This window comes from Gobio gobio (assembly GCF_949357685.1).
Source record: "Gobio gobio genome assembly, chromosome: 15".
NCBI lineage: Eukaryota > Metazoa > Chordata > Actinopteri > Cypriniformes > Gobionidae > Gobio > Gobio gobio.
In genome coordinates this window covers 17618849-17736569 of record NC_137108.1, presented here as the reverse complement: position 1 = coordinate 17736569, position 117721 = coordinate 17618849, and the positions used below count along the sequence as shown (strand labels likewise).

Sequence of the window (117721 nt, the reverse complement as noted above, 5' to 3'; positions counted from 1 at the left end):
CCATTCCCTTTAAAAGCCATTTGCGCTCAGGCAATGGTGGATTCGCTATTTACATGGTGAAATTTGCGAAAAAACTGAACGCTTCAACGGAGAGGAATCCTTTTATTTTTAATATTTAAAAATGTTTGTGTGCTGCTGCGCATCCCTGTGTGTGTAATAAGCAGAGTGTACACGCGTAAACGTGTTTTTTTGCTAGTTTCAGCCCGACGCAGTTATCATTTTCATGTCCAGCACCAAGTTGTTTAAATAGCAAATGCACTGGCGCCCATCTGTTCGCCCATGGGCATGCTGGTCTGAAAACGATGTGTGTTTGGGCGCATTGTTGGAGCGTTGCTATTTTGAGGCAACTAAAAACGACTGCGCCATTGACCAACAGAAACCTGGTAAACTGCAGTATTTTTTTTGTTATTTAAAGGGCGCATTAGTACTATGTGCCTATAGGAAGGTGCACAAAGCACGTAGAAATAGGCACAAATGCATTGCTATTTAAACAACGTGGCGCTTGACATGAAAATAATAACTTTTTTTTAGCGTCGGGCTGAAACTAGCAAAAAACACTTGCATCGCGCCTGGCACCGCATTGCTCTGGGTGTATGATGGGGCCCCTTATCTTATGCCTAATACGACAAAATTTCAAGGCTTTGTTATATTATTGTCGCGTCACATTTAATTATGAATTAGTCGAAATAAATGATATCGAAATCGGAAAAAAATTAAATTATTTGAAGCGAAGCGATTGGGTTGTTTTAAGCAAACATTTAACCCAACAGCTGGGTTAAAACAACCCAATTGCTGGGTTAGTCAATTTCAACCCAACTTGGGTTATTTTTAACCCAGCATTTTATCTCTTATCATCTTATCTCTTATTTTTTTTTTGTCAGATTTAAACCTTTTATTCTCAACCCCGTAACGGACAAAAGGTTTAAAAGGGATTTTACACAAAAATTGTTATAAAAAAACATCTACCTATGCTTATGTGTCCCTCATTACAATATAACTACAAATGTAACATTAATTATATTTTTCATATTTTTATGGAAATGAAGTTAAAAATAGATAAATTGTGTCTGTGGTTTCTTTATTTTTGTTTAATTTTTTTTAACATAGATGTTTAACTAAATCCACAATTTAATTGTGTTAGTCCTTAACATGTCAGGTGGTAATCAGCAAGAAATGCCTTAATTTTTAACCGTCTCCCTATTCCCCACTTTAGATTTAGAATGTTTAGAATAGTGTGATGGGGTTGAAGACTGTAAAAGGTTTGAAGGGAGACATTGCCTTCAATTTTATATATATTTTTAAATTCTCTCTCTCTCTCTCTCTCTCTCTCTCTCTCTCTCTCTCTCTCTCTCTCTCTCTCTCTCTCTCTCTCTCTCTCTCTCTCTCTCTCTCTCTCTCTCTCTCTCTCTCTCTCTCACTCATATTGCGCCCTTATTTCTAGGTCAACATTTCTGCATGTTCAACAAAGTCTTTCTGCTGCTGATGTAACTGCCATTTCTGACAAAGGATGCTTGTCAATGTTTAAGTGGACACATAAATATTCTATAACAAAATTATGAGTTGTCTTGATATATATATATATATATATATATATATATATATATATATATATATATATATATATATATATATATATATATATATATATATATATATATATATATATATATATATATATATATATATATATATATATATATATATATATATATATATATATATATATATATATATATATATATATATATATATATATATATATATATATATATATATATATATATATATATATATATATTATATATCATAATTTTGTATATATATATATTTTTTTTTTTCCGTCTTAAAATAATTCATAATTGAAGTGAAAAACTCAAGGGTTGAGTGTGATGGGGTTGAGTTTTTTTGCTCAAAATGGCTACTGCTCCTCTAGTGTAGGAGGGTTGATCATATATGGCAGCAATTAAATAATAATTTTAAATAAATTAAATAACAAGACACAATTTTATGATAAAAATGATCTAATGATTATTTTTATTCATTATAATGGACATACCAAAGTTTTGTGAAAAACGCTTACAATTATTTTTTGGTGAACCACCACTTCACCACCCCACTGGGGGACTGAAAGGAATGACCCTCACACCTCATTCATACCTTTTTTTTACGTAAATTGTCAACGATTTGCTTCATAAAACTACTGTGGAATGTTGTTTTGAAAGACGTCTCGTTAGTTGAATACTAAACGCGTCTTGTGTGATTGTCCCAGGGCGCTTGCTGTAGCCACATGAGCGCCCAATGTTTTCAAGGAATAAAGTGTCCTTTCATTTTGAAACATGCCGGTAAATTGTTTATACATTTTAATACATAGCTATTCAAATTATGTATACAATTATTCTAATGTATTTTCTCTAAAACCTAGAATAAGCCGTTGTGTGGTCAATTATTTATTTTTTATTTTTTGCATAATGTCAAACAGTTTGTTGTATTTTTATATTTTTCGATTTAGCATAAACATATGTGCTTATTATTGTCACAGTACCTATCTAATATACGCGAGAATGGTTTTGCTTAAATGTATAAAATGTTTTCATATTGAAAAGAACAAGGGGAAAAAAAAGTTTAAAACAGTTCCAGGAAGCAATTTATTTAATAACTAACGTTAGTCAAACTGCATTACAGCCAGATCAGAGAAAATGTACTTTATATATATTTTAAATTATTGAAAGCCTAATTTAATTTTACTGTATTGATAAATGGCAAATATTCTTGACTTGTTCTTTTTCTCTCATGTGCTTTTCAGATGACTGGCAATAAAAACAGGGGTCATTACTCCTCCAGTCAGGCGCTGCTGACTCTCCTTATCCTCTGCTCTCTTCTGCAGTGTCACTCTAAACCTCACAGTTATGACAGTAAACCATTTTCTGAAATATCCAGAGAGGTTTCTAAGTACTCTGACATTGCTCAACAAATCATAAACCTTGCAGTCTATGGAAAAGCCCAGAACCGTTCCTACGAGAGGCTGGCTGAATTCACAGACACTATTGGAAACAGAGTCAGTGGCTCTAAGAACCTAGACCTGGCCATTAAGTACATGTACAATGCCCTTAGACAGGACGGACTGGAAAATGTGCATCTAGAGCCTGTGAAGATCCCTCACTGGGTGCGGGGGGAGGAGAGTGCGGCGATGCTTCTACCAAGAAACCACACTTTAGCCATACTTGGGCTTGGTAGTAGTGTAGGAACTCCTCCAGGGGGTTAGTAGACACAGTCCATATAGTGATAACCTTTTAAATGCCTACACCTGCAAATATTTAAGCTTATGTTCTCCTGGCAGGTATAGAGGCGGAGGTAATCGTGGTGGACTCTTTTGAAGAGTTGAAGAAGCAAGCGAGTGAGGCTAAAGGGAAAATCGTTGTGTATAACCAGCCGTTTGTCAGCTATGGGGAGACCGTAGCCTATCGGGCTTCGGGGGCTTCAGAGGCTGCTAAAGTTGGAGCCGTTGCCTCTCTTATCCGTTCAGTAACTCCATTCTCCATCAACAGGTCAGAGTCATCATACTGTTGGAGTCATCATTAAAAGGACTGCACTGTAAAAAAATGGTTTCAACTTAAAAAAGTTAATGTTTGTTCTTCCTTAAAAAAATGTATTTAGTCAACTCAAATATCCAAGTTGTCACTTAGTGCAGTTTCACATTTCAAGTTGACTAAATTTAAAAATTTAAGGCAGCACAAATACTTACTTTAAGTTGAAAACATTTTTTTTTTCAACAAAATTGTAATAATGTGTAAACAAAACAAGGAAATTGAAATCTTGAAGTAACCTTCAAGACTGACACACATAGATTATTTGTTTCTCATATAATGGATGGCATCTTCAAATAAAATACACTACAGGTCAAAAGTTTGGGATAGTTATGTTTTTTTTAATATTTTTGAAAGAAGTCTCTTGTGCTCACCAAGCCTACATTTATTTGATGAAAAATACATTATAAAAAGTAATATTAGTGCAATGTATCAATATTTATATAAATATTCTATAAAATATTTGTAATATTTCAGTCACATGATCCTTCAGTGGATCATGTCATTCAAATATGCTGATTTGGTGCTCAAGAAACATTTCTTATTGTTATCAATATTTAAAACAGCTGCTTATTTTTGTGAAAACCACGATTAACTAGCAGTAAAAAAAAAATCAATCATACTTTTGCATTAAATTAATCACAAGTTACAGTAAAGACATTCATAAAGTTACATTAATACAAATAAATGCTGTTCTTTTTAACTTTCTATTAATCAAAAAACTCATTAAAAAACTATCATGGTTACCAAAAAATAAAATAAAAATAAAAGTACTGGCTACTAAAACATTTAGCTTTGCCATCACAGGAATAAATATAAAAACCCTTTGAAATTGTAATAATATTATTACTTTTTTGTACTGTATGTTTAATTTTAAAAAATGCATAACAGACTTACATTAAAATACATTAAAAAATATTATTCCTTTATTATTCCTAACCTTTGATCAGTAGTGCATGTTGTAAAAACATTTAATGAAACCCTTAAAAGCATATTTTTATGTGTTTAACCCACATGTTGTGTTGTTTTCAGCCCCCACACTGGCTGGCAGTGGTACCAGCCTGGAGTGGCTCAGATCCCCACCGCCTGCATCACTATCGAGGATGCCCAGATGATGGCCAGGATGGCCCGCAGAGGCCAGAGGATTGTGGTCCGTCTGACTATGGCGGCCCAAACACTGCCAGATGTTAACTCGTTCAACACTGTGGCTGAAATCACAGGCAGCGAGCATCCCGAACAGGTCGGTGACTTTAAATATGCTATATTGTACTGAAGCTAATCTCACAAAGCAGTTTCAAAGTCCCTTCACTCGGCGGCCATATTTGAAACGTCTCTCGGGCATGCAAGTGCAGCTCCTATCTCTGAATGGGGAAACATCAAATTCTCCAAAGCTGTTCGCCAAGCTTACGATTAAATTTCATATTTAAAATCACCAATGAAATCTGACAACAGCTGTCTTGAAACAGAATTTTTCAGCCTGGACAAAGCTAATGCGCATGCGCAGTCCTAAGCGGGCGTCTCAGAACGCTGCCTCGTTAAAATTAGTAAATAAGCAGGGTTCATTCATTTGATCTGCGTTTCGCATTTATGCATTTATACACTAAGGGCCAGATTTCCTAAACGAGGTAAATTAGCGTGAGAGCGTAATTCCCAAAAAGTGCAGATGGGAGTGGAAAGTTCAGCGCGTGATGTACTGACGACACTAGGGATGCCACAATTCTCAATATAATATTGAACCGTTCGGTACGGCATTTACGGTTCAATACGCGCTTGTGAATTGCGTTTTTTTCGGTTTCGCATTTAAATAATAATTTTTCTACACATTCTATCATTTGCCTCCATCCCAATACTGAACAACGCGACATACATTCACATCACACGTTAGTGGTAGAGTTATACTCACGGAACACTATAGTTATTCACAATCACGAAAGTTCATTATTTGCATGTGTTTTAAAGCCTTGCTGGCATGTGCACGGTTTTAACGTGCTTTTCCGTGCGCGCACACTAAACGCCTGTCAAACACGTGATTACTGGACTAAGTAGTCTTACTGCGCTAATACTGTCAAATACACACAAGGTTTACATAAACACAGTCGGTTATGTATAAAGAGAAAGTAAAATCGGCGTGTGTCTGTATATTAGATGCGGGCAGGTCTTAAATTGACAGCAGCGCAGCCTAAAGTGAACACGCTGCAGCTTGTCCTTAAAGGGACAGTTCACCTCTAAAATTGTGTCATTATTTACTCACTCAAATGTTGTTCCAAACCTGTATTCATTTCTTCTGTTGAACACAGACAGTTGAATACCAGACAGTTGATGGTAGCCATCGACATCCATATTATTATTTCCTACTATGGGGACCAGCAACTGTTTGGTTTCCAACATTCTTCAAAATATATTTTATGTCCAACAGAAGAAAGAGCTTTATTCAGGTTTAAAACAACTTGAGCGCAAGTAATCGATGACAGAATTTAAATTTTTGAGTGAACTATTAATAAAACAACAAAAAGACAAAGAGAAAATCACTCGCTGCTCTTGACCGAAAAACTTTAAAGCTTTTATAAGAATCAATGTATATTTTATAGTGAAGTCTATGTAGTGTTTTATTTTTACATTTATTCATTCTATTTCATACTTAAATGCTGCTGCAGAGCTCTGAGCTGCCAGTGTAAATCTTTATGTATATTTATTTTATAATATACTATACACTAGGAATGTGTACAAGGTTTTTTTTTAAGTAAAGTTTTAAGTTTAAGTAAGGTTTTTTAAGTCTTTTAAGAGTATGTCAATAAAAAAATAGTATTTTTCTCCTTAACCTCTTGCTGTTCCTGTCGCCTAAGAATAGAATAACAAAAACACTTGTGACAAGCCATCAGAACCGAACCGAACCGAAAACCGTGGATAAAAAACCAAGGTATGTATTGAATCGTGGACTAACTGTATTGTTGCATCCCTAGACGACACGCAAATTAAAGAACAAAGACACAGCCGGATCATTTCCATGATGACCAACGCAATCTAGTGCGCAACCAGCGCAAAGTAGCGTTTTGGGCGGTAAATAATGGCACAAATACCAGTAAATTGTAGAGCACAAACCTTAGTAAATCACCTTGCATGATTCATTTAAATACTCTCCTCCAATAAGGTTAGGTCAGCCGCAAAAATAACTCTGTCCAAGCCTTTTCAGCTCGAATCTTTCACGTGCGTGTCATTAAGTAAATCCTGACAGAAGTTTTTTAACTCCAAAAGAGGGTCTGCAATGGTGCAAGCTGTTAATTATTCAGGCCCAAAAGCTTAAAGGGACATTGTTTACACCATTTGTCACACTTTGTCACAAATTGTTTGTCAGTTTTTGCTTTTCCGTGGGAATCAAACCCATGACCTTAGTGCCATTCTCTATTGTTTGAGCTGTAGGAAAACGCAGCATCTCATTCGGTAATAATTGTGTAAATTATTTGTATTTAAAGGCTTTTCTTGAAAGAAAAAAAAAAATCGGCCTCTTTCACAACACGTGCAAATGCTCGTTCTTAACCTTGTTCTAATGTTAATGAATTTAGAGTAATCTAAATGAGCGCCCTTATGCCAAAGGTTAGTAATCTGCATGAAACATGCTCAATGAATGAATGAATGTGATTGTCTGTGTTCTACTCCATGTGCTCTGCTCCAAAACCTTGTGATCTGCCTACTTAACTATTACAGATACACCTCTGATGATTAATTGATTCAAACACCCATGCTATCTTTTTTCTTAATGACAACAATTCAGCTGTTTCTATTAAACCTTTGACATGCGTGTTGTCTGCTGAACCAGAGACAGCAGTCGTCTTGTGTACTGGAGGTATGAAACAGACTTCACAAACAGTCTTTTCAACCACACAAGTATCACTGTTTCTGTGTTAAAATAATTAAAATGATCACAATTCTTAATATATAATATATATAAATAATATTTATATAAACCGTAATGTCTATGGTAGCGATCAAAATAGAGAAAGGGGCCGCTCACACAACGCGTTTTTCCATTCTAATGCGCTACTTTTCCATTGTTTTTCAATGTAAACGCGCTAAATGGACGCGTATAACCGTTGCGCTCGCGTCTTTTGCACTGTATCGCGCAGGACACAGCGTTCTAATAATGCAGCTCTCAAGTTAAAATCAGTTCAACTTCATTTTGTGTTTTTTCCCCATTCCACTGCCTGTGTCACTTTTTTTTGTTGTGTAAACGAGCCCTAAATCACCTTTTGAAAATTTTCAAATTAAGATTGTATCAAGTGGTGAGAAGCAATTTTTTTTGCCACAGACTTGTCCCAGTGCCTAGAACCCAACTGAATGCTTTTTAACGTCTCCATAATTGAAAAAACTTGTTAAAAAACTACTTTTAAACAGGAAATAACAGAATATTTAGTATAATTACAGCAGGTCTATTCACACAGGATTTGTATTATAATTTTCCCGGACCTTTTTACAGAAGGTAAAAGTCTGACATTGTCCGTAAAGATTACTGTGATGGCACATTCAGATGGGACTAAAATCACTAAGAAGCTGTGGTAATAATTACTTTACCCCACCTCTCCATGTTAAACTAATCCTTAAGATACAGTACCTTGCCGTAGCCAAATTCTAGCTATGTGTCCTTTGTGAAGAAGGCAATCCTAAAAGCATATCATTAAGGTACTGTAAAGAACTAGTACTGAATGCTCTGTAAAAATAGTTCAGTCTAATTAAAAACCGACCACCTCATTTAAGGATGCTACCTTAGAAGGCAGCTGTCTAGGTAGACACAGTAGACCATAAAGCAGCTCTCTAGGTTTTGGAACAGAACCATTATCAGTGTTGCCTTCTCTGCCGATGCCCAGGTCATTCTGACATTTGTTTGCATTGCTGCTCAGCAGGACATCAGGGAAGCAATTACAGAGATCTGCTTTTTCTTAATGCTGGTGTTTATGGAAAGGAATTTGTAAGGCGGGAGTCAGAGGAATACAGTATCTACTTCCTTAGCCCCAATTATAGACAGTATAGAGGATTTCTCAGCTGCCCAGCTAACAATGTGGCCCCTTTGACTGATCATCATACATCTGTCCTGCATCCACTGCCAGCTTATATCTAATTAGAAACTTGTTAGGGAAAGTTTTCTACTTCTATTAGTGTGCTGCCCTCTCTGTCAGTTCCACAGCTATGCGTTATATTTTCAGCACTCTTCCTTGTTAATGTCTTCTGTGGGAGGTGGTGAAAGATTCAGTGTGATTAAGTGTGAAGGGAAAAAGAACCATTCTGCTGTCTTAAATTTTAATAGAAGCGTTTGGCTTGAGTGGTCTGTTATCCCTCACGCTCGGATGCATGACCACAGCTACAAGCTACACTAAGAGCGAGAGAGAAATAATGAAATTTGAGGAAATAAAGCCTTGCACAGAAACCAATGTTAAATTGTTTTTAAAAACAGTCATTGGGTGAATCTCCCAAAACTGCCCAAGAACATGTTTGGGTTGTATTTCACCCCAAAATCTAAAAAAAAAAAAAAAAAGACAGTTTTGCTCCTCCTCCCTTTCCACATTGTCATACATCCTAAATGTATATGACAGTCTTCTTTCAGACGAATACAATCAGAGTTGTAGTAAAAAATATCCTGGCTCTTCCAAGCTTTATAAATGGCAGTGAATGGCAGCCCAAAATCTGAAAAAAACCCAAAAAGTGCATCCATCCATTATTAAAGGAACACACCGACTTTGTGGAACTTGAGCTTATTCACCATATCTCCCAGAGTTTTAGATAAGTCCATACATATCATTCTCATCTCCGTGCGTGCCATAACTCTGTCTGACGCACCCACCGCTAGCCTAGCTTAGCACAAAGACTGGAGGTTAATGGCTCCAGCTAGCCTACTGCTCAATAAGTGACAAAATAACGCCAACATTTTCATATTTACATGTTGTGATGTGTATAGTTACATTGTGTACTAAGGCCGATGGAAAATGGAAAGTTGCGATTTTCTTGGCCGATATGGCTTGGAACTATTCTCTCATTTCTGCGTAATGATCAAGGAACTTTGCTGCCGTACCATGGGTGCAGCAGGCGCAATGATATTACGCAGCGCCTGAAAATAGGCTAACTTCCGTCAACATAACCAACGTGACAATCTGCTTGCACAGAGAGTGTGCTGGGGACTATTTTCAGGCACTGTGTAATATCATTGCGCTGCTGCAGCCATGGTACGGCAGCAAAGTTCCTTGCTCATTACGCAGGAATGAGATAATAGTTCATATCGGTCTAGAAAATCGCAACTTTTCATTTTCCGTCATTCTTAGTACACGATGCAACTATACACATCACAACATATAAATAGGAATATTTTGGCATTATTTTGTCACTTATTGAGCAGTAGGCTAGCTGGAGCCATTTACCTCCAGTCTTTGTGCTAAGCTAGGCTAGCGGTGGGTGCGTCAGACAGAGTTATGGCACGCATGGAGATGAGAATGTTATGTATGGACTTATCTAACTCTGGGGGGATACGTTGAATAAGCTAAAGTCCCAAAAAGTTGCCGTGTTCCTTTAAAGTAATCCATACTGCTCTGGGGGGTTAATAAAGGCCTTTTAAAAGCCGAATTGATGCGTTTGTGTTAGAAAATATCCATATTTAACAATTTATAAAGTTAAATATCTAGCTTCCGACCGACCACCTTGCATATTCAACTTAAGAATAACGTGTAGTACCTCTCTCAGTTCAAAAGGCTTACGCTATGTCCGACGTCATCGTTGCGCCAGTTACACTATTTTCATAAGTTGAATACGGAAGGTGGTCCGCTTTTACTTTATAAAGTCTTAAATATGGATATTTTTCTTACAAAAACCCATCGATTCGCTTCAGAAGGCTTTTATTAACACCCCGGAGCCGTGTGGAGTACTTTTATAATGGATGGATACACTTTTTTTGGGGTGCCATTCACTGCCATTATAATGCTTGGAAGAGCCAGGACATTTGTTAATATAACTTTGATTGCATTTGTCTGAAAGAAGACTGTCATATACACATAGGATGGCTTGAGGGTGAGTAAATCTTCATTTTCATTTTTGGGTGAACTATCCCTTTTAAGAAATCATTCTAATATTCTGCTTTGATTCTCAGGAAACCTTTCTTGTTATTATCACAGTTGAAAATGCTTGTGCTGCTTAATGTAGTGTGGAAACGGTGATAAAGTGTCTTTTCAGGATTCTTTGATGAACCGAAACTTAAAAAGAACATCATTTCTTTGAAATAGGAATCATTTTTAACATCATAACTGTCTTTAGTGTCATTTTTAATCAATTTAGTGCATCCTTGCTAAATAAAAGTATCAGTTCATCATTGTGATCCCAAACCTTTGAACGGTCTATAAATATTTGCAAATAAAATGCTGCAGTTTTAATGATAATCTAATTTGAATCACCATTGAAGGATGACATGTTTTGAGACTCTTTCAATCAAATAAGAGAACGAGATGTTCTATACTCCCTCATACGCATGCACAAATATTCAGAAAGCTGGATCTGTTCCTCTTTCGTCCTCTGAACTCTTTTATGATCTCAGCAGGACGGAATGCTGCAGGATTGCTGACTAATCAGGATTTGAGGGCTTTATTTGGATTTCCGATTATATAATAACCGACTAAGAGGAAACAGGTCTCTAACTTTAGAAAAGTGGTGAAGTGAATCTCGCAAGCGTCCTCATGAATGATGTGGTGTTTCCTTTTTCCAAAAAGGTAGTTATGGGCTTGATCCAACTGTTTGTGAGCGGGGATACAAAAATCTCAAGAAGATGAATTTGGGAAGCAGATCAAGTTGCACTTCATATTTAGCAAGTACCTTCCTTTTTTTTGTGAATTCTCATTTCCTTGTAGGAGTCAACTTTTTCTCCCTACTGTTGCAATAGTTGCCTGAGGTTACTCTGGGTGAAATGGTCAGTGTCAGTCAGTGTTTTGAGCTGAGTTCTGAATTGGGATTAGTTTAGCATTGGTGTTCTAATAATCTCTCATTAACGATAATGGTGTGGGTATTGAGAGTTTTATTCTTGTCTATCAACTTGTTGGGTCATGGGAGTGAATAGCAGGAATGACGTGATGTCTTCTGACGCGTATAACGGTCAGCGCAATCACTATGCATCATATAACCTTTCAGTTGGCCTTTTACTTGAGAATTTCCTCCTTTTGTTAAAACCAGAAGCAGCATAATGCCAGTCCATTAATGTAGAATTGACATATAATGGCAGGAAATATACCGCTGGTAAAAAATTTGCTGTCAACTGTGATTTTCTGTTAAAACTGTATGACTTCATAGATGGTTAAAGTATATAGATTTTTACAAAAATAGAAGTATAAAAACATCTCTAAATGCGCAATCTGTATTTCAAATATTTGAGGACTACTTGTGAGGCCACAACACAAAATTACTTTCAAAAACAGTTCACAATCTACACTATTGTTCAAAAGTTTGGGGTCAGTAAGATTTTTTTAAATGTAAAAAAACCCAAAACAAAGATCTCGGTCTCAGTAATATTTCTGTTTTAATATTGTTCTAAAATTTAATTTATTCCTGTGATGGCAAAGCTGAATTTTCTGCATTATTACTCCAGTCTTCAGTGTCACATGATCTGTCAGAAATCATTGTTAATATTTTTGTGAAATCCGTGATACATTTTTTTTTCAGGATTCGTTAGTGAATAGAAACTTTGTCACTTTTGAACAATTTAATCCATCCTTGCTGAATAATAATAATAATAATAATAATAAATCTTACTGACCCCAAATGTTCGAACTGTAGTGTTGTTTTTATAAGGAAGAAAATTGAAGTATGAAATGCTATATGCAACCATTTTACTTTTCTTACGTGATGTATTTCTGGGTGAAACAGGATATTTAACGAGAGAAAAAAAAAATGTTGAAGGGATTTTATCCGTAGGGAATTTCTTGAAATGTGAAAAGTGGGCATTACACAGGCTACCAAAAAAGGGTGGTTGGATGAGAGGGGATGAAAAGTAAGAGAGTTTCATGAAGACAGCCGACAAGGAAAATCAAATTAGGAAGGGCATGTTTTTGCATTTTGATGAAAGATTACAAAAACATATTTTTCCCCTTTGGAATGACGTGCTCCAGTGAATTGTTCACTATAAGCCTGGGAATGTGTACTCTGAAAGTAAATAGGGTCAATTTGGTCATTTTCATGTTGACTTTAATTTAATCTCAAGATTTTGGAAATTACATATTGTGTCTTTCAAACAGAAAAGTGTGTTCTGGGTTTACCCTATTTATAGCCATATACCCTGTTTATGGTGAATGTTTGTTTGTGGTTTTAGCTTCCTGTCTATCACTAACCTGGTGTGTTTCCACTCAGTCTGTTGAGTTTTGATTCCTACCATCTGCAGAAACTGAGACCTCTGATGACGTTGATTGGGGCCCCCTGAGTGTGTATGTGTGTGTTTGACAGAGAGAGAGAGAGGGTTGAAAGCTACGAGTGACGTTTTTTGTGTGTGCGCGCGTGGGTTGCTCTGATTGAAGGCAGCCATAACGATAGTGTGACAGGTTGTGTGTCCACATGTCTGCCTAATGCCTGACTGCAGGGGAAACATTTTTACTTGGTATTAAAAAAACCTTCTCCCACACACATAGTGTTGCTGCCCACACTATGAGCAGATTATACTCACTGATTTCTCATTTAAAGAATGAATTGCTGAAAGGGAAATGCCTGGCATTATAGACATTTAACAAGACATTAATCTGAAGAAAAGCATGTTGTAAGTCATATTGGACAAGACATAATTGACAACTAAACAAGGCTTAATGAATTCCCTACTAAAGAGCTTCCCTATTGGTTAAGAGCGTTTGGGACCTAAAGGCATGTCCTCTTTTAGTGTTTATTTAAATTATCTTAGTTCTCGGTTAAGTTTCATTTTGTAAAATAGGTCACTCTTCAAATCAGTTTAATCAATTTTTTATCAATTTTGTCTGTATCTATAATTTTTTTTTATTTAGATAATTTATTTTGTTTGAACAACTTTAATTGCTTATTAATATTTGAAAAAACCTTTGTCATGTGAATAAGACAATGCAGAAGGAAAAACGTCTCGGTTACGTATGTAACCCTCGTTCCCTGAAGAAGGGAACGGAGATGTATGTTGGACGTCACCGACTGAAAGGGAACTTAAAATAGGGAAATAAATCATAGGGTCTGCAGATTATCATGACTGTGTCAAGTTCATAAACCTCTTGAAATATCAGAAAATTTGACATTTTTATGACTAGGCAAGGTCAGTTCAGGTTCTAAAATGTCATGTGCTGCCACTCCCCAAGAACGTAATGACTTTTATGAATTATGAATTAATTAATCAATTCAAGAGATTTGTAAAAATCTATTCTATACCTAAAAAATATGTTTAAACACATTTAGAAAAGAATGGTTTAGATGCACACTCATATATTCATGGTGTAAGAAAAATATATTTTTCTTAAAGGTTAAACCACATGACATCTTTAGAGTGATTGAATTAAAAACTTTTCCTGAAAAGTTTCTTTAAAATATTCAAAATAAACAGGAATATTAAGAGTACATTTTTAAGAACTTAGCACATGCATTTTAAATGATATTCACTTTTCTTTATCACACTCTTGTTTATAAAAGCTTGTTTCCGCCACGGAATAAAACAATTTAAATGAAAATTGCGACTTTTTATATCGAGAGTTTATTGAGAGTTATAAAGTCTGAATTGCGGGATATGAATTTGCAATTGCAATTGCGTGAAATAAAGTCAGAATTGCAAGACATAACTTTTTTTCTCGCAATTTAGAATTTTTCTCACAATTTTTACTTTTTTTCTCGCTATTGCGAGATTATATTTCACAATTCTGGCTTATTTTCTCAGAATTGTGAGATAAAACTTGATTTTTTTTCTTGCAATTCAGACTTTTTCTCACAATTTTTACTTTTTCTCGCTATTGCGAGATTATATTTCACAATTCTGGCTTCTTTTCTCAGAATTGTGAGATATAAACTCGCAATTGTGAGAAAAAAAGCCTGAATTGCGGGATATAAACTCTTAACTATATTAAGACTTTTTTCTTGCAATTGCGAGTTTATATATATTATATATATTACATTTATACCTCACAATTCAACTGTATAAGTCGCAATTTTATTCGCCACTGAATAAAAAAAAAAGGAATTGCCACTTTTCTTTTCTGACTTCTTTTCTCAGAATTGCTGGATATAAACTTGCAATTGCATGAAATAAAGCCAGAATTGCGGGATATAAACTTATATCTATAACCTGGACTATATAAATTCGGACTTTTTTTCTCAGATTTGCGAGTTTATATCTAACAATTCAGACTTTATATCTCGCAATTGTGAGTTTTATACCTCACACTTTAAAACTTAAAGAATTTTATTCGGCGCTGAATAAAAAATGTAAAAGGTAATTGCGACTTTTCTTTTCAAACTTTTTTTTCTCAGAATTGTGAGATATACATTTCCAATCGCGACTTTAAAGTCCAATTATGAGGGCTTTTTTCTCAGAATTGTGAGTTTATATCTCACAATTTGGACTTTATAACTCACAATTTTATTCGCCACTGATTAAAAAATGTAATTGCGACTTTTTCTTTTGCAATTCTGACTTTGATTTCCCAGAAATGTGTGATATAAACTTGCAATTGCGAGTTATAAAGTCAGAATTGCGTGATATAAACTGTTACCATTATTTATTAAAGTAAATAGCACATACAATTTTTTACAGTGTATGGAAGCTTTGTCAGGGTAGGTGTAGGGATGAGGCGAGGACTCAAAGGTGCAGATAAATGGGCTTTTTAATGATAATAATAAAACAAAAACAAGACAAAACAAAACTACCCCAAGGGGGAAAAACAAGACTTGACTTGACTCGAGCTTGGCTTGACTTGAAGGGAGCAGGGAAACAGGAGGCACATACGACGACGATTCAGCACTGGACTGCAAACACAAGGGATATATATAGGGAACAAACAAAAGAGGGTAACGAGGGAAGACAGGTGGGGCAAATTAACCAATAATCAGGAAACAAGGTGGGCGGTGTTAGACAATGGACACGAGCACATGGCACAAAGAAACACTTAACAAGACGTGCTCAAACCAAACATGACATGAACATGCAGCTAATGAGAACTCATCAGCTGCATGTTCACACAAAACATGACAACATGACGTAGCACGCAGCCAGTGAAAAACACCAACCACGTGCTACACAACATAAGACAAAACATAACATGAAAGCACACGGCCGATGAAAACATGAACCGTGTGCTACACAGAACACATACAGAAGAGCACACGCTCACATGACAAGACAGAGCGCACAAGAACAAGCGAATGCTCATTCTGTGCGCTCGAGACAAAACAAACATGCGGAGCATGAATGTCCGAATCCCAACACAAAACTGAAACCCAAACTAGACCGAAGTGCTGGGATCCGAACACCACGCCCCGCACACAAAACACAAGGACAGAAGAGCACGCAGCTTGAGCATGCTCAAAGCTGCGCGCTCACACAAGACAAGACAAACAATACAGGAGTGTCAGGGACATCTGAATGAATGGGCTCTTTTGACACTCTGTAGCAATGTCCTGACAATGTGCAAGCATCATGGAGGTGAGTTTTGCATGAAAAAACACCACTTCCATATTTAAAAAAAAAAAGTAAAAAAATATTGTCTCACCCCCGTAGAGTAAAGTTTTTTTTTTTTTACAAAACAAATGTCTTTTTCTTTCAGTGTAAATTGTGGTAAATGGAAAATTGGTGATTCTGCTGTCACTATGTTGGACATTATAAATGACAACACTCTTGCAATGTCTTGCCAAATACTGACAGTCACATAGTTATGAATCACTGTGCATGTACCATTTCTCAAAGTGTAGCGCTACAGTTATGCAGTCCTGCAGTCGTGTTGTTGTTATGTTGTGTAGGATGTTTCCTGGGGTTACGCCATGTCACGGCCCATTGTGTTTTAATTAGCGTTGATGCATTACACAGCATTCCTTTGTGCTGTATTGCACTGCACTGTGTCACAATGTTGTCCTCTGCTGTGTTGTGCTGGACTGGGTGTATCTGGTCCTGTCTGCAGTAATTGCACATCCAGTGTCATCCTCCCCCACAGTGGCAAAGTTGGAACAGGCCTGAGAAAAGAGCTAGTTCATTAAATGTGTCCATGGCTCGGCTGCCTGAAGCAGGAGAACATATATAATATCTAGCAAACATGGGGGTCTTTGGTAAAATTAAATCAGCTAGGAATTACCTGATATTAAACATTTGGTTGATACTGATAAGCTTTTGCTTTGCACACGCGTCAGAAGTGGTGAGAATTTACGTCTGTTATGGGTTTCAGAATTAGGCGTGGCAAAATGGCTCGATAGTGGCACCTAAAAAAATTAAACGAAGTGCCCCTCCCGCTACGTTTCACGTACAGGTATGAAATTCGGTAGACACATGTAACAGCCCAATACCTAAAATAAAGTCTCCTGGTGCAAAATCTGAAAACCAACAGGAAGTGAGATATTTTGAATTTTCTTTGCAAAATTGTTGCAAATTTTGCCATTTCTAGACATTGTACTTTAACGAACTCCTCCTAGAGATTTAACCAGATCAACATAATATTCGGTCAGTCTAATCTAAAGGCCTTGGTGATGTTATATTGTGAAGATCTTGAGTTTTCGCTGAAGGGCGTGTCCGTGGCGGCCTGACAAATTCTGATGTTTCGCCATGACAGAGGAAGCTATTGTAAGTCAGGCATACAATGTCCGACCTGCACCAAACTTCACATGTTTGATAAGAGTCCTGACCTGAACACATCTACATGCCAATATTTAGTTATAGTCAAAGCGCCACCTGCTGACAGAAGGAAGTGTGGCACATCAAAATGACTTTGCTGTATTTCTCCTATATTTACCCGCTTAAATGCATCTTGCTCACTATTCGCTGTTTTCATGAGGACACCGGGTAGCGGTGGTCCCGGGTGCGAGGGCCCTTTCATCGCTGCTTGTTTTTAATTTGTAGCTGTTGTTTGAATGGTAGTTTGATAAATTTGTTTGCAATCAAATATGCAATATCTCTACTCTCTATAGTTGGTACATCAGTGTTAGCAGTTCAAACTAATATCACGTAATTTACGTCTCTTAGATAATTGGTTGATATACCAAGGGTGGCCATGTTTCTTTTCTCAACACTTCTAATCGCTGAAAGTGTATTTTTTTATACCAACGGAGACACAGGTCTCCAGCTATGTATATGCCTCCTCCTTCCCTTCTCTATCCGCTCAGACACTCGCGTTTCGCAGATTCGGAAAGAGTGCGTGGTTATACTCACAGAGGTGAAATTACAAACAATATATACATGAAATTAATAACTGGGAATTTTATTACATTAAATCGTCCTTCTCCCATTTTCAACCTAAACATTTTAGGTAGGCTGTGCCTCCCCTAATGAGCCGCCACGGAAAATAACGGACTGAAAAAAATCTACATTCAATTTCTCAGTAGGGAGTAACGTCGCTGTTCTTGAAGCACTGATTAACCTTAATTTTATGAAACAACAATAATATTTTGTGCACAAAACCCCCCCAAAATTTGACTTTATTCAACAATTTTAGCCTGTGTCAGTCTCCTATGCAGTTTACGTTGTAAGCAGTGCAGCGCTTTCAAGTTCTACGCCATTATAACATTAAGGTTGAACCACTGTAGTCACATGGACTATTTTAATGATGTTTTAACTACCTTTCTGGGTCTTGAAAGTGTTAATTAAATAGCTGTCTATGGAGGGGTCAGAGAGCTCTCGGATTTCATCAAAAATATCTTAATTTGTGTTCCGAAGAAAAACGAAGGTCTTGCGGTTTTGGAACGACATGAGGGTGAGTAATTAATGACAGAATTTTTACTTTTGGGTGAACTAACCCTTTAAACATCCTTAAATACCATGTAAAAGTGAAACAAAATGCTATCTGGTTGTTTAACATTTTGGTACACATCTCTTCTTGTCTAAGTGGATGGAGCTTGACACACTAAATGAGCTGCAGTGTGGATCTGACCTTATGCCATTAGGCAAAGGTGAGAATCCAATCTCACATTACTACCTCATGTGAGACTACCTACCTAATATAACTACTGTTGAAAAAAAAAAAAAAAAAAAAAAACAAGCAGTAGGGCAGAAGATATGGATTGTCATGAGGAGACAGGTCTAAAGAAGTGGGATGTGACAGCCATGATGTCAAAAAGCCTAATTGAATTCCCCAGTTTGCGGATGCCAGTAGCATTCAGTCTACTGAATTAGAACATATTCAACCCCACTGGAGCGAAGGAGACGAGACCACCAGTGAAGATATCATAAAACAGACTGTGTTTGTTCTACTTTCGCTCTCCTATTAATCCAGGCAATGCCCATATGAGTCTCTTTTCTTTTCTTTTTTTCTTTCTTTTGATTCCTTCCTCCCTCTGCTTTTGATCTCTTTGTACTACAACAGATGGTGTCTGTTGTATGGCTTTTATATTTCCCCAGAAATAACCTTGGAAAGTATCCTCATCATCCTCATCAGGATCATCAGCCTCAGCATCATCTGTAGTCTGAGAAGAAAAACACAGTTGTCTGAATAAACGTCTGAGCTCTACTTTCAAAAGCAGGCCTACCCCATTGAATTTCATAAAGAGCTTTGAAATACAACTTTAAATGTGATTCTTTTAAATTAAGGACAAGGTTCATTATAAAACATTAAATCTATTACTTAAATCAGTCCAATTAATTCCATTCTTAGTTTAAAAAAAGACCGGAGCTGCATTTCAAAAATGGTTCCATTGGCATGGAGATTAGATGTAGTGAAAATAATTAAAGTCAATGCTTAAAGCGACAGTAGCAGAATGTTTTTTAAACTATGAATCACATTTATTATCTCCAATGAATGTTTAGCATCTGTTCATTATAGCCATCGCCAGCTTTTTTATGGAGATGAATTTTATATTAAACGATAAATTACACCATGACTTGTATTTGTGGTATAGTATGCAGTTAAAGCTGTTCTAGAAAAATTAACTGCCAAATAAATATAAATATGGAAGCAGTGAGGGATATAATTGCGTGTGGGGAGAATGTAAGTGAAGAATTCAAAGTTTATATAGGCCATTTTTAAGGGTGTGCTGTTGGCCAGATTGCCAGCTGAAATCTCATCTTGTTAAAGTGATAGTCATCCGAGAATGAAAATTAATGTTCATTATTCATTATTTACTCACCCTCGTGTCGTGTGTGACTTTCTTTCTTCTGTGGAACATAAAAGAGGATGTTATGAAGAACTGTTTTTGTCCTTACAATGAAAGTCAATGGGGTCCAAAACAACAATCTTTATTGTTCCACTGAAAAATTAAATGTAAACAGGTTTGGAATGACATGACGAGAGAACTTTCATTTGTGGGTGAACTATCCCTTTAATTGTGAATGAACCTCCTGCTCTGCAGAATCATTGGATTGTTTCTGGAATACAGATATTCCACCAGAAGGCCTTTTTTGTGTGTTTTTTAACATCTATTATTGACAAATAAATAATGCATTGCCATAAAAAAAACAATCAAATGTCCTAGATGCGGTATCATATTGTTTCCCAGAAAGAGCAGAGAGTTGGCCATCAGGAACTTTGAAAAGCTGGACTCAACTAATGCCTGCAATGCACAGTGGCTGGCATCTTGTGGGGTTTACCCTGTCATAACCATTCATTTCTCCTGCTCCAGGGGCCATGCTTCTGCCTTATAAATAATGCATTGAGCTGTGATAAAACCTTGCAACACCCAGAATAGCTGCTTCATACCACCAAGTATAGGACGGGGAACTGGAATAACACTCCACGTCTACTGTACACTGCGTTCATGGGCATCTTAACCTTGATTGCTTTCTGTTATTTAATAGCGTGAGCTCATAAACACAGTTATGGAAAAAGAACTCTGTAATGAATGAAAAGGAGTTTTGAGGCTGTATTCAATTTATCTTAATCACTGAAAAACTGAGGTGAAATCCAGGGCATAACAACCATTGGTCCAGAGACAGCATGAGACAGTTTTGGGCCAGTTGATGAAACTTGTCCATGCAGTGTTGTCACAAAATATTACATTACTTCACTGCATACACTACTTTTCAAAAGTTTGGGGTTAGTAAGATTTTGTTTTGTATTTTTGAAAGAAGTCTCTTATAAGAGTCTTAATGTAATTTATTCCTGTGATGGCAAAGCTGAATTTTAAGCTTCATAGCTTCAGTCTTCAGTCTCACATGATCCTTCAGAAATCATTATAATATACTGATTTGGTGCACAGGAAATATTTCTTATTATTTTCAATGTTGAAAACAAGGTGGAAACATTTCTCAGAGATTTTGGTCATATTGACATTAGCATCACGCAGTTGCTGCAAGATTTGGCGGCTACACATCCATGATGCAAATCTCCCGTTCCACCACATCCCAAAAGTGTTTGTTACGAGCCCCTGCTCTTTCTCTTGTTTTCTCTTTTTCTTTCTGAGTATAGTTGCCAATAGGATGGGGGCGGAGCCTGATGATTCCTAACACCTGAGGCCTCTGCCTATTTAAGAGCTGCTGGTGGCACTTCAGTTTGGGGCCTACCTCGGGAAACCTGTTGTTTGTGGTTTTGGATTTTTTTCATTCTCTTTTGTAGAGGATGGTGAGTTTCATTTGTCTAGTTATATTAGGTTAGCCAGAAAGCATAGGCAAGTAAGCTGACCCGGATTATTTTGTGTATATTCTTTTGTGTTTCTTTGGAGTTAGGAAAGCATTAACCATTGAGATCTTGTCACTGTAGAGGGCATTTGAGTAGTGAACTCATTTTCTTGTAGAAACCAGTTTGAGATGATTTGAGCTTTGTGACATGGCCCATTATCCTGGTGGAAGTAGCCATCAGAAGATTAGTAGACTGTGGACATAAAGAGATGAACATGGTTAGTAACAATACTTCAAACAATGCTCAATTGGTATGAAGTGGCCCATAGTGTGCCAAGAAAATATCCCTCACACCATTACACCACCACCAGCAGCAGCCTGAACCGTTGATAAAAGGTAGAATGGAATCATGCTTTCCATACTTTCTGACATCTGAATATTGCAGCAGAATCGGGACCCATCAGACCAGGTAATTGTTTTTTCCAGTCTTCTACTGTCTAATTTTGGTGAGTCCATGCAAATTCTAGCCTCAGTTTCCTGTTCTTAGCTGACAGTAGTGGCTGTTTGACATTCAGAGATGCTCTTTTTCATATCTCGGTTATAACTAGTGGGTATTTGAGTTACAGTTGCCTTTCTATCAGCTTGAACCAATCGGTCATTCTCCTCTGACCTCTGGCATCAACAAGGCATTTTCATCCACAGAACTTGCGCTCACTGGATATTTTTTCTATTTCGGACCAACATATGAACAGATGGTTTTGTGTGAAAATCCCAGTAGATCATCAGTTTCTGAAATACACAGACCAGCCCGTCTGTCGCCAACAACCATGCCACGTTCGAAGCAATTAAATCTCCCCTTTCTTTCCCATGTTGATGCTCAGTTTGAACTTCAGAAGATCGTCTTGACCATTGCTTTGTCCCAGTTCACATACTATCCATCCTAAATAGTATTCAAAATTAGAATTAGTGTCTCCCAAATCGTAGTATGTTGAAATGAGTATTCCAAAGATACCCAGATGGTCTACTTTTTCCATGCAAACTCTAACAGCTAATATTACCCACAACACATTGCAGGTTGGATGAAGATTTAATTAGAACTACAAACACAAATAAAAATTGTCAAAACCTCAATGGCGGATACGTGATTCTGACGGTTAAGTACAGAGCTTTAGAAAAAGGGGTTTGATTGATTATTAATCAGTATCTAACCTGATGAAAAGATATTTATTCAATGTTTTCCACATTATATTTAATCTGCAACAGCATTGTTAAAGATACGTTTTGTCATTAACTTTTGAATACAGTTTTACCAGACCCATGACTGGCAGATCAACGTGCTACTACATTTCTCTCTGAAACAGTATGAAATTAAATTCAATTGAATTTGGAGGATTTTAACTGTGACGAGATGATTGACAGGGCAGTTTAAACCGTGACAGGATGCATGTACTGTAACTAAGTGCAGGATACATGTAAAGACGCAGTTATGACAAAGTAGTATGTCCCAAAGCTTGCCTACTCTTCTGCTACGCACTCAAAAGTATGTACTTTTTCTACACAAAAACAGTACATACTTTTAGGGCATAGTATAAGTAGGCGATTTGGGACGCAGTACATGTTTACATGACTAAATGTATTGAGTTGCTGCCATGTGGTTGGCTGATTAGATATTTGTGTTAACGAGCGGTTGAACAGATGTACCTAATAAAGTGGCCAGTTAGTGTACACACTACTGGGAAAGAGGAGAAAAAACCTGCTGAGTCCTTCATATTGGTACTTTTTTTTTTTCTGGGGGAAAAAACCCTGTATCTATCTGGGTAATCATAAATAAAATCTGGGTCTGATTACTGTTTGCATACTTAGTTCAATTAAAAGTTTGGTCAATTAGAAACAAGAAAAGGAAGAAACGAAAAGTGTGTGTAGCTCCCCAAACATTTCTCAAACTGAAAATAGCCAGTATTATGGAATGTGTAGTAGTGTCAGCCGAGCGTTTACTGGTACACAAAATGTGGTCCCGTCATTTCCTGAAACATTTCCCGTCTCTGTAATGGACCCAGTCCATTCGGCCAGAGGTTACCATGTGTCCAGGCTGTATTTCCACAAACCTCAAATCTGTCCATTTCTTTCCAATAACGGTTAGCTTCTCATTTCCAGAACATTCTTATATGAAGCAATGAGTAGAACAATTGTAGTTTCCTCCTCTTTATTTGGGTTTGGCTTGTTGTTTTTGTCTCCTAATTCACTCTGTCCATCATCCCACTCCCCTCTTTCCGTTTTGGGCCCATCAACTGATCCTTTAGTCTCAGAATGAGGTCGAGATGTTTATATCCTCTGATAACACCAAAGCAGATTTAACCACCTCAGGGTTGGCTGTTTGTTGTTTCTGGCCTGTGATGTATGCGGGGGATTCCACAGGGGAAACCAGAGTTTATACTGCTATCCACACTCCATCAGTACGAAGATGACAGGAGGCCACAGCATTCATGACTCTTGGGGTTCAGAGAGGGTGACTGGCTTTTAAACTGGGCTCATGTTTAATGGGAGGGAACACTGTCATTACTGATTGGTTTACTACAGCCTTCACGGTTGAACTCAATTTTTATGAAGTTTGACATGGGGTTTCCTTTTAAGAATGGATATTGTGGTAATAAGTATTCCAAAATATCAGTCCCATCTCTGTTTTTCCATTTTCTTTCCGCCCAATCACTGACCACCTTTTTGAAAATTCTACGCTCATTTCTAACATTTTTTGAAAGATAACTTTCTAAAGACGTTTGACCTTATGTGTCCCCTCCAACTTTTCCCCCAATGTGTTCCTACATCACAGATTTTTGCCATTACCTCAGGTTAGTCTACACTAGTGGTTTTCAACTTAGTGTATCTTGACCCAAACATGGGTTGCAACAAAAACAATGCTAAAACACAAACTGAACTAACCTTACAATTATGGATAGTTAGGAGAGCAAAATAAATACACATACTAACCTTTGACAAAATCCTTAGTTGCTGAAGGCTGTGCATCAAATCGATACTTTGCGCAAATTTGCCATTTAAAAATATTACTGATACAAATACGAGATTTGACTGTTTTTGTTAATGCGATTTAGTTTAAATCATGTTATCATAATTTAGCACATTTTTGTGTCTGTGCAGTTCATAATAATATTAATACATATCAGCGTTTGATTTTACAGTTGTTGCTGTGAAGCTTTGGACACTTTCACAAGTGTTTTTTGCTAGTTTCAGCCCGACGCAGTTATAATTTTCACGTCCAGCGCCACGTTGTTTAAATAGCAAATGTACTCGTGCCCATCTGTTCACCCATTGGCGTGCTGGTCTGAAAACGAGGCGTGTTCAGGTGCATTGTTGGCTCTTTGCTATTTTGAGGTAACTGAAAATGACTATGCCATTTACCAACAAAAACCTGGTCTAAAGTCAATAGTATTTTTATTACCATTTAAAGGGCGTGTTAGTAATATGCGCCTATAGGTGGGTCCACAACGTGCGTACACTCTGCTTATTACATGCACAGGGAAGCGCAGCAGCACACAAACATTTTTAAATATTAAAAATAAAAGAATTCCTCTCTAGAGAAGTATTCAATCTTTCCGTTCGCAAAGTCCACCATGTAAATAGCGAATCCGCCATGGTGCAAGTGCAACTGGCTTTTAAAGGGAATGGGAGATGAGACTCTGATTGGTTTATTGCACGTTACGCCCAAAACACCCATTACTCATTAAGAGATTACGCACAACCCTTTTAGACCATGTGTATTTTCAGTCGTTAAACTAGTGTAAAGTGGATTCGGACACACCCTAACTGCACTTGCGTCATCCGTTTGTGCTCAGATCGTTAAAATAGATCAAAAATAGGCCCTTCATGTTTTTGTGCAAATAATTTTTTTCAGGATTTTTTTAATGAATAGGAAGTACAAAGGAACAGCAATATTATAGAAATCATTTGTAACATTATAATTGTATTAATTTTAAAAAATAGAAAAAATTATTTGTCCCCGAACTTTTGAATAGTACTTTTCTGTATTTTCAGACATGATGCAAAAACTAATATCATACCCAATATGGTAACACTTTACAATAAGGTTACAATTTGTTAACATACAGATAATAACTAACAATGAACAAAACATTTGTTACAGGATTTATTAATCTTTGTTAATGCTAGATAATAAAAGACAAATACAGTCGTTCATTGTTTGTTCATGTTCATTTCACAACGCATGAACTAATGTTAACAAATACCACGTATGATTTTGTATTAGTAAACGTTGAAGTTAACATTAACTAAGATTAATAAATGCTGTAGAAGTAAGTATTGTTCATTCTTAGTTCATGATAACTAAATTCGTTAACTAATGAAACGTTATTGTAAAGTGTTACCAACAAGGTTGTATAGGCTTCCCATAGTGAATTGGGACAAGGCAAGAACACAAATTTTGATCACTGATATTTTAGTTTATTGTTTATTAATATAATTAGTATATCCAATATAAAATGTGGGTCTTAAGGCAAAACATGAGAAGCATTGATTTACCTCGTAAAATACTGGTGCCAATGTTTTTGGGAGTGAAACTTTGGTCTAGCCTTTGCCCTAGTTAAAACTAAGGCTTGTGCAAGCTGGGGGCCTTTATTCTGCGAACAAACAGAACCTTGAGCCCTGGTGTTTCTTCACAGTCTGAATTCAGCGAGCAATGACACTCCGGTCACAGCCAGAGACATGCCTGAAAATACTGATCGTTCTTGCTGAGGGATGGTAACGGGAACCCTCAGTATAGACCTTTGGAGCGTATTACTCATCACTGCTAATGAGGGTGCCGGTGACAGCCAGTGAGTCAGATGTTCTGTAGATGTGTCCTGTGTTATCTGTGAAATAAGAGCTTCAGATGCCAGATTGTGAATTACTACCTCAAAAGGTAGAGTAAATTTATGAATGGCTACAATAACAGGGAGGAAATACTTTATGGAGTTATGTATTGTTTTGAAGGGAAAATGTATTTTAATTACTCTCTTCTCTGAAGCATTATGATCATTTAAAGTTGACAGCACATGCCCCCTCAGATTAAGTAAAGTGGATTTGGAACTTCCAAATTCTGAAAATTAAGTTGCACAATTATTGTAAGCGGTAGAAATTCACATTTGGTCAGTCCAGTCGAGATCATCATGTGGAAATTGACTGATCATTTGACTCCATAGAAGCAAGAGGAGTTACACTACTGTTCAAAAAGTCTAAAAAGAGAAAAGAAATGAATGCTTTTATGAGGCAAGGACGCATTAAATAGATCAATAGTAACGACATTTATAATGTTACAAACATTTGTTTTTCAAATTAATGCTGTTCTTTTGAACTTTCTATTCATCAATGAATCCTGAAAAAATGACGTTTCCACAAAAAAATTGAGCAGTACAACTCTTTTCACCATTGATAATAAGATATGTTTCGTGAGCAGTGTTGGAAAGTAACTAGTTACATGTACACACATTACGTAATCTAATTACAAAATAAATGTAACTGTAAACAGTTATTCTGATTCAGCTATTCTGATGCTTTCGATTTAGCCTGACGTCGTCATACTCAGATTCTAGTCAGAATATGAGTCTGATACTGCTCCATTGGGCTCTTATAATGGGGCGTGTTTCAACCAAACCAGGAAAGAAAATGCCTCTGCACTCAATTGGATAGACCTACAACCAATCAGAGCAACGGAGCGACGCATAGTTGTCAACAGAACTCAACTGCACGCACGCTGGAAGAAGTAGAAGAAGATGAGTGTAAACGATCTTTGCCGTTGTTGTAAAAAGGAATTTAAGGATACACGGAGTACTTACCAACATGATCATCATTTCTGAGAGAAATAGTAAAGGTGAATGCATACGAAGAAGTTCTCTGTTTAGGATTACAACAAATTCAACCCAATCGCTCTTTGGTGACGTGGTTGATTACGTAGCTTTATCTGTCCGTCATCGTATAAAGCCCGCCCTGACAATTTCATTGGTCCGAACAGCTCTGGTTCGAGCATAGTTTCTCCACAACGGATCAAGTCCAGACCAAACTTCCCGACCTCAAATGTTGTGGGCGGGGCTAAGTTCGGCTGGAATCCAGGCTACTTTTGATTGGTTCTCTTGTTTAAATTTGCAGCGCTCCACGTCTGCCAATTACATCAATCCACATTGCTGCTCAACCTGGATTCAACCTGTCTAAGAGTTACCACCATGGCGAGTGGTTGGAAGTTTTATTTAGAACATTTCTACACAGTCGAATGGAATGCAAAACATAAAATTTTATTTTCGCCAAAATAAAAGCTCTGTTTAATGTTTGAAATAAATCGTCTCAGGTTACTTGCGTAACCTATGTTCTCTGAGTAGGGAACGAGACGCTGCGTCACTTTAATGACGTAATGGGACGCCCTCTGGGTGTGCCGATTGTCTGAAGCCCTTATAGAATCACGCCAATTGATTGGCTGATGGCGCGCACGTCACCCCACTTGACGTAGTCACCTATATTAGCGCGCGCGCGCCATCTGCTCCTCAGATTTCTCTGCCGAAAAGGAAGGCCTGTCGGCAGCGCAAGGAGCTTGGCAGCGTATGCAGCGTCTCGTTCCCTACTCAGAGAACATAGGTTACGCAAGTAACCTGAGACGTTCTCTTTCATAGGTTCACTCGACGCTGCGTCACTTTAATGACGTAATGGGAACGATATACCAAACACGCCAAGCTAAAGCGCTGCCGTATCTGGCTCAAAGAACACCAGATAACCTGCATGACTAGGTTAAGCAGACAGGACATGCGAACCCGGAGCCATGTCGAGATCCAAACTATAGAATCTCACAAAAGTGTGCGGAGAGGATCAACCTGCCGCCACACACATATCCTCCAAAAGAGCCCCTCTAAAAAGTGCTTGAGAGGAAGCCACACCTCTGGTAGAATGCGCTCTAATATCAAGAGGTGAAGGTAAACCACGCACCTCATAAGCTAAGGAAATAGCCTCTATCACCCAATGGGAAACCCTTTGCTTCGAAGCGGCAAGCCCGTGGTGGCCAGCAACGAAGCACACCAACAGCTGGTTAGATTTCCTCCACCCGTCGGAACGGTCAACATAACACTTCAACGCTCGAACTGGGCAGAGCAAATGAAGTTTCTCGTCTTCCTCCGAGTCAAAAGGAGGGGGGGTGAAGGGAGTGAAGAATGATAACCTGAGAGCGAAATTATTTTTCATGAACAAAACTTTGGGCACATAACCCGGCCTAGGTCTTAAAGTAACCTTGACTAGGCCAGGAGCAAAATCCATACAGAGCTAACAAAAGAGTAACCTTGAGAGTCAGAATTCGCTCAGGAGCTGACTCCAAGGGCTCAAATGGAGCCAATGTTAGCCCTTCAAGGACCACGGAGAGGTCCCAAGAGAAAATACATGGGGAGCGTGCTGGTCTCAGGCGCCTAACCCCTCGCATGAAAGATGAAATCAGTCTATGTTTGCCTAGAGGGACTTCGCCCGACTCCCTACAGGCCATGACAGCTGCAACATAGACCCGAAGGGTGGTAGCCGCTGCTTCAGCGGCAAACTTTTCTTCCAGGAACTCCAGAACTGGACCCACCAGGCAGTTAACTGGGTCCACCACATGGGAAGAGCACCATGACTCAAAAGACCCTCCACTTGGAGGAATAGAGCAAGAGGCTGACTCCACTCTCTCTCACCCTGCAAAGAACCGCCGGAATCAGATGATGGGCGGGAACGCATAGAGTTTCAGATTGGGCCGTGGATGCGCGAACGCATCTATCCCCAATGAGGCTGGGGAACTCAGAGAGAACCAGAGTAGGCACTGGGACGACTCCTTCGAGGCAAAAAGGTCCACCTCCGCTTTTTGCGAACACCTCCCAAATCTGAGATACAGTTTGAGGGTTCAGCATCCATTCTCCCGACCTGAGCTTCTGCCTCGACCAGGTAAATCGCTGCGAGGTTCAAGACTCCGGGTACATGGACTGCTCTCAGGGACAGAAGTTTGTCCTGAGACCACAGGAGGAGACGGCGCGCATGCCTGTCCAGGATGCATGACCGTTATCCCCCTTGGCAATTCACATGAGACACCACCGCCATGTTGTCCGTCCTGACAATGACATAATGTCCCATGAGGGAGGGGAGAAAGTACTGAAGGGCCAGGGACACAGCTCTCATCTCTAGGCAGTTTATGTGCCAAGAGAGAGCTTCCCCTTTCCAGACCTCGCATGCCGGTCTGCCCTTGAATACCGCACCCCAGCCAGTTAGAGGTGTCCGTCGTGACCATTTGGCGACGGAAAACAGCCCCCATACTGACCCTCTTCCGAAGAAAGATAGGGTCCCGCCATACTGATAGGGCACGGAAGCAGCCGCGTGACACCTTCAATAGGCGAAGGGCCGATCCTGTTGACCGAGCCCTTGAGCGTTTCATCCACCAAAGGAAGGGTCTCATGTGGAGCAGTCCCAGGGGAGCACCGGGGAAGCTGCGGCCATGAGATTCAGGAGCCTGCGACATGTACTCACAGAAAACATGATGGCCGAGCCTGAAGCGGGCCAAACATGTTACAATACTGGAAAACCGAGCAGGGGCCAAGCGGGCCTGCATTGGAACGGAATCCAGATGAACTCCTAAGAAGGTGGTCTGCTGAGTTGGGGTGAGAACACTCCTGTCGGTGTTCACTCTCACACCAAGAGACTGAACGTGCTGAAGAACGACATCTCTGTGGTGAGTCACCAACTTCCTGGAGTGGGCCAGAATGAGCCAATCATCCAGGTAATTGAGAATACGGATGCCCTGGAGCCTCAGCGGGGCCAGAGCAGCATCCATACACTTCGTGAATATCCTCGGTGCCAGGGCGGGGCCGAAGGGAAGGACTTTGTATTGCTAAACCCTCCCCTCGAAGGCAAATCTGAGAAACTTCCCGTGTCGTCTGACGACCTGAATATGGAAGTATGCATCTTTCAGGTCTATCGTAATGAACCAGTCCTCCGCATGTATCTGTGATAAAATAGAGTGTTAGCGTCTTGAACTTCCCTCTGTAGAGGGCGAAGTTCAGACGACGAAGGTCCAAAATGGGACGCAATCTGCCGTCCTTCTTCGGAACCAGGAAATAGCGGCTGAAGAAGCCACATTTCTCTTCTGCTAATGTAACCTCCTCTATCGCCCCCTTGAGGAGAAATAAGTTCTTGTTGTAGCACAGAAGCCTCTGAGGCGCTGTTTACTACAGTTTGAATGACCTCGTCGAAGCGAGGGGGGGTTGCGACAAAACTGGGGTGTGTAATCGTACTGAATTGTGCGGAGGACCCAGGATGATATCCCTGGCAGAAGCTTCCACTCATGGGAGAAATGTGACACAGGGAGTGGGGTGTTGAGGTGCGGTGGACATACCTGAGATGGGTGTCGAGCTAAACCTCTAAGGAAGGCGTGGCCATCCGCGAAGGGGAGCACGTGGCATCCTGGCGCGGAGTGGGAGATGTCACAGCCAGAGTGGGAAGACTTTGTCGCTCTGTTTCGCGGAGAAGACCGAATGTGTCTCCGTCTGAACGAGCGGCGGATGGTGAGCCAATCAAACGTGAGGGGAGAAAGCAAAAGGCGTCTCCTTCCTTCAGCGCCGGAAAAAGGCGAGGGCCAGTTCTGTACTTCGAAGCGCGCTGGCGGCGAAAGTAACAGAGCCGGATAAGGAGAGCTGGTGAGAGGCGGGCAGAGACGCTTGCACGGTCTGACCCAGCTTCAGCTTGAAGCTCTCCTTTTTCTGACCGGAGGGTCAGGAGCGACTCTAAGTGGCCGGAGCAGAACGTTTGCTGGGGCGCTTTGGGTCGATGCTTCTGCGAGGACGTTGGCAGGGAAACGGGCGACCACAAGCTCCCCAGACCGTGGTGGGTGGGGGATGGCTTTGGTCGTTCCTCCTACTGGTAAACTCCCTTCTATAAGAAGGGCGTTCTCTGAGAGGGGTGGGAGGGGCTAGGAGAATAATTCGCTCTCCTAGGCATTGCTTAAAAAGCAGCTTAGCTTTTTATTTATATATATATATATATATATTTTTTTTTTTTTTACTTCTCAACCACAGTGTTGACCGCCTCCCCAAACAACCCAGACTGTCGAAATCGGAGCGTCCAGTAGGAAAACCTTTTTCTATCACGGATTTCCGTGTTTTAGGTTGAGCCACAGGTGGCACTCTGCCGCCACCATGCCCGCCATTGAACGTCCTATGGCGCGAGCTGTGCTTCGTGGTTCAAAGCCAAATCCGCGGCTTAGCGCAGCTCCTTAACTGCTTCCGGTGTCAAACCGTAGCGCGCGAAAGTACGTTGACGAGCTCCACGCATGTCGCTGAACGCCGCGCTTCCTGGCCGCTAGGCGGGAGAGCGTCGTCATTACAAGAAGGCCCGAAATCCTCAGAGTCGGACGCTGCGGTAAACACGACATCATCATCCAGTCCGAAGGAAACCGTGTCGCGTGCCTCCGGGTTGGGACACAAATAGTCGTGTGACAAACTCGACGGGCGGAGTCCCGCGCACGTGCTCGGGGAGAGGCCTGCGCGGCCTCGGGAGTGCGACGGGGAAAAACGGATGACTCCTTCACAAAAACCGCGAGCCTCGAGCGGAGGGTTTTGAGAAGGAGATTAACACAAAATTAGCATTTTGAAAACCCCTCAGCCGCCTCGTGCGCGTGTGAAAACCCCAAACGTTTAACACACTTGCTGTGGGGGTCGTCATTCGCGAGTGCACGGCGGCGGGCATAAGACGAAAATCCAGGTCGCGGATCTAAGAGAGGCCTGCGCGGCCTCGGGAGCGCGACGGGGGGAAAAGGATGACTCCTTCTCAAAAACCGCGAGCCTCGAGCGGAGGGTTTTGAGAAGGAGATTATCGCAAAATTTGCATTTTGAAAACCCCTGAGCAGCCTCGCGCGCGTGTGAAAACCCCAAACGTTTAACACACTTACTGTGGGGGTCGTCGTTCGCGATGAAGCGAGTGCACGGCGGCGAGCAAAGACGAAATCCAGGTTGCGGATCCAAGAGAGGCCTGCGCGGCCTCGGGAGCGCAACGGGGGAAAAAGGATGACTCCTTCTCAAAAACTGCGAGCCTCGAGCGGAGGGTTTTGAGAAGGAGATTATAGCACAATTTGCATTTTGAAAACCCCTGAACCGCCTCGCACGCGTGTGAGAACCCCAAACATTTAACACTTACTGTGGGGGGTCGTTGTTCGCGATGAAGCGAGTGCACGGCAGCGGGCAACGACGAAAAACCATGGTACTTCACCGCAAGGAGAACAATGTTCCACTATCCGCAGTTGCTGAAGTGCTGGTGATAAAGTCGAATGAAATCCAAGATATTTGGGCCAGAAAAACCGAAACCGAAGGGCATGAAATAGCCGCTTCGTGAAGGCAGAGAAATCTGAGGAGCAGATGGCGCGCGCGCGCTAATATAGGTGACTACGTCAAGTGGGGCGACGTGCGCGCCATCAGCCAATCAATTGCCGTGATTCTATAAGGGCTTCAGACAATCCGCACACCCAGAGGGCGTCCCATTACGTCATTAAAGTGACGCAGCGTCGAGTGAACCTATGAAAGAGAACAACATTTCTTGTTTTTAAAAGAAGTCTCTTCTGCTCACCAAGGATGCATTTATTTGATCAAAAATACAGTAAAAACAGAAATATTGTGAAATAATATTATAATGGAAAACAGCTGTTTTCTATGTGAATATATAGTAAAGTGTAATTTATTCCTGTGATCAAAGCTGAATTTATCATCATTACTCCGGTCTTCAGTGTCACATGATCCTTCACTAATCATTCTCATATGATGATTTGATGCTCAACAAACATTTATGATTATCAGTGTTAAAAACAGTTGTGTAAAATATTTTTAGGATTTTTTGAAAGCTTTCTATTTAAGAGAAATGCTGTTCTTTTGAACCTTCTATTCATCAAAGAATCCTGGGGAAAAGTGACCATATTCAGCATAAGAGACTAGGCTACTTAAAAGAATAAAAATAAATAAAAAATAAATAAAAACATTCATATCCCAGTCTGAACTGTAGTAATATAAGGCTTTGAATATTAACGCCTGATCACTCTTGTGGGTTTGCTACTGTCACAATTAAAAACCGTATAAGGATAAAAACATGACAGCCAGACATGATGTAAGCAACACAGCTACAACTACTAACATTGATGTGCGAATTATCAAGAATTGACAATAGTCAATTGTATTGGTGGCACCGAGGGGCCCCCAAATAAAATTCTGCTTCGGGCCCCATAAGGGCTTTGGCCGGCCCTGGGAGTAATGATGCTGAAAATTCAGCTTTGACCACAGGAATTAATTATGTTTTAAAATATATTAAAACAGATTTTTTAAAATATTTTTTTCATTATATTATTGTTTTACTGTTTGTTTTTTGTTCAAATAAATGCAGCCTTGATGTGCATAAGAATGTTTAAAAAACATTAAAAAAAACCTTAATAACCCCAAACTTTTGAACAGTATATGTTCAAAAAAAATGTTTTGCATAGAATGTAAATGTGTGGTGATCTGTGACTGTCATGGTCAGCTGTCAGATTTTCTTGGTTTATTAAAAACAGAGGGTTTATTAAAAATAGAATGCATGATTGGGAAGAATACTGACCATTTACTGCTAAATTGTAACATTTAGAAAAGATTTTAGTATATGCATGATGATGCATCATCCATTATTATTAGGTTAACTAATTGGAAATATTTGCTCATTTAGTTGCTATAGCACAATATTGAAAATCATTAATGTTAAATGATTTATCAGATATTCTATTCAGTTCAGTAATTGAATAATGAAGGTGTTCGAAATCTTGCCTACGGCTCCACGGTAGCCAGGACTGCCACTGATGTTCCCTCAAAAAATGTGACGTTTCTGGAGGTTAAAAAGAAGACCATATAATTTGAACATTTAAAATGGAGTTGTGAAGTTATTTTAATTATTTTATTTTAATTCAAATTTTTCTGAAAATGCTCATTTTTATGACTTGCTAAATCTGGTTAAAGTCACCAACAGCACTATAATATAATGCACAAGAGCATGACTGCTAGAATCATCAATGGCTCAGCTTTCTGAGGTGGCCAAAGGAAATGAAACCAGTTTGCAGATGACCTCATATCCTGACACTCAAAATAAGTTGGTCTGTTTTTTAGAGGTTTGGCCATACAAGAACCTCTACTAGAAGAAAAAGTGCCCTATTTAGTAGGAATGTGAAATAAAATACATAATAACCACCATCTTCGCTGAATTTCCATTCTGAACTTTAAAGGAAGCTCTCTGTGTTCTCTTTTGTTTGCAGTCATTTTGGCATAAACTCAGGCATGAAAACTTTCTAGTTCTGTAACTGAATGCAAGTGATCAAGGTCTGCACGTGTTTGATGGCTGGTGGTTTTTGGGGAATTTGAGAGTGAATTTGACAGCTTCATTGTGTGGTGTCTGCCTCATTACGCACATCTGTGTATTTGATCAGTCTGTTTTCATTTCCTCAATTCACAGAGTGGCTGGATGACCTGAAAAAGTCACTTTATTTTTGGCAGGCGTTGTAATTTTGGGTATGAGCAGAAAAATAAAATACAAACTGCTAGTTTTAGCTGCCTTTGGCTCATCTGGTCAGCTTTTTCAACATTGAGTCAAATGAATTGTGTGTGTGTGTGTGTGTGTGTGTGTGTGTATGCTTGAATCCATTTGAATTCATGCAGCGGCATTTGTTGGGATGTTGTGTTTTGTTTTCTTGTTAGTGGAATTATCTGACATTTATTCAAGAAAAGTTAATACCATGCAAATGCTGATTAAATTTCTTTATTTAGAAGTTAATAAACTGACCAATAAATCTGTCTATCACATCAGAAACTTAGATCAAAGTCATCAAATCATACTTACAGAGAGCATTTAAAAAAAATAAAAAAAATATCTTTAATATTTTAAGGGGAATTGTCTTTTAATAAGACATAACTTATTAAAATGCAGTGTAAGTATTCTGTGTGAATGAACCTTCTATCAAAGACAGATTGACATTTTTGATTGCAAAATGGTTTGCTGTGGACTGTTGGCCAGTGTTAGACTTATGTAATATTGAAACAAACAATATAGTTTTCTTTTAAATATACATTTTCAATGCTTATTCAATGCTTTAATCTGCCTAAATTGAAATGAATTATTTTCTTTTGAGGTCTTTTCTCAGTAATAATGATTAATGATGATTATTTGTTCATTCATGAAACTGCCACCTAAATGTGCATATATACACTATTTGTCAAAAGTTTGGAATAATTAAAGATTTTTAATGATTAGTAAGAAGTCTGTTATGCTCACCAAGACTGCCTATTGTGAGCATAAGAGACATATGGTGAGCATAATCATTACAGGAATCACCATCACAGGAGTAAATAGCCTACATTTACATTTTTAAGTTTTAATTACAATCTTTTATTTATCCTTTTTTTCAGTCTCTAATTTATTCCCCATGTAAAATCTTACTTCAAAATGTTATCAGAAATGTGCTGTTTATAGGGATGCACAATATATCGGCCACCATATTGGTAACAGCTGATATAGGCTAATTTTAAATGTTATCGTTATCGGCCCGATAAGAAAATTTGGCCGAAATATTAATGCCGATACACTTCAGATGAGCACTCTTCGCCATGATAGTCACTTCAAAAAGGACAGTTAAGTGCAACATGTGCAGAGCAAGTCTGTCATATAGACTACATTAAATTATAATAAAAACATTATACTTGTGTGTTTGGGACATGGCTTTTAATGGTGAGGCTTTTGTTTTTCAATCAGGCTCTCCATAACTATATAAAAATTTAGATTTAGATTTATCAGCTAATATATCGGTTATCGGCTTTCAAATATAAAGAATTATCGATATCGGCCAAAATATTCATATCGGTGCTTCCCTAGCTGTTAAGAAAGAGAATTAAAAACACAAGAAATTTTACAGAAAATTCATAATTAGCTTTTTAAAACGATACAAAAATGTGCACGGACACTCCAGAAACCATATAGACTTCTATTGTAAGTGCATTTATTTTTTACATCATAAGCTCTATCGCCATACAGAATCTAACTTGTTTTGAACCCAGTATATTTATTTTACTTGTCCTAAGAACTTTTGAAACAGAACAATGTACTGTATTTTTGAGATAATTATGTCACTTTGAAAATCAGTTTTTCATTCCCGGCAGTTCCTGAGGCAACATCATTTTGGACATTTCTAGGTCTAGGACCTACTCAGGCATTTCATCACTGTCTGTCGATTTGTTTTGTTTTGTCCTCTTCTTTTTCATGATCATTTGAATTACAACAAAAAAGTCAGCACAAGGTGATCTGCCTATGATTTTCTGACTTGTGCGTACAGTCTGTTCATTTCACAGTGAGTTCTTCCCCTCATCCGCTTTTAAATCTTGCTCATTCTCTCACCACACGTTCTTGAAACCACTCTCTGGTTTTGCGCTAAACGCGACACTCTTTTTAGCACACACAATGATGGAGTTCCAGGAAGTGGAGGGGGTGGAGAGTCTGGGACAGTTTGTGTAACCTTGTCCACAGGCATATCTATGATGACTTCCACATTACACAATTCCCTTTCGGTAAACATTTTAGTGTCAATAAATTAGGGAATATAAGGACATCTAATGTAGCTACACAAATGTTTTTGGACTTGAATTATGTTTTTTCATCAACCAGAAAAATGGGGTGTGTGTCCAAATGTACAGTAGGTAAACCTACTTTAGGGGTCTGGATGATGCCAGGCTGGTCAGAATATGAGCATTGTGTTGTGGAGGACCAGTCAGTCCAGTTTTAACCATAGGTTGATATTTGAGTCACGTTATGAAACACTTTTAATGTGTTTTACAGACACATTCCTAGGTATTTAAAAAGAAGAAACCGTTCTTTAAAACCCCCATTGCCCCCTATATTTATGCGTTTCAGAAAAGCAGATGGAACTGCATGTGTTTCAGTCACTCTCATAAAAAATTATTTATTATAACTTTAATAATATCATTGTGTTACGTACTGCTCTGAGACGCGAAGGCTGAGGGTCCAAACGCAGCTTTATTAAGAGGGTAATCCACAATCATATTCAAAAGTACAGGCAAGGTCAAAACACAGGCGGGCAGTCCAAACAAACAAACACAACAAGGTAGGGAACACGGGCAAGAGAGTAATCCAGAAACAGGCAAGTAATCCAAAAACCGAAAGACATGAAACCGGGAAGATTGCTCAGAAATGCAGAGAGTTATGGGAAATGTAGTCCTTGATGGAGTGACAGTCCGGGGTGGAGTGCCCTCTAGTGGTAAATCACAAGCACTCAAACTGGTGAATTGTGACATAGCCCCGCCTCAAAGGAGTGGCTTCCAGACGCTCCTAAAATTGCCCAGGTGGGAGGTGGAGCAGAGGCGGACCCGGGGGTGCGATGGAGGGCCAGGCCCGTGGAGCTGAAAAGGGCCTGGAGACTGACAGAGCAGAGCAGAGCAGACAGCCAGGGTGGAGCATGCTGGGCAGATGACCAGGGCGAAGAAGGCTGGGTAGATGACCAGGGAGGCGCAGGCAGCCAGGGTGGACCTGGGCCGTGGAGCTTGGGCGGACCTGGGCCATGGAGTGTGGGCGGACCTGGGCCGTGGAGCAGTTCAGGGAGCCATGGCGGCTCGGGCAGTGCAGGGCCAGCCTGCAAGGATGGGTAGCCTCCCCCCCCCAAAATACTCCTGGGAGGCACTACGGACTCTGGAACAAGGATAGGAGTGACAGGAGACGGAGCCCTCTCTGGACTCGGGAAGGAAGGAGGCGGAGCCCTCTCTGGACTCTGGTCACAGGCTGGAGCCCTCTCTGGACACTGGTCAGTGGCTGGAGCCGTCTCTGGCGTATGGTCCAAGGCAGCTGGAGACTCTGGCGTAGGATCCATGACGTTTGAATGTTCTGGCATCGCAACCCTCTTGGTCTAAAATACAGGTGTGGCGACCATCTTGTCAGAAGAAAAACATATAAGGGAAGCGTATCCTCCTCTACTTCCCCAACGGTGTAGGAGGAACCAGGCAATAACAATGCATAGTCCATAAACTGTTCGAAACTCAGGTTATTTTGACCTCGTGGCATGAATGATCATATTGGTTCGTTCAATCCATGAGAATAAAAGTCCTTAAAAACAGAGTCCTTCCAATTTACCCAAGAAGCCAGAGTATTAAACAGATCGGTGTAATTCTCAATGCTACCGGTACCTTGATGCAGGAATAGTATCTCTTCTGCTGGATCCATGTTTGGCGAAGTCTTCCGTTACGTACTGCTCTGAGACGTGAAGGCTGAGGATCCACACAGCTTTATTAAAGGGTAATCCACAATCATGGTCAAAACACAGGCGGGCAGACCAAACAAACAAGCACAACAAGGTAGGGAACACAGGCAAGAGCGTAATCCAAAAACAGGCGAGTAATCCAAAAACCGAAAGAAATGAAACCGGGAAGAATGCTCAGAAATGCAATGAAACACTAAATAAGACTTTGCAATGAATGACTGAGATAACCAGGGTTATATATGGGGAGGGAAACAGGATAATGAGATACAGGTGGATGTAATCAGGGATGATGAGTCCGGGCAGAGAGTTATGGGAAATGTAGTCCTTGATGTAGTGCATTCTGGTGGTAATCACATTGTCATTAAAGGGGTATTTCATCCAAAAATAAAAACTCACAATTGTTCCAAACTGGTATCATTTTTTTTTCTTCTGTGGAAAATAAAAGAATATATATTTTAAGTGATTTTTTTTCTCCACATAATGGAGGTGATTGGTAACATAACCTGTTACCAAAATGGTTACCAACATTCTTCAATCTTGTTTTGAGATCCACATAAGAAAGAAAGTCAAACTTTATAGGTTTGGAACAACATGAGGGTGAGTAAAATATCAGAATTTTCATTTTTAGGTAAAAGATCTCTTTAACAAACATGATATAATTTGTTCATGTATTTGTATAGTTATTGATCCATTATGCACAGATGTGTCAAAAGTATTCACATTCATTACTCAGGTAGAAGTATAGATACTTTAAAAATACTTTTGTAGAAGTTTTAGTATCAACTCAAGCTTTTTACTCAAGTTAAAGTGTAAAAGTACTGGTTTCAAAACTACTTAAAGTAATGTAAGGAAAAAAATGCCATTAAGGACAAAAGCTTAGGTCGCGCCAGAGGAGCATACAGTGCACTACCCCACCTCCTCAAAAAAAAAAACCTGTTTTCTAAAGGCCATAATGACTATAATGTTATATTCAAATGTTAATGATGAAAAATGTGGGATGCACTACTACCTGTTTCAGCCACGTATATGCCCATTGAAAATGAACACATTTTAGTACATTGCAAATACATTAAAGAATCATATATGTGTACTACTGAGCATTAACATGTGTTTCATGGAGCAGAAGATATGATGACAAGTTGCCTATAAGTAATGTTATGGTGCAAAAAGTCAAACTTCAGAGGCATGTTATCAATAATCTTTATTGGAATGCAAATGTACATCCAAGCTTAGCTGCAGGAATCTCTGAGGGCAACAGACAAGAAAATTGGTGTACCCACTCGGGATGGTATATGTTTATACTTCTCATCCAACCACAATCAAATTCACTCTATACGGATGGCACGATTTATCTGGATAGGTTTGAAATGAAATTGTAACGAGGCTACTTTTAAAATGTAAGGAATAGAAAGTACAGATAATTGTGTGAAAATGTAAGGAGTAGAAGTAAAAAGTCGGCTGAAAAATAATTACTCCAGTAAAGTGTAGATACCCAAAATTTCTACTTAGTAAGGTAATGAAGTATTTGTACTTCATTACTTGACACCTCTGGTTATGTATTTTCAGTGTTTGTGTTGTGTACATACAGCTCACCCCTTTTCATTATGTCACATTATTAAACTGGCTGTTTTTCACTGGATCAATCAATTAAAACAACAGTTAATAGAAAAAAGTGTATTTTATGGTTCAAATGGAGCTACATACAAATTTATGGATGTCATTGCATTAAAGGACAAAATATCATTGCAAGGGGCATTTCATTTAAAGGACAAAATTATTACAAAATGTATTTGAACACTTTGTTGCCAAATGTATTAGTCCATATTAGTCCATATTCTCTGTGGTCCAAATTAAGTGTCAGGCTTCTGGGTCCGGATTCACAAAAATTGTTGTTTAAATTATTCATTAAATTACTTAAAGTCTTCTTAACTTACAGTATTCTTAAGTTTTTGAAACTTGAAAATAATTTAAGAATATTTTGTATTCCCAAAAACATTTCTTAAGAATGTTCTTAAGATTGTACTAAAACATAACAAGAATTTGAATTCATATAAATAATCTCGTTGTAAATAACCTCTTAAAGTTAGGATAGCCTCCAATTTGAATTTGTTGAGTTTTCAATTTTTAAACATTACAACATAACACTTCTTATACATATTATTATAACTATAGGGATATGCACATACTCTGAAGTTTGATGTTATGATTATGAGTGATGTGACTTTTCTGAATATATTTTCTGAATGTAGTCTTAAACCTAGCCCAGACTAAAATGCATGTTTGAGCAACTTGCACTGCCATTGTTTTGTCTCAAGATACACACCATCTTTTTTCTAAGACACTTTTATAAAAGCTACTTAAATGTCCTAATTGAACTAAGGCCTAATCCTGGCTTAATCCAAGTCCTGCCTGTGAAACTAGGCCTATAAGTAAACCATGAGGAACACAAATAATAGAAAGATGATAAGAATTCCCAAAGCATTTCTTAAGAGTATTCTTAAGTTAGAAAATAAGAAAATAGCAGTTAAGAATAATTGTCTGGTATCATTGCGCCTCTGCTGCCTCTTGGTTTGATATTTTGTACCTAATGCAATGATATTCATACAGTAACATTTTAAGTGAGACTTAAAGGTGACCTATTATGCCCCTTTTCACAAGATTTAATATAAGTCTCTGATGTCCCCAGAATGCATCCAAGTTTGTCAGGTATTCTGAAATGGAGGACCCAGATGCAGAGTGAACAAAGGCAATTTATTGACAGGACAGTTTAACAAGGCACAAGAAGGTAGTGATGGGGGAGAATCCAAACAGAAGGGCCAACGGGGAACAATGACAGGACAGATGAGGGTGACTGCTGGAACCAGCTCCAGGATACAGCAGGTCAAAGAACCGCAGAGGACTTGACCAGGCCAGCTAGATGGTAGTGGTGAAGACAGGGCAGGACACAATGAAGCTGAGATCAGGTACTTACTGCTCACAGACTCAGAACCAGTCTAGCTGCCAGGCAGAAGGAACCAGCAGGCAGGGAATCCCACAAAGTAGGCAGGAACTACCACGATACAACACTCAAGACAACAAAATAAAACAAAACGCAAATAAAAACTGGCAAAACTAGAACACCAGAAAACAAATGAGAAACTAAATATAACTGGAGCTAGAAAAGGGAAAAATAAAAGAGTAGCTAACAAATAAGAGGAAAAACAAGAGAAACCAAAAATAAAGCCTGGAGAAAAATAGAGCAAAATAAAGGCAGAAACTTGACTAGACTTCAATTCAGGAACAAAGAAAAAACTGAAAATAAATAAATTCAAAGCTAGAACTGATGGAGACACTAAATCTAGAACTGACTTGACAAGATGTGCGAGAAACACATGAACACACTGAATATGTATAACGAACCAGCAAAGACAAGTGTGAAAGGGGCTGAATATAAAGGGATCAGCACATGAGGATCAGGTGAGCACAATTAGTGAAACGAGGACTTGACAAGGGCTGCGTCCGAAACCAGGAAAATGCTGCATTTGGAAGACACATTTCAAGGCAGGAAGGCACCAAGGCACGTCTGAATCTAATGTTAGCTTCACTTCCTGTCTCCTGAGATACCTTCATCTGATCGATTTTCGAAGGCAGCATATTTGTATCCTTCGCTGCCTTTGATATCCCACAATCCTGTACTTTCGATTCTGTGACATTTGAGCTGGAAAAAAAAGATGGCGTCCAAAAGTTGCGTTTGCTGGTCAGTTTGTGTGTGAATGTACGTTTTTTACGATGTCATTTCCAGCGAGAAATTACTAATGTAGTAATTAAATATTTGTTTAGTTCTCACCAAAGCTCTCTCTATCTAGCTGTAGATCATTAAACGGTTACACTGCCTAAGAAGTCTGTCCAAAATCAGTTTTGTGAGGTGCCTTCATGGACAAACGCTGCCTTACAAGCCATTGTCTGATTAGGCAGCAAGGCAACAAGTCAGCTGCCTTGGTTTTCGGGACGCAGCCAAGGACTAAACAAGGGGGCATGGTAACAGGAAACAAGGAGGCGGGACACAAGGAGCACATGGCATACACAAGCAAAGACAGAGCCATGTGCTTAGACACAACACAAACATAGAGACATTAAACAATGACAACACAAACAAGGCTGCCAGGGCAGAACCCTGACAGTTTCAGCTCAAAATACCCCAGAGATAATTTATTATAGCTTGTCAAATTTGCCCCTATTTGGGTGTGATAAAAACATGCCGTTTTAAATGCAAATGTATTTAAATGCAAATGAGTTGCAGCTCCCGACCCCCTTTCCAGAAGAGGACGGAGCCTTTACAGCTTGTGCTTCGGATATTCCGGCAACAACACTGATGGAGAGACTCAGGAAGAAGGCGTGTCCGAATCCACTTTTACCAGTTTAACAACTGGAAGAAAAATAAAACGTTGGTGAGCCAGGCGCATGGTCTAAAAGAGTTGTACCTAGTCTCTTAAAGGTGCTCTAAGCGATGTCACACGTTTTTAGGCCAAAACATTTTTTGTCACATACAGCAAACATCTCCTCGCTATCCGCTAGCTGCCTGTCCCCTGAACACACTGTAAAAAAAATGCGGTCTCTGTAGTCCGCCTAAAACAAAAGTATGCAGTCTGGACCACAAAGCACAACAAACAGTGCTCCAGCCAATAGCCGACAAGAATGATTTCCACCCCCAAATCATTCTTGTCGGCAATTGGCTGGAGCACTGTTTGTTGTGCTTTGTGGTCCAGACTGCATACTTTTGTTTTTGTTGCAGTTTGTGGAGCTTAGGCAGACTACAGAGACCGTGTTTTTTTACAGTGTGTTCAGGGGACAGGCAGCTAGTGGATAGTGAGGAGATGTTTGCTGTTTGTGACAAAAAATGTTTTGGCCTAAAAAACGCGTGACATCGCTTAGAGCACCTTTAATGAGTCATGGGTGTGTTTTGGGCATAACTTGCAATAAACCAATCAGAGTCTCATCTCCCATTCCCTTTAAAAGCCAGTTGCACTTGCACAATGGCGGATTCGCTATTTACATGGCGGACTTTGCGAGCGGAAGGACTGAACGCTTCTCTAGAGAGGAATCCCTTTATTTTTAATATTTAAAAATGTTTGTGTGCTGCTGCGTGTCCCTGTGTATGTAATAAGCAGAGTGTACGCATGTTATGCACCCACCTATAGGTGGACATTACTAACACGCCCTTTAAATAACACAAAAAATACTGCGCTATTGACTTTAGACTAGGTTTTTGTTGGTCAATGGCGTAGTCGTTTTCAGTTACCTCAAAATAGCAACGTGCCAACAATGCGCCTGAACACACCTCGTTTATAGACCAGCACGCCAATGGGTGAACAGATGGGCGCGAGTGCATTTGCTATTTAAACAACGTGGCGCTGGACGTGAAAATGATAACTGCGTTGGGCTGAAACTAGCAAAAAACACTTGCGTCGCGCCTGGTGTTGCATTGCGCCGGGTGTATGATGAGGCCCATCGACTTAGGATGTTCTGTCATGTACAAATGCAGCGTTGACCTGACCCTCGTTTATAAAGCATGGCCAAATATATAACTTTCTTTGGCACATTTCCTTCATAAATTAACTGTGTTGTCCTCAGTGGCTCTGAAGCCGGTAGTCTATGGAGACTCTTATGTTGATTGGTACAGTACATCCAATAACAGAACATTTGTAATATACATTTGTATATCTCCAGCCGCTACTGTGAGGAAACAGAAATGGCGGACTGTTGCAGCTCACTCAGGACAGTATCTATGCTAATAAGGCAGATCGTCACCAGTCGTGGGCGGGGCTTCCAATCTGGAACCGCTCATTCGGAGAGACTGTTTATGATTTATGGGGATTATAAAAAAAAAGGAGTGCGTGGATTTTTACCATTATTGGCTGGTTGTTTACACACACCGTGGACATCTGTGTTCAAACATCTTATAAAAGTGTATTTTGCATAATAGGTCTCCTCCTTTAAGCTTCCTTTATCCTAATAATGTATGATTTTGTTCCAATTATAAAACTGAAGTTACATTAATTTGATCAGCATGTGTTTTCATTTTCATTTACACATCTTGATTGTTCAGTTCTATGTTTTGGCCGCTTGTCCAGATTTGCTGCAGAGTATTGAATACGTATTTCAGTATGATTCCCTTTGGATAGCTGGCTCATTAGGCTCAACTCATTCTTTCTCAGTGCACTCTCTTAATTTCACTCCCTCATTCATATTTCAGCGCCTCGTAATTAATAGCCTCATCCTGTCAGAGCTCATTAACGGCGACATGATAGTGTTTAATTATGAGGTCAGTCAGCCCTTGCATTCCACCCTGTCACAGTTATTGGGAAGTTAAGTTTAATCTGAAGACAGATCTCTCTTCGTCTCAGTACTCACTACTAAATCTCTCTTTGTCTTTTTTTTCACATCCTCATGGTGTGTGTTTGGATGGACGGCAAGATTATTGCAAGTTGTTTTTAATTTTTTTCAAAACCTAAACTGCAATTAGAAAAAAAAAATGTTTCCTTTATGCACAAAAACATGTTTAGGTTAATCCATCAGTTCCATATTTTAAGACCACATCAAATTAGGCCGGTCCTCCTGCCAAACCAGTAATGTATGCAGTGCCGGTCTAACTTCAGTCTCTGATGAAGTCTGGTTTACTTTTTGTTTGTTTGCATTTCATACTTGAAAGAAGTGGAAAATAGCTTCTGTTTGCTATTTGGCTTTGAAGAGGATTACAGAAATTACCAGAAGTTACACAACATTTTATGCTGATTTGTCCATTGACGTAAAGCTTTCAGACTTTTAGATGTTCTTGATTCTGTCTAAGTGGTGGCATAATACTGGAAATTATGTCCTTTTTACTTCCACTTTTCATGTACGGGTTACCAATGAGTGTTTTCCTACATACATTTCCAGGGATATAAAAAATCTTAGAATATGTAACTAAGAAATGTACTCATTTATTTATTATTATTGTAATTGTATCTAATGTGTTCATAATTATATATCCTCATGTTATTATTTACACTGACATTAAACATTAAAAGATAACATTATTATTAGAAGTCTCAAAAAGGCTGCATTTATTTGATCAAAAATACAGTAAAGTATTGTAATATTGTGAAATATTATTACAATTTAAAATGACTGTTTTCCATTTGAATGTATATTAAAAAGTAATTTATTCCAGTGATGGCAAAGCTGAATTTTCAGCATCACTACTCCAGTCTTCAGTGTCACATGATTCTTCAGAAATCATTATAATATGCTGATTTCCTGCTCAAGAAATATGTATTATTATTATCAATGTTGAAAACAGTTGTGCTATTTTTTTGGAAACCGTGATACATTAGTTTTTTTTATGATTGTTTGATGAAAAGAACAGCATTTATTTGAAAGGAAAAACTTTTGTAACAATGTAAGTCAATAAAAGTCAAGTGTTTATTTATTTCAAACAAAAAAGTCTTACTGGCCATTTTTGACTTGCGTTTAAACACAAATGTGAATGACATTTCAAAGCTTTGGGGAAGGGAAGATTATTAGTGAATAATAACTTAAATGTCTCTCTTTTCCTCACACAAAGCCATCATATGACTTCAGTAGACTTGAGAAATATTGCAAAAATCATATTGTCTTCTTTAATGGTGATCATTGTCATTTTTGGAGCTTGGCAGCAGTCATTATGAACTGTAAAAGAGCTGTATAAAGATTATTCAAAATGTCTTCACAATGAAATAAAACAACACCATACGGGTTTGAGACGGCACGGGGATGACAAAATAACGACCCAATTTGTCTCCTCTTTAATAATTCAGCAGCACTAAGGAACAGTCAGAACTGCTTTCACCTAGACATCTGCGTCCTTCTGGTGTCTTGATCACAAAAGCGCAAAGTCTCACAGTAAATGAGATCATTTGTTCTCCGTTGAACACAAAAGAATGGCCGCTACCGAACGTTTTTGTAATTTTGCTGTTGGCACGTTGGCTGTTGCTTTGGAGTTCAGCCGTTGCAACTCACAGATGGTTGGCCTTGATTAACGTTAGCCTTTTCTCATGCTATAACCTGTCATGATACTGACAACAATATGATAATGTATAGACAAAATCTGTCATAGGAGAGCGCTTGTAGCTGATTGGATGATGTCCAGGCCACATTTGTATATTTTCCAATGGGATTTTAACAAAATTATCTGAGAAAGTCTCTTTGTTTGAGCTTTATTCTCCAAATGTTCATGATTTTTAAAAGGCTTTTATTGCCATAATATTCCAAGTTTGTTGACCAACCCATCGAAGCTATTGTGTGAACGAATGGTAGATTGGCGGCAGATTGGCAGCAGAGAAATGCAATGTGAGAGTTATTTGTAAGCTATATTGCTAAAGTTTATGTAGCTCTGCTGAAAGTCAATGTAAACTGGTAGAAGATGCTCTCAGTGGAGTAGGGAGATATTTTTAGCCTGTGTTAGAACTATGGGAGGTGAGAGCAGGATGTTTAGAGTTTAAATCTAATTTAGAGCATCAGTCTAAAGGCTTTCACTGTGGCCTGGGTTTGACAAGATCCATTTAGACTGACAGCCAACATCTGGAAAAGTTTGCCAGGAAGCCTTTTTCCCCTTTACAGTCTGTTATGTAAACCCTTTTTATACATGAATAAACAATTGTGTAACTATATATACAAAAAACCCTCAAAGAAACACAAAGAAAACAAAGATATATTATTAAATATTTATTTTGCTGTTTATTTGTATGTTTTTTGCTCTGGCTCTCTCTCAGGTGGTGCTGCTCAGTGGTCACCTGGACAGCTGGGATGTGGGCCAGGGCGCTATGGATGATGGGGGCGGAGTCGCTATTTCCTGGGAGGCACTTTCTTTGATCAGAGACTTAGGTGAGACCTGTAAAGATGCTAACATTGGAATTTTTTTTTTTTTTTTTTAAAACACTCTCTCCGTCAAGTGACTAAATATTTAGAAAGTGCCAGTGCCAGTGACTTTGACATGCACATGCACATGAGAAAGGGTACATAACACACACAGTTTTTGCTTATTATGTTAATCTTGAGTACAAATAGAGTAGTATTGCATCCTTTCTATCTCCGAAGAGTCTTTAGTTTTATCATATTTATAAAAGACAGATACGCTGTACCGATTCTTTCCGAAAACAGCCGAATGCGTGGAAGCGTGCAGTGGGCGGAGCTAAAGAGTCACAAGCACACACACACACATGCAATTCATCATGGCATTATCCCTGGATAACTTTCGATTCACTACAATATATGCCCTTGCACCGATTGCCATAACGCTTGCCATAATTTGGGAAGCTGAACAAGGTTATCTTTCCCTCACAGAAACACACTTCTTTAGTGACATTGTTGATTTTGTGGTAACCAATGTTCCCTCTAATTTCTTTTCTCGCTGAGCAAAACTTTTCTCTATTGGGCGGACATTTGGGTCACCTGAGCAAAAATATTCTTTATACCAGACCTGTACAGCATACGCAAACACACACAAAAAGTAGTTTCATCATGCAGTTATAACTTTTAACATTTTAATCTTCAATTCATAACTTTTTGCGCTCTAGCGGTTAATAAACAGAACTGCATGCGTCTTGCAGAAGAACACTGCAGCCGGAGCTACTTCTCTCTGTTTATGTCTATGGCGAGTAACGCAGGGACTGTGCTCCTCCGCAGCGGTTCCTACCAGACCGTTCTGAAATAGTCCCAATATAAACACTTATTGTAAGTGTACCATAATGATTCAGGGTAAGACAAAAACACGATTTGGAAAATGGTTTCATGTTGTACATTCTCTTCATATAATTTTTGTAAATCTTGAACACAAAAAAAGTTACGGAGAGCAGCTTTAATGTGCCATTTCTATTTTATTTAACCCTTGATGTAACTTAGTGATATATTAAATCATTTCTTTTACAGCAGTTAATTCAGAAGTCACTAAATTAAGCACATTTTAATTTGACAATTTTTTTTTACAATGCTGTATTCTTTACCAAGAAATACTTACTTAAAAATCTCCACCAAAACAGTTAAATTCTTTATAATAATATAATATAAAATGAAAAAAATTAAGCAGTTACACTGAGATTGTATTCATTGGCGACAGGCAGCATTAAACCATCAAACTTATGTTTGTTTATTGCTTATGAATTTCCAAGATTTTCTATATCAGATTTTTTTTGTTTCTTTTTTACTTTTTAATGGCAAGGATCCCTAAACAATCCCCTTGTGAGATCAATTCTTTATTAGGCTTACAATAAAATATAATTATAACAGCCTGTAGTATAATATACAAACTAATTGAAGTATTTAAACTGATATATTATACATATATATAAAAAACTGAAGTAATTAAATAGATCTAATAGCTAAATATGTGGGGACATGTGAACTCTTATCTAAACATCCCTGAAACCCAAACCACACACACATCTTTTTAAACTGACGTGTGTTACTGAGGTGTTTTGAGTTTGCACGCTACACTTGTGGTGGGTAAATGTGACTGTAAATGTCTGTTTTGTTACCGTGCTGTGTCCATCATCTGTTATTTCCACTATTTAATCAAGCCACTCTTCTTTAAAACATGATGACGTCATGTCTTTAGGTTTCTTGTTGCCTCTCATACTGAGAATTGGACCGCAAACATGACTCACTGCTGCTCACACGCGACATAATTCTCTCAATGAAACCTGTAAACCACATTCACCTGTTCTAACACTATAGCGATACTAACTTTGAACAGAGCGTTTGAACAGAGCACTGCAATTTTTTCTCATTTAAACTGCGATCAAATGGATTTCTTCCCTCATTTCGTGTCTGCGTCTGCGCTGCGTGCATTCTTTCTGCGCGTTCGCGGCATCACAAGTGCGCGACCGCGCAAGCGCGCAGCTTAGAGGGAACATTGGTGGTAACCCGAACAAAGCTTGTTGATGGACGTGCTCTTGCTTTCGCTCTGGTTGATGTGCACACGCATGCGCTCATCCGGCAGACATGCCCATACAAGGAATTCCACCCTTTATGACATCATACAGGGCCATATTAAAAAAAACGTTCCGAAACGTATTCGAATCCTGAAGGAGTGTATTTGGCACAGAAATACTTGAGTCATACGTCCAACTAGAGCCCTGCACGGGCCTCAAATGTAGGCCCTAGCCCGGCCCTGGCCCGAGACGCTGAGGCCCTAGCCCGGCCTGTGTCTGACAGCTTATCAAAATTCTCGGGCCGAGTCAGACTGGAGCCCGTGTTTTTTTTTATTACATTTTTTTATCCTCCCTATACACTACTGTTGCAGTCATTAAAATAGTTGAGTTCCCTTTCAGTCGGTCACGTTCGACGTACGTCGGAACTGACCGACGAATTGGGATCTGTCTTCAGAGACCAGTCTACTTCGAGTGTATTAGAAACGAGCCAATTGTATTGGCATGCGGTCCATGCACCGCCCCGCACCGCGGGTATAAACACGGAAGTGGAGTACCGCATATTGCTTTTAACTTCGGAGCCGAACGGTTTGCTGTATCAAGCTGTTTCTGCGAAGAGTGTTTAAACGAGTCTCGAGGAGGATCGCTCTCTTACCTGGGTGCTGGTGTGACGGCGCGAGTCAGCGAGCGGCCGCTGCAACATACACTTGTTCCTGTGTTGGTTGGCTGGGCGTTTCCGTTCTTGAGTGCTCACACGCAGGCTTGCAATCGGACTGCTGTGAGCCGTGGTCATCTCCCTGAGCGCTTCAGCACTTCTAAAAGAGCATTTCCTTCTAAAAAGAGCAACACGGTTTGACCCTGCGTCTTTTTCAAGATGTCATTCAAACCGTGTGTTTCTGGATGCGGTTGTTTCCTGTCCTCATTTGACGGCCACAATCTCTCTCGCATATAAACATGTGAGATTGCGTTCGTGGGTGATCTGCGTTCTCCCAGGAGAACGTGGTCACGTCGGCGCGTTGTTCGGGCTTGAGCGTTCAGCGCGCCGTGTGCCGTCTGGCGCCGGCTGACAGCGGGGGTTGCCACGGCAACCCAGCGCGTCACTCGGTCCTCTGGTGCGCGGTCGAGACTGTGATACCTCAAACGGGGTTGAGTCCCATTGCTTATTCCCCGATCTAGTTCCTTTTCTGGTGCACCGGAAAAGGTCTACTTTGGCAAGTCTTGGTGGCCTGAGGATTATAGTGGGGCTTCCCCGCCGGGTACATTCCCCGTGGGCCCCCACTCCTCTATCGCATCACAAGCATGCTGAGACTTTTTTCGTGGGTGGTTCATGTTCCCTTATGAGAACATGACCACGTCGGCGCGTTGTTCACCGTGCCTCTTTCTTGGAGGCTTGAGTGTTCAGCGCGCCGTGTGCCGTCAAGTCGGACGGCCACGCTCATTGTCTCACATGCCTGCTGGTAGCTTACGGATGGGATTGCTGGTCCTTTTTTGAAAAAAGGGGGGACCTAGCGTTTCATTTGGGGCTCTGGCGGAGGACAGATGTCAATTGCTGCATCGGAGAGAGGGCTGTTATGCGCTGGAAATGATGATGCTGAGTTTCCCACTATAATAGTGTGCTCATGCTGAATCAGATTCAGAGTTGAAAGCCATGCTTTCTGGGGTGGCTGCCCGGATGTGCATTGGAAAAGCTTAGCAGTGTGGAACTATTTGGTGCCAAAATATGGAACGCCAAAAGGGCCATAATGTTTAAGTTTTTTCCCTCTCTCACTGCCCTCTGTCCTGCATGCACGAGGGTAGTCCCGACCCAGGGGGTATGCAGGAACTGCGTGTTGTGATGGACCTTGCCCTCCGGGTAACGGAAGTCACTGCACGCTCCCTGGGTCAGGCGATGTCCACACTAGTGGTCCAGAAAGCTGGGGCTAACCTGGCAGATATGCGTGAGCCCGACAAAGTTCGGTTCCTCAACGCCCCTGTCTGTCAGGCTGGCCTCTTCGGCGACGTCATCGAGAACTGTGCCCAGCAGTTCTTGGTGGCCCAGAAGCAGGTGGAGGTAAAAAATAATAATAAAAAAAAAAAAAAAAACTTCCTGCCATGACGACCAGCTGCTGCCTCCACCCAGTCGTCGTCCGCAGCACCTCCATCTGCTTGTCGCCGAGGGTGTCTCCCTGCGTCCGCCTCCGCCCCTGCTAAGCCAAGCAGCAGCCTCCACCGAGGCAGCAGGTGGCCGGGCGCAAGGGAGGCGCCCAACCCGTCCAGGGTCCCGCAAAGTCCGCTGGCAAGCACAAGGGCAAGCGGCCCTGAAACGGGCAGCCCAGCAAGAGGGGAACTGCTCAGGGAGTCGGTGTCCGCACCCCTCCCTCCCCCGGAGGAGGACCAGGGGGAGAATATATTTTTCGGTTTCGGTCCTGCCGCTGGCTCTCCGGAGTCCAGCGGTACCCACGTTCTCAGAGCAGTTTCCTTTGTCCCTGGGCCCAGAGAGGCTCAAGCCAGCTGTGTGCGACGCCCCCGGGCCTTGCCACTCCTGGCTTCCCCTCTCTTCTTCACCAGGGGGCGGTGTGAGGCTAGAGAACGCCCCCGGGCCTTCTCTCCCACACACTGCCCCACCCTGGAACGATCAGACCCACTCCGGGTCGCCTCCGGGCCGTCCGGGTTGGGTCTGAGTGTTCCACCTCACTGCCCCACCCCGGGTATGTCTGTGGTGCCATTGGTCCCGCTTGCACGGCTTCTGGGGGCCTGGCTAAGAGAGCCCCCAGACCGTCTCGCTGGCTCATCCGTACTATCAGACTCGGCTACGCGACTCAGTTCGCGTACCGGCCTCCCAAGCACAAGGGCATCCTCTTCACCTCCGTGCGGAGCAGTGATGCCCATGTCTTGCGGTCAGAGATCGATGTCCTACTGGCGAAGGACGCGGTCGAGCCGGTTCCTCCAGCCGATATGAAGTCGGGGTTCTACAGCCCCTACTTCATTGTACCCAAGAAAGGCGGTGGGTTACGGCCAATCTTGGACCTGCGTGTTCTGAAACGGGCCCTGCACAAGCTTCCGTTCAGAATGCTAACGCAGAAATGCATTTTCGAATGCATCCGTCCCCAAGATTGGTTTGCAGCGATCGACCTGAAGGACGCGTACTTTCATGTCTCTATTCTCCCTCGACACAGACCGTTCTTATGCTTTGCGTTCGAGGGGAAGGCATTTCAGTACAAAGTCTTGCCCTTCGGGCTGTCCCTGTCGCCCCGCGTCTTTACGAAAGTCGTGGAGGCAGCCATTGTTCCACTCCGAGAACGCGGCGTTCGCATTCTCAACTATCTCGACGTCTGGCTTATACTCGCCCAGTCTCGGGAGCAGTTGTGCGAACACAGGGACCTGGTGCTCCGTCACCTCAGCCTGTTGGGCCTTCGGGTCAACCGAGAGAAGAGCAAACTCTGTCCCACGCAGAGGATCTCTTATCTCGGCATGGAGCTGGATTCGGTCAATCGGACTGCGCGCCTCACAGAGGAACGAGTCCAGTTAGTGTTGAACTGCTTGAATACATTCAAGAGCAGGACGGTGGTCCCACTGAAATTCTTTCAGAGGCTCCTGGGGCATATGGCATCTGCAGCCGCGGTAACGCCGCTCGGATTGCTTCATATGAGACCGCTTCAGCGCTGGCTACACGACCGAGTCCCGAGGTGGGCGTGGCAGAGCGGCCAGTATCGGGTCCCAGTTACCCCGTACTGTCGCCAAACCTTCAACCCTTGGTCCGACCCCTCGTTCTTACGGGCCGGAGTGCCCTTAAGACAGGTGTCCAGGCATGTTGTGGTATTCACAGATGCCTCAGCCACGGGTTTGGGGGCCACGTACAATGGGCATGCAGTCTTGGGTCTGTGGACGGGGCCCCAACTGCATTGGCATATCAATTGCCTGGAGTTAATGGCAGTACGTCTTGCGCTAAGTCGCTTCAAGAAGCTGCTTCAGCACAAACACGTACTGGTCCGCACGGACAGCACTCCGGCCGTTGCGTACATCAACCGTCAGGGTGGTCTGCGCTCCCGTCGCATGCTCCAACTCGCCCGCCACCTCCTCCTGTGGAGTCAGAAGCATCTGAGGTCGCTTCGTGCCATTCACATCCCAGGTGTGCTGAACCAGACAGCCGACAAGCTCTCTCGTCAGTGTCCACTTCTGGGAGAGTGGCGACTCCACCCCCGGAGCGTCCAGCTGATATGGGACCTTTTCAGAGCCGCACAGGTAGACCTGTTTGCCACTCCGGACTCGTCCCATTGCCAGTGGTACTATTCCCTGAACGGGGGTACCCTCGGCACAGATGCACTGGCGCACAGCTGGCCCCGGGACCTACGCAAATATGCATTTCCCCCTGTGAGCCTTCTAGCACAGATTCTGTGCAAGGTCAGGGAGGACGAGGAGCAGGTCTTGCTAGTTGCGCCCTACTGGCCCAACCGGACCTGGTTCCCCGAACTTACACTCCTCGCGACAGCCCCACCCTGTCCTTCTTTCCCTTCTTTCTCAGGGAGGGGGCACTCTATGGCACCTGCGTCCAGACCTCTGGAAACTCCATGTCTGGTCCCTGGACGGGACGCGGAGGTTCTAGGTGGCCTGCCACAGGCAGTGGTAGACACCATCACTTCAGCTAGAGCCCCCTCTACGAGGCGCCTCTATGCCCTGAAGTGGAACCTGTTCGTTGAGTGGTGTTCTTCTCGCCAGAAGACCCCCGGAAGTGTTCGATTAATGTTTTGCTTTCTTTCCTACAAGATGGGTTGGAGCGAAGGCTGTCTCCCTCCACCCTGAAAGTGTACTTCGCAGCAATAGCGGCGTATCACAATGTAGTTGAAGGTAAATCCTTAGGGAAGCACGACTTAATCGTCAGGTTCCTCAGAGGTGCAAGGAGACTAAATCCTCCTTGTTCTATCTCGCTACCCTCTTGGGACTTAGCCCTGGTGCTCAGAGCACTTCAGGGCCCTCATTTTGAGCCTTTGCAGTCCGTTGAGTTAAAAATCCTGTCTATGAAGACGGTACTCCTGACTGCATTGGTCTCAATCAAGAGGGTGGGGGACCTGCATGCGCTTCGGTCAATGAATCGTGCCTAGAATTCGGGCCCGGTAACTCTCACGTCATCCTGAGACCCCGGCCCGGATACGTGCCCAAGGTTCCTACCACTCCCTTTCGGGACCAGGTGGTGAACCTGCAAGCGCTGCCCTCGGAGGAGGCAGACCCAGCCCTGGCTTTGTTATGTCCCGTCCGCGTTCTTCGCGCTTACGTTGACCGGACACAAAGCTTTAGGACCTCAGAGCAGCTCTTCGTCTGTTATGGAGGCAGCAGAAGGGAAAGGCTGTCTCCAAGCAGAGGTTAGCCCACTGGATAGTGGATGTTATCGTCTTTAGCGTACCAATCGCAAGACGTGCCTTGCCCGTTCGGGTTGCGAGCGCACTCCACAAGGAGTGTTGCCTCCTCCTGGGCACTGGCTCAAGGCGCCTCGCTGACAGACATCTGTAGAGCTGCGGGCTGGGCGACACCTAACACGTTCGCTAGATTCTATAGCCTCCGTGTGGAGCCAGTTTCTTCCCGTGTACTCGCCTCCAACGGCCGGTAGACGTGAAGTGCCCGTTCCTGTGTCGGCTTGCTACGCCACTCCCGCCTATGGCCGGATTCGTGCGTTTATCTTCTCCAGTTGTGTTCCACAGAAATGGTGAACCCTGTCGAGCTCCTCCGTCACCCCTTCGGTGTCAGACGTTGCGGCCGTCTGACGCCAGGCCTGCACCCGTATGCTTGTGTAACGTGTGTGTAGGCTGGGTTCCATATGTGTTGGTCCCCTCACGCCGACCCCATATGTGTATTTCCACGGTACCTGCTACCCTACTCGGCTAGCCCCGTGTCTTTCCCTTGACAGAGCCCCGCTCTGTCGTCTCTGGGTGTGTTCTTTCCCCCCTGGGACCAGGTTGGATCCACCCCAGAGACTGCCATATGTTGCACTACCCTGATAGGTTAGTCCTTATGAGTATTCCACCTCTCCTCCCTTGGAGGACGTGGCTCCGCAGCGTTCCATCTCCCTGAGACTGGCACGCTTCCCAGCGTTATCCAGTAGTCACGCAGAGTGGGTCTTGCAGGAACAGCATTGACTGACCTTCCCTGCCGGGAGCCCTGACTCCCACTCCAACATAGGAGTGGTCCAGTGTGCTCAGGCAGGGCGCTGGAAGGGCCAGCATCTCTGGTGTGTTGGTAGGGATCCCAATTCGTCGGTCAGTTCCGACGTACGTCGAACGTGACCGACTGAAAGGGAACGTCTCGGTTACGTATGTAACCCTCGTTCCCTGAAGGAGGGAACGGAGACGTACGTCCCGTCGCCAGGTGCTGTGCTTCCGCTGAAGGGCCGAGTCACTTATTCGGCTCCTCAGTTGGAAAAGCAATATGCGGTACTCCACTTCCGTGTTTATACCCGCGGTGCGGGGCGGTGCGTGGACCGCATGCCAATACAATTGGCTCATTTCTAATACACTCGAAGTAGACTGGTCTCTGAAGACAGATCCCAATTCGTCGGTCAGTTCCGACGTACGTCTCCGTTCCCTCCTTCAGGGAACGAGGGTTACATACGTAACCGAGACGTTTTGTTTTTAATGTCAAAGTAGTTATATTTTGTTTAGTTTCTTTATTTGTTCATTTAGAAAAATGTTTGAAGCATTTTTTTGTTTGTTAAATTCAAGTTTTTGTTTTTTATAGTGACGACCACGCGGCCAGCAGCAGACTTAGTGAGTTAACCACGTTTGATCAATTTAGCCTCTCAAATCAACACTTGACTTGTCTTGCCTATGATAAAATCCATAGATATAAAACACTTCATGCATCACAAGGTTAGTTTAGCCTACTATCACCACCACAGTAAAAAGGCATTTTTGAATCTAAACAAATAATAAAATAAAAAACATGCAGGTTGTCTTACTTTACACCTCTCTGCAAAATGAGTATAAATTCGATCTCCAATTCCCACGCTATATGCACATTTAACAGAGTTCACGTCAACGAAAGCAAAAGATATGAGCTGCATTCATCAGCTCATTTCAAGATCAAAGACCGCAATATGAGAAAGAGCGACCTAAGCACTGGTAAGAGCATTTAGTCTCATTAGTTTTAATGAAGATAATTGTGTTTTTGAGCATCTAAGACTTAGCCTATTTTCAGTTTTACTTGCATCAGTTTGCGTGTTGGCTTGCCTTAATTATTTGCAGCGATGGTGTTGCATAGCGCCGTCATATCTGACATCCAACATGTCATATATAGCCTATAGCAATTTGCCAGGAGTAAAATTAACATATGTGGTTTAAAAAACCAGATGCATTTACACTTGTCCGGTTTCGTCTGAAATGCGTCCCAGACCAGCTTATGAATTGGTTTGTTTGAGTGATTGGATATAAATACGTCTCGAAAGAATTTCGGAAGGCATTTACTCCTGGTCTTTTCACAATCGGATGGATATCTTGTCAGAGAAAACGAATGAAGGGACAAGTTGCAAAAAGGCCATAACTCTTGCAGCTGCGCTGAAGGAACGCTCGCTGATACTGCTGCTGCTGGTGCGGACTCTAAACACTGTGCGAGCCAGTCTTGACAGTCGCGATATCATGGTCTCATGTTGTTTCCACCAGTGCAGCACATCTCATTGTTTCTTTTAATTGATTAATGTCTAAAATATAAAAAAAAGGAGAAGCCTAAAAAGGGCCCGAAGCCCGGCCCGCGTTTGAGGTATGACGGGAAAATTGTCCCAGAAGCCCGGCCCTAGGGGCGTAAAAAAGTCGAGCTCGGGCAGAAATGCAGGGCTCTACATCCAACTCATTTTTTGACATTTTGGCCACGTTTAGCATGAGAGTCCAACTCTTTAACAGTGTAAATAAGTCAAGAAAAACATTTTTGGACGGGACTTGATTTTGTCCATTGGGAATTGATTGTATGGTTGTAGTTTGCCATTGCTGTGATGTAGGGGTGTAACGATTCATCTACTACATCGATGTATCGATTTATATTCCTATGATCCAACTACATCGATCTGTGCTCGGCAACTTGGCCTTCCGGATGACATATATCGATCTAACATCGTTTTAAAAGGTAATCAATTGATTGTATCGATAATAGGAAATAACGCATTGGATTTAAGCACGTCAGACTTTACATGGATGTTTTTTCTTAGCACTTTTAATGATAAAGGCGTTAAACGTTACTCGATTCAGTCTGCCTATCTGTGACATCATCGCCTCGCACCAGCAGCAGCGCTAAGAAAACAAAACATAGCATGGCGGATGGCAGAGGAGAAGCCAACGAGCGAGAAATTATCGAGCCACCAGGAGAAAGAGCTAACGTTACCTGTACTTTCAACCCTTGCTAAATGTTACCTGTGCATTCCTGGCAGAGCGAGTTTTTAGTACTGCTGGCGACATAGTGAACGTACAGAGAAGTGTTCCGCGGTCAGATCATGTTGATCAGTTGATATTTTTGGGAAAAAAATCTGTAGAGTCATTGAAGAGTAGTTGGTTACATTTTATCTTTTGTTAAATATTGTTTGTTTATTAAACTGAGAGTAGTAGCAGGTTCAGCCAGTTTATTCAACCTGAAGAAATGTTGGTTGCACTTTATTTTTGATATTAATATTGTATTTATATTATTTTAATGTTGAACACAACAGCAAAAGTAGCAGGTAAACCTACTAATAATTAAACCTGAAGAGAAGTTAGTTGCACTTTATTTTTTTGATATTAATATTGTAATATTTTTATGTTGGAAAACAAAAGCAGATGTAGCAGGTTAACCTACTTTTAAAATTTTGGTTGCACTTACTGTGCTTTTATTGAAAATGTATTGAATATTGAAAATGAGAGCAGAAAAGGTTAACTTCCTGTTAATTCATCCTAAACTGTTGGTTGCACTTTATTCAAATAAAATTTGAATGCATTTGCCATTAATTGTTGTTTACTTGTTTGTTTATATCCATAATTAATTTATACCTGATTCCCTTACAAGAAACAACAGGAATCTAGGAAACTTCACCTGCACTGACCAGTATCCAGATATTTATTTCAGTCACACAATTTTTGGCTAAAGAGTTACTGAATCGATTTCAAGTCACTGAATCGTTTCGGATCGTATCGTTCTAAATGAACCAATATCGTCCTTGAATCGTATCGACAACCTCAAATCGTGATACGAATCGAATCGTTGTTAAAACGAATCGTTACACCCCTACTGTGATGTCATGTGAGTGACAGGTTGTCCCGCCCTAAACACATCATCAGAGAAGAGATGAAGTCATTTTAATCAAAGATTATGACCGCACATGAATTAAAAAAATATTCATAAGTCATTTAAAATAAATACTGCAATATTCCATAAAAATAAAAAAAATCTAGAATTGTCAATTTTGATTTCATGGTAACTTTATAAGCCTTTTTCTTTTTTATTTAAAAGTACATTTTCTAAATAGCCAGCCTGGTCTCTTTGTTTATAAGTAGATATTGTGTCTACAGGGATACACACATATATGACAACATCTAAACATAAACATTATTACCAGTTTACAGCTACAGTATATGAAAATGGAGATTTTTACTAATCTTTATGACAAATATATCTGTATATATTTTTAGAATATTTTATTGATATAGTTTAGATCCCTTAACCTCTAACCCCATGCCTTTTCATAATCACTTTATAGAGTATAAAAAAAAATATATAAAATGTGACGGGACAGTGTACACTATATATTTTTTTATTTTTGTGTATTATAGTCATTTTTTGAGTCACAGCATATTTATTAAATGCCTTTTGTGTCCAATGGCAACTGAAATAAATATTACATGACGTAATGATTAAAGAATTACAGCAGTGCAACATAAAAACATTGCAACACAGTGAATTAATTCCATGAATTACATATTGAAATAAGATGAAATAAGGATTCTAAAAAATTTGTAAAAACTTAAAATTTAAAAGATTATGTCAATATGGCACATTTAAATATCGATATGCAAATGTATTTGTACATGTGGTAGAACCACACTTAATATAAAATACACATGAATACTCATTTAAAGCAAACTTATCCAGGTCTAAAAATATGTTATGCGTAGTGAATTAAATGCCTCTGTATAAAACCATGTATTTCTGCAGAAAATTTGCCACGAATTATCAATAAAAAATCCTTTGTTAGATGCATGTGTTTTAATGGATATCTAAAACACATTTTACTTCTTTACTTTTATCTTATTATTGTTTTAATTACTATTTAAAGTAATTGTTAATGTTTTGGTTTTGCAGGCATATGACGCAACTGTAGAAGTAGTGCAGCAGTGTATAGAGAATATTCCATTATAATGGAGATTATTAAAATTCCTGCTGAGTGTCAATATGTAATGCGGTGTGAGTCTCTTGGCCCCTCTCCTCTCTATTGTTTCTTTATTGCACTGGCAATACAGATGGTTGTGCTCATTTGTATTTAAGAGATTTCTCTTGGCAAGTGGCGTCCACAAACACTTGCAAAATAAAGCTATAATGGTGTACAATAACCACAGACAACTTGATTAATTTCAGTGCCGGTAGAGTAAGCATTTGAAATGTTCAACAACATTCAGTTCATCAAGTCCTTTGGCCTATTTTTAGTATGTAAGCTTTTATTTTTTCAACAGTGTGAGCTATTTACTCAGGATCTATAAAACTACTCGTATTAGCATGTTTTGGTATATTAGGACTTCTTGGCCACATCCTCTGATGTGCCAGTTGACTTAGACAGATGTATACCTTGGAGTTCAGGAGATGGATAGTTCTCCCATCTGGATCATCGAGAAAGCCCAACACAATTAAGCCCAAAATATCTCTCACAGATTCCGCTCTGCTGGAAGTACAGACGAGTTATCAAGTGCCCAGTATGCAACTGTCTGCCTGGCCAGGATCATCTAGCACTGTCTTCCTAGAATAGTCAGCATGCAGTCTCGGATGTGTGATCCTGACCTTACATATGCACTTTTATTTTTAAAATAAATGTAATATTCTCCTGTCCTTTTCTGCTAAAAATCAGATTGATGAAAGCCACTAACCTTGATCTCAGCGGTGAGGCAATATTACAGTGTCTGCATTATGAAAATGTATTCTGAAATATGACGTGGTTGGCTCATACTGTCGATTGCTTGGGTCCCCAGGGCTGCGTCCCAAAAGAACACTGAGGACGGTGCTGTGGTCCGCAGAGGAGCCAGGCGGGGTGGGAGCTGCTCAGTACTTCCAACAGCACAAAGTACACTTTCCTATCACACTAAAACTATTGCGTTCTATTGAGTGATTTAATACAAGGGTGTCAAATGGCCTGTGGAAGGATTTGAGGGACAAAACATGTCCTATACACAAAAGCCCTCTTTATGGTAAAATAAATAAATAAATCATTAAAATAAAAATGTATTGCTTTTATTTTTAAATAATTTATTTTCTTTCCACTTAGAAAATACATATAATTTAACCTCAGTGTGAGATCACAATGAAAAACTCTCAAACAAAGTGTTTAAAAATGCAACAAATCCAAAAATATACATTTAAAGGTGCACTATGTAACTTTTCTGTCTGCTAGATGGCGCCTATTCAAAACAAAGGCGTAGTTTGATGACGCCAAGTTTGAGCGCAGAATCTTGGGACATGTGGTCTTCACCTCACAGCTGGTGGAAAAGAATCGGGATAGGACTCATGTTCATGGATGCGATTATTAACGTTATTGTAGTATAAAGCAGAGCGGGGCCGAGTGTTGTGGGAGCTGAGCAATGCCGCTGGATTGTTAATAAGATGAACGCAACACACGCCTCGCGAGCAGCAGGACTTTTATTATGCCACAGTCATCGGCGCCATTTCCACTTTTCCGGTCATGAGTATGAGGTAACACAGCTCATCATATTAGATACATTTGAGTGTGTTGAAAATGAAGTTATGATGTTACTCTGTTAGTTTACTCAGCGGCAGCTATGACACTTGTTACACACTGCAGTAAGAGTAAAGCGTTTCTGCAAAATAAACCGAGGGTAACACAGATATGACAAATTGACAGGAGACTCCCTTACACTCCCTCATAGTGTAAGTACTCAACTGAACAAAACACTGCCCTAGTGGTTTTTGGATATTTTACTGAAAAATGTTACATAGTGCACCTTTAAATTGAAAGACAGAGAACTGTAATATAACAAACAATACAAAAAGTAACTCTTGAATTATATTTTCTATAAAAAAGGCCCATCACAGTTGTGTCCTCACTTTGCATCAGCTCTGAGGACCACTTTCCTATTTTCTGCTCATTGTGGATCTCACAGTAAGACACATGATGGTCCCTTAAAGTAACATTTTTTAAAATATTTTATACAAACAATGTTGAAGTCTCTGCGGTCACAGCTTTAACATGTCAACTCCATCATCCCGGTGTAATAGTTTCTGTAAATAATTGTGGGATAAATCGTGCCATTTTTGATTAGTTTATTAAGGCAGCTACAACTGAGGGAAAAAAAATCAACATTGCTCCGCTGTACAACATGCATTTAAGGTGAAGAAAAATATAAAACTCTTGATAAGTGCTAACAAAGCTCTTAATATAGTGATATTATATATTTTTTGCATTTGGGGAATTATTTTAATGCTGTTTGATAATTTTATTTACATATATATTTGGCCTGGTTTAGGGTATACTAGAATTAAAGAATTTATGAACAGTTTTGTTTCCACCGCGGGAACTTTCCCCAGGAACTAGGGATTTTGGGGTGGTACTCTGTGTGTTTCGACCACAGGAACGAGGGTCTAAATAAAGTTCCCTCAAGCCCTGCTTGCGAGGTAGTACTTTTTCAAAGTTCAGGAACTTTTGGGGGTGGGACTTGGGCGCTGAACATGCTGATTGGTTGAGTTTGTGCAGGATTTTATTTCAACTTAAAAGTCAGTTGCGTGCACTAAGAGTTGTTTGCTATTTGAATCAACAATGGAGTTTAAAAAATACGACCGTTGGACCAACGGCAAGGTTCAGGCTTTATGAAGTTTTTTTGTAGAGGACAAAATCCAGTGTGCTCTGCTCTGAAAAGTCCTACGTCACTGGACTAATCTTCACGGTACTTTAGACCGCAATGGAAATGCAGAAAGCAGCAGGTCTGGGGGAAAAAGAGTTCCTGGGAAAAAAGTTCCTGGGACAAATTGTTCTGGATAATTTAGATGGAAACGGGACACACTTATATACGTAAGATAGGTTAGGGTCATGTAAGGGTCACTGGTGAGTCATAAATTCCGGAAGGACTCTTCACATCTGGGATGCTGTTGAACTCTCCTGGAAACTATTCTTTTGGCATGGTCACATGCCTCTAAAAATAATAAACAACCCTTGCAAGCACAATTAGATTAAACATATGCAATATCTTTTCCCTTCAAGGCTGAGTTTTGTCAGGACTTCACTGGAACATGAAAACTACATCCACACAGAGCACTGATACAAACTTCTACACATGATTCAATGTCATGGTTCAAAATTTAGTGACCAATGGTGCTATAAATCCTATAAAGAATTACACATGCTAAGTCACTACACGTGCTAAAGACAGTTGTCTTTACATGTCTTATACAGCTATCATTAGAATAACGTTCAAATTTGAGTCAAAAAACAATTCTCTTCCTAAAATATGTTAATTTGGTTGTATGACCAAACTAATTAAGTACAAAACAAGTACATATTTATTCTCTGGAAGCCGGACTAAATGAGTTAACACTTACTGCATTCCTGACATGGGTCAGACCCTCAGTCGCCTCTCGGCAGAGGTGTCAAAAGTATTCACATTCATTACTCAGGTAGAAGTATAGATACTAGGGTTTAAAAAGACTTCTGTAGAAGTTGAAGTATCAACTCAAGCTTTTTACTCAAGTTAAAGTGTAAAAGTTTCAAAACTACTTAAAGTATAAAAGTAAAAGTAATGGAAGGAAAAAAATGCCTTTAAGGACAAAAGCTTAGGCCACACCACAGGTGCCTATAGTGCACTACCCCACCACCTCAAAAAAAAAATTCTAAAGGCCATAATGACTATAATGTTATATTAAAATGTTAATGTTGAAAAATTTGGGATGCACTAGACTACCTGTTTCAGCCGCATATATGCCCATTGAAAATGAACGCATTTTAGTACAATGCAAATACATTAAAGAATCATATATGTGTACTACTGAGCATTAACATGTGTTTCATGGAGCAGAAGATATGATGACAAGTTGCCTATAAGTAATGTTATGGTGCAAAAAGTCAAACTTCAGAGGCATGTTATCAATAATCTTTATTGGAATGCAAATGTACATCCAAGCTTAGCTGCAGGAATCTCTGAGGGCAACAGACAAGAAAATTGGTGTACCCACTCGGGATGGTATATGTTTATACTTCTCATCCAACCACAATCAAATTCACTCTATACGGATGGCACGATTTATCTGGAGTAACGAGGCTATTTTTAAAATGTATGGAGTAGAAAGTAGATAATTGTGTGAAAATGTATAAGGAGTAGAAGTAAAAAGTATAGATACCCAAAATTTCTACTTAAGTAAGGTAATGAAGTATTTGGATAGTTCACCCAAAAATAAAAACTCTGACATCTTTAACTCACCCTCAGGTTGTTCTAAACCTGTATGAGTTTCTTTCTTCTGAACACAAGAGAAGATATTTTAAAGAATGTCTGTAACCAAATAGTTAACGGTAGCCACTGACTTCTCTATAGAAAAAAATACTATGGAAGTCCGTGTTGTCCATCAACAGTTTGGTTACAGACATTCTTTAAAATGTTTTCTTTTGTGTTCAGCAGAAGAAAGAAATCTCATACTGGTTTAGAACAAACTGAGGGTGAGTAAATGATGAAAAAATGTCACCCAAAAATGACATTTTAATTTAACTAATCCCATTAATATTTAATTAGTTGTGCAGTTTATTTTCCCTTTTTTATGCCTAAGTTTGTGATAATTTTGGTTTCAGATGGATTATTGTTAGTTAGTTGATATTATAGTTATCAAGAGCTGTTAATTTTTCTTGTCATTGTAGTTGTTGGAAAAATATTCACTAGTTACCAACTTAATATATTTGTCAGTGAAGTGATGCTTATTAATATATTCAAAAAGACATTCAAAATGCAATTCATATATATTTTCTGACATTTAAGTACAAATGTCAGGGTGACACAACTGTCCTGATAACATAATGAAGAAATAAAGCATCTTTAAAGGAATGAAATTATTCATTAGAAAACCTTAAGTAGTTCAAATAAGCATAATTTCTTATTATTATTTATAGTAAAACTGCTTATTAATATTAAAAACGTTCAAACAACATGTAGAAACATGCAGAAAAAAATAACAAAACAGGAAATAATATCATAAAGAGAACCTCTGTGGTTCCTCATGTCTTTTAAAATATCAAATCATTTGACCTTTTTTATGATAGGGTGAGGTAAGTTCAGGCTGTAAAATGCCATGTGATGCAAATCAAAAAAAAAAACTCACATGCATTATTATGTTATTACTTTATACTTAAAGGTTACATTTTTAGTTTTAATTCAAATGAAGCTTTTCTCTCAACTTTCAAAACCATGTGAAACCAACATGAATACAAAGAATACAAGTTACTTTCTAAGATTTTTTTGGTAACACTTTTATAAGTAATTAGTTAATAAACAAATAATTTACAAAACATGACTATATATTCATAAATGATTAATAATTGGTATGCTAACAATTTATAAATGTTTTATTAAACCCTTGAGCGGTCTTCGGTCATTTCTGACCCGAGAATTTTACGTTTTGAATTGTTAAAAATCACAGCTTCATCGGAATGGTACGAAACTTGGTGACTTTTATGACACTTGGAATGTGAACGCAAAAAAATATTGAGGGCATGATTCAAACAGGCTAAATAGTTGTAAAAAAATTAGTCACATTCGTGGTCTTCGGTCAAAAATGGCCGACCATAGGAAATGAATGGGAAATTGACAAAAATATGAAAATACTGAGGATTTTTGTGTGCACATTCTACAAAGCGGCCACAATAGTGAAAAAAGTACACAGCAGTGAAGAGATGACACTATAAAACATCAAGAATGTGATATAGTCATATCCACACACACACACACACACACACACACACACATGAACCACTGTGTCTGTAACAGAGCAAAGTTTTGGGAATATGTGAAATCTATTCAATAATTCAGTCATAATTCAGAAAAAGCTCACAGCAGTGAAGGGGTGACACTCTACAACCTCAAGACTGTGAAATAAACACACCCATTCCAAAACACACACACAGACACCTATGAACCACTGTGTCTGTAACACAGAGCAAAGCTTTGAGAGTATGTGAAATCAATTTAATAATTCAGTAATAATGCAGAAAAAAGCTCACCGCCGTGATGTGGTGTCACAGGGTGATTGAATGAATACATTTTTTAAAAATTAAATTCTGAATTCAAAAATTGTATTACTGTTAATCAAAAAATGGGTAACAAAATACTACCTTGCGTTCTCTTTCTAACACAATGTTCAGGTTTGACTGTAATCATAATGCATAAACTAACACTTCAAATCACTATCTAACAACAACAAAAAAATCTAAAACTTTACAAAAAAGTAGTCTTTGAGATAGTTTAAATATATTTTTAAATCTTCCACCTATTAAAAATATGTAATTATGTCTAAAAACAACTAGGCAATGCTAAGACCACCAGTGTGACTCCCAAGTATAGACCACACAAGGGTTAATTCAGTTATGAGTAGTTTATAAATTATTAGTTAATGATAAAATAATAATTTACAAAACATGACTATATTTTTGTATAACGTATTAATAAGTGGTATGCTAACGATTTACAAATGTACTGTACGTTATCTTAAAAAAAAATTAAATCATGAAATAAATCAAAACAGATCAATAGTAGATGTTTGATGAGTTATTAGTTGATACATTGCTTATCACTCATAAATCATTTAAGTGTTTATGTCAAAATGGTTTAAGTATCATCTCAATTAACAATGGTTAATCTTGAACAAATGTACAAATACAAATCAGTATATAATTTATTGATTTATCTTTAGGTTGTAAGCAGGGGATACACATTTATAAATGATTTACTATCAGGGGATTGCAGTGAGTTATGATAAATCATTGGGTTATGTGTGGGATCTAGTGATAATGTGAACCAGTTTCACCTTCAACTGAAGCTCACATCAGGTGCACAGTGTTTAAAGACTCCATGTGTGTCAGAGAAGACAGCAGTCTATACCCTCACCAGTCATCACTTACACAACAGTGTTCAACACCTGTTATAGATGTTGTAAACATAAGAATAAATCATTTATGAAGCTTTCTTTATCCCCTAATCTAAAGTGTGAACAATTCATCACTTGTGTTACATATCATTTGTAGATCTTTCTTACATTGCGTGTACATGTATACAAGTCATTTACAACACTTTATGCATCCCCTAATCTAAAGTGTAAACTATTCATCACTTAGATATACGGTATAGCATACCACTTATTAATAATTTATGAAAGTATTAACTAATAATTTATAAATGACTTATAACTGAATTAACAAAACATTCATACAATGTTAGCAAATCACTTGTATATCATTTATGAATGTATAGTCAAGTTTTGTAAATGATTAGTTCATTATTAACTAATAACTTATAAGTGACTTATAACTGAACGTTATTATAAAGGGTTACCAATTTTTTTATTTTATTTTTATTTATTGTGGCCACTCTTATGTCATTCACTCTTGTACTGTACAGTATATGCAATCTCTGGTGAATGTAATTAGTAAATCCCATATATATTTACCCCAATATTAGTTATTAAAGCATCAGGAAGATGATTCTGAAGTCCAATCCTGCTTGTAACCGTCAAAGAGTTTGACACCCTTGTTCTAGAATGTGATACAGAACCATCTATGGCATGGTTTATGTATTTTGAAAAATGTTGTAAATGTTGCTAAACAGTACTGGTCAGAATTATTGGCACCCCTGGTAAATATGAACAACGAAGCATGTGAAAATAAATCTGCATTGTTAATCCTTTTGACCTTTTATTCCAAAAATTTGCAAAATGAAGTAAAACCCGTTGAGAATCTCATCATTGGCCACAATTAATGGCATCCTTTTATTCAATACGTTTTGCAACTTCCTTTTGCCAAGGTGACAGCTTTGAGTCTTCTCCTATAATGCCTGATTTTGGAGTATACCTGACAAGAGATCAGAAACCATTCCTCCATACAGAATCTCTCCAGATCCTTCTGATTCCCAGCTCCATGTTGATAAACTCTCCTCTTAAGTTTTCTTTAGGATTCAGGTCAGGGGGTTGGAATGTCCATGGAAGAACCTTAATGTGCTCAAGTGACCCGTTTTTGTGTTGATTTTGATGTTCGTTTTGGATCGTTGTCCTGATGTAAGATCCAGCCATGGCCATTATAAGATTTCTAGCAGAGGTGGTCAAGTGTTGAATTTTCATCTGTTGGTGTTTCATAGAATCCATGATGCCATGTATCTGAAGATGATGTCCAGGACCTCCAGGACAAAAATAGGCCCACAACATTAAAGATCCAGCGGTATATTTAACCATGGGCATGGGGTACTTTTTATCCCAGTGTGTACCAAACCCTCATGGATTTGCTGCCAAAAAGCTCTTTTTTTTTTGTTTAATCTGACCATAAAACCAAGTCCTGTTTGAAGTTCAATTAGTTTTGGACATTTGAATATGCTGGAGTTTGTTTTTAGATGAGAGCAGAGGATTTTTTTGTGGTGATGTAGGTGCTGTTTGATCTTTTTCTCAGGCTTTCTGACCCCAAGACTCAACTAATCTCTGCAATTCTCCATCTGTGATCCTTGGAGAGTTTCTGACCACACACACGTCCTCTTCCTTGAAGATTCACAATATCTCCTATTGACTGGAACTTCTTAATTATTGCCCTGATGGTGGAAATAGGAATTTTCAATGCTTTCGCTATTTTCCTACATCCCCTTTCTCTTTTGTGAAGCTCAACAATATTTTGCTGCGCATCAGAACTATATTCTTGTTTTACCTATTGAGATAGATGATTAAGGGCCTTTGTGTTTACTCATATTTATTCTCTTGTGAAACAGTTAGTCATGGCTGATCAATTTTATGTTAGTCACCCTGCGGTGTGCTAAAAAAAATTTACTTTTGAAGGGGAATATACTTCCCCTAATAATATACTTTTACTCATAAGAGTTTGTAGGGTATCAGTATTTGTGGCCAACGTGTATTAAAGAAAACGTCCGGTTACCTATGTAACCCTCGTTCCCTGAGGAGGGAACGGAGACGTACGTTAGTGACTAACGAATGGGGGTTTCGCTTAGAAGCCAATCATCTTCATCGTATTCAACAGCGCCCAATGGCAGTGCCAATGCCATGGGCATGCGGAATTTGCATGCGTAACTCCGCCCCACCTCGTGGGTATATAAGGAAGTACGCTGCGAACATCGCATTATGTTACTGCTGCAGGAGCCAAGACTGAACTCCTCGCGTTCCAGGCAGCACAGCTGACGTGGCTAAGGAAACGTACGTCTCCGTTCCCTCCTCAGGGAACGAGGGTTACATACGTAACCGGACGTTCCCTTTCGTTCAGTCACTACGACGTACGTTAGTGACTAACGAATGGGGGAACCTGTAGAACAGCGCCACTCAGCTGTCATCCAGTGCCCTGCGTAAGTGTGAGATCCCGCCACTTAAGGCCCTAGGACTCCCACTTATCACAGGATTACCAAGGTACACTGGGAAGCATATCCCAGTGAGGGAATGCCAAGATGCCTACCGTAGGGAGGACTTAGAGAATACACATATGACCCGCTGAGGGTTGCATATGGAAGGTCTCTAGGGTACCAGCCGAAGGTGGATTTTTAACCCTAGGGGTGGCAGGGACTTGCCAAGGGAAAGACACCTGCTCACTGAGGAGGCTTACGGTGGGAATACTCGTGTGGGGGTCGCCAGAGGGGAACCATGCACACGGAGCACCTGGCCGGACATGAGGGTCTGGGCTCGAAAGGGCAGACTGAACTGATGTCGGCGTCGACAGTGCTGGAGGAGCTCAGGGCTCTCGGGGAGCTCACCTGAGGAAAATATCGCACGTATCCAGTCATGGGAGTGGAATGGCGAGCAAGCGAAGACACCTGAGCGTGGTCCATTACCGGCCCCTCGGGGGGGCGAGTACAAAGTCGGACACTGGCTCCACTCGGAGATTGTAGAATCTGGCGAATGTGTTGGGTGTCGCCCAGCCTGCAGCTCTGCAGATGTCTGTTAGCGAGGCGCCATGCGCTAGAGCCCAAGAGGAGGCCACACTCCGGGTGGAGTGTGCCCTCACACCAAGGGGACATGGTCGACCTTGCTGCTGGTAAGCCAAAACAATGGTGTCCACCACCCAGTGAGACAACCTCTGCTTTGAGAGAGCACTTCCCTTCCGCTCTCCACCATAACAGACAAAGAGCTGGTCTGAGGTCCTGAAACACTGCGTCATGTCTACGTAGGCGCGGAGAGCGCGTACTGGACAGAGCAATGCCAAGGCTGGGTCTGCCTCCTCCAAAGGCAGCGCTTGCAGGTTCACCACCTGATCTCGGAACGGAGTGGTAGGAACCTTGGGCACATATCCGGGCCGGGGTCTCAGGATCACGTGAGAGTTAGCCGGCCCGAACTCAAGGCACGCTTCGTCAACCGAAAATGCTTGCAGGTCCCCGACCCTCTTAAGCGAGGCCAATGCGGTCAGCAGAGCCGTCTTCATAGACAAGAACTTAATCTCGGCCGACCGCAAAGGCTCAAAGGGAGGCCTCTGCAGAGCACTTAAGACTACTGAGAGGTCCCAAGAGGGAACGAGAGGAGAGCGAGGAGGATTCAGTCTCCTCGCTCCCCTCAGGAACCTGATGACCAGGTCGTGCTGACTTACCTTTTTGTCTCCCAGGAGATCGTGGTAGGCAGATATTGCGGCCACGTACACTTTCAGGGTGGAGGGAGACAGCCTTCGCTCCACCCCCTCCTGGAGAAACGATAGCACGGACCCGATCGGGCATTTCCAGGGGTCTTCTTGGCGGGAAGAGCACCATGTGACGAAGAGGTTCCACTTCAACGCGTAGAGACGTCGTGTAGACTCAGCTCTAGCGGAAGTGATGGTAGCGACCACCGCAGGTGGAAGGCTACTCAAACCTGCCGTGTCCCGTCCAGAAGCCACACGTGGAGCTTCCAGAACGCTGGACGCGGGTGCCAAAAGGTGCCCCGTCTCTGAGTCAGAAGGTCTGGTCTCAGAGGGATAGGCCAGGGAGGGGCTGTCGCAAGGAGTAAGAGTTCTGGGAACCAGGTCTGGCCGTGCCAAAGCGGGGCGACCAAGACGACCTGCTCCTTGTCCTCCCTGATCTTGCACAGTACCCGTGCAAGAAGGCTCACTGGGGGAAACGCATACTTGCGTAGCCCGGACGGCCAGCTGTGCGCCAGTGCATCCGTGCCGAGGGTGCCCTCGGTCAGGGAATAATACAGGGAGCAATGGGAAGAGTCCTGGGAGGCAAACAGATCTACCTGTGCGTCGCCGAACCGTTCCCATATCAGCTGGATCGTCTGGGGGTGGAGTCTCCACTCTCCGGGGAGAGGCTGAAACCGTGACAGCTCGTCGGCTGCACAGTTCAGGTCTCCAGGGATGTGGACAGCACGAAGGGACCTCAGGCGCTTCTGACTCCACAAAACGAGATGGCGGGCGAGTTGAGACATACGGTGGGAGCGTAGACCGCCCTGGTGGTTGATGTACGCTACTACGGCCGTGTTGTCTGTCCTGACTAGCACATGTTGACCCTTCAGCAACGCTCGGAAGCGGTGCAGGGCGAACCGTACAGCCAGTAACTCGAGGCAATTGACATGCAGAAGGCGCTGGGGTCCTGTCCAGGAGCCCGCGGCTGCTTGTCCATTGCACATGGCACCCCAGCCCGTGGATGATGCATCTGTTGTCACAACAACATGCCTGGAAGCTCGTTCTAAGGACACTCCGGTCCGTAGAAACTTGAGGTTCGACCACGGGGTGAGTGTCTGTAAGCAGGCCCGAGTCACTAGTACCCGGAGCGTGCCAGACCGCCATGCCCATCTCGGGACTCGATCGCGTAGCCAGTGCTGAAGCGGTCTCATATGAAGCAATCCGAGCGGCGTTACCGCGGCTGCAGATGCCATATGCCCCAGGAGCCTCTGAAAATGTTTCAGTGGAACCGCACTCTGGCCCTCGACTTGTCGAAGGGCAGTCAGCAGAGACTGCGCGCGCTCGCTCGAAAGCTGCGCGCACATGGCGACCGAGTCGATATCCATACCGAGAAAAGAGATCCTCTGCGCGGGGCAAAGTTTGCTCTTCTCCCAGTTGACCCGAAGGCCCAGACGGGCTAGGTGATGGAGCACCAGATCTCTGTGTCCGCAAACCTGCTCTCGAGAGGGACCCAGTATGAGCCAGTCGTCGAGGTAGTTCAGGATGCGGACCCCGTGCTGCCGAAGGGGCGCAAGGGCTGCCTCGGCAATCTTCGTAAAGACGCGAGGGGACAGAGATAGCCCGAATGGTAGAACTGCGTACTGATATGCCCGCCCCTCGAAAGCAAACCGTAGGAACGGTCTGTGTCGAGGCAAAATGGAGACATGGAAGTAGGCGTCCTTCAGGTCGATCGCTGCAAACCAATCGTGTGGACGAACGCATTCGAAAAGGCGTTTCGCTGTCAACATCTTGAACGGAAACCGGTGAAGGTAACGGTTCAGGATGCGCAGGTCCAGGATTGGCCGTAGCCCACCGGTCTTTTTGGGTACAATGAAGTACGGGCTGTAAAACCCGCAATTCATCTCGGCTGGAGGGACAGGTTCGATCGCACCCTTCGCCAGTAGGGTGGCAATCTCCGCTCGCATGACGGGGGCGTTGGCCCCGATCATGGTGGAACGGACTCCCTGGAAGCAGGGAGGAACCCGTGCGAACTGAATCGCATAGCCGCGCCTGACGGTCCGCTCGACCCAGCGGGACAGCCCTGGAAGCTGAAGCCAGACATCCAGAAACTGCACCAGCGGGGTCATACGGTGTACAGACGTACCCGGTGTGGGCTTGCAGCGATGCAGCGTCACCGGCCCGGACATGGGAGGCTGTGGGGCGTCCCGGTGCGGGGGCACGGTTGACAGCTGCGTCCTGACAGAGGAGACCAGGGAAGGACCAGCGTTCCACTGGGGTCTGCTCTGCCAGGAGGCTGGCGACAGAGTGGGATGCGAGTGGCGGGACCCGTGGGTGGCGCGCACCGTCATCACCGGACTCTGTGGGCTCAGGGATGGGAGTGTTAATTCTTTCTTTGACCAACATAGGGTGCTGCTGACCCGGGGGCCAGCAGCTGAACAAAGGATTCTCCCCCGGCCCTCCACCGGGGGAAGGAGTGGTCCTGCTACCATCTCCTCGAAAGAATTTCCCATCCCTGAGCCGTCCGTCTCAGGAGCGCCGCTTGGCCTGGCGTTTAGCGGGGCGCGGGGCGGCCTGAGGGGACTTGGACGCCTTCCTACGGCTTCCTCCGCGACCCGGCCCGGGTGAAGGCTGCTGCTTGGACCGGGTGGGAGGGGCGGGAGCCTTAGGAGGGCGTCCTCGGCGTGGAGCAGACTGAGTTGACTGCGCCGGCGGCGGGGTGGAGGCAGCAGCTGGCCGCCGGGGCAGTACGTGCTTAATAGCCTCAGTCTGCTTCTGGGCGATTGAGAACTGTTGGGCGAAGTCCTCAACCGCCCCGCCGAAGAGGCCGGCCTGGGATATGGGGGCATCGAGGAACCGGGTTCGCTCGGTGTCCCGCATATCGGCCAGGTTCAGCCACAGGTGACGCTCCTGGACCACATTTGTGGACATCACTTGACCCAGGGAGCGTGCGGTCACCTTCGTCGCCCGGAGAGCGAGGTCGGTGGCGGCACGCAGCTCATTTAAGAGCCCCGGATCAACTCCACCCTCGTGCATGTCCTTGAGGATCCTGGCCTGGTAGACCTGGAGGATCGCCATGGCATGCAGCGAAGCGGCAGCCTGCCCCGCGGCTCTGTGCGATTTCGACACCAAGGTTGATGTGAATCGACAGGCTTTGGAGGGGTGCTTAGGATCACCACGCCAGGTTGAAGCGCTCTGAGGACACAGTTGCATCGCAACAGAACGTTCAACTGGAGGGACCCCAGTGTACCCTTTAGCTGCCGCCCCATCGAGGACGGAGAAGGCGGAGGAAGTCAGTGAACGGTCACGGGAAGACAACGGGGACTTCCAGGACCGCGTGAGTTCCTCATGCAGCTCGGGAAAGAAAGGTATTGAGGGCAAGGACTGACGGGTGTCAGCGCGAGCCCCCAAAAACCAATCATCGAGCCTTGAGCGTTCGGGACAGGGTGGAGGGTTCCACTCGATCCCTAAACTCGCGGCTGCCCGAGACAACATGGCTGTCAGCTCTGGATCTGACTCGGGCAATGCTGGCACGCCCGAGGGCGGCAGCACAGCCGAGTCGTCATCTCCAGAGGACTCGAGCCCACCTTGTGATGCGGTGATCGACATCGCATCCTCCTCTGGAGCGCCAAATGAGATGCGCGGGGGGGCCGGAGCCGGCCCCGCGATCTGCATCTGAACACTCGCGGGTTGCAATGTGCAAGACGGGGGTGTGGCCCGAGGCATGAGCGTCGGGGCTTTGTTCCACACCGTAACCGTCAAGTCACCCTGACCACCAGCCGAAGTACTGGGCCTCTGGGACTCAGTAGATCGGGGTGTGGTAGAGGGGACTCTCACTTCAGTACGAAGGTCATGGAGTCTTGACCGCAACATTGCGATGGTCATGTTCCCGCAGTGAGAACATGACTCATCCGCGAACGCTGTCTGAGCATGCTGAAAGCCCAAACATATCAGACAGTGTTCGTGCCCATCAGAAGAGGAAAGCAACCGACCACACCCAGAAGTACACGGACGAGACATCCTGAAAAGGACGCGTCACGTGTAAGCTCTTTTATGAGAGGAAGCTTCGCAGAGAACGCCGAAGCGCCCAGGGACCACACACCAGCTGTCTAGCGGACCACTGCGCAGATCAGCAGGCAGGCAGTATGATGATCACTGGAACGCGCCGTAACACCAACGCCTCTGGAAAGCTGCTCGTCTCGAAAGCTGTCGATGACTCAGATCAGGCTTGTAGGAGTGAAGAGATCCTCTTGGCTCCAAAGCAGAAACATAATGCGATGTTCGCAGCGTACTTCCTTATATACCCACGAGGTGGGGCGGAGTTACGCATGCAAATTCCGCATGCCCATGGCATTGGCACTGCCATTGGGCGCTGTTGAATACGATGAAGATGATTGGCTTCTAAGCGAAACCCCCATTCGTTAGTCACTAACGTACGTCGTAGTGACTGAACGAAAGGGAACCCTTTATTTCATAATGTGATTTCCTCCCCACATTTATTAGTTTTACTTCAATGAAAGGTTAGATTTTTGTGATTTTTAAAAGACACAAAATAAAAGATCAAAAGAATAAACAATTCAGATTTATTTTCACAGCTGCCTTTGCTTATATTTAGCAAGGATGCTTATAATTCTGAGCACGACTGTATCAGTTAAGCACAGAATGTTTCAGAAATGTAATGTAGCACATTTTTCTCTGTTCATTGTTTGAGTACTCATTTGTCCTTGAGAGCACTTGAAATCTTCTATCAGGATCCTTTATCCTAATAGTACACAGTACCATCACAATTAGTTCTGTTTAGAATTATTTAAATAGCCTGTTTTTCTGTGTTGGATTAAGGCTTCTGACAAAAAGGGTTTTACTTTTCTGTGGTGTCTGTTTTAATGCTGAAAGTACTCTCAGAGTTGATCCTAATTTTAGCAGGAGGAGCAAATTGGCTGAAATTTCTGTCAATAATGCTTTACTTGGAGCGAACGTTGCAATAAACCGTATTTGTCAGGTCTCTGTGCTGTAAAGTGATACTTTATGGTATGGAACAATTTAGCCAACAGTTGGACTTAAAACTCTTATTGTATCTGCGCACTGCCATGGGATTTTGTTTTTACTTTATGAGGTTGGATTCTGATCAGAGAGCGGTGGTTTCAGGCCCAAGCAGGATTTAAATGCTGCGTTTTGGCTACTGACCCAACTTTTTACTGTATTACATCCAATTATGTAGATATTTGGTTGAGCTTTCTATGACTTGGCACTGTTGAGAATGAAACAAACCATCATTCTTTTAGTAGAAAAAAAAAACTGGCAAGATACAAGAACCCAGATTAACAAAAAATCATTTAGTGCTACTTTATATCGGGTTAGTTATAAAAACATAATCTAATATTATATATATATATATAATATACAATATAATATTATTTTAAACAATATTTTTTTCAGCTTTAGCTTTCCTTTAAATTGCATATTACATTCTGATTTTGTAGTGATGATTTCTCCACTTTTCTTAAGGCAAACATCTCAAACTTTGACCTGGTTATGGAGTCTGACCTGGGCACCTTCAGCCCTCTGGGACTGCAGTTCACTGGCAGTGACAAAGCTCGGGCAATCATGAAGGAGGTGATGAAACTGTTGGCTGCAATCAATGTCACGTCTCTTGAAGAACACGGAGAGGGAACGGATATTAACATGTGGATGAAGGCCGGGGTTCCAGGTCAGTTTCATTCAGTCCTGTTTTTGATTGGTTGCAATAAAACAGCATTACTAAAAAGACTATGAAAATTCTTATTCACTTTCCTGTCATTCCGAATCTGCATTTCTTTCTTCTGTGAACACAAAAGAATATATTTTGTAGAATTAAGTTTTGGACCCCATTGACTTTCATTGAATGGACAAAAACAAAAAATAATTTTTTGGACAAAACAACTTATTGTATTTTGAGCACCAAATCAGCATATTAAAATTATTTCTGAAGGATCATATGACAATGAAGACTGCAATAATGGCCATTGTTGGGGAAAATTACTTTTAAAGTAACTTACTAAAGATTAACCAATTGCGCTACTTAGTTACTTTTTACGAACTTGGTTAATCTTTAGTGAGTAACGCATTACTTTAAAAGTAATTTTCCCCAACAATGGCCATTTTTCTCGTCTAAGCTGGGCTTGCTTTTTTGTTATTTTTTGACAAATGTAAAGGGCCTTTCACAGCAGAAGTGAACTGAATAAGCCTCAGGCTGAAGGAAATGCAAGTTCACGTCTGTACAGTAGAGGGCGCAGCTCAAACAAACCTCTTAGCTGTGTTACTATTCTGGATTGCAGAAGAAGTTAGTTCAACACTTACTTCAGCAATAAAGACAAAAACAAAAATGTAATTTTTAAGTCATTTTTGCTTATTAATATGGTGGATCATCAAGGGTCCGCAGCAAAAGACATTGCTTAATAAAGTGAGATTAAATACATAAAGTATTGTGTAATTGAACATAATTGCAGGTTAGCAGATTCTTAGTTTGCATTTCACTGTTTTTATTCATTTTGAAGAATACTGAATCTGTTTTTGTGATGAGTAAATACATGTACACATTTAGTCTAGAACTACAATAACGATCATGTTCACAATCAGCGCACACAACGCCTCTGCACATACTTGATTTTTATCAACATGAAGACAGGAAAGGTATCAGTCAATACATGACTGCATAGGAAAACAAAGTAAACAAAAGGGAAAACAAAGTAACTTGTGTTACTTATTTAAAAAAGTTACTTTACTAGTTACTTGAAAAAAGTAATCTGATTACGTAACACTGGTAATGGCTGCTAAAAATGATACATAGAAACCAGTTATTTTTAAAATTGCTGTAATATTTCACAATTAAACAAATGCAGTCTCGGTGAGCATAAGATACTTCTTTCAAAAGATTCAAAAATATAAAATTGTATGTTAGTCACCCTGGTGTGCTAAAAAACATTACATTTGAAGGGGACGCCCGACGGACCGTCATTCAAACAGAGATGCAGAACATGCAGGAGTAAAATTTAAATAGTATTTTGCAGTTTAATATTCACAGACACTTGTATATATTCGGCTACATTCTGGAGTCCTGTGCTTAGATAAACACGGAAAGCGACTGAACGCAGCTGCGGGTACTGAATATACTCTGGAGTCAGTACTACCAATACTACCGAAATGCTGGTATCGTCACATTTATTATAGTTTATAATTTCAGTACCGACTTGGTACTGAAGTACCAGTACTTGTGACATCCCAATATGGGATATATGAATATTTTATGCCTTATAATTGCTTTATTGCTTGTTTTATAATCATTTATGAACAATGTTCACATTTTGTAATTTTATTCAGGTAAAACCAGTCATGGTTTTACACATGTATTGTTTTTTATTTACACCCTTAAATTTTTGTACCTCCCTCATACAAACTGCAAGAGACTTCAGCAGTCTAATGACTGAAAGAACTGCATTAATTGTTTGAGTTTAGCCAATGATCTGTGAAATTAGCTCTGAAAAGCTTAGAATTCTTGGCAGAAGTGAAGTAAAGTGAGCTCTCGTAGTTAAACCCTCAGGAGCAGATTCAGAGAGGTGCAATGTGCTATATCATTTAATATTTTCATACTCAGAAAACATGCAGCACTTGCTTTTTATGACTATTGATTTAAAAAAAAAAAATCTTTCTTAAAATAACAAACCGCGACCAGTATCTTTAATATTTCCAAAGAAAAAATGTTTGTGGCATTAGATGTGTCTTTCTGGCTTAACACAGTGTTCAAAAGAGTTTTGCTTCCATCTTGCTTTTTTTATTTTAAAGGTGCTGTATGTAATTTTGGCTGCATAATTAATTGACTGCACTAAAGCATAACAATACCATAACATGTTTGCAGAGAGTAGGAAATTGTGTTATCCTGCCCACTGCCAAATTACCCAATAGTATTTTGACACCACTGGTTGCCAGTTGGTGGAAAATAGGGGTGGTTAATCTGTCTGATTTCCCGATTCGATTCGATTATTGAAGTCCCGATTCGATTACAGTCGATTTTCGATTATTAACGATTCTCGATTAGCGATTATTGATTTTCCATTTCACAACAGTAAACGAAAATACACTACAAAGTGATTGCAGTATAAAAAAAAAGTCAGATACTGAATTACTTAACTCTTTTATTGAGTAACAACAACTCAAAGCACTTGTCGTGTAGTGTTGTGTAGTTACACAGAAATGAATACATCACATTGTGTTGTGACTCATCAAGTTGAACTAAACAATAACAAATAAATGAAAGGCTTATTTCCTTTAGGAAGTAGATCAGAACCAACATACTGTAGAAATTGGACAATTTTCTTCTAGAAAGACAACGTGTTCAGGTGGAGGAAGACTGCAGGTTGCAGTCGAAACATGTCAAGGTAAAGAAGAAGTTTTTTCTCCAAACACCTTGTCTTTCTAGAAGAAAATTGTCCAATTTAATCATTAAGAAGACAAAATGAAAATTTTTGAACAACTTACTGTAGCTTCAGCTTATATACTGTACTGTAGAACACAGTGACAAAATGTCAAGAGTGATGGATGCGGTGCGCGCGTGAGGGGGGCGGGAGCGCGTGGACCGCTCAAGCTCCTCTCGTTCGTTTCCTGACGTGAGGAAGACAAAAGGGGAAAAAACGACAGAAGAAAAACGGGTTCGTGTCGGAGGAGTGTCGAGGCCCGTTCGGTTCCGTGAGCGGGAGCCGCGGGTCGGTGCAGTGGAGCGGCGGTGTGTTTCCAGCATCAGTCCGGCTGTGTGTGTGTGTGTGTGTGTGTGTGTGATCCGCTCATCGCGTCCTCAGGATCGCCTTAATTCCCGCAAATGTGCGCGTCGATGTGTATCGCGCTTGCTCATCTGAAGCGCTCATAAATCTGCGGATTGAAGGCGTTTATTCGGTGTTTGTGCGCGAATCTGAGCCGTGCTAACGCGCTAATGCTAATGTGCCTGAACTCCAGAGGAGGCGAGGCGGGAGGATTTCTAGAGTGTTCCCTCAGAATCATCTCAGCATTAACGACAGATTTACATTCATCTAATGAACGCACACACACACACACACGGTGGTAGTGTCAGGTTTAGATAAATAAAAAAATCGATTTTTGAAAATTTAATGATCGATTCATGCTCGTCCATAACATACTCGCGATTAATCGATTTTTTTCACCACCCCTAGTGGAAAACACAGCGTATTTCAACCATGGTAGCCAGCTGTTGCGTATCCTCAATCTGGCAACCCGGGTGACCATCGAGTCTGAGGAGGAGGGGGCGGGGGCGGGGCGAACTCCAATATTTAGAATTTGGACTGCAGTATAAATTTTAACCGCTAGCTGTTAATATTACATACTGCACCTTTAATATTTTTATTTCTCTTCATTTTTCTTCGCATACAACTTAAGTAAAATGTTTTTGACTGGATGATCTGACTGGACGATCAGCTTTAACTAACTAAACAGCAATTTTGTATATCGTACGTTACTTGCATTTGCCTGAGCGGTTAAAGAACGTCCGGATATACAGTTGCAGGAGAAAGTCTTAATAATTTGGTCCGATGGTGTTTCAGTTGCAATCGATTCCTTCCGTGATGAGAGAAGAAGATATGATGAACATGCATGGTTAGTTAGGCTCCCTCTTGGTCGAGGAAGCTGCACATGGCTTGATTGGTGTGTGTATGCCTGCCAGCCTGGCTGGCTTGGCCAGGTGGGAGCAGGCAGATGCTGCGTGTTGGTCGTAGGTGCAAGAGAGAAGGCAGATCTGTGCGTCTCTCTTTAAAATCTGGGAAAGGTTACACCTCTCAGGGTTGACTTGACCAATAAGGAAGGCCAAATCTTCCAAGATTTTATGGCTCTTTGTTTCAAGCGTGCTCATTTGCATGTGCAGCTGGATTGGTTGCAGATGAAGAAACTATTAAAGATTCTTGTAAAACTAATATGTTGCGTAGCTATCGACACATCATATACACGATCATTTCAATCTTCAAAGTACACATTTTTAGAGACCAAACATGCTATTGGTGAGGTTACATTGACCGTTGGTTCTATCATATGCTTGGAGTATGGAATATGCATAAAAACAAAAATACCATACAGAAAACTCTACATAAGACAGTACTAATCATACACACAATGTCCTGGGGTGTATGTTCATTTATTGATTAATTTGTATATAAGTTAATGCAGGGAAGTCTGCTCTAAGGACCATGGATCTTTCCTATGGCGTTGCTCCTCACATTCTTTCAAGCAATAAACTTGTCAGTTGGTATCCACGGTAACTGAGGCCCTTCTTGCCCTTAGTGTTTTTTTTGGGTTCTAAAGCGAGAGCGAGCGAGTTTTAAAGATTATTTGTTAAATATAACAAATAATTTTGTCTGATTTGTCTCAGTAGTTACACACATGAAATATCTAAGCGAGAGAGAGTGCTCAGCCTGTGAGCGGTGAGATTCCTGCTTGTGCCGCTCTTGCGTTACAATAATGCACTCTTGACAATTGTCATTATGGGTGCTTTCACACCTGCCTCATTTAGTTCGGTTGAATCGTACTAGAGTTCGTTTTCCCCTTTGGTGCGGTTCGTTTGGTCAGGTGTAAAAGCAGCAATTGCACTTGGGTGCGCACCAAAAGCAGACCAAACAAGCGTACCTTTCAAACGAACTCTGGAGCGGTTTGTTTGTGGTGAGAACGTGATCCGTCCTCGAACAGACCCAACTGCAAAAAGTACTGATCCTTTTTGGACTAAACTAGCTGCCGTAGTCAGCTGCGCTGTGCATTATTTGATGAGAAAGTGTTTGTTGACAGTTTGCACTTTAGCATGGCAGCTCGCGGACAAACTTGGAGTAGTGAGGAGGTGCGGAGCCTCATAGAAATTTGGTCTAATGACCATATTAGGTTCCAACTTTCGAAAACTCACAAGAACAGCGCGATCTTAGCTTGAAGTGACGAGCGATGCGCGCTTGCCATTTGCAGTGCATAGAACGTTGTTTTCAAGCCGCATCCACGCTTCATTATAGAAATGTATTGTTTGCATATTGTGGTGTATACAAACAATGTAATAGATTATGGCCAGGGACAAAACCAGCCCGCGCAGTCGCAGTTTAGGAAATACCACATGGCCAATGAGTGATGTGGATGTTGTCATGTGACTGCATTTTTGGTTTGTTTCAACTGGTTCGGACCAAAGCAATCAGTGTGGTGTGAAAAGGAACCAAAAAAGCTGAAAAATGCTACAATGTATAATTGTTTGCCCTTGGTTCGGACCAAATGAACCAAACTAGAGATGTGAAAGCACCCTATAATAACGCCATAGAAACCGGCTTAAATTAACTATTAATGTGAGAAGAAAGTTGCAATCCAATTTTTATTGGTTTTATTGGTTCTTGTGTTTTCCGTAGGTGCTCGACCATTTCCGTAGGTGGCACTCGAGCATCCATGGGATCGGCGGATGTTCGTTGGAAATATTTGCCATCAGGATGGATGATTACATGCTTTAAATCATCAATTTGGGGAGCTTTGATCAGCTCTTGAGGTTCTTATCCAGTATGTGAGATGAAATCCTTGCTGGTGTAGCTGTGTTTACCGACTTTGATGAGGCCCACACTTCCTTTGCACTGTCCACTCAGTTATCATCAGTGGGAATATCACATCTCTGTGATTGCGTTGGTTGGTTATTTTCACAGCTAGAACATGACGGCTGCTATTTTAAATGCCAGTCACAGTTTTTATTATATTTCTTACTGTGGTATTATTGTAATTTAAAAGGATGAAAAAGCATGAAAGGAATAATAATAATTCAGACATGACTGAAATGCAGAACACTACTCCCAATTTCGGGACTGTCACGCAAAATGCGGGATGGGTGGTCACCCTACTTCAGTTCCAAGTAGACCTGTCTGTAATTTTTATGTAACCCTAAGCTGCTTCGGTGTGTTTGATTAGGGTTGGAGCTGAACTCTGCTGGACGGTAGCTCTCCAGGAGCACAGTTGTAGACCCCTGCTCTTGATGGTGCTATGTCCTTAACTGTGTCCTTAACCATGTGAGATGGTGGTCCAGTGGGTTAAACCATGGAACTGATATGCAGAAGGTTGCTGGTTCGATCCCAGCGGTCACCACCAGTGTGTCCTTGAACAATTTACTCCATGTTGCTCCAGGGGGATTGTCCCTGTAATAAGGGTACTGTAAGTCGCTTTGTAAAAAAGCGTCTGCCTTAATGCATGATATAAATATAAATATAAATATCAGCAGCCAATGAGCTTGCTGCTCAACTTTCAAATGCTTGGTCAGTGTTTGCTGTAGCAGTTTGCAACGCTCTTTCAGAAACCCTTCACCTTCCCCAGCTCCACCTGTATGCTACGGCTAATTCATGTATGCTATTGTACAGCAGCAGCAAGTCTTACTTGCTGACAACAATGTGTTGTGTATGTATTAGCAGTAGTAAGTCCCTTACTTGCTCTGCAGCAGCAACAATAATCAATAACAGCAGCAGCGTATCAGATCTATTTCGGCAAGACCAACCATATTAACATTGTAATATCCATTACCATATGGTCACAGACTCTGGGACTTCACTGTATAAGCATTCGTTAGCTCTTGTGAAGTCAAGCATGGCAGCTATACTGCCTTCTCCCATCATCATATTAAATTATTGTGCATAAGAATGGATAAATCTCATTAATGTCTATAGTCACCAGTTTGATTGCTTTAACCACCAATGAATTGTGGCACACAAGAGGATCGGTTGTTCTCCCACTGCACACAGATATCAGATGAATTGACTATGACATCACTGAAGGAAAAATGAACGCAGCAGGAGGCATGTAGAAATGTATGGTGAAATTCCACTGAAGTTTATAGCCAACACGTTAAACAAATGAATCATCCGCACAGCTGTCTAAACAGCCGCAGCGACACAGAGCCACTTTAGCTCTTTTTTTCCAACAACTGAAGATTTTGTGCTGCATTTGGTGTGTAATCACAAGTTGCTCTGTAGTTTTTCCCCTTGACAAATCTGTGAAGTCAAACATTAAATCTTGGCATCTCTTTTCAAGAACAGCTCCTCTCAAGTTTAAAGTTGTAAGTTAAGATGGTTTCTGTTACAGTCATGGCAGTTTACCAACTCAAAAGTGGAGCTTGATACGGAATGTATTTGCTGTTGGATGTTGTAGAATGGACTGATAATTCGATGAAGTATTGTGAGCATTTATCTTTAGCGTTAAAGGTGCAGTAATATTTTCACCACCAGGTTTGTGCACCATTCAGAATTAAAGGGTTAGTTCACCCAAAAATGAAATTTAGCCCATGATTAACTCACCCTCAGTGTCATTTCAAGTCATTTTAGGTGTATATGACATTCTTCTTTCTGACAAATAAAATTTGAGTTATATTAAAAAAGTCCTGGCTCTTCCAAGCTTTATAATGTCAGTGACTTCTTGTTTCGTTTTTGAAGTCCATCAAATCTATCCATCATATAACTGCTCCACACGGCTCTGGGGGGTTAATAAAGGCCTTCTGAAGCGAAGTGGTGCGTTTGTGTAAGAAAAATATCCATAATTAAAACTTTATAGACTAAAATAACTAGCTTCCGGCGGCCATCGGTACGCAAGTCGACTTAAGGCAAAATAGTATCCCCTGGCACGATGTATAGGAGTATCACAAGATTTGACGCCTCTTGCGGATAGGGCTGAGCAACAAACTTAAGCCCCTCTTCTCTCATATTGAAATCCTCCACCATTTCTCTTTAAAAATTCTGGTTTTAGACATCGAATTCATGACAGGTGTTTTGTTTTGCTCAATACGCATGCGTCAAGGGTTACTCTTTTGCTGTAAAAATGTATGCGTACGGCGGTCCGCCGGAAGTTAGTTATTTTAGTCAATAAAGGTTTAAACATGGATATTTGTCTTACACAAATGCATCACTTCTCAGAAGGCCTTTATTTACCCCCTGGAGCTGTGTGGAGCAGTTATATGATGGATAGATGCACTTTTATGGACTTCAAAAACAAAACAAGAAGTCACTGCCATTATAAAGCTTGGAAGAGCCAGGACATGTTTAATATAACTCCAATTTTATTTGTCTGAAAGAAGAATGTCATATACACCTAGGATGACTTGAGGGTGAGTAAATCATGGGCTAATTTTCATTTTTGGGTAAACTATCCCTTTAAGTTGAGAATTCCATAGATTCCAATTCAGTTATTATTTTGGGTTGAAGTACTGTAAAAATCATAATAAAATATTGATACAAATCAATGTATCAATGCATAAAGATTGATACTGTTCAAAAGTTTAGGAAGAAGTCTCAGCAAGACTGCATTTATTTTATTTATCTGAATTAGTAATATTGTGAAATATTATTACAATATAAAATAACTATTTTCAACTTTAAAGGTGCAGTGTGTTGTATTTATGAGGATCTATTGACAGAAGTTGCAATATTATATACATAACTATGTTTTCAGTGGTGAATAAAGACCTTACGTTATGTTCCGTTCACTTTTTATTACATTAGAATGAGCCATTACTATCTACATACACCGCGGGTCCCCTTACAGTGAAATCGTCATTTTGCTGCTTCATGTTTCTACAGTAGCCCTAAACGGACAAGCTTCTCTACAGAGCGCTAGTAACTCTCTGCTCACTCCGACAATGACATTTTTGTCCTGTGTCGACCGTAGCTTCTCTATGTGCTGTGAAAGGGAGGGGTGAGCGGTGGTCAATTGCAATTCACAACCTCACCGCTAGATGCCGCTAAAATTGTACACACTGCACTGAATTTTTAGAATTGTCTCACGATCCTTTAGAAATCATTCAAATATGCTGATTTATTACTCAAGTCATTTTAATGTGTCCTTGCTAAATAGAGGTATTATTTACTTTTTAAAAACTGACCCCAAACTTGAACAATAGACAGATAGATCAATTTTGGACAGCACAACATACACAAAAATTACTGAGTGCACCTTTAAATATTTAACCAAATACACGTGGTGTTTACATTTGTGCTTTGTTAGAACATAGCCTCAACCATGTGCAGTTTTTTTTTGTTCACTGCCCTTTAGAATTGTCCCTGTAGCGTGCATTGCACCGTACACCTCACACTATTGATTCTAGGGCAGAGAATAAGCAATGCTTCACCAAGCACCCTTCTAAGGTCAAACAAAACTCTGTCCCTGTATTTCCAAGGGAATAAAGAATCTTGTGGCTGGTGCCTGTTCACATATGGGATCAGTACAGAAATAGATGGCAGGCAAACAGGCTTTAACTGCAACCACATGCATTCTGAATTCTTTTTCCTCCATGTTCTATTGCCGCTCCAAACAAAGAGAATGAGGCCTGCAGTGGGATATAGCAAACGTGTTCGGTGAATGTTTATGTCTCACTGATCTAAAAATGATTATGCATGAGTGATGCTGTGTTAATGAGTCACTGGCATGGTCAGCTTTTCATCAGCATCACTTGGACCAAGGCCTAGAAATATGAAAACCCATACAGAGTTTAAAAGTAAACAGAAAGAAAATGCTTGCAGTCATTCTGTAATAGCACAAAAATGAATGGTAATTTGCTCACCATGTCATTCGAAACTAGTATGACTTTCCTTCTTCAGTGAAACACAAGATTTCTGAAGACTTTTTTCATGCATTTACTATGAATTTGGGTCTGTAGCTTTCAAGTTTCAAATACGACACAAGAGCTCCAAAATGAATCATAATTTTGGTTAAGTGACTCATGTGTTGTATTCTCGATGCTCGAAAGCCATACGATAGCTTTGCATAATAAACAACAAAACTGATAATCTTCTCCACCAATTTGCAGCAACAACCACTGAAACAGTGAACGGAGAACCAAATCCATCTAATATGAGAATGAATCAGTAAGATCTGACTCAAAAGAATGATGCGCAATTTGAAATATAACAGTGTATTTTCTGGAAAAATATGTTGCACCTGACTAGTGTTGGGAAAAGGTACTTTTAAAGGTCCATGATTTAAAGGAACCCCATTTCAGCAGCAGTCAGTTCTCACCACAGTTTTGAAAAATGCTCCAATATTGGGCGTGGTGAGCTGTGGAGTGGAGGGGGACGAGGGGAGACTGACAACACAGCAGCGGCTTCTGATTCAGACCTAGTGTTGCCAAGCCTGCAGTTGTCCCATGGAATTGTGCTACTCTTAAAGGGTTAGTTCACCCAAAAATGAAAATTCTGTCATTAATTACTTACCCTCATGTCGTTCGACACCCGTAAGACCTCCGTTCATCTTCGGAACAGAAATTAAGATATTTTAGTTGAAATCCGATCGCTCTGAAAGGCCTCCATTGGCACAATGGCACTTTACACTCTCAAGACCCTTAAAAGGTACTAAAGACGTCGTTACAAAGTCCATCTCACTACAGTGGTTCTACAATAACTTTATGAATCAGCGAGAATAGTTTTTGTGCGCAAAAAACCCTAAATAGCGACTTACATAGCGATGACGATTTCAAAACAAGGCATCATGAAGCTTCGAAGCGTTATGAATCAGTGAGCCGAATCATGATTCGGATCGCGTGTCAAACCGCCAAACTGCTGAAATTTGGCGATTCAAACCGCAGATTCGACTCACTGATTCATAACGCTTCGAAGCTTCATGATGCCTTGTTTTGAAATCATCATCACTATGTAAGTCGTTATTTAGGGTTTTTTTGCGCACAAAAACTATTCTCACCGATTCATAAAGTTATTGTAGAACCACTGTAGTGAGATGGACTTTGTAACAACGTCTTTAGTACCTTTTGAGGGTCTTGAGAGTGTAAAGTGCCATTGAGCCAATGGAGGCCTTTCAGAGCGATCGGATTTCAACAAAAATATCTTAATTTCTGTTCCGAAGATGAACGGAGGTCTTACGGGTGTCGAACGACATGAGGGTAAGTAATTAATGACAGAATTTTCATTTTTGGGTGAACTAACCCTTTAAGTTGTTGGAGACACCTTCACCTGATCGATTTTTGAAGGCAGCCTGCCTTTGATATCCCACAATCCTCTGTTTTCCATTCTGTGACAGTTGAGCTGGTAAAAAAAAGATGGCGTCCGAAAGTTGCGTTCGCTCGTCAGTTTGTGTGTAAATGTACAGTTTTTTTTACCAACATTTTCCACTTCTGATGTAATTTCTAGCGAGACATTACTAATGTAGTAATTTAATATTTGTTTAGTTCTCACCAAAGCTCTCTCTATTTAGCTGTAGATCATTAAACGGTTACACTGTCTAAGAAGTCTGTCCGAAATGAGTTTTGTGAGGTGCCTTCATGCACAAACGCTGCCTTACAAGCCATTGTCTGATAAGGCAGCGAGGCAACGAGTCAGCTGCCTAGGTTTTCGGAAGCAGCCGTAGAAACATCTCAAGGATGATCAGTGGAAACAGGATGCACCTGAGCTCAATTTTGAGTGTCATGGCAAAGACTGTGAATACTTACAGTATGTTCATGTGAATTTTTTTTCTCCGTTTTTAATATTAATACATTTGCAAAGATTTCAAACAAATTTCTTTCACGTTGTCATTATGGGGTATTGTTTGTAGAATTTTGAGGAAAATAATTAATTTAATCCGTTTTGGAATAAGGCTGTAAGTAACATAACAAAATGTGGAAAAAATTAAGCTCTGTGAATACTTTACGGATGCACTGTATGTGTGTGTTTACAGTATATACTTATTATGTATATATAAATACACACACATGCCTGTATCTTTTTAAGAATTTTTTTTATTTATATATAAAACATATATTTACATATAATATAAATGTTTACATATTATATATATATATATATATATATATATATATATATATATATATATATATATATATATATATATATATATATATATATATATATATATATATATATATATATATACATACATACAGTATATGCAAATATTTCTTAAATATATACATGAATGAGTGTGTATTTATATATACACAATAATTATACACAGTACACACACATATATTATACTATGTAAACATGAACTTTTATTTTGGATGATAATAAATTATTTAATCGATTAATCGATTTGACAGCACTAATATGAACATGCTGTTGCATCTTTGATAACTTTTGAGACTTATTTTCCTGCGTTTTTATAAGCCGATTGGTCGGTTAAAGGGCCATAAAGACAGGTTACATGAATGTGGACAAATTGCGTTTGTGTCGAAGACTCAGGATTTACTGAAGAGAACTTGTGCAACACATAAACTCTTAAAAAGCCCAAAAAAACACTCGTTTTTGATCCATTAATACATTTCTCACTTACTGTATGCAATCTCACTGTTTGAAGCGCCTGTCAATCAACGCGTCCTGCCGACACAAAGATGAATTTAAACCCGAAAGTTGAAAATAGCGCAATAGTTTACTCCACAATAAAAACTAACCGATGGTAACATTGACTTTGATGTTCAACAAACATAACTTGTTAAAATCTTAGAAAATGTGGGTTAGTATTTCATGACCCTCTAAAAAAATTTGCATTAGAATATTAATTGCATTACTTTTTATGGATAGTAATGTGTTATGTTACTTTTGCATTGCTTTTTCTCACCTGAGCTGGACATAATAACAAAAAATCAAAAAACAAAGGCCCTTCTCTCAATAAAAAATGAATGAATAAGCCTAAGGCTAAAGGAAATGCAAATTCATGCCTGTACATGCAGCTCAAACAAAACTTCCTGCTGCGCTGCCATTCTGGAAAAAGATGCAGGAGAAGATAGTTTACCACTCTTACTTCAGTAATAAAAATAAATAAAATTAAACACAAATGTGATGTTTATCGTTTTTGCTTATTGGTATAGTTGAAGTGGATCAGTGATGGTCAGCAGCAAATACATTGCTTAATAAATGTATTTGTGTTATTGAACATATTTAATTATTGCAGGTTTATGTAATATTCTGAGTTTGCATTTCCCTGTTTTTTTTAATTAAATGAAACGTTTCCTTCATTCCTTTAAAATTATTAGTGAACATAACAGAAATGAAAAAAAAGTATAAAACAATCATAAATTATGGTCACATTAAAAACAACATTTATAATAAAGCTTATTTGCTTATTTTAAGCAAAATGTGAGGGGGAAAGGGCTATACAAATAAACTTGGGCTCACACAGCTCCAAATGGGTGAGCTTTGCACATGTTTTGCATATAAGGCATTAATTGCATTATATAAGTTGCTTTGGAATACAAGTTGCAGCACGTTTCAGATGATAAAAAACGACAATACTCCAGAAAATACGGTAGCTATATACAGCTAGGAAATCAAGATTTTAAGGAAAAAATGCCGGTTTGTTCTTAACACAAAGCTATTAAATGGCTTCAGAAGATTTGAAATATTACACAACCAAGTCATATTGAGAATTTTTATTATATGTGTAATTTTTTATATAATTGCATGGAAAAGAGTAACCTTAGTACATTCTCGGTCATGTGTGTTTGGATCATGTGGGTGAGTAAATGATGAGTGAACTATTTTAAAGAGCAGACGTAAGCCAGACTCTTTAATATTCTAAAGCAGAAGGAGAATTTTCACACATGTGAAACACAGAATCACACCATTTCAGCTCTGCAAACTGTTCTGTTCATTCTGTGTTTTTTTCCCCCAGGAGCCAGCCTGCACACTGCAGACCAGCGGTACTTCTGGTTCCACCACAGCGACGGTGATACAATTACCGTCCAAGACCCAGAGGAGATGAACCTGTGTTCCGCTGTTTGGGCTGTGGTGGCCTACGTGGTCGCTGACCTAGAGGAAATGCTCCCTAGATAGTGAGTCACTTATAAACGACTGAACAAACCCCTGTCAATCAGCTTACAGCAGCCGATCGATCGCACCGTTACCTTGAGAATTCTCTATCAGCCTGATGTTTTTTTGTGATTTGACTTCATCATGACCTCAGATACACTCCTGATCACTCCACTGTCATGTAGTATGTACTAATACTTTGATAGATGTGTAATTGTCTTGTTTAATTTTGTATTATGTTTTTATAATGTGAAATAGTTCTAATTATGTCATTTCTATTCATAATTTATTCATTGATTTGACAAATTTCCACAATAAGCAGTCGTGTACAAAGATCCAGCATCCGAGACTTGGTTTCACAATTTCATATAAACAGGGACAAACAGTGTGATGCTGTTATGATGTCATTTTCCACAAACTGAATAAGCCTTATTCATCAGATCATATGACTTCCCCTTGGAAACTAAGCCCAGTTCCGCTTTCCTAAATCAAACAAGGTAATGGATATGTTGCTATCCAGTTATCCTTTTTTTTTTTTTAGAGGAAGGTATTAAAGGGTTAGAGGGAAATGGTCATTCACTCACCCTCATTCCCTTCCAAACTCATAAGACTTACATTCAAATTAAGATATTTTTTCATGAAACCTGAGAGATTGCTGTCCTTTCATTGAAAGTTCATTCCAGCAAAATTGCTGCTTCAAAACGTTCCTAAAATCATTCGTAAATGTAATCCATTTAAATTAAGAGTTTTAATCCGATTTTTCTAAACAGATGTGATCGCTTTATATGCTGAACAGGTTTAATTGGCACATTTAATAGACTTTTATTCACATATGAAAATTGATAAATGAATCCTGTCCTAAACCTTTCTTTGTGGGGTGGTTATTAGAATTCATCTTGCTGAAATTAATTATTTAAACATCAAAAAATTACACTTCAGATTTCTGATACTTTCTTACATTATTGTGATGGAAGTTTTGGTGTACTGCACAAAAACATTTTATGTTCCTGGATTGACATTAAAAGTGTATGTGTTTATCAGCCAAAAGAAAATGGTAAGTTTGCATCCTCATTATGTTGTATGTGTATTTGCGTGTGCCCATGTGTGCCTGCACTTAATGTCTGGTTTTCAATCGCATCAAACAAGTAAGTTCTTGTTTCTATGACAACTTGGATTAAGACGAGCATTATGCAAGAAAATCGGCCCAGTCTTTGGTTTTCCCACAGCGTTTCCCACATGACTAAATCTGAATCATGCAAGCATCTTGAATGCACATGTTTCACTAAGACAAATGTCACAGACTTGGAAGGTAAAATGTCAGTATCATGGGATCTGTGCTTTTTTTTTTTTTTCTTGCAGCGATTACATGCTGACATTAACTTTTTATAGAGAAAATTACCCAGATAAGTTTGGTTAGCAGGCTAATAGGTCAGTTTTGTTCTTTGTGAAGACCTGGTTGTATTTAAGTGGTGCTTGCTCCATTCCTGACTTTCAGTGTCTCATAGACATACTCATTTTCTCCTCTATCCTAAAGAAAAATGACTCCATGAGAGACTTTTCTTTGCTTTGATCCGGTAACAAAAGTTTGCAGGCATTGACCCAAGGCTGCTTTTACATTGCCTGGGCCTCAGATTAGAGACCGCATCATAAAAGCCTTTTCCTGGGATTTTGGAGACTTAACTTTATCAAAAGCTGCCAAGACTTATTTCTTTGGCCTCGATGTACTATATTGACAAGGTCCAGCCACAACCTTTCTTAAAGGAATATTCTGGATTCAGTACAAGTTATGGCCAATCGATGCTCAGCCAGTATTTGTGGCATAATATTGATTACCACAACAATTATTTTTTGACTTGTTCTAAAATCACTTTTACAGTGAAGCACTTATAATGGAAGTAAACGGATCTCCATAACAGTAAAACCTTTTTTTTTTAAGTATAGTGACAAGACAAACAAAATGTGATTTTAGTGTGAAAAAATTACTTGCTAATCTTTTCTGTGTAAAGTTGTTCCAAATTGTATGGCTTCAGTGACAATATATAGACCATTTAACTCTAAAACTGATTATTTTAACTTTTTCCCCGCCAGCGTAAAAAACAAAAAACAAAATTGCCAGCCACCACCAGGGTTTTTGATCATTTTCACAAAAATTGAATGGCCCATAGAATATTTTGCTGTATGAATATCTGAGCATGTCATATATCAAAAGAAAGAGCATTGCTTTTAAACTGCTTTTAAACAAACAACAACAACAACAACAACAAAAATGTTTTATTCTAGCTTCATGCATAATAAGTTCAATACAAAAGCAACATTTTGAACAAAAAACAGAGAAAATCACATTTTGTCAAAGACTACATCCAGTTCAGATTCAGGGTGATGATCAAACACAGATGGAGTAGATTGAGTCAATCAACACCCCTAATGCTTGCACAGTCCTATAGCTCGTTCTAGGTCGACATTTCATTCAGCAACATTAGACAGTTTTGATTTATATGATGTTTAATGTTGATGATCATGTTATTTTACATATACCGGTACATCTGCTTACAAATGATAGCTTGTTTTTTTTGCGTCTTCTTCGCCTGTTTTGATCAGAAGATTCTGTACTCATTCAGAAGATGCGTAATAGCGCCCCCTAGCGTCTAACAGTGAAAACACAGAAACCCCGGAAAATTCTGTGTTTGGTGGGGAAGCGTTTTGGCGGGGAAAGAGTTAAAGACCCCCTGTGGTGAAAATCTAGTTTTTAATGTTTGTATGTCTATGTGGTGTTTTTAAAGGGTAACTAAACCCCTGCTCAGAGCTTAACTCCACCCACTGGCAATTTTCAAAAAATGCTGGAAAAGTGGGCAGAGCCCGGCGGACACAGAGGGGACGAACCGAGGGCGGGACTGAGCGGAGGGTGTGCACCTGAGACCAGTGATGCGCGGGTTGATCCAAAATGAGCGGGTGCCCGCGGCCACCCGCGGTTACGAGTCATCCAAAAATATTTTTAATGATATTCGGGTCACGGTCGGTCGGATCGTCAATAAATCCTTATTTACCTTTTGAATGTTGAGCGTTATTAACTTTTGAATAAATGCTGACGCGGGACAAAATGCCCGATTTCCCAAAACGTTGAACTGAGCAATGCCATTGTACCATTTTAATAGGCTACTTTTAAACGCATTTAAAGTCAGTTTTATGTATTTTCTGAGAGGGGGCGGGATTTTTGTTGGGAAAGTCGGGGGAGAGACGCACACTTCGATTAGACTGGATAAACACATGCAGCATCTTAATTGTTAAGAAAATTAAACGAAATAAATGAATAAATCAAGCCTGTATTACATAACACTAGGCTATATCATACAGCATTCAGAAAAATAACAGTTTGCGCTCCTAAGGGCTTTCACACTTTTCCAAATGTTTTACAAATGTGGGCTGATGAATTCTTCAAGCCGGGTCGAAACATAAACATCGCGTTCATCAATAATATGCATCTGGAGCTGAAATGGAAAATGATGGGCCGCCGCAAGAACTTCCTGCTCTCGCTGCTGCACCTCTGAGCACACCACGTCAGGGCCTGAAACATTTTCTCAATGGCCCAATGAGCTACGATGAGCATTTACTACTTTTAAAAAATGCGGGTCAGGAAGCGGGTCGGGTACAATATTTTCTTCTTTTTTTTTTGCGGTCCGAGTTGCGGGCGGTTTAGTTGAAAACGTCGGTCGGGTGCGGGTTGTTTATACATTGACCCGCGCATCACTGCCTGAGACCCGCAGTGATGGATTGATTGACAGCTGTCTGACTCGCGAGTCGCAAAGATGGAGAATGACTGGAGTGACGCCAGCTTTGCAACAGAGCGGTCATTCTCCTACCTTCACCTGAAGTGGAGGAGGGTGGATTGTCTGTAACAGACACAAACCCAGAGCCTTATCAATGCGAGCCGCTGCTCAAACTGCGTTAACTCCCGATGCAGACGATGCTAGTGAAGCAGCCGCGCAAGAGAACTGACCTAATCTATCTGCGTCCGTGGCAACCACTTACGTGTCAGGGTTTGAAAGCGCGTCTCATGTATGAAAATGATCTGTACACATGACGGGCGGTGTTCTGTCAATCTGTCCTACCTTGTCAGATTTTCCTACCGTAGCGCAAAATTATAGCCATATCTATCGGTTCATCCTACCACATCGTAAAATCCTACTGTGCGTTTCGGCTTCGCGTCTCTGACTACATTAAATAATTCGGTGTAACTTTGCCGAAGATTCTTATTAGGCTATGGTAGGGTGAATTTACAGTGCAAAGTAACGCTACCTCATCAGATTGTCCTATGAAATAAACGGGTAGGATAATTTTACGGTGCAAAATACCTCATCAGATTGTCCTACCAGTATGAAATAAACAGGTAGGATACTTGTACAGTGCAAAATACCTCATCAGATTGTTCTACCAGTATGAAATAAACAGGTAGGATACTTTTACAATGCAAAATACCTCATCAGATTGTTCTACCAGTATGAAATAAACAGGTAGGATACTTGTACAGTGCAAAATACCTCATCAGATTGTTCTACCAGTATGAAATAAACAGGTAGGATACTTGTACAATGCAAAATACCTCATCAGATTGTTCTACCAGTATGAAATAAACAGGTAGGATACTTTTACAATGCAAAATACCTCATCAGATTGTTCTACCAGTATGAAATAAACAGGTAGGATACTTTTACAATGCAAAATACCTCATCAGATTGTCCTACCAGTATGAAATAAACAGTTGGGATGATTTTTAAGTTTTTAATCTGTAGTCCCTGGACAGATGTCACAAATTTACCCAAAAACAGATGATAATGTAAAGTGATTATGTAAATTGAAATAAGATTAGTTGTTGAGATCATTTATAATCAAGCACAACAATATAGAAAATAGTTAATTCATCAAATTAATTTCAAAATCATGCAACAGAGGCACAATACAAAACAAGTAAAACAATAAAATTTGTTATTAATATAAATATGAACTAAATAAGACCACATTGTGCTGCAGACCGTTATCAATGCAAATACACTAACTAAACCACACATTTTTTGCACATAAACACATTTAGGCTGTTGAAGTTGCAACATTTAAAATGTGCCCATCTATTGCAGCTCTCACACTGTACCTGAAAATAAAAGAGATTAATATATTTATAAATTAGTACATCTAAAACAATTTTATTTAAATAAATGAGAATAAGATAAATAAGATAAGATAAATAAGATTTAAATAACAAAACAAAAAAAAGATTTATCATTTAAATAACACAATTCTACACACACACACACACAAAAAAAACATGGCACATAAAGTTAAACTATTGCTTTTTGGGTGTGTGTATTATAAGTTGTATACCATTTCAATCATGCTTTCATTGGGGTCGTCTTCCAGCATGCTGCAAAGTACACAGTACTCCTCTGCATTACCTATAAATTTGTTAACATTAATAAAATAAATATGAATTAATTTGGCAATCATATCATAGTGTACTAAATGTCAACATAAATGCCATGAAAAATACTATGTCAGACCTGTTCAGAAATTACATTAAATCATTCTTGGATTACTTTTTGCGTCCTTCAAGTTATTTTCTACTCTATGATTTTCTTCTCTATCCCCTCTGTATATTTGGATATTCTTACTTGATTAAATACAAAGTTCAGAGTAAAGATAGCATCTACAGAGGTGTACTACATGACATAGCCTACTGTACATTACAATATTACTACGGTACTACAGAATTAAAACAGCACTCACCTCGACATCCAAGAAGTGTGCAGGCTACTTTCATGCGTGCTGAGCTGACCGCTTCAGGCGTAGTCTGAACATTGCTGATCGTTCCTGTCAGCAGGTATTGTTCAGCAAACTGAAACATTAATTGACAGATGATTTAATTCAATTCATTACAACATTTCCAGATCTGAAGCCACATGTGCAAATATATGAACACATACATTCAATACCAAAACTCCACAACTGCTGGAATCCATCTGCGGGTCGTGCTTCAGGGTCCGTAATTGCCACTGTGCTGTTTGCTCATCACACCTCAGTTTTAAAAAATTCCTAGATGTCGTCGAGACATTTGTACTGTTTAGAATTAAATAGCATAAAAAAAAGAGTAACAGTTCTAAAAAGGTTACCTCCAGTTCCGTAGAATTTTATGTTCGTAGGACCGTTCATTTCCCATTGGGTCAATCAGAAGGAGTGTTTTTTCAGGCATGTTGATAATCTAGAATATAATGTCATGTAATCATAAATAAGGTTATTGAATATTTTTAGATCACCACTAACAACTACAGGAAGTTGCTTGGTATAGACACTATAAATCTCTGAAATACTTCTTATGTAAATGGAATAAATAAACCTTTAAATTATTGACCTAAAGCATTAAAGAATGTCTGCAGATTATGGACAAAATTGTTAGGCTATGACAGACTTTGAGAGAGAGGGTGAGAGTGAAAGATGAGGTAAGTGTCAACACAGTGAAGAGAACAAAGGCTCTTTGCCTTTGTCAGAGAATATATATAGCCTATGTGCATGTGTAGCCTATTTCTTTATTCACAACTTTAAAACTTGCCGTGTGTCATCTTTGACCCTGCAAGACATTTAAACTTTTTAAAACATAACATGACAAACATTTGTGAAATATATCACAAACAAAACAAAACAACTTGAATTGCTCTGTTGATTAGTTAACTCGAACTCCCCCACCATCTAGCTTTTTAAAAAAAAAAAAAAAAGAGTATTCTATTGGACAATAGCCCAAGACAACTAAAGAAGAAGAAGAAAACAAATATTTTTCTATAATCTCACTTGCAAAATACTTTGAAAAATACACACGCACCACAAGAATCCAATGTGCTCCAATGTTCACAGGGCACAGCCAAATGTCCTCAATGGGAAACTTCATCTGTGAAAAGTGTTTAATAAGTTTGTTATGGTTCCAAAACACGTAAATAATATCTACTTTATTACTTTATGGAAAGCTATACCTTCCCTAGGCATCTGAACTGTCCAGCAAACAACGAACGTGCAACAACTGCACAAAGCTGGTGTACGTGGTTCTGGAAAAAGAAAAAAAAAACACATTTTGTAAGTATATCAAATTAAATGAGTGTTCCTAGATAAGTAGACATTCTATACATACCTGTTGTTTTTCAATGACCAGGTGCAGGTATGCATCAATGACCTAAATTAAGAAACATAAATGAATATGATTATAAAAAAAAAACTAAACTTTGTTTTTGTGAGAGAGAAAAACTTTTTTCAGTTGGGTGACTCTTAAAATCATGTTCTGGGTTTACAAGTAATTTAGACTACTGGCTGATTGGAAAGAAAGGCCACCCATAGCATAAGAATAAATAACTTAATTCATCAGAAAGCCACTCGATCCCTTGCAGTGAGTGAAAAGAAGAGTCATAGAGCTTATATGGCCCAACAACTGCTTCAACCTGACCAGTGACATTTGCAGCCCAGACCTTCATTACTGAAAAAGAAAGACAAAGTTAGTGTTGTCAACAATTTTTCTAATTAATCAACTTTACAGGGCCAACGAGCCAACATAAAATGAACTTGGCAAAATGAACGTGCCAAACATTCAAGGCCGTAGGTTTGGTCTTTACGTTAGAAGAGACAACAATCCACCCCCTACCCCCACATTGGTAGTATATAATATAAAAAATAATGTGATTGAGTTCACTGAAGTACTAGGAAGGACAATTCTGTCCTCCCAAAATATTGGTAGGAACATGTCCCTACTATCCATATGCAAAACTACGCCCTTGCAAACAGTCATATCAAAAGTGTACAGGACAGCTAGAGGAAGTGGATATAACTTTAAAACAATTTATAGTATCTATATTAAATAAGAAAATTGTTATATTTTGGTGGCATGCATTTAAATTTTTTAGGCATATATATATATATATATATATATATATATATATATATATATATATATATATATATATATATATATATATATATATATATATATATATATATATATATATATATATATTATTATTTTTTTTTTTTTTTATGGGGCTGTGTCTTTTTTATAATCTATTAGTTATTATGTCCACTTCCTATAAATAACGGTGATCAAAATGACCACCATGATGTAAACACTGCAAGCAAGCAACCATAACAACAACACCAAACTGGTCAGGTAGGCCAAACTGGCAACTAAGATCTGAACTGAACTGAGATCTCTGTAAATATAAAACCTTGTTCCTCTGAGATTTGGTTTACATCTGATGGTAACTTTATTGCTGGCTCTTCATCTGTTGGGGTTAATTTTACCTCCTTGATGTACCCATTTGTTTGGTCAAACATTTTAGGGGCAACTTGAATAACAGAAGGTCTTTGTAACGCTGAATCTTCTTGTAACTTCTCAGAATCATTTACCTTGGTGGTCACAGAATGCTGAGGGCTGAGTGTGGGTGCAACAGTGCAAGGAGACATCTTGCAAGAACTGTTACTCTCAGTAGACCCACTGGAGACTGAGATACCAAAACAGTCATCAGGCACCTTTCCAGTTTGGCCTCTTCTGTATGGTTTAATGTGCCTAATGCTATATTTAGTTTTTAAAGTAATCCCTCCAGGTTTGTTTAAAGTGACAAGTTTGCCACTGAGTCTCTCAATGATGTAGGGTCCTGAGAAGTCAGGTTCAATTCTTCCTCCTTTTCTTCCATGCTTCCTCATATTCACCAGAAGAACCTCATCACCAACATTGTAAATCAAGTCTTTGTACTTCTTCTGGACCTTTTTAGCATATGCTTCCTTCTGTTTCTCCTGTGATTTGCCAATGTTTTCTTCTGCCTGTTTTTTGGCCTCATCTCTCTTTTTTTTATCGGAAACTACATAATCACTAAAACTTGATTCCACAGGGAGACTGATGGTGGAAAGCTAAAAAAAACAAGGCAATATAATTGAAGCAATATAAATTCAATTATTAACTATTTAAAATGTCACATGTGCATGTATATAATGAAAAGTCCATGGTAGCATCAGAAGAGGTCCTTTGCTAAAAACATGGTTGTTTACTATTCACAACAAACTGTTAGGAATATTAGTGACCCTTATTGTCTGTTGTGGAACAAGATCCAACAATTATGATCATTACCAGTTTAAGATCAAAGGTTTTATAAGTTAATCAATCCAGCATACCAATAATAAAAACACTATTTACTGTATGATTAGTTTTGTAAAAATAATAATATAAGTTTTGAATCATCTACTACAGTACCCATTAGAAATGATTTCAAGGCTAAATTTACTTTAAGCACAATTCTTCTGACATAGGCTAGTATGACAAAATTGCTGAAATTAATGACTCCATAAGCGTTTACATTTATGCATTTTAGCATAATTTAAAATTATCAGTATTAAAGTGATATAGGTTTAGCCTCAATGTCTTTGTTTTTAGATTTTCAAGAGTTGTTATATTTTCCTTTGCACATACAGTACATGTATTCAACTACTGTTTTAAGGTAATTTTAAATTTTAAGCACACTCACCGGCATTTCAACAGGAATCTCTGCAGGGAACACTGCCTCTCTCCCATACATTAAAAGAAAAGGGGAGTGTTTTGTGGTGGTGTGGACCTTTGATCTTAAAGAAAACAAGGTGGCATCCAGATAGACATCCCAATCATTCTGCTGGTCGTTAACCAATTTCTTGAGGGCTCTAAAATGAAACATAAGGGGGAACGTTTTTTTTTTTTAAAGGTTTATAAACTTGGCGTATGAAAATCTTTTTACGGAACACATTTATAACTTATTTGGTGCCTTGATGCGGAAGATAGGTGAAAATGTCATGGGGGTGGGGGTGTCTTAACTTTTCCTGACCTAGGTACATAAACACAGAGAAATAGGGTGTCAAAATTGTACCTTTAGGGGTACAACAGCTTGTCGCCGGGGCAGTACCCTTAAAAGGATACATTTGTACCTTTTTTACCACAAAAAGGTTCATATTAGGACCTTAAGGTGCGTATTTGTACTCTAAGGTACTAATATGGACCTTTTAGGAGTAAAACAGGTACAAATATGTCCTTTTAAGGGTACTGCCCCAGGGACAAGTTGTTGTACCCCTAAAGGTACAATTTTGACACCCTATTTCTCTGTGTGAATAAAACTTACCGTTTAATGTTGTCATTGGTCTTTTCATCCAAGCCATTAGTTTGAGGATGATAAGCTGCTGTCACACTTCTTCTGATGCACAACAAATCACAAAGCCGGTGGTTAAGCTTAAAAAAATAAAGGAAAAAAATGACTGTGAGTAAATTGGTGAAAAGCTCCTTAAAACAGTAGTTGAATACATGTACTGTATGTGCAAAGGAAAATATAACAACTCTTGAAAATCTAAAAACAAAGACATTGAGGCTAAACCTATATCACTTTAATACTGATAATTTTAAATACACTTACATCATTTACAAATTCCCTTCCCTGATCTGAGAGAATTCTCTGGGGACAGCCATGTCTATAAATGATGGAACAGAGATGTCTTCCAACTTCAGCTGCTGTCTTGGTTTTTAAAGGAAAAGCCTCAACCCACTTAGAAAAATAGTCTGTGGCTGTGAGGATGTATTTAAAGCCATCTGCAGTTTCAGGTAATGGTCCAGTTAAATCAATGCCAACAAGCTCCCAAACAGCAGAAACCTTTCAAGTAAAATAAAATGTAATAATAATAATAATAATAATATGTAAAATAAAATGTAATAAAATAAAAATAAAATACACTTATTTACCTTGATACACTGTAAGGTCTGCACAGCAGTCAAAGGCTTTCCCACTTTTTGACATTGATCACATTCCAATACCTTTCAGAAATTGTTGTGTGTATATATATATATATATATATATATGTTTATATATAAATATAATATATATATATATATATATATATATATATATATATATATATATATATATATATATATATATATATATATATATATATATATATATATATATATTAAAATAACTATATAAAATAAAAAAACATACCCAATTTTCAATGTCAACTGACATGCCATGCCAGTAAAATCTGGCACAGATGGCAGTACGTGTTTTACCAATCCCTGTGTGCCCACCAATGGGAGAGGAATGGAATTCTTCAAAGAGCATCCTGGCTTCCTCTTTGGTTTTGATCACTCTTTTCCCTCCATAAAAAAGCATTCCATCTACATTAAAGACAAAACTTGACTATAACAAAAGTAGACTAAAAGGACATTTGGCATTGTTGGAAAAGAAAATCAAGATAGCAACAAATTAATAATAAAATAAACATAATTGAAATTTAAAGTTAAAATAACTACCCTTTAAGTTGAATTTGAGTGCATATCTTCGAATGTTCTGCCTTTTGGACTTATCATACCCTGATGGGTATGATCCCACTGACAGAAGATTATACAATGCTTCCCACTTATCTTCCATAGCTGTCAAAAAATGCAAAAGAAAGAAAAAAAAGCACAAATATATATATATAGTGCTGTAAATCAATGGGCCATTTTTTAATGTGATTAATCGTAATTACAAACATTACAGTTAAATTAAATATAAATTTTATAATGTAATCATTTCACAGTTGATCTCCAAATGAATGCAGAAACAACATAGAGTATATTTTGAATATTTGTTTAATGACCTATATTTATGAATGAAAACTGCTGTCACTTTAAGACCTGCCCCTGTTGACAGATACGCGGATCTCACACGCCTCATACTCTTTACGCTCATTTGATACTTTATTTAAATAATTTAAGACTGATCTTATGAGGACATTTTGGCATACTTGTGTGTATTTATATTTACACTAAAACAATCAAATCATATGTCCCGCCGATATCTAGACTAAGGTTTTCATGAAAAATCATCAATGGTGCTAGCTGGCTTTGTATAAATGTGACCGTAAACGGTTCTCATTACTGCTATATATCTTGGTATAATAAAAATTACCAGAAATAGTAAAAAACTTACCTCACATTAAGAAGTTTTCATGCAAGTAGTAAAAAATTATGGGCGTGTTGTTCAGCCTGACAAAATTGACGCTATATTGATGTGCGCATGCGCAGTAAACCCTGGTAGGATAATCTGACGGGTAGGATGGAATGTCAGGACAGCGGCAATAATATCGCAAGAAAAGCCTGACGTGTACTGACAACTGCATTATTTAACCGTATTTTCTTCAATACAATGTTAAAGCAAGTATCAGTGAGTTTCATTCATAATGTTTACTTCATGTAATATGACACTTCATACTGGAGTGAAGCCGTTCTCATCGTGTGATTGGGGGAAACATTTCTGAGGGCGTGGTGAGCTCGTGCCAGGGGCGCGGATAGTGAGCCGTTGGAGGTACCATCCTACGTCACGATGTACCACAACGTCCAATAGGAAAATTCAACTGCAGTAGCCACCGTTCAACCTTAAGAGGGCAGCACTTTGGCGGTTTTACACCATATTTTATAGAATTAAAACACTTTATACTCAAATGTCAAAACATTTACTCGAATCAATGAACAGCATTAATAAAGCCCCAGTATTACAGATCATTAACTAAAAAAAGTTGGTTTAGGGTTTAGTTACCCTTTAATATGCTTTAAGTCAAACCATATGCAAATTAATAAGTCAATACCATTGCTGAGTATTTTCTCCTTAAAACTCCATCACAAACCTTGTAACCAATCACGTCAAAGTGTGGACGGGTTTAGCATATCATTAAATTAGCTGCGAAGCAGGGGACTCTCAAGAGAAGGTTATCCCGGAATCTTTTTCTGTTGATATGAAAAATCGGGTACATTTAGCAATATAGCACTGATATATGTATATGATGTATATTCTGATGTTATGATAAACTTTATGCTTTTCTCCACTGATGTTCATAGCGTTTCTTAGGACGCTGATTTTTTGAAGGCAGCTCTTTGACTCTGCGATGGCGAACGAGAACATGGTTTGTGTAACATTAGCACCACATTATTAGCTGTTTGATAACGTAGTCAATCAAAAGGCTAATCATATTAATTACCATTATGTGTCCAACGTTGTAGAGCGATACATAAAACGCATTACTATTCTGATATATCAACTTGTAGACAAGCCTGTATAATTCTCTCTTCCACTTCTTCTGAATCAGTGTCTGGTTCAAACATATATGGTTGCATTAAACCAGTATTTCCAATTGTCATCATGCAGCATTTACTACAGTAAAGTTGACCAAGTGGATCTCTGAGTTGGTGTGAGTGAATGGAGGTTGGGCTAATTTACATATTAATGGTTCCACGTATACTAAATTAAGCAAGGGTGTTACATTTAGAGTTACATTCACGCTATTTTAAGGCATGAATAATTTTCTTCTTTAACTTTAACAGATTTACAACTACTGACCATTTGTATAAATTAACTATTGTATAAAGAATTATACACACGTTTTAACAGAACAATTAATGTACCTGTAAGTGCTTTTATAAAATTACAAGTTTCACAAATCTTCCAAAAATTGGCCCCATTCACTTCCATTGTAAATAATTTACGCATATATTTATTTTTTTATGGTAATCTTAAACTGATAGTTGTTCCAAACCCATCCAGATTTTGTTCAGCTCAAATAAAGATATTTTTATTATTCTCCAATAATTTCTTTCCTTCCATTGAAAGTTTGCAATTAACATTTTCATGGAAGCTCAAACTTGCTTGATGTGAGAGAACCATTGAGGATTGTTCTCACCAATAACCAATCACATTTTGAGCTTACGTTTACCATATTGAATGTGCTTCATGTGCAGTATGTGCGTTGATCTACATTAAATCTGTTCATTGTAAAAAGTGATGCACATCTTGATTTTGCTGAGTTAGACGCATTCCTGGGTCAACATATTTTATTGATCCTGGAACAACATTCCTGTCCGAAATTTAATCCTAACCATATCCCTACCCCTAAACCTAACCCTAAAATCAGATGGAAATGAAAGTGAATAACACTGATGTAGAAGCACCTAACCCTGGTTGCAAGCCTAAACTTGACATAAACTGTAAACTTGTCCCTCAAATCTGATTGGGTGATTGGAATGTTCCAGGATTATGTACTTTTTGATGGCTAAAAATGTTGTTTGCATAGACTTTCAATGGATGGACAAAAACTATGAAAGACTATTACAAAATATCTTATTTTGTGTCTTATGGTTTGGAAAGAATTCATGTTTAAGACCTCTTCACCATTTTTGGCTGAACTATCCCTTTAACTTGTACTGAACCTGGAACACCACTTTAACCTTTCATCTGTAGAATGTTCATATTTGTTTTAGTGTAGTCAGGATATCATTTGAGCTCTTGTTTTTGAGTTCCACAGTGCAGACCATGGGGTGTGGTGGTAAAAGAAAGCAGCATCGCACCTTCACAGTTATGTTCCAGCTCACGGAAAGGAGAGAATTGCTTAGAGTAGAAAACAGCTGGAAGCTTTTAGCCACTTTTGTGTATATTATTGCAAATGATGTCAGGATTTGTGAGTGCACCGCTCGGCCTATGAAAACAAAACTTAGAGCTCTATCTAGACATAGGAGGCGCAATATGTTAACTTTCCTAGAGATCATGGATACAGAAGTGTGTGTGAGTGAGGTTTAGAGTTGTTTGGAATGCTAGACTTGGCTTTGGTCTTAAAAGCATGCCTGGGATGGATGCATATGGAAGCGGTCAGTAATTTAATTACAGCTTGTGGAAGCACAGATCGCGGAAAGTAAAAGCACTCATTGTGACGTGGGTACCGTTGATCATACTAAACTCATTTTATATGCCCTAAAAGTTTCTTCTGCTTACTAACATACTTCCAAATAGGGCTATTGAGTTTAATGAGGTTATGCAGAGATTGTTGGGTGTAATGAGTTGGAAAACCACGTGAGTGGGAAAGGCCACTATTGCCTCCATTTACCTACTCTGAAGACAGCCAACCAGTAAACACAACACAAACCAATTTAAAGTTCCAAAGAGTCACCTTCTTTACATTGGGTTATGGAGCATGATGCCCATCCATCATGCTTTATTTATAGAATCAGCTCGTCCCTTTTCACCAGGCTGGGTGTTAGGACGTCTTTATTCAAGCACACAAAATATGTATGTTTAGTTATAGAGGAGACCTTAAACAAAGCCAAGGTGGTTGAGGAGCAGTAGGTTCTTAAATATTTTTTAAAGGAATCTCATAATGCCATAATGTTAATTATCACAAGAAGAAATAATATTGAAACATTTAATTGTCTTCTCTTTAATGAAAAAAAGCAAAAGTGGAGGTTACCACAAGGTGAATAAGACTAAATTTGGTAATTTTTTTAAACATTTAAAAACTAAAATATTTAGCTTATAGTTTTATAAAAAATATTTGCATTAATTCTTCCTTTAAAACCTGTGTATTATTTGAGCTGCAAAGTTTTTAGGTATTCTGTCAGGGTATCAAAGTAAAATTGGATATAACACAGAAGAGATTAAAATTATTTCACACTAAAATATATTCGTTTTTTGGCTTTATTTTAATGCTTACAAATTGGCCCCATTCACTTCTGTATGTAAGCACCTCAAATGTTTGCTTATTAAAAGTACCCATATTATGCTCATTTACAAGTTCATTATTTTATTTTTGGGGGCTGCTAGAATACATTTACATGATAGTAATAAAAAACAAAAAAAATGTGCATTACCTCTTTTCATTCTCTGCTAGGGATGGGCGTATCGTTATGGAGTGATTTGATATGAATGGGGGTTTTGCTAAGAGGCCGATCACCTTCGAGTTCTTACAAAACGAGCCAATGGCAATGAAATGCCATGGGTCTGCAGAATTTGCATAGCGTAACTCTGCCCCACCTCGTGGGTATATGAGGAAGGACGCTGGGAATCGCGCATTATGTTTCTGCTTCGGAGCCAAGAGCATCTCTTAACTCCTGCAAGCCTGAATTCTGAGTTCCGAGTTCTCTCTTCAGTTCTTTGAGACGAGCTGTTCTCCAGTGTGTTGGTGTGACGGCGCATTCCAGAGATCTCACATTGCTTGCCTGCATGCACTTTCGGTCAACGAATTGTGCCTAGAATTCGAGCCGGTCGACTCTCACGTCATCCTGAGACCCCGGCCTGGATACCTGGCCATGGTTCCCACCACTCCCTTCCGGGACCAGGTGGTGAACCTGCAAGCTCTGCCTTCAGAGGAGGCAGACCCAGCCCTGGCTTTGCTCTGTCCCGTTCGCGCTAACATAGACCTTATGCATACATCAAAGCTTTAGGACCTCAGAGCAGCTCTTCGTCTGTTACGGAGGCAGAAGGGAAAGGCTGTCTCCAAGCAGAGGTTAGCCCACTGGATAGTGGATGCTATCGTCTTGGCCTACCAGTCCCAAGACGTGCCTTGGAGTGTCGCTTCCTCCTGGGGCGCTGGCTCAAGGCGCCTCGCTGAAAAATATATGTAGACACCTAACACGTTCGCTAGATTCTATAGCCTCCGTGTAGAGCCGGTATCTTCCCGTATACTCGCCTCCAGTGGCCAGTAAGCGCGGAGTGCCCATTCTAGTGTCGGCTTGCAACGCCACTCCCGCCCTCTGGGCCAGATACGTGCGTCTATTGTCTCCACTTGTGTTCCCCAGAAATGGCTAACCCTGTCGAGCTCCTCCGTCACCCCTTGGTGCCAGACGTTGCGGCCGTCTGACGCCAGGCCTGCACCCGTATGCATGTGGAACGTGTGTGTAGGCTTGGTGTCCATATGTAGCGGTTCCTACGGCAACCCCATATGTGTATTCCTCCATGGTACCAGCTACCCTACTTGGCTAGCCCGGTGTCTTTCCCTTGACAGAGCTCGCTCTGTCGTCTCTGGGGGTGTTCTTTCCCCCCTGGAACCAGGTTGGAACCACCCCAGAGACTGCCTTATGTAGCACTACCCTGCTAGGTTAGTCCTTATGTGTAATCCGCATGTGTAATCCGCCACCTCTCCTTCCGTTAAAGGATGTGGCTCCGCAGCGTTCCATCTCCCCGAGACGGGCACGCTTTCCCAGCGTTATCCAATAGTCACACTGAGTGGGTCTTGCAGAAACAGCCGTGACTGATCTTCCCTGCTTGAAGCCCTGACTTCCGCTCCGATTTAGGCGCGGTCCAGCGTGCTAAAGCTGGCCGCTGGAAGGGCCAGCATCCCTGGCGTGTTGGTAGGATCGCCAGTTTGTCAGTCAGTTCCGACGTACGTTGAATGTGACCGACTGAAAGGGAACGTCTCGGTTACGTATGTAACCCATGTTCCCTGAAGGAGGGAACGGAGACGTACGTCCCGTCGCCAGGTGCTGTGCTTCCGCTGAAGGGCCGAGTCAGTAGTTCGGCTCCTCAGCAGAAAAGCAAAGATGCGGTATTCCACTTCCTTATTTATACCCGCGCTGCGGGGCGGAGTGTGGAATGCGTGAACCGCATGCCAATGTTCATTGGCTCGTTTTAAAACTCTCGAAGTAGATTGGTCTCTTAAAACGATCCCCAATCCGTTGGTCAGTTCCGACGTACGTCTCTGTTCCCTCCTTCATATGTAACCGAGATGTTTTCAGCTTTCATATCTTCATGAGCAGATTTATTGTTTGTTTATTTGAATCAAATTTGTAATATTTATGTATTTATTTAAATGTTACTGTTCTCTTATCTAATCTATATTGATCACATTTTATTAGTATAATTTTTATAATATTTATTTGTATCTATTTATTTGTACATGTTCACGCTGTTTTTCTCCTAACTTTTCCTTAGCACTCTCTTGCTTCCCCCTGGTGGTCCCTGGACCCCAGTTTGAAAAACCCTGGTTTACAAGCACAAACAACTATATTACACACTAAAGGAAAGGTCAAATATAAATAAGTGTAATAGTTGTCCTTTAAAGCAAAAGATAAGGGACAAGTCAAACTAATTTGTGGTAACCCACCATGGCTTAAGTGCTATATATTGAACCCAGTATATTTCTCTAACACCACCAACCATCTCAATAGAGAGACCAAAAAAACCCAAAAAACTAAACAGTACAAACCATAGCATCTGTTCTTGGAATAAAAAATGACTAAAAATAATGCAATTATATTTAAAAGATCTTCACTGCTGCACTTTGGGTTGAAAAAAAATTGGTTAATCTGTAAGCAAGTTTTTATTTGGTTCAATGGTTTGGTTCCCTTCAGGAAATGAAGTCACCGTAAGACTGTTTTAATGTTATTTATTGACAGATAGTTGACGAGCAGCTTTTGGAATGGAGCATCTCTATGGGGCTGGATGCCTTATGGCCAAATGTAGATCTCTGTTACTCAACAAGCTGAAACCAGATAGCTTCTCCTGAAGCTGCCAGCTTTTGATCATGCTGTCAATGTGAATATGAGCACGTTTTTGCTGGTGTAAGAGACACAAAGCCTTGCTCTGGGGCTCAGTGCAATATATTAGTGATCACGCCAAGGGAGCAGATAAATAAGGTGCGAAATTAAAATGTAAAAAACTATAAACACTTGTTAGTGGCACTTTCACACACTATTTTTAAATTTTACACTATGCCGTTTCATTCAGTTTTTTTTTTTAAAGCATTAGATGCACAAACCCCATGTTTTCTAATGCGAGATTTATTGAGTACACTCTTAGAAGAAAAGGTTTTATATAGTCTCCCATCATAGTATAATTTTATGTTTGACCAAATGACAGCTTAAAATGTTACCTGATAATCAAAAAAATACCCAAGACAAATTAAAATATTTTGTCAATAAAATTAAATAATTAACGTTTTAAAATAAAATAATGGCATTTTTTAATCATTAAAAAAAAACAAACATTTAATTTGACAAAAAACACATTGCTAAATACAGCTATACAGCATAGTTCAAAAAATTATAATTAATAATTTCTGAACATTGACTCTCAGTCATTATTTACCTTTTTCTTATGGTTTCTCAATAGAATTCATAAAAGTATAGAATATAATAGCATATTCTAATAGGGACACAATGTAACGCAGTGTTACAACGCACCCCATCTGCACAACTGGGATTTAACCAAGGGGGTAATCCAGCCCTCGGAAAGCGTACCACCCATAGGCGCGGCCATTGCTAACCAAGCCATCACCTGTTGTTAGCATCCCATTGACTCCCATTCATTTTGGCCTCACTTTGACAGTGAATATCTTTACATCTGAGGCGTTTAAAGACTCCATTCGTCCATTGTTTATTTCTAAACAAACATGACAATGTATAAAAGGCTCCATTACCTTGTATCTTACACTATCGCCCCGTTTAAGCTGTTTTTGTAAAATATAGGCTAACGATTGCGTCATAACCACGCGACTGTGTCGCGCTGTTGAGCAAATTACCGTATAGACCCGAGGAGAAGCTCGTAGGCAATCTTTTACTGTCTATGAGGCAATCGGGGGGACGTGGAGGCATAAGCGCAGATAGAGATGTTGCAGATCCTGCTTCATTCATCAAAAGTTGCTCCTGCTCACCCTCTCTGTCTCTGCAAGATTCGATGATTCAGATTTTATGTTGCACAACTACTAGAAGACTTGCCACTGTTGGACAGGTTGCTCACGTCACATCTACGTCGTCAAGCTCAGTCTGAGGCTGCGCAGTACATCAGCCATCAGGAAGTGAGTACTTCTACCTGACTTCAATTCTCTCCGTTGAAGTCTATGGAGTCGCTCTGTCCATTTCTTTTACTGTCTATGGATTTAACCCCGGCTCGTGTCTTCTGCTGGTTAGATAAGTATTAAAGAACTATCTCAACTCTTAAATAACAGATATAAGATTAAAATAATATCAGATGTCTTATTTTAAATAAACACAAAAAACAGAGATGAAAAATAAACTTAAGTAAGAAATTTACTTTTGCTATGGTTAAATAAATGTTTAGTGATATCTTCCAAAGATTTTTTAATTTTGGCACAATTTTTTCTCTAAATAATGTTGCTATGGCAACTAGTAAATACACTAAGCTGCGTCATGCTGGCATGTGGGGAAAGTGTTAAACCATGTGTGTTACAACTAACCCCGCGTTAGGTTGTGCCCCGCTCTCCCCCTTAAAAAAAAAATGCAATCATTTAAGACATTTATACTCATATGAAACCATTTGGGCATAAAAGGTTCTTTAAAATTGAGCCAAGAATATGGATCCCCATTGAATCTTTTTTCAGTGCATGTTAAATAACTTATTTAAAATTAACCTAGCAATAAAAGTAGCTAGTAATAGTTAACGACGTAACAGGAATGGAAAAATTGAAGATTCATAGAAAATCTATGAGAATTGAAATCAATAGAACATAAAGCAGCTTATTTACCTCCTGAGGTTAACAATCATCATTTTCATCACAATCATCGCCGTCGGTGTGTGAATGAGTGTATGAATGGGTGAATGTGAGGCAAATGTAAAGCGCTTTGGATGGCCGTAGGTCTGTTAAAAGCGCTATATAAATGCAGTCCATTTACCATTTATCATTTTCTGAAGGTTAAGCACCTGCTTTCATCACCATTTGTTGTAAAAAGAAAAAAGATGCTATTTTGTATTTGCGAAAAGTGGTTTAAAATGCCAATGTACAGACCATTGAAGGTTTTATCTACTTAGATAATAGGTTTTATTTGCAACCAAAAACAGCCAAGCCATGTCCCTGGGGGATCAAGAGTGGATATTCCAAATGCAGTACTCTAATCAATTTTACTGAAGCAACTGAATGAATATTTCATGCAATATATCTCAGACAGGATTAAATTAAATCTCTTATGTATCCAATTTGAGCAAACTATGACTACTTTTCCAAGTTAGCTCAACGTGTTTAGATAACATATTTCAGTAGGATGGCACAACATGTAAGGTTTAACAAATGTTTGTGTGTTGTCAGCCCAACTGAAATCAGTCAGATTAATCATCTCTGTTCCCTGTGAGATTTGTTGTAGCTAGAGGTTAAGTTCAGCTGTGGCTGCCAATGAAACTCAGCTAGTTCGGCTCATTTTTCAGTTTTCATCTGGTTTCCAAACATTCAGTGTGTGCTCAACCCTGCATTTTGATTGACACGTTCAAGTAGGGAGCTAATTCTGGTGTGTTTGCCTAACAGTCGGAAGCTGTAAGCGAGGACCAGTTCCTATTAATGCTAATGCTAATGCTAATTCCATGCCGTTTCTCGGATGTCCTCAAGAATTTTCTGCCTTCATTAAGAATTTTTTGCTGCATTATAGCTTTACATCATTTGGGGTACTTTTTGGTATCTGCTTTAGAAATGGATTCAGACCTTGTCAAAGACTATTTCATTTGAGTAGTTAATCTTAAAGTACATTTGGTATGTTAGTTCTTCACAAATATGCTTTGGATAAAAAGTTCCCTTTTTCTAGACAGTAATCGGTATACTCATTATGTCTTTTCTGAATAAAATATAAGCAATTAAGGAAGTAAAAAAAAAAAAAAATGAACTGCTTGACAAACCACTGAGTGTCTTAATTGGACGGTTTTCTCTTTTTCTACCTCTATAACTTTGATGTGTGACTGCTCTTTAGAGTTTTCACAGCCTCGTGTTTCACACGGTACAATGAAAGATAAGGCCACAGCAATCCAGTCTTTTCAATAAAATGTGCAACAGATGCTAGAGATCACAATCCTTGCATTCCTAGAATTCTATGAAGCTTAAGCAAAGAACATGGCCAGTTTTCCAGCCTATTCCGAACTAAATGAAAAGCCTGAAAATGTGTCAATGAGAAAGACAAATGAAGAAAGATCAAATCCTCTTCTTTCCTTTAATAAAATGTAGCCTTGAACGTCAATGACAGTCGCAGCTTATGCCCTGATGATGGTTCATGGAGGGCTATCGGATATCTAACAGGTTCAGCCCACCAAATCAATGAATACGTTTTTGACTATGACCATGGATAATATCTAAATTTGTCAAAATGAGACAGTTAGATTCTGCCCTCTTGGAGATCAGGTCTGCTCCATCAGTCTTCAGAAGGTTCATTTGTACTGACATGGTTTTGACGTCACTGACAGGTTGAAGTGCACATCCACTTAAAGTTATAAGGCTTATTTTATGAGGCACTTGTCACTTTTTTCTTATTGAAATTGATTTCAAGACCGTGTTATTCCTGAGATTTAGGAAGGAGCAACCAGACTGTTGAAACGGAGGCTGTGCTGATGCAATTTACTGCAATCGAGCGGTACAATACTAAAACAGCCTGTTCTGCTGCCTATTGTCTGTAATGATTTTCCTTTTCTTCACTGTATTTTTTTTTCAATTTCACTTATAGTAGTCAATCATCCAAATTGCGTAAAGCCGTAGAGATTATAGAATTGCACGGGAAACATTGTTTGTGTCTTCAGCAAAAATGATACAATCTTTGAAGAAGTTTATGTCTGACTATCATTAACAACTCTCAGCTCTGTGCAGTTTCATTGTCTCACAGCTGGCAACATACACAAGCCAAATGATGTTGGGCTGCTGAATATTTACATTTGTTTCATACTGAGTAATAAAATGAATGCGAGATGAATTGCTTTGCAGAATTTATCCATTACAGATTGTGCACTGTTCTTAAGTTGCTTTGTTGAAAAACTTTGTTTTCACATTTGCAAACGCTTGTAGAGGAGACCGGGGATTAGTTGATTAGTAGATAAGTTATAAATGAGCAATAGGGGTGAAATCACTATAATACATGATCACCACCTTACTTATGACAGTAGAAGTTGTAAGGGTTTATTTGGTACACCCACTGATCTATTTAAATGACTCATTGCATTCTAAACTGCCATCAGGCGGTGAAACCACCGGAAGTGTTCGAGCGGCCATCTTACTATTCCCTACCGACAGAGGGCATCATTAGCCCCTTTCACACAGCAATACCGGTAAATTACTGTAAAATTACTAGAATGACTTTACCGGTAAATACACACATATGCTGTTCACACAAGCAACTGTGTTTTGGCTTTTTACCGGTAAGAGACCATTCACATATCAGCATCAAAATACCGGTAAATTCTGTGGTGTCAGTTATCGGATATGATCTATAAGCGCTGCGTTGTCTTCATCCGCCCGCATGAGAAGTAGTGCTTTAGTTTCACTATTTGTTAAATTTGACAACATCTTTTTGACGTCTGAGTGACAGGCATAACAGTTGATGATCAAACAGAATGCGTGTTTGCTCTTAAAAACACGACCCAACTGCAGAGCCAAAGAGCTGATGAATGGAAAAGAAGGCTGGGTCTCGAGCGCGACACATTGAAAAAGCTGTGAGACGTGGCGCAACGGTCAAAGATGATAATTTTGCAAATATTTAAATAGAAAAACTATTAAAAACCTTACTGTAAACAGCACAGAGTAGTCACGTCATCTTCATAAGTCTTTATGATTGGCCCAAAGCAGACTTCTTACGTCAGCGCGTTCGGATTTCATACGTGAATATACTGGTAATCTTCATTCCGCGTTCAGACAGAGCACATTACCGGTGATTTACTGGTAATGTTATAACTTCCCTTACTGGTATTTTTGAAAAGGTCCTGTTCACACATGATTTGTTACCGCTGGTAATTTACCAGTAAAGACTGTATGTGTGAAAGTTGCTATTGACTTACAGCCAAAACAATGACATAAAATCACCCAATTTGCTTCAGTCTCACAGGATTAGTTTTATGATATATTTATGTAAATTAATTGTTACTTCACATGTTGTACATCTGTAACATTTATGGTCTTAGGATAAGTCATATATTGAAATCATTGATGTGGGTGTGTCTACTGCACACTTCCAACATAGGTAACTAACCTAACACAAAAATGTATTTCTTTATGTACGTAATTATGGAGGAAATATTAAATATGAACTCATAGTGTATCTGTATTTAGTTGCAGAAATTGATTAAAATAGCCTATACAATAAATATTAACACAAGCCTTGGTTATATAAATTGCAGTTCGAAGTTTACCATGAATTATCATGGAAATAAAGTAGTCAGCGTTATTTGTCTGAATTGGCGGTGCCTTCACTTTTTATGACATCATGAGCAATCCAGTTGTGGTACACCTTAGTGTGAGAACACCTTAGTACTAGTACTGGGTTGGACCCCATTTTACCTTCAGAACTGCCTTAATTCTTTGCGGCATAGTTTAAACAAGGTGCTAGAAACATTTCTCAGAGATTTTGGTCCATATTGCCCTGATGGCATCGCGCAGTTGCTGCAGCTTTGTTGGCTGGGCATCCATGATGCAAATCTCCCATTCCAGCACATCCCAGAAGATCTTAATTGAGATCTGGTGACAATGGAGGCCATTTGAGTAGTGAACTCGCTGTCATGGTAAAGAAACCAGTTTGAGATGATTTGAGCTTTGTGACATGGTGTTATCCAGCTGGAAGTAGCCATTAGAAGATGGGTACACTGTGGTCATAAAGGGATGGACATGGTCAGAAACAATTCTCAGGTAGGCTGTGGTGTTTAAACAATGCTCAATTGGTGCTAAGGGTCCCAAACTGTCCCAAGAAAATATCCCTCACACCATTACACCACCAGCCTGAACCGTTGATACAAGGCAGGATGGATCGATGAATTGTAGCCTGTTTCTCATTCTTAGCTGACAAGAGTGTCACCCGGTATGTCTTCTGCTGCTGTAGCTCATCTGCTTTAAGGTTGGATGTGTTGTGCATTCAGAGATGCTCTTCTGCAGACCTCGGTTGTAACAATTAGTTTTGTAACTGTTACCTTTCTATTAGCTTGAACCAGTCTGGCCATTCTCCTCAGACCTTTGGCATCAACAAGGCATTTTCACCCACAAAACTACAAACTGCCCCTCACTGGATAATTTCTCTTTTTCGTACCATTCTCTGTAAACCCTAGAGATGGTTGTGCATGAAAATCCCAGTAGATCAGCAGTTTCTGAAATACTTAGACCACCCCGCCTGGCAACAACAACCATGCCACGTTCAAAGTCACTTAAATAACCTTTCTTCCCCATTCTGATGCTCAGTTTGAACTTCAGACGATCGTCTGGACCATGGCTGCATCTGAAAACTGATGAATGCTGCCTACGGAGGACGCATTCCAAGGTAGGGAGGTATCAATGCTAGTCCGAATCCAATGTTAGCTTTACTTCCTGTCTCCTGAGAAAAATCTGATCGATTTTTGAAGGCAGCATACATGTATCCTTCGCTGCCTTTGATATCCCACAATCCTATGTGTTCCATTCGTTGACAGTTGAGATAGAAAAAGAAAGATTGTTGAAAAGTTTCTGGACAGTTTGTGTTTAAATGTAAGTTTTTTTGACCAACATTTTCCACTTCTGATGTCATTTCTAGCAAGAAATTACTACTGTAGTAATCAAGCAACACCTTTTTTTTTATGTTACTTTTTAATGAGGGGGTTCAACAGAAATTTGAACGGTACTGAAAGATAAAACCACTTCACCAGACAAAGGCTTTCTTTTCCTCTTTTATTCCCACCAGTGCATATATATTATTGCCACAAAAATAAACCAAATAAACAAACTAGCAGTCTTTGTGCAATATAACAAAAGAAACTTATTGTCAATGTCCAGACTTTAGATGATAGGAATGATGATGGTGATGAGATGAGAATGAATCCACAAGGTTATTTGAGAAAGATGCAATGATATAATCCAGCGAATGAGAAGTGAAGATAGTCAATGGCGTTGATTAAGGCCAAGCGCTGTAGCCTCTCTACCATGTGGTAATCCACAGATTCACTTTCTCGCTTCCTGGCAACGTGCAGAGCATCCAAATTATGCTTATATTATGAACATAGTAAAACAAACAAGCGTAGGATGGCCCAATGGTGATATAATTGAACTGATATATAAAATGAAAAAAAGTCCTTTCTACAAGAGAAAGCAAAATAGATAACATCAGTCATTATTCATTACAAATACACCAACACATTAGCATAGTCAGCCAATACTCACGTTTGAGCGTAAACGTTACAAATTCTCAAAACAGGACTTCAAACGAGTAGGCAGGTAGCATTAGTTCCACTATGCGGTTTCCCTCTACCTAACAATCGACCTCTACCTGACTACCAGGCTGATATCCGGTAACAACTTTGCACTAGCACCTTCAAGCGGCTCCTAGTGGTACTACACTTGAACCAGATGACTCTTTTAAGGTAATAGCCAGTGAAAACACAATAATAAAAACCAGATAACGCTTAGCCCGTTACAAGGATTTGTTTGGTTCTGACCAAAGCTTGCGCTATTTTGCAGTAGATAATTGAACTGTTACACTGCCTCTGAAGTCTGTCCGAAATCAGTTTTGTGAGGCAGAAATGCTGCCTGCAGTCATTGCCTATAAGTCAGCTGCCTAGGTTTTCAGATGCAGCCCATGTTACATACCTAAATACATTGAGTTGCTGCCATGTGATTGGCTGATTAAATATTTGAGTTAACAGGCAAAATAGCTTCTTATTTTAGTTATCTGTTATGTAGCTATATTAGGGTATTTTGTGTTTCATTTTAGCGTTGTGTGTTTTGTCTCTGTGTGTTACCCTGTGAACCATCTATATTCATATTTACCATATGAATTCTGATTCATTATGTGCCTTTCTATTTTAGTAGTTCAAATAGGTATAATCTTATAGTCTATATAATTAAATATGGTTAAAAGTTGTGAAAAATATAGTCACAAAAATGGCATTCTGTGCTTCCTGAAATATTGTTGCCTATTTTTTAAAGGTGAGTTTATGGCAAACACTGGGTCCCACCTGTAATTGTAATTTATATAAATCAGTGGTTACAACCCATGTGGGTTGTGAAGTAAGTTGTAACTAAAGCCTCCATGACCTTGACATTAATTTACCCAGTTATCTATAAGTAATAGATTTTTTAAACTAATGCAATTTGTATCAGATAAATGTTGAAAGATATCACATGTTGAGCACAAAAAACACTTTCAGAATGAGTTTCAGATGCCTAAACACTCCCGATCAAGTAATCTTCACATTGTGCTTATTAAAAATTCAGGTCTACCTTGTCACACAGTCTGCCAGTTAGCTGGACATGTCATTATGAAATGGTCAAAGGTCAGAGGTGGTGTGTCAGTGTGAAAGGTTTACATGTGTGTTGAGTCACTAGTGATGAGAATAGCAAGATCACATGTCGCAAATTTCTTCTCTTTTCACACTCTCACACACCCTGCAGTCTCGCAGCTATGACCTTTTCTGAACTAATTTTCCTATATTGTGTTTTTTAAATTTTCACCTACTAAAATGAACCCTATATTTTTCATTTCTTGGTTTTTCTACTACAGGCGGTCTAAAACAACATCTGAAAACCAAGGGGAGAAAAGTTGTGTGTCTTAGCTGCTTGTGTGATACATATATGTGCCTTTTAAACAGTGGTTAAGGGGGCAGGGGGATGTGGTTATAATTGCCGTCTCCCTCCTCTTCACGGTTAATTCCAGCACTAGCTTACAGACTTCTTGTCTTGATTGACCATTTGCGGTGGTGTAAATGATTACAGT

At 39.9% G+C, this 117721-nt stretch overlaps 1 protein-coding gene across 1 annotated transcript; it reads left to right on the top strand.

Moving 5' to 3' along the window:
* The first annotated feature begins 2247 nt into the window (after positions 1–2247).
* LOC307138817 (carboxypeptidase Q-like) lies at positions 2248–91316 on the top strand. Its single transcript, XM_079837425.1, has 8 exons — positions 2248–2342; positions 2804–3257; positions 3338–3545; positions 4617–4824; positions 47362–47473; positions 60678–60769; positions 75980–76181; positions 90110–91316. The coding sequence occupies exons 1-8, from the start codon at positions 2337–2339 to the stop codon at positions 90268–90270; spliced, it is 1443 nt and encodes a 480-aa protein (XP_079693551.1). The 5' UTR covers positions 2248–2336; the 3' UTR covers positions 90271–91316.
* The last annotated feature ends 26405 nt before the right edge of the window (positions 91317–117721 follow it).

Excerpts from the sequence above, each read along its gene's own strand:
- LOC307138817 (XM_079837425.1), top strand. Across the intron at positions 47,474-60,677 it reads TTCTTTGATCAGAGACTTAG|GGCTGCGTCCCAAAAGAACA; the intron begins GTGAGACCTGTA and ends TTGGGTCCCCAG. Across the intron at positions 60,770-75,979 it reads AGTACTTCCAACAGCACAAA|GCAAACATCTCAAACTTTGA; the intron begins GTACACTTTCCT and ends ACTTTTCTTAAG.